Source organism: Aulostomus chinensis, chromosome 3, assembly GCF_037954235.1.
Source record: "Aulostomus chinensis isolate RoL2024-O1b breed Wild chromosome 3, RoL_Achi_v1.0, whole genome shotgun sequence".
NCBI lineage: Eukaryota > Metazoa > Chordata > Actinopteri > Syngnathiformes > Aulostomidae > Aulostomus > Aulostomus chinensis.
This window is the reverse complement of record NC_141322.1, coordinates 16,759,091-16,882,722: the sequence shown is the minus strand read 5'-3', so window position 1 is coordinate 16,882,722 and position 123,632 is coordinate 16,759,091. Positions and strand designations below refer to the sequence as shown.

The 123,632-nt window shown below is 42.2% G+C and overlaps 9 protein-coding genes across 43 annotated transcripts in view; 4 read left to right on the top strand and 5 right to left on the bottom strand.

The window, feature by feature from the left end:
* LOC147267931 (retinoic acid receptor gamma-B-like) overlaps nt 1–10,810 on the top strand; it is a 66,115-nt gene extending 55,305 nt beyond the window's left edge. For 5 of the 6 annotated variants that reach the window (XM_086199089.1, XM_086199088.1, XM_086199086.1 and 2 more), the window contains 7 exons: nt 5,170–5,318; nt 5,954–6,095; nt 6,171–6,334; nt 6,431–6,607; nt 6,713–6,917; nt 6,999–7,157; nt 7,706–10,810. In XM_086199089.1, coding sequence (XP_086055215.1) covers nt 5,170–5,318; nt 5,954–6,095; nt 6,171–6,334; nt 6,431–6,607; nt 6,713–6,917; nt 6,999–7,157; nt 7,706–8,034 — 1,325 coding nt within the window. In that variant the 3' untranslated portion in view covers nt 8,035–10,810. Of the gene's footprint in view, nt 1–1,230; nt 1,485–5,169; nt 5,319–5,953; nt 6,096–6,170; nt 6,335–6,430; nt 6,608–6,712; nt 6,918–6,998; nt 7,158–7,705 lie in introns of those variants that run through there. The other variant, XM_086199091.1, reaches the window with a different exon arrangement.
* LOC147267930 (calcium-binding and coiled-coil domain-containing protein 1-like) lies at nt 10,766–18,204 on the bottom strand. The gene is made up of 14 exons (XM_086199084.1): nt 18,140–18,204; nt 17,432–17,580; nt 17,245–17,347; nt 15,304–15,503; nt 14,997–15,209; nt 14,755–14,903; nt 14,614–14,683; nt 14,245–14,499; nt 14,041–14,166; nt 13,683–13,778; nt 13,126–13,195; nt 12,911–13,047; nt 11,895–11,959; nt 10,766–11,599 (listed from the first exon to the last, which is right to left on the bottom strand). Exons 2-14 carry the CDS (start codon nt 17,561–17,563, stop codon nt 11,572–11,574), a joined length of 1,644 nt encoding a protein of 547 aa, XP_086055210.1. The 5' UTR covers nt 17,564–17,580; nt 18,140–18,204; the 3' UTR covers nt 10,766–11,571.
* A 1,585-nt stretch (nt 18,205–19,789) lies between these two features.
* Nucleotides 19,790–22,261, bottom strand: LOC147267929 (single-strand selective monofunctional uracil DNA glycosylase-like). Its single transcript, XM_086200717.1, has 2 exons — nt 21,634–22,261; nt 19,790–20,911 (listed from the first exon to the last, which is right to left on the bottom strand). Exons 1-2 carry the CDS (start codon nt 21,931–21,933, stop codon nt 20,384–20,386), a joined length of 828 nt encoding a protein of 275 aa, XP_086056843.1. The 5' UTR covers nt 21,934–22,261; the 3' UTR covers nt 19,790–20,383.
* Nucleotides 22,262–30,170: 7,909 nt separating this feature from the next.
* Nucleotides 30,171–51,470, bottom strand: znf740a (zinc finger protein 740a). 22 transcript variants are annotated; one of them, XM_086199060.1, is made up of 21 exons: nt 51,015–51,466; nt 48,593–48,761; nt 48,239–48,421; nt 47,868–48,014; nt 47,114–47,234; nt 46,770–46,853; nt 45,100–45,183; nt 43,330–43,413; nt 42,768–42,851; nt 42,257–42,340; nt 41,812–41,895; nt 40,672–40,755; nt 38,980–39,063; nt 38,534–38,617; nt 37,514–37,597; nt 37,026–37,109; nt 35,661–35,744; nt 35,152–35,235; nt 33,799–33,882; nt 33,278–33,396; nt 30,171–33,148 (listed from the first exon to the last, which is right to left on the bottom strand). In XM_086199060.1, the coding sequence occupies exons 2-21, from the start codon at nt 48,635–48,637 to the stop codon at nt 32,975–32,977; spliced, it is 1,965 nt and encodes a 654-aa protein (XP_086055186.1). In that variant the 5' UTR covers nt 48,638–48,761; nt 51,015–51,466; the 3' UTR covers nt 30,171–32,974. The 22 variants fall into 22 exon arrangements, with proteins under 22 accessions (XP_086055186.1, XP_086055187.1, XP_086055188.1 ...); XM_086199061.1 differs by lacking the exon at nt 51,015–51,466 and adding an exon at nt 50,700–50,975; XM_086199062.1 differs by lacking the exon at nt 48,593–48,761 and having other exon boundaries at nt 51,015–51,470.
* A 1,507-nt stretch (nt 51,471–52,977) lies between these two features.
* On the top strand, nt 52,978–70,686 carry LOC147267927 (LIM domain and actin-binding protein 1-like). Of its 2 annotated transcripts, XM_086199057.1 has the most exons (10): nt 52,978–53,187; nt 56,885–57,026; nt 58,141–58,186; nt 61,397–61,828; nt 64,692–64,746; nt 64,833–64,924; nt 65,543–65,621; nt 68,039–68,070; nt 68,170–68,303; nt 68,438–70,685. In XM_086199057.1, exons 2-10 carry the CDS (start codon nt 56,905–56,907, stop codon nt 69,498–69,500), a joined length of 2,055 nt encoding a protein of 684 aa, XP_086055183.1. In that variant the 5' UTR covers nt 52,978–53,187; nt 56,885–56,904; the 3' UTR covers nt 69,501–70,685. The 2 variants fall into 2 exon arrangements, with proteins under 2 accessions (XP_086055183.1, XP_086055184.1); XM_086199058.1 differs by lacking the exons at nt 52,978–53,187; nt 56,885–57,026; nt 58,141–58,186 and adding an exon at nt 58,439–58,549 and having other exon boundaries at nt 68,438–70,686.
* Nucleotides 70,687–71,882: 1,196 nt separating this feature from the next.
* On the bottom strand, nt 71,883–86,828 carry LOC147267926 (SPRY domain-containing protein 3-like). Of its 5 annotated transcripts, none has more exons than XM_086199053.1 (11): nt 86,055–86,307; nt 83,918–84,065; nt 83,706–83,781; nt 80,865–80,989; nt 79,946–80,078; nt 79,663–79,851; nt 77,320–77,469; nt 75,240–75,297; nt 75,012–75,131; nt 74,805–74,926; nt 71,883–74,717 (listed from the first exon to the last, which is right to left on the bottom strand). In XM_086199053.1, the coding sequence occupies exons 2-11, from the start codon at nt 84,043–84,045 to the stop codon at nt 74,583–74,585; spliced, it is 1,236 nt and encodes a 411-aa protein (XP_086055179.1). In that variant the 5' UTR covers nt 84,046–84,065; nt 86,055–86,307; the 3' UTR covers nt 71,883–74,582. The 5 variants fall into 5 exon arrangements, with proteins under 5 accessions (XP_086055179.1, XP_086055180.1, XP_086055177.1 ...); XM_086199054.1 differs by lacking the exon at nt 86,055–86,307 and adding an exon at nt 85,167–85,663; XM_086199051.1 differs by lacking the exon at nt 86,055–86,307 and adding an exon at nt 86,732–86,828 and having other exon boundaries at nt 71,884–74,717.
* On the top strand, nt 86,638–92,531 carry LOC147267925 (insulin-like growth factor-binding protein 6). Its single transcript, XM_086199056.1, has 7 exons — nt 86,638–86,642; nt 86,738–86,863; nt 87,550–87,693; nt 89,122–89,420; nt 91,200–91,228; nt 91,308–91,427; nt 91,511–92,531. Exons 3-7 carry the CDS (start codon nt 87,575–87,577, stop codon nt 91,622–91,624), a joined length of 681 nt encoding a protein of 226 aa, XP_086055182.1. The 5' UTR covers nt 86,638–86,642; nt 86,738–86,863; nt 87,550–87,574; the 3' UTR covers nt 91,625–92,531.
* A 547-nt stretch (nt 92,532–93,078) lies between these two features.
* Nucleotides 93,079–99,749, top strand: LOC147267924 (phosphatidylinositol 5-phosphate 4-kinase type-2 gamma-like). Of its 3 annotated transcripts, none has more exons than XR_015112295.1 (10): nt 93,079–93,330; nt 93,471–93,568; nt 94,513–94,609; nt 94,955–95,092; nt 96,025–96,171; nt 96,472–96,510; nt 97,642–97,755; nt 97,900–98,148; nt 98,866–98,969; nt 99,063–99,749. XR_015112295.1 is itself a non-coding variant. In XM_086200715.1 (10 exons), exons 1-10 carry the CDS (start codon nt 93,178–93,180, stop codon nt 99,141–99,143), a joined length of 1,224 nt encoding a protein of 407 aa, XP_086056841.1. In that variant the 5' UTR covers nt 93,080–93,177; the 3' UTR covers nt 99,144–99,749. The 3 variants fall into 3 exon arrangements, 2 of the variants coding, with proteins under 2 accessions (XP_086056841.1, XP_086056842.1); XM_086200715.1 differs by having other exon boundaries at nt 93,080–93,330; nt 97,900–98,152; XM_086200716.1 differs by having other exon boundaries at nt 93,216–93,334; nt 97,900–98,152.
* A 3,761-nt stretch (nt 99,750–103,510) lies between these two features.
* Nucleotides 103,511–122,840, bottom strand: LOC147267923 (arf-GAP with GTPase, ANK repeat and PH domain-containing protein 1-like). 2 transcript variants are annotated; one of them, XM_086199048.1, is made up of 20 exons: nt 121,625–122,839; nt 119,913–121,125; nt 115,179–115,237; nt 114,953–115,040; nt 114,652–114,737; nt 114,380–114,521; nt 112,894–113,028; nt 112,660–112,781; nt 111,397–111,558; nt 110,169–110,252; nt 109,810–109,914; nt 109,550–109,709; nt 108,514–108,642; nt 108,280–108,417; nt 107,980–108,039; nt 107,557–107,708; nt 106,711–106,801; nt 106,319–106,541; nt 105,453–105,756; nt 103,511–104,237 (listed from the first exon to the last, which is right to left on the bottom strand). In XM_086199048.1, exons 2-20 carry the CDS (start codon nt 121,039–121,041, stop codon nt 103,953–103,955), a joined length of 3,654 nt encoding a protein of 1,217 aa, XP_086055174.1. In that variant the 5' UTR covers nt 121,042–121,125; nt 121,625–122,839; the 3' UTR covers nt 103,511–103,952. The 2 variants fall into 2 exon arrangements, with proteins under 2 accessions (XP_086055174.1, XP_086055175.1); XM_086199049.1 differs by having other exon boundaries at nt 119,913–122,840.
* Between the last annotated feature and the right edge of the window lie 792 nt (nt 122,841–123,632).

The window sequence follows — 123,632 nt, the reverse complement described above, 5'->3', positions numbered from 1 at the left end:
GGGGGGGGGGCTGGTATTGAACTTAGAACAGCTGATGAAAGGGATTGTCACTCAGATCTCTCCCATCTCCTCCCTGCTGTTGTGGTAATTACTCACCCAGCATATCTGAGCTCTCCCCCACTGTTTATCTGCTGTTGAATTGCAGCATCGTGTTCTAACTCTAAGAACAACACCAGTATTTTGTCATGAAAACAAACCACAACACTGACTCTGAGTTTACTAGTCGCATTTTACTTTTTGTTGAAGTTATCTAAAAGTGTTGGAGCACATTTTCTCTGCTTGTTTCTCTGAGAGATGTTGAACTCACACTGCAAACTGTCAAGTCCGGCGGAGCCGCGGCCCCATGAGGCAGCCCACACACTCGCATTCACATGTGCACGCACATTCCTCAGTGTGCTGCTGAACATTTTATGAGGCCAGAATTAATGTAAAACTGAATTTGCCATCCAGATGCATGCCTGGAGGACTGAATGTGGAAAATGTATGAATCAGATTTGTACTTTTATCATGTGGAATTATTATATTATTATTATATTATTGTTCTAAGTGATTAAGGGAAAATTGATCAAATCTTTGAAAAGAGTCACAGTTTAGTAATGAGCCTGTCATGATACAGCAGTTCTCAGCAAAATCTTTCAGTCCTTCCCAGTGTGAGGCTCCCAGGACCCCCCAGGCCAAAGTCTAGTTCAGTGAGATGTGCGATGTTGGCAGGTTGAGCCAAGCTGCAGGCTCTGCAGGCCATATGTCACCCTGCGTCGTCCACACAGCCACTCAGAGACGAATAAACAAGACTAGGTCAAAACCTATGGCAGGATCGTGTAGGTCCCAAGTGTGAAAATGTGGCCAATTTGTCACAAGACATCGAGAGTGTCTTTAATGTGATTCCTGGATATGAAACACACTCCTGCAATTTTTTTGTAGTGGTTATATTTGCCGCCATTAACTGAGCCAATAGCACCCAAAATTAGTTTTGTTATTTATTTATCACTGGGCTGGTTGATCAAATCCCACGTTGCTACTGGGACAAACACTCAAGTGACACCAGCAACCAGGAAACTGGACGCCCAAATTTGCCCACCTTTCCAGCGCCGTGCTTTGACACACATGGACTGAAAACCAACTGTTAAGGCACTTTTAACTGTAACGCAACTCACCAGAGGTGAAAAAGACAGACAAACCCACCTTCTGGCAATGAGAATAGAGTCAATCGATATACGGAGGATTTGCCTGCAATTTCAAACCTGCATAAAGTCACCTTCTCAAAATAACTGCTCGTCCTTTTTTTGATTAAAAAAAATGCTTTTGCTTCAATGAACTCCTTATGATGTTTGTCTCTGTTTTTTTTGGGGGTTTTTCCAAAAGAAATTACTCAGGCGATTATTTTAAGAAGGCGACGATATACGTGCCAGTTTCGCAGCGTTGATACCAAAAGGGCAGCAATGCAACTGTTCTGTCATGAAGCCGGCTCACGCTCATGCGTCTGGGTGAGTGATCGCAGACCCGTTCCCTTACTTTGTCATTCAGTTTGATTTTAATTCAGATTTCACAGTTCTCACATCAACAAGAAATATTTTTTCTCAGCATCCCTCTACCGTAGTTTTCTTGTAATCCAGTTCACAAACAAAATCCCCAACTACCTCTGAATACATTTGGGGGGAAAAAAAACATCAAAATTGTGTTTTCCTGAATTTTCATCTCAGGGACACGCTGGTGGTGGGTGCAGGTTTCTAGTCCTGTCGATACGGCGACTGAGTCCATCACCCCTGCCTAAGTGTATTTTGCTCAAATGAATCCAAAGTTTTGATCAGGTTCTGCGCTAAATCAACGAGAATATACTTTCATTTTTTTCATCAAGGTCAGTGAAATGTGAAAGGAATGAAATAGCCTCATTTAACAACGCTTTAGAAAGTGAGACAAGGGATCTGCTCCGAAGTTAAATGAGTTCTATCTCGGCCCGTATTCTCCTCCAGCAAGTTTCATGAAGATCACCAAGATCCAGCTGACAGACAAATAAATAACAAACATCACTAAAAACATAACCTTGTGTGTGTGTGTGTGTGTGTGTGTGTGTGTGTGTGTGTGTGTGTGTGTGTGTGTGTCACAATAATACTGAGAAAAGACTGAACAAATACAGCAAGTTCAGAGAAACCGTAGCTGTGTCCCGATGTCAAATCCTAATTCTGAAGTTTTTGTTTGGAGCTGGGAACATTCTATCAAACGTTGTGAAGTACCACGTCAGAAAAAGTTCATGGAAATGGCAAACCGAGAAAAAAAGACCCCTCTAACACTGAGTACATGGAAAAGGAGGGTTGATGGAGAGACACAACAGATATTGTTGTGTGGTGACTTAGATGTCAGATAAATGGATGCGTATCGTAAGTAAGTGATGTTTGAATTCGAGTCGTGTCCTTTCTTCTGTGTCCAACAGACGTGTGCTGAGTGATGTTGTGATTCGCTGCGGGGTGACTTGTAGGTTACAAGGTACTTTTTTTTTTTTCTCGAGCCAAGATTCTGCGGCTGAGCTCAGTTCAGGGTGATGACAGCTGCTGACAGTTTCTGGCTCCTCCCCTTCTGTCTCCACGCCAGGTAGCATCACCCCCCCCCCTTCTCTCCCTCTCTTCGTCATGTTCCTGATGAGAGTCACATCCCTCCTCACCTGCTCTCACCACACACAGACAGTGTCAGTCACTACCTGTCTGCTGGCGCCAGATGAACGTCTCCATTTCAATAGGAGCTGTTTTTCCACTTGTTTTCTCAGGGCCACTCCAACATTGTCAGTGTTACTATATAAACACAAAAGATCAGGTTACAGCGCCACTCATTCAACCCCGCCCTCACCTGAGCTGGAACGCCCCATTACAGAACACGTGACTTTCTCCATCTCACCTACGAGTTCCTTCCTCGCTTTAAAACTTCTCGATCAATCGAGAAGTCCCAACTTCTCAAAGCCAATTTTTTTTGAGGTTTTGTAAGGATTTTGTTTTGTTTTGTTTTTGCAAAAGATATTCAATATACAGTCACATCAAAACCAACAAAACCTCACAAGGGAGAAACTGGACGTCAGCAGCATTCTTGAAACTTTAAGTCACACAGCAGATAAAGAAACAAACTCCCCACTGATCTTTGTCATGAGAACTACTGATTCTGACTGCTGTTGGCTCTGTCGATGCTGGGAGAAAAACACAAGGAAGTTTTGTTTGGGGGGAAAAAAAAATCTGTTAAATCTTGTGTCAATCAATTGTTTCAACTCTAATGATCAGGGTTGTTGAAGTCACACTTTCACACGAGAACATAGTTGTTTCTCTTGAATGTCGGTATTTTGTAGCACCAACTGGGGAGAACGGAAGGAAATAAGTAGCAGAAAAGGATTTTCTGTTTTAAGACTTGAACACTGGCTACAGTTTTTTTTTTTTTTTTTTTTTTTGCGGCCATTATTTGAATGTGGGAAAGAGCTTAACGTCAGTGCAACGTATTCAAGTTTTGAATTACTGTGTTCCATGACAGCCAAAAAATATTTGTGCGCTTTGTAAAAGTTAAAACTGACATTTGTTTATGCCCACACTGGGACTTTAAAGCAGCAAGACAAATGTACTCTCATGTCATCAAAAATTTAATGTCCAGTTGTCCTCGTTTTGTTCTTCCATTTGCTCTCTTCGCTGTGTGTCCCCAGTGAGTCGCATCACGGTGGAACACATACATGATGGTTTTTGGGTTTTTTGTTTTAAATTTCCTGAACACTTCTTCAGCAGTAAACGAGACCAAAGTGGATCAGATCAGCAGCTGTAAGTGTTTGTCAGCAGCACGACAGGATGAAAGTTAAAGTCACATTTGGAGACGTGAGTGAAGCTGCAGCCTGCCTGCTGTGACCAGTTAGTAATGGCCCTCTTCAGCCAAGGTCAAAGTTAAATAGTCAGGATTTGATTTAACCTCTCGTCCACTGGGAAGTTTCTGTCCTCACGTTCACCTCCCTCTTTCCTTTCCCTTCTCTTTTCATTTGTCCCTCTCTTGTTTTTATTAGATTATTCCTTTGTGCCCTCGCCTCTCTGTTTTTGAAACCTTACCACTCTTGGTAATGACAAGCTACAGGTTCACGTTGGGGTTGCTTCAGTGGGGTGGGGGTGGGGGGGACACATTTGGTTCAGTCCTGTGCTCTCTGTTGAAGGTGACAGGCGGGGCAGTGACTTTGGGTTTTTGACCCTGAATTCTTTATTTTTACTAGGAGGGGATCCAAGGATGGAGCTGTTGATGTGAATAGCTGCCCAAGGTGACTGGATCCCAATAAAGAGGCCGTCAGCCTGGCCGGGGGCCTCCTCCCCATCCCAGACACAACCTTTATAGGGCCGCTTGTAAGCCTGGGCAACTATTAAACTCTGTCCAGCCTGCGCTGAGGAATTTAGGGCCAGGAAACAAGGGGGTGGGGGTGGGAATGGGCAGAGGAAGGTGAAGTTGGGGTGACTGAAGGTGAAAGTTGAAAGGCATGTTCAAAGGAATCTGCTCGTCTTTTAGTCATCGCCTTTAAATATGTAGAGATTTTCCTTCAGATTGGTTTGAATATGAGGAAGCCCAGTTTTCATCAGCTGTTGGATATTGTTTGTTTGGAGTGTTGTCATGAGCAGCAGTTGAATGCGGCCAACAAATGGCCTAATACCATTTTCTTAAACACGGCAGTGAGAAGGACCAGAGGGAGACAGCCGAGTCTCATAAACATCCCGCCTTTGTTTGTTCACATGGGGCTGGACGTATATAGGCAGGTCTGATTGGACAGCCTTTCAAATAAAAATGTGAGACTGCATGCGCGCGCACGCACGCACACACACACACACACACACACACACACACACACACAAAATTCAGACGTCTGTCAAAAAGTCAACACAAGTATGCTGCTCCCCCGCTCGCTAGTAAATGGAGAAGCCAATCAAATCTCAGCTGCCAATCACCATTTTATCAGTTGGGCCATCTGGCCATCAGCTAATTGTGTGTCTTTTAAGTCCCTGTCAATCAGCAGTACCCCCCTTTTTCTCTTAAAACTCTCTGCCTTTGAGCTTGCCTTCTGGCTCCCCAGGGTGGCCTACATGGGGTTGTTTGCTGACCACTCCACTCCAGCTCCATCATAGACTTTACGTAAACAAGATGCTCTGAAGTAATAAGAGAACTTTCTCTCCTCAGCGGTGGAGACCCAGAGCACCAGTTCAGAGGAGATGGTGCCCAGCTCTCCCTCTCCTCCTCCTCCTCCTCGTGTCTACAAGCCTTGCTTCGTGTGCCAGGACAAGTCTTCTGGGTATCACTACGGTGTGAGCTCCTGCGAGGGCTGCAAGGTACAAGAAGCCAGAGCGTCACAGAGTTTACTGAGGGAAGCAGAGTCTGATGGCCAACATTGTTGAGATGCCCTCTAGTGTTGTCTTACCAACACTGCGCATTATGACTGTAATGTAGCAGAGCTGGAAACAAGGTTTGAATTAGTAAGTGGTGCCAAATGTAGAGCTTAAAAAGAGCACTTGGAGAATCTGTCACAAGGTCATATACAGGAAATGATATTTACATTGACAACAGAAGCAGAAGCTCCCTGCATGAGAGAAGAGAGCACAACTCAGCCAATAAATATTTTAGGACGGTCCTGATATCAGTATGACGGAGTACCAAAATAAGAGAGCCAATAAATCAGCCAGTGTTCCTCATGGATGTTTTAGAGGGAAAGAATATACCCGTAAGAAAACTTTTTTGTTTTGTAATGATGCTCCAAAAGTATGGTTCAAATACTTGTGACAAAGACGTGTGTAGGAGGCAGAACATTTTACTGCTCAACCATGAATGACTTCCATTGTCCAGAATGACATCAGTGGCTTCACTAAGAGAAGTGTTCGCTTCAGCTAATGTCAGACCTCTGTTGGGTTTTTTTTCTTCTTCTTGTCAATAAATAGTGACCAGGATATTATGTTTAAATGTGTTTCAGGGTTTTTTCCGACGCAGCATCCAAAAGAACATGGTGTATACCTGCCACCGGGACAAGAACTGCCAAATCAATAAAGTGACCCGCAATCGGTGTCAGTACTGTCGGCTGCAGAAGTGCTTCGAGGTTGGCATGTCCAAAGAAGGTAAGAGGCTATCAACATTTACAAATCATTACATTTGTTTTTCAGGCGCCAAGGTCACGTTTCTGTGTGTGTTAGCGGTGCGTAACGATAGGAACAAAAAGAAGAAGGACGTGAAGGAGGAGGTGGTGCTGCCAGAGAACTATGAGCTGAGCGGAGAACTGGAGGAACTGGTTAACAAAGTCAGCAAAGCTCACCAGGAGACGTTTCCATCGCTGTGCCAACTAGGAAAATACACCACAGTAAGAGTCTCTTCATCAGGGCCGCTCCAACGCTCTCTAGAATGAGCCGCCATGAGTACCATGACAAACACACGTGTCCCTCTTTCTCCCTCCTAGAATTCAAGTGCTGACCACCGAGTACAGCTGGACTTGGGCCTGTGGGATAAGTTCAGTGAGCTCTCCACTAAGTGCATTATAAAGATTGTGGAGTTTGCCAAGCGACTACCGGGCTTCACTACGCTCACCATCGCCGATCAGATCACCCTCCTCAAATCTGCGTGTCTGGACATCCTGGTACCGACCGCCTGCTCCTGTTGTCCTAACACCTCCTCGTGTGTCATGCTGCTCCGATAAGAAAAACACCTGAAATTCACCCTTTTGATCCCCTCCCCTGTGTAGATGCTGAGGATATGCACTCGTTACACTCCAGAGCAGGACACCATGACCTTCTCAGATGGCCTGACTCTCAACAGAACCCAGATGCACAACGCTGGCTTCGGCCCTCTCACGGACCTGGTGTTCGCCTTCGCTGGGCAGCTGCTGCCTTTAGAGATGGACGACACAGAAACGGGTCTCCTCAGTGCCATCTGCCTCATCTGCGGAGGTAAAACTTTCCCTGATCAAACTCAGAGACAGTAGAAATGTCTGATGTTCTCCTCTTACCGATTCCCTCTTCTTCCCTCAGATCGCATGGACTTGGAAGAGCCTGAGAAGGTGGACAAGCTGCAGGAGCCGCTGCTAGAGGCGCTGAAGATTTACACACGCCGCCGCCGCCCAAACAAGCCTCACATGTTTCCTCGCATGCTGATGAAAGTCACCGACCTCAGAGGGATCAGCACCAAAGGTTAGATCATCATTACAGACTGAAGCCCAGATGAAACCACGTTTGGAGGGAGTCTAACTGCTTTATGTATCGTATTTAGAGGTTGTCGTCAGGCGAGATGATGGGATGGAAAGATTTTTAGGGTGAGGGAAACATTTTTGGGAAAGAAACAGGATGACACAGTACTTTTTCTTGCTAGCCCGCTAATCAACGTATCTTAGCTCGTAGACGTCTATACATGCCTCTGAAAAACTGATCGATGGTTGAATGCCATGAAAGAATATAATTGGCTGGAACATTTCTATGTGGGAACACATCATATTTTGTTTTATGGAGGAGAAACATAAAAAGAATTTCCTTTTTTGACGTCATTCTCTTGGCATTTATTGTTTATGGTGACACAAGGATCTGAATTTAAAGGGTTAAAACAGCAGTTTTCATTTCAGCTCATCTTTAGAAAACAAAAGCCTCAAAACAAATGTTGTCATCTGCAGACCAGAATTTGTCAAATACAGAAGGTTTGAAATAAAAATGCGTTTAATTCTCTGTATGCATGCACATACTTGTAGGTGCAGAAAGAGCCATCACACTGAAGACAGAGATCCCGGGCCCCATGCCCCCGCTGATCAGGGAGATGCTAGAAAACCCTGACGCCTTTGAGGACAGCAGCGACTCGGGGGAGAGCGCCTCAGCTGCTCCTCCTGCCATTCAGGCTATCAAGCAAGAGGAGAAGACCACGTACGAGTCGGCTGTGGAGGAAGAGGAGGAGGAGGAGGAGGACGACGACTACTGGGACGAGGAGAAGGAGCGAGTGATGGACAGTGACGGGGAGCTATGGGGGGAGGCAGCAGCGGCGGCGGGCGTACAAAAAAAAGGTGTGACTGATAAAACACAGTGAGAGAGAGAGAGAGAGAAGATGCTGCTGCTGCTGCTTCCTCCTCCGGGATCAGTGAACCCTCTCACAGCAATATCACCCCCCCCCCCCCCCCCCCCCAGGATGGAATCAGGCTCTTATACAATGGTGTTATTGCAAAGAAAAAATGTGTTCAGCTCTGCAGAGAATAAAGCAAAAGCACTAAGCGTCAGTGGGTTGGAATGAAAAATCACTGTGCCAAAATGTGACCGTCTCAAAGATATTTCAGTGTTTCGTCCACGCTGAGAGGAGTCGGTGGACAGAAGGAAGCGCACTCCTCCACGTTATAAGGGCTATGCTTTGTAGAAAATTGATGGTAAAAACACATCGAAGCATCTGAACTTTATTTGGCGTTTGCCACAAATGACTTCTCAGAATTCCTTTTATTACACTTCAAAAATATGCTGATTATTTTTTTCTTTTTATTGTACTTTATTTTCTAAAGCATGTATACATTTGTACTGTCCTTATGCCTGTTTGTCGGATGACGTGTTGCTTTTTGTGTAGTTTTCACTCAGTCCTTCTCACATTTGACTGGATATCATATGGTGTCATTTTATTGTACGTGTTTTTGCTTTATCGGACAAAGTGCGGAGCAATATCAACGAGAGAGAGCAAGCTGACTCGGAACAGGTCACGAGTCGGACTCGAAACTCCCAACGTGACAAGCACATTAATCTGTGAATCTAATGCTAATCTTCCAAAACATCTCTAATGGGTGAAAGAGAATAAACGAAGAGAGATCAACCAAATAAGATTATAACAAAAGACCCCAAATGCAGCAAAACCTTTGACAAAAAAAAAACAATAGAAATACATGAAATACCTGGACCACAGAATCTGCAGGGTAGATTAAATGATGCTCCACCCAAAAAAGTGTATTTTACCTTTCAAGTACTGGCAGATAGATTTATTTAGCACTTCTTTGTGACTAAAGACTGCGGGAGGAGCCAGCCACATACATGTAGCTTGAAGCTAATTGTGACGATAGCCAACAACAGCAAAACCACAACAAAACTGCCCCAAAAACTTTTCCTTTACTGATGTTCGTATTCCATGTCTTCCTAATCCAGTCGTGGTTTATAAATAGACGCATTCTGTAAATAGAGATTTTTTTTTGGTGGAAGTTTTTGTGTTGTTAGCAAATAGCTTCATGCTAATTATACTTGGCTGGCTATTTTCCATTCCGAAGTCATGAAGAAATGATGCAGGAGGGAAAAACACGTCTTTGTAAGCTCTAGACTATTAAATGTGCGAGTACTTAAAAGGCAAACAAAACACTGAGGTTGAAGTATTGCTTTAAATATCATCACTTAATCTCAGGTTGATTCAATCAGGGCCTCATCTCACCCGTCAATACAGTATTTTCAAAGATAAAAATCTTAATTAAGCTGTTGGTGTGAATGCTTCCTCGTGGCAACATAGAAAATTCACCTGGTACAGCAACCAGATGCAGCCCTCAAAAGCTATCTACATCACAAAAAACCTCAGGTGTGTGTGTGCATGTGTGTGTGTGTGTGTGAATGAGAGAGAGAGAGAGAGGGAGGGAGAGAGCGGAGCATTTACCAATAAACAGGGTGTAATGTTACTGTAATTACTGCGACCATCTACAGGCAGCATTCATGCGGATGCCCCCACCCCCACCCCCCCAATAAAAGTATTTTTACAAATGCACATAAAGAGTCAACACACATCTAAGAATCACAGACCCAGTGGCCAAATGTCACATGATCTGTTTGAACTGACAGCAATAATAAATGCCATCCTGGTAGTCTGCTGCTCTGTGTGTCCGAGCACAAGGTCTCAGCCTCTGTTTGCGTGTTTTTATTGCCACTTGTTCTAGAAACAGTCGTGATTTGTGTAAGGGAAGAGATTCTTCATCAGCACTGCTCTTCACGGTGTTGGTGGATACCAGGGATCAAACTAGAGCTCATGTATGATAAATCTAGTACTGCATGTTTAGCATCATCGCGGATGGAGGACGAAGCAGAGTGAGAGTGGACCAGACCAAATGTATATTAAACCATCAATGTCGGTGCCGTATTGATGTTTCGAAGACAGTTTTTCATTTGATGGAAACGTCAGAGCCATAAAAATGAAAAAAGACGGAAAAAAAAACTGAGGTAAAAGACGAGCCAAAGTTCACTCAGTCAATACTTTGCACTGTCAGCCAAATTCTTGTAATTAAATATTTCCAATTTACATAACCTTGATATATCAGAAAACTCTTTTGTCTTTTCCTTTTGTTGTTCAATTTGAGCTGGTGCAATAAAGAAGCCATGGAGGAGGCCCCTGAGGCCTCAGCTCTGTACATAGACATACGAGCGACAACAAAAACCAAACATTTCAGATAAAATCATCCAGGCCGATGGATTTGAAATATTTGTGTTGTGTGATGGAGAATATTTAACAACCTGGAATGAATTTTTGAAGCTGGAACCATTTTATTTCTGTTAAACTTCTGTTGTTTTCTTTCATTAATGTTGTGTCTTGTTTTTGTTTTGTTTTTTTTAATATAAACCTCTTTATCATGCATGCAAATGTCTTCATATTCTTCAGGCTCCTCATGATTTGTTTGATTTCAGTTGAAACTAAAAACAACAAAAAAATCCCTCTGATACAAACGTGCACAGAAACACAACAACTGAGCTGTTGTTCTTATTACATTTTTATTCAAAGTTAATACTATTTTGCTTATTTGTTGCGTGATGGTTTGCTTGTTACTTGATGTCCTTGTATTTTGATAAAGACGCTTTTTGTTCTCAGACCCATCAGTGTCCTCTTTTGTGTTTCATGACAGTAATCACAAAGGTCAGGAATATTTCAAATACTTTTATCAGTCAAAGGCAAAATAGTACAGGGATGAATTGATATAAAATGAAATGTGGGTGTGTCGTACAGCAAAGTAACACTTTGAATACACAGTATTTCTGCTCTGTAAGAGAATGTAAACATGAGCCTCCTTCATCTCCAGGACTGCCGTTAGCACGTAGTCATCATCATATTTGAACAAGCTCACCACAACACACACAACTGTCATAAATCAGAAACACACTTTCATGTTTTCTAGCTTTTTAATCTCTCAAACAAGCTGCAACTGAACATTTCACACTAGTCTGTAGCGCACGCTCACACACACGCGCACACGCACTCGACAGTTTCGTGATTCACACTCACATGCAGATGTTGATTCGCAACCAACTGCAGATCTAACGTCATTAACTCAAATTAATCACTTTTTGGCTTGAAAAAAATCATAAATATCAAGCTCCTAAACAGCCGCACCACCAGGAAACGAACACAGTCCTTGTGTGTGCTGTGTGAATATAAACTGATTACAAAAAAAATATTTATGGTATTTAAGACCCCTCAGTTGTGCCATGTTGTCTTTCAAAACTCTATATTATTTTATAAATATCATTAATAAACCAAAAGAAAAACAACAGCTATAGAGCAACCAGCAGACTGACAGATCTTCACGTCTCCAAATCTAAAGGTGAGCTGCTGTTGTCCTGCTCCGTGTCACCACATGGGGGAGTCAGCCGAGTCTCTGCGGAGGAAACAAAGAATTAACTGATGTTATCAAAAAAAACAAACAAACACGGTTTCCACAAGATTAATCAAACTCCCTATTTCCTAGTTAAGATATTCTATTATTGCTGTTATTTTGTCTGTTATGTCCTGCTGTTTGTTCTCTCTGGTGCTGCGACCATGAGCAGGAATGACAGCTGCCAGCGTGCCAGTGAGCAGGGTGTGAATGAAGTCACCACAATGCATTCTAGGAAATGAACTCAGATCTGGGACAAGGGTGTGTGTTGTGAGAGCCATGGAAGTCCAGGAGTCACCTCAGGACAGGGTGGACCAGTTCTGGAAGGATCTGCTGACCGCAGCACTGCTGCTTCTTCTCCTCCTGATTTAACAGACACACGCAGAAATGAACGCCACTGCACTTTTGTCTGCTGTTGAATAATCACATGACAATATAAATATTTATACCATTTGTACCGCATCTTTGACACATCATTACTGCGTTAGTTATTCTGAACTTTTTTATCTTGTATGGCTGAAACTAAAACATAATTCTGGGCCAAAAAACAAACACAGATTTTGTTGTTAAAATGCCTTTTGTCCGTTATTTTCTTATTTGGCTGACGTCAAATGGACGTCCGGCACGATGCCTGATCAAATCAACAAACATATTAAAAGTGAGGGATCCTTCATGAATGATCCTTAAAGATCATTACCTCATAGTAATAGTATCAATATTGATTTAGAATTAAAGATTTCTTCTTCTTTTTTTAAATCTTTTTAATATGGCCTCCTGCAGGCCAAATCCAACCTTATGGTGGGTCGTGTTTTAAAGTGATACTTCAGCCCAATTGCTGGTGGAGTATTGAGCATCTAAAAAAATAAAGAAGACTGGGATCATGGAAGAGAGTTTTTCTATTGTTTATGTTCGGTCTCCATTCGCTTCAAGCAACAAGTATGAGGTTTTCCTTGTCTGACTTCTGGGTTTGCGGATTCAAGAAGTCATGGAGGAAAAATATGATGATATAGTGGTGAATTATCGCTTTTATGCATTTAATAATAAAGTTTTATTGTCTTACTGCTGCGTGAATATTAAATCTTGGTGAAAGAAGACAGTTGAAAGGGTTTGTAGCACTAAACTACAGTTCATAAGATGGTGATTAATGTGACAGATGCAGTGTTGTAGCTCAGGATACAGGAGCCTGTCATTGTTGGACTGTTGACACAGACACTCGGACGACCTGAGTTGAAGAACCAGTCAAATATTGACCCACTCACTGGATGCAGCTGCCGTTAATCCTGGTTTGGTTTACCTGTGTATGGGTTAGCATACCTGCGTGTCAGTGTCTGACGTGTCCTCTTTGTTCTGGACTTGTGTGTCATCGGGCACGTCGGCTCTGTCGGGTCGATCCAGGTGAGTGAGGACAGATGAAGAGCCTGGCTCGTCATCCCCATCAGAGGTGCCAGGAGCTGTTAGAATCAGCTGAAACTCATTATCCTGCTCTTAGGGGACAGAAAGTATCAGAGCTGCATATTTTCATTACTCACAGACGGATGTGAGAACGTCTCCGTTGATCCCCAACCTCTGTTCTAGCTGACGGACGTACTTCACCATGTCCTGAGGAACACAGATATCAAGAAGATAGACAGGAGGTAGAGAGGTTGTTTTATATTTCACATCATTCAGACAGAAATGGTTTGATCCCGCGGCTCCGTCTCCATACAGCTCTGATACGTGCTGAGGTCATAGGCTCGTCACAGACGCTGGCTTGCTGGCTGAAAAACTAATGTCTGAAACTCTTAGGAACGTCACACTGCTGCTGCGCAATGATCCATTTCACTGTCAGACTTCGATCCATCTGGTCCGCACATTCAAGTTAGCAGAGTGCAAACACACTCAGTTTGCATCCTAACAAATGTCGCCACAGGCAAAATCACCCATGAGTGAGCTCCATGAGCCCTGTGAGAACTTATTTATGGCTTTGATATGAAAATATGATGCACTAAAGCTTTCAAATGTCCTTTTGGTTTTGATTCTACATTCGAGTTTGTTTGTTTTTTTCTCTTGTTTGAGGAGCTGCATAACCACAGGGAGGGACGCTCGCCTGTTTCTCCAGCTGCTGCTCCTCCTTCTCTCTCTGAACCTTCTTCAGCGTGGCCTTCAGCTCCTGCAGCTCTCTCTTGGTCTCACCCAGCAGCACCTACAGGGGGCGCCAACATCACACTCTTTAACATCTCTTCTAGCTCGGTCCCCTTGCTGCCAGACGATCACGTGACATTACAAGGAAATGTTTACTCACTGATCATACTTTCCTATTTGTGTGAGCGCTAAAAGAGCGTAGCTGAACTCTGGCACAGATCTCCGGTTTCCACAATGTTATTTGTGAGATGCAGCTGAGCGTCCCAGCAGCTGTTATATATTTAGAGTCATTTCTATGTTCAATAATATCCTGATTTACTCACTCGATTACAGTCTTTCTCTCTCTGAAGCTCTAATTCCAGTTTCTCCCTCTCCAGCCTCTCTTCCCTCAGCCACTCCTCCTCCCTCTGCACCTCACAGCTCAACTCCTGCAGCTTCTTTTTGTCGTTCTGCATCAAAACAAACTGAAGTTTAAAAGTCACTGTGACGTATCGAACACCAAGCATCACTTTTGGGCTCATCCTCACTTCTGATGCGTGTTTGTAGGTCTCTCTCTCCAGGGCCCAGTGGGCGCGCTCCTCCCTGAGGGTGAGGTTCTCCTCGGACAGCTGCAGGGTGAGCTGGGCAACTTGCAGGCGGGCTTGGTGCAGCTCGGTGTGGGTGAGGCTCTGACGTGCGCCCAGCTCCCTCAGCTCCCTACGCAGGCTCTCAGCTACATTCTCACTTGCTTCCAGATGGTCCTGGAGCCCTCGAACCTCCGCCAGCGCGGCCTCGTTCTCCGCCTACAGAGAGAGAGAGAGACAGACAGACAGAGAGAGAGACAGAGAGAGAGAGAACGTGTACACCAAGAAGAAGAGGAAGAAGAAGAAGAAAAGGAAGAAGAAGAAACCATGCACCTGCAGACTCTTTCTCTTTTCCTTGTCATGCTTCATTTGACTGGACATGTTCTTCAGTCGCTCCTTCAGCCTGTGAGATGGTAAACAACCCATGAGGAATGAACACCATTGTTTAAGCTGACTGGATGTGTCAAGGCTCACCTCTCCACTTCCATGTTTTCTTCTCTCTCCCTGTCAGTCAGGAGCTTGAGGTTGTCCTCCAGCTCTTTGATACGCTGTTGATTCTCCACTCTCTCATCCAAAAGTTTGCTAAGTTCAGAGTTGAGATTTTCCTGACTGTAGGTCACATCCTTGTAAAGTTGAGGGAAAAAACAAAACAAATCATGAAATAAAGTGTTTGTGATACCAGAAAAAAATACCAGACGTGCAGTGACATGAGCTACCTTGTGTTTTCCTTCGATCCTCTTCAGCATCTCACTCTTGTGTCTCAGGGTTCCTCTCAGCTCTAAAATCTCTTCCTTCGTGGCTTCTCTTTCGCTCTCCCACTCCATCTTTGCTTTCTTGTTTCTCTCTTTCTCACTCTCCACTTCTTTTTTTGCCTCACCCAGAACCCGCTCTAGATCCTCTCGCTGGTTTAAACACTCCTCCAGACGACTCTGATCACAAACACAGAGAATATTGTAGATTTGGGCAGTGAATAATTTGAGGATTATTATCTTTTATTATTATAATTATTATTGTTCCTCTGACCTGCAGCAGCTGAGCTCTGGGAATCACCAGCAACAGCTCCTCTTCTCCATCTTCCTCTTGATCCTCCTTCATAGTCTCCAGCTCGTCCAGCGGCTTGGGAGCACGAAAAGTGAAGGGGCGACTCCGAGCACAAACCTCACCTATCTTGTCGATGTACACAAACTGGTATTCCACAGAACTGGGACGGGGCAGGAAGAACGCTGGAACAATAGACGTCCCCTGTTAGAAATGTGTTGTTTAAGCGTAAAACACTGCTGCCAACATGAAAACAGGTTAAACAAAGCATATATACATACAAAACATCTATATGTAGGTCCAAGCCATCAACATGTACATACCACCAGTCATCAGATACCCTGCTGGGATCATAAGCAGGCCAAAGGAGGAGATAGAAGCCACAGCCGTCAAGACCAGAAAGCTCCTCACCTTTCACAGAGGATTTCACCCAGAGTCCAGCACCCTGAGGCTGTACTCTAAGCGGAAGAGGGAGGATGAAGACTAGTGAGCATCAGAGCCACTGTCCAGGATTACACATTGAGAAGCCAAGAGTACATCAAGAAGATGGCCCCTCAGGACGAGCTGCTCAGTGAATGCCTCAGACAACTGAAACCCGATGAGAGTGAGGAGGGAGAGAAGCAGACGTGGACGGACAAGCCCCTGTACGGCAGGTACAACCGCCAGATTGAGGAAGTGGTGGATATCAAGAGGACCTACCAATGACTGGATCATGCTGGACTGAAGGACAGCACAGAGGCACTCATCGTGGCAGCACAAGAGCCATAAAAGCCAAGGTCCACCAGACCAGATCAGACCTGAGGTGCAGGCCGGGTAAGGATGCTCCTGAGACAGTCCAACACATAGTAGCGGGGTATAAGATGCTAGCCACAAAAGCGTACATGGAGAGGCACAACCAAGTGGCAGGATAGTGTACAGAAACATCAGTACCCAGTATGGACCAGAAGTACCCGAGTCCCAATGGGACATACCACCAAAAGTGGTCCAGAACAATATGGCTTAGGTGCTGTGGGACTTCAACTTCCAGACTGACAAACAACTACTGGTGAACCAACTGGACAAAGTAGTGATGGACAAACAGCAGGAGGGCAGTGGTGACAGATGTGGTGATACCAGCTGACGCCAACATCTGGAGGAACACGAGAAGGTTGAGAAGTACCAGGGTTTAAAATAAGGGCTAGAACAGATGTGGAAGGTCAAGGCTGACGTGGTCCCGGTGTTAGTAGGAGCACTCGGGTGGTGACCCCCAAACTAGGAGAGTGGCTCCAGCAGATTCCAGGAACAACACCTGAGACATCAGTCCAGAAGAGCGCAGTCCTAGGAACAGCTGAGATACTACGCAGAACCCTCAAGTGTGTGTGTGTGTGTGTTATTCTTAAGCACAATCTATATATAGATTTGAATCAATATTCAACCTGATTTGATGTTCAGTGTTGACCGACGTTGAGTCGAACACGACTATACTGTATATTAATTGTTTATATCGTATATGTGGTTTATGTGTGTTGTCGTCAAATGTCCTCATGTCAACCCTGAATATCAGACGTGTGATTTTCCTTCAGTCTCTTATTAGACAAATGGTCCAATTTAAAACTAAGTACCTTCTCTGCTGCAACTCTAGTTCCAGAAATACATAAATGCGCTGAGCCAACTTGGCCAAGAGGGTCAAGACAGTCCTGTTGGACCTGCACCAGCTGAGGGGGATTCTGAGAGTGCTAGTTGGGGGGGTTCCAGATGCTTCTTCCTCTCTTCCTCAGCTCTGGTGTTGACAGATTTAGCCACCAGTCTGACATCACTGAAAGTCTTGCTCAACAGACCGAGAAGGAGGATTTGATTTATGGAGTTTATGGATGTTTAGAGAACTGAACGGATTTGGGGTTTTCTTTTATCTTTTTTGCTTCCATTCGTTTTTACATTCGTTCTTACAATGAAAGAGAGCGCAGCAGTTGACAGGTGTTCGCTCGGTGTAGCCTTCAGGAACCATCGCCCATGTGTACGTGTAGTACTCCTTCACTGAAGTCCAGCCCACCTGACGACAAACGCACAACCAATAAGAAACAAAAAACGACGCATATTATGATGATTTTTCAGTTTTTCTGTTGCTGTTCTCCACCTTAAAAATCCCTATCCAGTCACTGGTGCTCCACTGATGCTCCGAGGTCAGACTGTAGTGGCACTCCACCCTGGTCTGGGGGAAGTAGAGTTGCCCCACATTTCGAAACACCACTGTGGGCTGTTTATCCATGTCGATATCACGCTGAGCTGTTGAGGAAGAAAACATACATGAAGGGCGCTCCAGTTTCAGTGTGGAGGACAACAGCTGAGGAAAAGTGATAGCAGAGAGGAATGCAGCACGCTCCCTACAGCCTATGGCTCCGCGATAGCTTTACAAACAACAAGCTCATACATGGAGGTTTGCACCAGGAAATCTGCTGCCAAAGAGAGCTGAGGAGAAGATTAGCTGCTTCTCTTTGTTCAACAATGAAAACGATCATCAATGGTGCCATGACACTGATAAAGGAATTAGTTACTGCCGCGGTTCTAACCAACGATTCATCTTTGTTTTTGAGAATGAACCAGATGGTTAATTCTCAAAAAGAACAAACCGGACCTCACAACTTTATGATTAAAGTTAACTAATAGACCAATTAAAAAAAAACAACTCCTGATTTTATGTTAAATTTGTAATCAATGTATGCAGAAACCCTCTTTTTGTTCCTGAAATAAGAGAGAAACACTGCTTCCTGTAGTATCGGAGGAAGTGTTATTCTTCGGTCACCAAGAAATCAAAGTAGGAGAAGATTTAAGAAATGTGTCCTACCTGTTTCTGCTGAGGAACCAATACGATGTTTGCTCAGAGCTGTGCATCCATCTGGAGACACGACCCAGAAATCCTGTCAGGTGCAGGTTTCACAACATCTTCTGGAGCATGTGGACCCCCAGTGTATGATGCTGGGGGGGTTGGAGGGCTCATGGGAGATGCAGTTCCTGAGATACAAACTGTTACAGGTCACGAGATCTCCTGCTGGCTAAATTCATTTCTCAGAAAAACTTTTCCCCGCCCCACTTCAGGGAATCACTGGCCTACAATCACGACACTCCATCACCGTACGAGACTCAGTGAGGTTCATTTATTCATTTCTGATTGTGCAGCCGTGGTAAGAGTTGAAAATAGCAGTTAATCCTTCTTACTTCACATTTAATGGAATTTTGTCTCATAAAATGTGAACTGGCAACTGATCTGACTGACGTGGGGCCCCCTCTACATCAGACTGCCTCCACCTGCAGCTACAACAGCAGGACACCAACGCTTCAGGAATAGGCAAGGCAAGGCAAGGCAATTTTATTTGTAGAGCCCGTTTTCACAAACAGTTTGTCTCAAAGGGCTTCACATGGCATCATAACAACATCCTCTGCCCTTAGACCCTCACATCGACTGAGGAAAAACTCCATAGAAAACCCTTTTAACAGGGAAAAATCTGAGAAACCTCAGGGTGAGCAACAGAGGAGGGATCCCTCACCCAGGACAGACAGACGTGCAGTAGATGTTGTTACAGACAAGAAAACAGTTTACAATACAAAATGTGGGAAACACGGAAATGTTAATAACAGCTGAAGAAGGAAGCTTCTGGAAGGGGAGGCAGGGAGAGCAAGCCAGCTTGATGGGGGACTGGATGGCAGACTGGTTCATGGAAGGGGAGCGCAGGCTGGTGTAACAGTAGGGAATAAGAGGGGGGGGGGGGGCGATGCAGGCGGCGGTTGGGGCTCTGGTAATAATCAGATAATATATATTATATCATACCAGACCAGTCAGAAGCACCAACTTGTCCTGCAGGACTTCTCTTGTCATGGAGCATATTTTCACTACTGTATCAGTACATCCACTCTTCCAACGGTGATCATGATAATTTCACGTCTCAGGAGCCTACAAACCCTTCAGGCTTGATAATTTACTCTTTGTGATTTTTGAGTTGTGATAAAACTGCAGCACCACTAAGTGTTCAGATGTGGGATCCAAGAGGAAAATGTTCTAAAATATGTTCTGAAGGACTATCAAGGTCTCACTGTGAGTTACACTGATTGTTTTAGCTCCAACAGGCAGATCAGGCTTTTATAAACGAGTGAATTCACTGGGAATCTTCAGATAATCGGCAGCTACTGTGTGCACTGACATGACTTATTTACTATTTATTCATATTTATGTAAGTTAACACAATTTTAGAGTTTAGTTATTACTTGTTTTGACATTTCACATGTTGATTTAAGTTTGACATTTTACTTTTTGTTTTAAATTGTTGTATTTCATGTATAAACAAAAGGATATCAGCATTCAATATGTCAGCCGTCGGCCACTGAGAAAGGATTTTGAAGCTAATTATATGTCATCCTGGTAAAGAGCAGGTTTTTTTCACCAACATGAAATAAGAAAGTTAGTTGTCTGTGGCACCAAAATGTATTCAAACATTCCGTATTTTATTAAAAGACAAGAAATACACAGTAAAATCATGATAAAAAGAAATGGTCAGAGAAAACAAATAAATCACCCTGCAAAACATGAACACTAATGAAAAGTACATAAAAAATACATTTTATATATATATATATATATATATATATATATATATATATATATAATATACATTCCACGCCATGATGGAAGATTTCTGAACTGTTAAAAGCATCAGAACATCTGTTTGTTGAACGGTTCTATAATGTAATGACATGTTACATTTAAACGTTGTATCTTCTTATCAAATTCATCTTAGCAAGTCCAACTGATGAGTAAACAGAGTAAAAATGCAAAACAAAAACACAAAAAATATAAAGATGCACAAACACCCTGAGCTTAGAATTCCCATAGAAAGATGATGCAAGCGCATCCAAAGCCCATTCTAGACCTTTTTAAATAAACTGTCCATCACACTAGTGTCATACATGTGGATCTGTGATGAAAACACCTTTACAGCAGGACTGATGTCAGAGGGTGTGTTTGTGTGTGTGTGTGTGTGTGTGTGTGTATGTGTGTGTGTGTGTATTAGAACTCACACACGTGCGAGTGTCAAGCTCACATTGTGTTCTTCAGCAGAGGAAGCACTCCCAGTTCTGCCAGTTTGGCTTCAGCTACTGTCTCCCAGCCCTTATTGGCCTGTGGGTTTCTGGGGGACGGATGCATGATCCCTTCCACTTTCACGCCTGCGTCAGTCAGAGCACGCCGCGCCCGCTGCTCCGCCACTCTCCCAACACCGATCACCATGGAAACACCCAGGGCCTTCACTGCCTCACACAGCGCAACATCACACATGTGTAGAAGTTTCTCACGCTCAGCTGCAGGCAGCTCAGGTGGGGTTAAATTCTTCCCACTGGCGCTCATGAAAATAAGGGGACAAAGGTTGTGTACAAAGCAGTGACGGAAAAACAGTGCAGGGTCACCACACAACTTTCTAAAGAAGCCCCAGAAACGAGCGCCGCTCACTTCACTCTGAGTGCAGGCCAGACCCGTGATCCTTCGCTTGGGGTGCTCATCTTCAGGATGACCCACTTCCCCCGAGATCCGCAGCCAGTCAACGACTGACCTCACCTCACCAAAAGGAACCTGAGAGGAGAGGAGAGGTGACCACTGCAGCTTTTCTTACACACAAAAGAGCAGCAATCAGATACTGCACAAAAAACTTGCTGCTTAAAAAAATGTATATTTTGAAGTGGTAATTATCATAGTATCATCTCTTATGGTAATATCTTTTTGTGTTGTTCAATACATGTGTGGTGAAGGGAATTTACAGGAATGTGCACAAGGCCTTCAAAAAAAACAATCCAATGACTTTTTCAGGCTGTTAAGGAAAATTATTGCCAGTTTATACAAATGAAATTTACATTTTACAAAATTTGATAACAAACCACTTGTTTGTTACGGCATAAACATGTATTGTGGTAAATCAAAATGGAACTAATTGAGATTTGACTGAGTATATCTCAATTTTTGAAATATGCCCTGACTTTTGTTATTTTTCAAAAACTTTATCCAGGCCTTGAAATGTTCAAATTCCAGAACTTTTCCAAATTTTCAATGAATCCAGAAATCCATCCATGGATGCTCAAGGACACTTCTATATGATCGGGGGGGGGGGGGGGGGGGGGGGGGGGGGGATTTGGAAAGAACCAGCGACTCTCCGGTTGCCAGACGGCCACTGAGCCATACTGACCCATTCATCATTATAACTTCCGCACTACAGAAGTGCCTGCTTTAAAGCGTACCGCCACAACAGCAATAAACGTGAGGTATCATAAAGAAAGGGGGGAGTCTGAGTCCGTGCTCACCCCGGTCTGGGCCATGCCGAACGGTCCGGGATTCATGCCCAGAAACAGCACCCTTTGTCCGGCCTTACAGTACTTCTCCACGTAGCAGCGGTGCGGGTCCCAGGCGTACTCCAGCGGGTTGTAGACGTACCGGACAGGCTCGCTGAATGTCAGCTGGCGGAGGTGGGCATTAAGCTCCAGTTCAACCTGCAGAAACCTGGAGGAGGGGTCCATGTTAGCCTCCGGTGCCGGATTTAATCGGTGCTCCCGGGATTCATTCGCCTCCCGACCCCCGAACGTACGCGTACCGTCTCCAAACATGGTTCTATTAAACGGCTTCTACTCAATGCTAACGCTAACATTACCCTCAGCGTTACGTTTCGCTACAAGCGTCACATCAAATTCCGATTTTTTAATCTTTATTTGTGGTTTAGTTCTGAACAATATATTGGTTTCAATGTATTGTTTTCTTCCGTGACTGTTTACTTCTTCTTCTTCTTCTATTTGGTTTTTTTCGGCGGTTGGCAACCCACCAGATGGAGCATTACCGCCCTCTTCTGTCCCATCGCGGAACACCATCTTTCCCTACTTCTAAACCCTACACCTAAATCCTACCTCTAAATACTAAACATAATCCCTAAACCTAAATCCTATCATACAATCCTGTATCCCTCAAATACTCTAAAAGAACCCTAACACTCTCCCTATCCTCCATCCTTAGAACTCCCTCCAGACTGATCTCACCCTCCCCATGTTCCTCCACCTGTCCCTCATCACCCTCCTCTCCACCTCATACCTGCCACACCTCAGAAGTACGTGCTCTACTGACTCTTCCTCACCACAGCCCTCACACAGCCCTGTGTCATGCTTCCCTAACACCTTCAAAGTCCCGTTCAGCCCACAGTGTCCCAGCCTCAGCCTCAGCTTCACTACTTCCTCCCTCCTCTGCCCACCTCCACCCCTACACCCTCTAGCCCGCACACTCCTCTGAACCCTATACAAGTGCCTACCCTTCTTCTCTTTGTCCCAACTTCCCTGCCACATGTCCATCACCCTCTCCCTCACTATCACCTTCACCTCAGCCCTACTCACCCTCACATTCATCTCCACCGTCCACTTCACCAACGCCCCCTTTGCCAACTCATCTGCCTTCTCGTTCCCCTCCACCCCCACATGTGCTGGTACCCATAAAAACCTAACCTGACCCCCCCCCCCCCCCCCCCCCCCCGCTGAACTATCCTCGTGACTGCCTGAAGAACCTGGAACAAAATATCCTGACGACAACCCGTGTGACATGACCTGATGCTAGTTAGGACTGCTGCTGAATCTGAGCAGACCACCACCCTCCCCACTTGTGTACACTCCACCCACCTCAGTGCCACCAGCACCGCTACCATCTCCACTGTGAAAACCCCCAGCCCATCTGTCGTGCGCCTACTAAGCCCTATCCCTCTCCCCGGAACTGCCACCCCAAATCCTGTCTCCCTGAACTCCGCCCTTGATCCATCCGTATACACCTTCTCCCATCCACCACACACCCTTCTCATACACCTGTTGTGAGCCCTAACCAAGTCCTCCCCCTCCCCCTTCCTCCTCAACTCCAACAAACACCAGTCCACCTCTGGCCACTCCATCCTCCACGGTGCCATCTCTGGGTACACCACTGTTTGACTCACCCTAATGTGCCCTACTCCTAGCTCCCTAGCCAGTACATTCCCTATCCTCCCAAAGTGCTCCCTGTGTCTCCCCCCCTCCCGTACTCCCAACACTCATCTAACACACTCTTGGTCGGATGCACCCTTGAGTGACCCTGCAGGTTAGCCCAATACCTCACCATTAACTGCTTCCTTCTTAGCTCCAGGGGCATCTCACCCATCTCCACCTGCAGTGCTGCCACCGGTGTCGTCCCTAGCGCCCCACAACACACCCTCAGTGCCTTATTGTATACCACATCCAGAACCCGCAAGTGACACTTAGCAGCCGACCCATACACTATACACCCATAATCTAGTGCCGCCCTCACCATCGAAGTACAAATCGTCTTCAGTGCCGCACAGCTAGCCCCCCAGTCCCTACCTGACAAACACCTCATCACATTTATCACCTTCCTACACCTGCCCTCAAACCTCCTAATGTGCTCCACCCAAGCCAACTTACTATCAAAAACTACTCCCAAATACTTAAAGGACCCCACTCTCTCTAGCTCCCTACCATACATCCTAAGCTTTTCATCACCCACATCCCTCTTCCTAGTAAAGAACACTGTCTGCATCTTATCTACTGAAAACCTGCTCCCCCACTCATAGCCCCACTCAACCACCACATCTATAGCCTCCTGTACTTTATCCACTACATGTGCTAAGTCCCTACCCCTCTTCCATAGCGCCCCATCATCAGCAAACAGTGCTCTCCCTACATTCCCCCCTACCCGTGAAAACACATCATTAATCATAACACTATGCAACAGTGGACTAATTACACTGCCCTGTGGTGTGCCATCGCTCACGGTGTATTCACCTGACACCTCAGACCCTATCCTAACCCGTGTCACCCTCTCGGACAGGAAATCTTTCACCCAGTTAAACACCCTACCTCCTACCCCCAGCATGTGCAGTTTAATTGACACCCCCTCCCTCCTCATCATATCATATGCCTTCTCAATATCAAAAAACACCACCATAACTGACTCCTTATTTACCTGTGCCTTCCTAACCTCATTCTCTAATATCACCACTGCATCCATAGTGCTCCTACCCTTCCTAAAGCCACTCTGATACCCAGCTAACCCCCCTCCCCTCTCCAACACATACGTTAACCTATCACACACTAACCGCTCCATAACCTTACCCAGGTTGGAGGTAAGGGCTATGGGCCTGTACCCTGAAGGTTGAGTGAGATCCTTCCCTGGCTTCCTAACCGGAATCACCACTGCCTCTTTCCACACCCTTGGTATCCTACCCTCCTCCCAGACCCTATTGTACAGCCCCAGAAGTGCCTCCAGTGCTCCTTCACCCAAGTGCTTCAGCATAACATACCCCACCTGATCCGCCCCTGGAGCCGTGTGCTTAGCCCTACCTATAGTCCTCACCAACTCTGCCATCGTGAACCTATCATCCATAATCCCACCCGTATCCTCCCTCCTGTCCAACACCCCCAAATGCTTGCCCAAAGTCGCCCCCCTGCCCCTCCTCTCCTCTTCTGTCAAGTTATCCTCACTATGTATCCTCGCAAATGCCCCCGCCATCATCTCCACCTTTTCCCTATCTGTCACTGCTATCCCCCCCCCCCTGCTGTCATCACTGGGGAGTCCCACTCCCTCCTATCCCCTCCCATTTTCCTAATCATTCCCCACACCTCTCCCACTGGGGTTGTCCTCCCTATGCTACTACTAAACTGTCTCCAACTATCCCTCTTAGCCTGCCTAACCACCCTCCTCACCACTGCTTGTGCCCTCTTATAACTCACTAGACTATTTATGTTATGACTCCTCTTCAACTGCCTAAATGCCCTATTCCTTGCCCTCACTGCCTGACTACACTCCTCTGTCCACCACGGAACCATCTTCCTGCCTCCCCTCCCTCTACTCCTCGGTATACTTTCAGTTGCGCCTACAATTATTGCTGATGTCAGCCTATCATTTACCTCATCTACACTCCCCTCCATATCTAACTCAGCCACCTTCTCCTCCACCACTTCCTGAAACACCCCCCAATCAGCTTTTCCGAACACCCACCTCTCCACCCCCTCACCTGACACTACTTGCACCTTCTCACCCACTGCACACACCACGGGATAATGATCACTCCCTACAGTTGACCCATTCAGCACCTCCCATCTGCTTACCCCTGCCAAGCCGCTTGACACCAGTGTTAGATCTAAAGCTGAGTCCTTCCCTGTCCTGACATCTATCCTTGTCCCCCTACCATCATTCACACATACTAGTGCCCTAACCTCCATTAATTCCTCTACCGTCCTCCCATTACCATCTGTATGCCCTCCCCCCCACACTACACTATGAGCATTAAAATCTGCACACCACACAACCCTCTGCCACCCCTCCCTCTGGACACTAACTAATTTTTCTACCTCTAACCTGACGACTGTTTACTTCTTCTTGTTTGAGAAGAACACTGAAAACCAACGATCGCATGCTTTACCGCCACCTACTGCTGGAGTGGTGGCCTGCTCTAATTTACCCCACATATTCTATCCATCCATTTTCTGTACCGCTTAGCCGTGAAGGCTTGTGTGAGAGGCGGGGTCCACCCTGGACGGGTCACCAGTCCGTCACAGGGCCATCTGGAGCAATTAGGGGTTCAGTATCTTGCTCAAGGACACTTCGACATGGTCACTGGGGGAAGTGAGGATCGAACCAGCGACCCTTTGATTGCTAGACGGTCACTCTACCTCTGAGCCGTGCTGCCCCAACCCCAGATATTAGATTACATTAAATTAAATTTAAATATGAACAAAAATGTGAAATTGTTGCAATGATGAGCTCAGCACAGTCAAAATTCTATTTTCTAATTTATTTTCTATCCTGTTATTTCAGTAGCAAACCTGATCTCAAATTGGATTTTTTTTTTTTTTACTTGAAATTCAAAAGGCATTTAGAGCGCGACACTTTATGACTTCAATTCTGTAGCAAGAACGTCAAAGCTTTCTTTTCAGCCTCAGAGGAAGGAAGGGGAGGATCTTCACTCCATCATCCACGTCTACTTGATGTGGCGCTTAACTGCTGGCGCCCCCTGCAGCGTGACTGCTGTCATTACAGCACAGGGCTACCGTTATCAAGTCTGGCGTTTATTAGAAAAGATAAGGCAAAAACATTTTCGGTGACTCTGCTCATACCTTCTACTTCATATTAAACTTTTTTATTCTTCTTTTATCTGTACCCTCCGTTTCTCAGGAGAAGTTACCATTAGGGGATGTATTTATTTGACAGATGTTGTCACAGGATGAAATGTCTCTTTTTTCCTACCAGCTTGCCCTGGCATGTGATAATTCATCTCCATATCGCCATCATTTGTCACACTGATGACTGGCCGGGACCAACGAGACGCACGGCTCTGGACTGCATTTTGCTGCTTCTTCTATTTCACACCAATATTGCAGTAGAGGTTGTCGTTTTATAACATCTGTGCGATGTGACACCAGAGAACAGAGCTGGACCAGATAAAACACACTGAGGTCATATACAGTACATGTACTACATACTGAGGTCATATACAGTACATGTACTAGACACTGAGGTCATATACAGTACATGTACTACATACTGAGGTCATATACAGTACATGTACTACATACTGAGGTAATATACAGTACATGTACTACATACTGAGGTAATATACAGCACATGTACGAGATACTGAGGTAATATACAGTACATGTACTACATGCTGAGGTAATATACAGTACATGTACTAGCTACTGAGGTAATATACATTACATGTACTACATGCTGAAGTAATATACAGTACATGTACTACATGCTGAGGTAATATACAGTACATGTACTAGATACTGAGGTAATATACAGTACATGTACTACATGCTGAGGTAATATACAGTTCATGTACTACATGCTGAGGTAATATACACTACATGTACTACATGTTGAGGTAATATACAGTACATGTACTAGATACTGAGGTAATATACAGTACATGTACTACATGCTGAGGTAATATACAGTTCATGTACTACATGCTGAGGTAATATACACTACATGTACTACATGCTGAGGTAATATACAGTACCTGTACTAGATGCTGAGGTAATATACAGTACATGTACTACATGCTGAGGTAATATACAGTTCATGTACTACATGCTGAGGTAATATACACTACATGTACTACATGCTGAGGTAATATACAGTACCTGTACTACATGCTGAGGTAATATACAGTACATGTACTAGATACTGAGGTAATATGCTGTATATGTAGTACATACTGAGGTAATAGGCCGTAGATGTACTTGATAGTGAATTGAAGTACAGAAGTAGTACTGCATACTTAGACAATGTACAGTAGGTGTACTTGATACTGAGGTAAGTTATAGTAGATGCACTTGAAAGTGAGTTAATGCACAGTAGATGTACTAGGTACTGAGGTAACATACAGTTCACATACTAGGTAATGAGGTAATATACAGTAGACATACTAGGTACTGAGGTAACATACAGTTCACATACTAGGTAATGAGCTAATATGGAGTAGACATACTAGGTACTGAGGTAACATACTGTTCACATACTAGGTAATGAGGTAATATACAGTAGACATACTATGTACTGAGCTAATATGGAGTAGACATACTAGGTACTGAGGTAATATACAGTAGATGTACCAGGTACTGAGCTAATATGGAGTAGATGTACTAGGTACTGGCTGCATGGTGGTACAGTGGTCTGCAGTGGCCTCACAGCAAGAAGGTTCCGGGTTCGAGTCCCGGCTCGGGCGCGGGATCTTTCTGTGTGAGTCTGCATGTTCTCCCTGTGCTTGCGTGGGTTCTCTCTGGTACTCTGGCTTCCTCCCACCGTCCAAAGACTAGGCTGATTGATTCTCAAAATTCTGATTGATTCTCTAAATTGACCGTAGATATGAATGTGACTGTGAATGGCTGTTCGTCTCTGTATGTTGGTCCTGTGATGGACTGGCGACCTGTCCAGGGTGAACCCCGCCCGCCTCTCACCCGTAGCTGCTGGGATAGGCTCCAGCCCCCCCGCAACCCTTACTAGTAAGGAATAAGCGGAAGATGACAATGGATGGTACTAGGTACTGAGCTGATATACAGTAGCTGTACCAGGTGCTGTGCTAATGTATAGTAATTGTACTTGGTATTGAGGTAATATACAGTAGATGTACCAGGTACGGAGCTAATGTGGAGTAGACGTACTAGTTACTGAGCTAATATACAGAAGCTGTACAGGAATGTACAGTAATTGTACTAGGTACTGAAGTAATACACAGTAGATATACTAAGCACTGAGGTAATATACAGTAGATGCACTAGTTACTGAGCTAATTTGCAGTAAATGTACTTGGTACTGAGCTAATATGCAGTAGATGTACTCAGTACTAGGATAATATACTGTGGATGGACAAGGTACAGAGCTAATACACTAATACACAGTAGATTTAGTTTATAGTGAGTCAATATAGAGTAGCTGTACTTGGTACTGAGGTAAAATGCAGTAGATGCACTAGGTATGGAAGTAATATACAGTTCACGTACCAAGCACTGAGCTAATACACAGTAGATGTACCCACTACTGAGATAATATGCAGTAGATGTCCTCGTCACTGGGGTAATATACAGTAGGTGGACTAAGTACTGAGCTAATACAGTTGTACAGTTGTACTTGATAGTGAGCCAATATGCAGTAGATGTACAAGGTACTGAAGTACTATTCAGTAGATTTACTAGTAACTGAGCTAATATGCAGTAGATGTACAAGGTACTGAAGTACTATTCAGTAGATTTACTAGTTATTGAGCTAATATGCAGTAGATATACTCTGTGCTGAGGTAATAAACAGCAGATGTACTAAATATTGAGCTAATATGCAGTAGTTGTATTTGGTACTGAAGTAATATACAGAAGATGTACTAGGTACTGAGCTGATATAAAGTAGACGTACTAGTTACTGAGCTAATATGCAGTAGATATACTCTGTACTGAGGTAATAAACAGCAGATGTACTAAATATTGAGCTAATATGCAGTAGTTGTATTTGGTACTGAGGTAATAAACAGCAGATGTACTAAATATTGAGCTAATGTGCAGTAGTTGTATTTGGTACTGAGGTAATATACAGAAGATGTACTAGGTACTGAGCTGATATAAAGTAGACTTACTAGTTACTGAGCTAATATGCAGTAGTTGTACTAGGTCCTGATGTAATACACAGTAGATGTTCTAGGTGCGAGGCAGCTCGGTGGTGCAGTGGTCAGTACTGGTGCCTCACAGCAAGAAGGTTCCAGGTTCCAGTCCCGGCTCCATCACAGGATCTTTCTGTGTGGAGTCTGCATGTTCTCCCTGTTCCTGTGTGGGTTCTCTCTGGTACTCCGGCTTCCTCCCACAGTCCAAAGACATCAAGAGAGGACGAGGCTGATTGATACTCTAAATTGACCGTAGGTGTGACTGTGAGTGTGAATGGTTGTCTGTCTCTATGTGTTGGCCCTGTGATGGACTGGTGACCTGTCCAGGGTGAACCCTGCCTCTCACCTGGAGGCTGCTGGGATAGACTCCAGCCCTTAATAGGAATAAGCGGAAGAAAAATGGATGGATGTTCTAGGTACTGTGGTAATATGCAGTAGTTTTACTAGGTACTTAGTTAAAATGCAGTAGATGAACTAGGTATGGAGGTAGTGTACAGTGCACGTACTCGGCCCTGAGCTGGTATACCGTAGATGTACTTGGTACAGAGGTAATATAAAGTAGATGTAGTAGGTAGTGAATCATGAGTCCCAGCCTGTGGACAAGTTTAAGTTCTTACGATAAAACATCTAAATGAACAAGTCAACAGTCAACCCACAACGTCCTTTACAAATTCTTTTATTTCAGCATAATAGTAAGAAGCCTCTCCTCTGATTTTCATACGGTTGAAATTAATTGGATCACAAGGGTACATATTAATTAGCCCATTTTACAATAATTATTGTAACATTTTTAGGAGGTTACTCGTATGCACTCATTTTCCTACACAAAAATAATCAATATCAAGATCCTATTTTAACTGAGGACCGTAACTCTGCATGCAAGACTAATAAAGAAAACAACTAATCTGTGATAGCTACTGTTATGCTGTTGCTTCATCTAATACCATTATCAATATAATTTACTACAAATAGCAGGGACTTTGTAGAAGAAGAAAAAAAAAAACATTTTCTTGTGGTTCTACTGAACATACTGGGCTGTAAAACTGTACTGATCCAAATTGTTCTGTCCACTTTCGTGTTTTTGAGGAGAAAATAGGCTTTGTCTAAAACCTAGTACAGTCTGAAGGAAAAAAAAACCCATCCATCTCTTTTTTTCATCTTTTTTTCCTTTCACTCCAGTGTTTACAATTTCATCAGAATAAAAAAAAAAAAAGGTCATTGAAATAATCATCAAAATGTGATGAGAAATTCTCAGACAAATAAAACATCTGATCAAAAAACAAAACAAAGCTCAATCTTTATAAACAGATAATCAGAGACTCCAGGGTTCTATTGCATTCAAACAAAGAGATTGATGGTACTAAAAAAATCATAAATGACAAAAAGGTAGAAACTACTGATGTCACTAGGTACTGAATTGCCCTTTAGCCATTTTTTGTAAGCATGTGCTCGTGCCAGCTGACTTCTAGTAGTGTTTCCAATTAATGACTTCCTCCAACAGAATCCCTGGGAGCCATGAGAGGAAGCTTCCCGTTAACACTGGTAAAATAACTCAGTAATTACTACCCACTTGTACTGAACATAAAGATATGTTCATCCTACAAAGCTAATTATTAATAACAATAATACACCCTGGGATTTCCTACTTCAACTTCAGTCTGTGGACGTTCAAATCAAAAGATCTTTTGAGGCTAATCCCCAACCATCGATGGTTTTAGTCGTTACGTCCTCGACTCCGCCATGATTTCATTTTTTGGAGTCGTCACCTGCTCGCAGTAAAGGATCAAGTTTGAGAAATGATTGAAGAGGAAGCCAGGAGGCCGTATCTCAGTCCAGAGACTTTCCCACAGTACGATCTACGTAGGTCAAAAGAAAAAGGTTCATTACAATATCGTTTAGTATCACAATGATTATTTGTGTATCCGCACTTAGTTAAGGCTAAAAACCCCAATGACATGACAGACATCCATTATACACACCAACCACGTAATAACTGGATGACAAGGCAATATAGTTAGTGTGTAGCAGAGTCAAGCAAGTGTTGATTCTGCTGTGACGGCCTCCCACGGGCCCAAGCACTGCAGCGGGGAACTATTCAACACGAGGAGTGTCTCACTCCTGGGAGGGTCCTTGGGGATCCGACGTGGTGTCACACTCCTCTCAGTAACAATGACCCAAGATTCGTGATCAAGACGAAGCCTGTTTAACAACATTCTTTAACCGTGACAGCCTTTTTTTTGTCCTTTTTTTGGGGGGGGGGGGGGGGGGAGATGATAAAAAAAAGCTGTCTTGTCTCTGTAAATACATCTGATCCACCATGATAAACAGCTGAGAAAAAGGCAAAAGAAAAATAAGAAACGCACTAAAAAGGTCACAAGATTTGTATACGCCCACCCCCCACCCCACCCCCACCCCACCCCACCCCGAATGAGAAATCTGTACAAACATATCAGGGCTATTTTAGACCTATAGACAGAGCCAGGGAGGCTTGCTAGGGCGGCTGTCCTGCGCCAGTTCCTGAGTGATCAGCATGTCACATGACATGGACGCAACACCCAAGTGACACCCCCGTAACACGAGCGCGTCAGAGCTGGTCGATGGCAAGCTGCCCCGCTGATCCTCCGCGTCTGGGGAAGTCCTGGTTTACAGTTATGTAAACAAACATGTCATAATTTTTTTTTTTTTTAAATTAACACACAAAGTTTCTCAGGATTCCTGCAGTGGCAGCAGAGAAGATTTGACCTAGATTTTCACTTTTGGCCCATTTTGTGGAGGGAAAAAAACAAAACAAAAACAAACAAAAAAAAAACACTCAAGTCGCATGGTAAAATAAGAACATTGTCAGTTATTTACAGAGTAATCATTAAAACTGTACCTCCTATGCTGCTAAAGACAAAGAACTCCTTTTGTTCATGTGATATTGAGACCAGAGATGATCGAGGTCACAGCATGAGCCTCATCACGCCAGGCACCGGCAGACGTTTCCTTGCTTTACTCGACAGGAAGTTCAGTTTGACCCAAGTGTGTCTGAGACAAAATGGGCCAAAATAAGGGAATTGAAAATTAGCTCAAATGTTTTTCTTCACCACTGCATTCCATTTTGTAGTCAAAGATGTCAAAATAACCCCCTTACCTTCCCCAGTACCACCAAATGCAGATATATTTGAACAACGATATAAAGGTTTTGTTTTTGTTTTTTTTCTGCAAAAATCAAAACAGATTAAGTACAAAACAGGACCACTGTTCATCACAGAAAAGACTTGTCTTTTAAAAAAATGTGTGGGAAAGGGAAACAATTAAAGTCGGCAAAACAAAAAAACACAAATGTCCCGCTGTCATTAGTAATCCCAGGACTGGAGCTGCTAGATCAGTCTGTGCTAGAGCGTGACGCACCTCAGCACAGAGCTGAGAGGAAACCCTGTGGCGTGTCCCGTCTCTGGCGGCGTTGTGGATGCAGGTAAGGGGGAATGTCAGACTGCCAGCCGACCGGGAGGCGGATGCATGGGACTCCAGGTTGGGGGTGCGGGTGGGGGTTCTTGGGGATATGGGCGTGGTTCGCAGCAAGGCTGGTTCTCTACTTTCGCTACGCTGCGACCCTGACACAACCGCCGATGCCGCAACAGTCGGTCTGTCCGTGAAAAGTTCTTAAGGGGGGAAAAAAACAAAACAGATTGGACATTTGGTCAAGAGCATAAGAACTGATCTCGCTGCAAACAGTCAATGTAACTAGAACACCACCAACATCAACTACGGTCACTTCGAGTCACACATACCTGCTGGCAGCGTTCACACTGGTAAGGCTTCTCCCCACTATGGACACGCTTGTGTCTCTCAAGGTGGTAACGCTGGATAAACCTCATATCACACATGTCACAAGCAAATGGCTTCTCTCCTAAAAAAGCACACAAATACAGTCAATGCATCAATTTTGGCTGTTTGTATATCACTTATTAACTGTGTGAAACAAATTTGCTACTCTTTCATAAAAGACTAGATTTCCAACACAGTTGGAAGTACCTGCCCAGGTAGCTAGCAGTAACTATTTCCAGTGGTAGTTGTCAACATCAGATACTCTAAAGGCCCCGTCATCAACTCATTATGTGTAGATCAGAGTGGAATTGCTCTTTCTCATGGCCCAGATCTACGCAACATAGCGGCCCCCAAAAACTGGGGTGTATTTCTTTTGAGGCTGGTTCAACATCCCATCAAATGACTTGACAATCCAAACTCGAGTTTGTGACCCTGCTGCGCCAGAGCCTTTCTCATGATGAGGGTACGGTAGAAGAACGCATACCCGTATGAGTGAGGCTGTGTCTCTCCAGGTGGTTACGCTGAATAAACCTCATGTCACACATGGAACAAGCATACGGCTTCACCCCTACACACACAGAGCAATATATTAGGCCCTACCCAGCACAAGTGCAAGATACAACTTTCAAGCTGGAGCTAGAACTCAGACTTACATACTGACAAATATGTAAATGTAAATTTCCCTTCCCAGAAAATAATGCTGAAATGTTCAGTCATGCAGCTGAGTCAGAGTTTTGTCACATGATATGGAGCTAAACAGGACTAGCATCAGACCAAAAACACCACGATCAGTCAAATGTACGGTGCCACTTCATCACTACGTGTTTGTCTGACTTAACCTGATGGGTACCACCCTGAACGCACCCTCTACTGCACTGACTCTACATCTATGCTACAAAGTCTGACTGGAAATTGTCTTCCCTTTAAGCATGGACCCACCGTCATTACAATTTTTTTTAAAAATATCATTTGGGGTTACAAGCAACATTTCATTACTCAAAATATTGTAAAACAAATGTGCAACATTAGATTTATTATCATCTGCGAGCTGTACATGAATAAAAACAACCATGTAAAACCAGAGTTTGGTGTTAGGAAACTTGTGTTACGTCAGTCAAAAATGTTCCTCTCACACTGATGCCATCATGCACTAGCTGGTTTGAATTTGACTTTAAGTGATTCTAAGCAAACTTTGGAAATGACGCCCCCCCCCCCCCCCCCCCCAAAAAAAGCCCTTTGAGTTAGACACGTTTGGAGGGAATAACCTGGGCAATGTTAGAGGCAATGTTACAAATGGCTGTCATAGCAGAGGACAAACTAGCCATCTTGGCTTTCATCTGCCAGAGAAAAACGCAGAAAGACTGAGAAATTACTTTCGATTGAGCAAGTTGACACCGTCTTTCATGCCAGCTGGCATCAGCATGCTATCTGGATTCTGAGGCAAATTTGGGACTATCCAGGAGGACATGGACACAGCCGCGAAGACTGACTACAGCTCAGAAAGTGCCTTCAAGTGTTAATGGTACACAGTCGGAACTGCTCAAATACAAACTCCCGTTGACTCGTCAATGGAGCACACAAGAGGTTCTGATGACTGCCAACAATTCTGTAGCGAAATCTTCAGTTTAAGCAAAATCGCTTTATTTTGTTTTACCAAATGGCTAAGAGATGTACGCAAACAAGTAAGCGAGTGTTTTCTAAATATCACACGTAGTACCTAACCTGAACTCTACCTTCTACTCCGAGTGGTTTTTGTTTGGTAATTAAACACAAGTAGCACAATGGTGAGTAAATGGTGTGAAGTATGAGAAGGGCTGGTACCAGCACAGACCCGTACCCGTATGAGTGAGGCTGTGTCTTGCCAGGTGGTAGCGCTGAACAAACCTCATGTCACATATGGTACAAGCAAAAGGTTTCACACCTAAATGCAAAGCATCAATACATTATTTTCAGGGGTTTTGTCTCACAATCCATCAATCATACTTTTAACATTGTTTTAAAAATTGATGGGTTGTTAACCACTTTTAACTTTGTGATGTTTTTTTTTGGAAATAATGCAGTAGTTGTGTTCTCGTTTCTCCTCCCAATCCAATAAAGAGTATATCAAACTGAGTCAACCAATTTTCAGATCCACAACATAACACATACCATGAGCTGATGATGTCACAGTCCAGTATTTTACAATTAAATACTCGGTTGAATTTTTTCAAACATCATGTAGGGTAAGCTTGACCAGGATAGATGTAGTAGCAACTTTTAGAATAAAATAAAGCCTCCATGATTAACCCTGCATCTAACATCATGTAGGTACAGTAGGTGGCATGGGTTAGGTGGGCGGACGCATACCCATATGAGTGAGGCTGTGTCTCGCCAGGTGGTAGCGCTGAAAAAACCTCTTGTCACACATGGTGCAAGCATAAGGTTTCACACCTAAATGCAAAGTAGCAATATTACATTACTTAATCGCAATGTCCATACAATCCTAAACTATTGGTTATTAACCACAAAACTGCCAATTCATGCAAAAACTTGTGTTTCAATTATATTTATATTTTTGTGTTGCAGGTACCAAAAGTTAAAAGGATGAGAATGACGTGCAGTTAAGCTGCCCAACTAATGAGACCGACTTAAATCTATGGTGGCGTGTCCCCTCAACACTAACATTTCTAGCGACCAAATCAATCAAGACCAAAGGTTTGGGACTAACCTGAATTTCTACTCAACCGTGTACGTTCGTGCATTTCCCTAAAGTCAACATTTTTTTCAGTGACATAAGAACAACAATTTGTTATTACTTTAAGTGATGCACTTAGTCCGGGTTTGTCTACTGACACATTCATGTGAAAAGTTTTTGAAAACAATGGATGTATTTTTCGTATGAAAGTATGTTGCAGTGATGACAGATATTTGTAGTTCGCATCACCGCAGGTTCCCTCGACCGAAAGACAATGGAAGTTTGTGATTTGATCATTGCAGAAAAGTAGCTCTGTGGCAACAAACAGCTTTTTGAGATTTACAGGTTTTGTTTCGCAGGATAATCTGTGGTCATCACAACTAACTAGACACTTCTTCTGTGTTCGACAAGACTGTTAATGTCCTTGACAACCTCGGTTGTCTTGCATAACCACTTCTTACCAACAGCCATGTTTAAGACTAATAAAATACTTGGAACTTGTGAATGAGGTATTTACTGACATTTTATCCAGCTGAACAAAATTTTAAAGCTTGTGTTAACCACAGACCTTTTTTTCCTTTCTTTTTTTTACAACATTTAACTGAAAAGGCTTTCAAAAAACTCATTGACTTCAAGATGAGGGAACCAGATGCTGAACTTCTTTCTGGGTTTTAGGACTCATGCCTTCGCCACTCTATAAGGCCAATCACAAGAGCTGGAGAGGAGAGGCCATTCTTTTCTGCAAAAGTATCTTTAAGAACGACAGATTCAAATACTCTGTTAACAGAGTTTTTGAATTTCGGAGTAAAGCCATGTGCTGGCTAGTTATGGAGCCCTTGACAGGGAAATTTCAGTCAAGGCTAATCATTACAAGCTAACTGTAATTGTTATGGTAATCTTTCGTAATTAAATAAACAGTAACTGATATTGCCATCGCTAATGGCAACAGCTAATTGGAGACTTTTATGCTACCTCTCTTAGCACAATAAAGGCTATGCAAAGATGACCTACAACATGTGAGAAGGGCTAACCCATACCCGTATGAGTGAGGCTGTGTCTCGCCAGGTGGTAACGCTGAACAAACCTCATGTCACACATGGTACAAGCAAAAGGTTTCACACCTAAACGCAGAGCATTAAGGTATTACTTTCAGACGTTTTATTTTTCTGTGTGTTCACAATCCATCAATAAGCAACATAGTTCTAACATCTATTCAAAATTGATGGGTTGTTAACCACTTTTGTCAATTTATTTGGAATTTCTTTTAAAGACATGAATGCTTGTTTCTTTTAATCTCCAAATCAAATGAGGAATACATAAATATGTATAACCAATTCTGACATCCACAACTAAACACATCACATGAGCTGATGATGCTGCGGTCCTGCAGTTCCTTGAATATAATATTGCATGTACACACATTCTTGATCAGAAACTACCTTACTTGTAACTTTTGACCTTGTATCTGGTACAGTATAAGTACAATCTGGTTTCAGTGACATGGGTTAGGTGGGCGGACGCATACCCATATGAGTGAGGCTGTGTCTTGCCAGGTGGTAGCGCTGAAAAAACCTCTTGTCACACATGGTGCAAGCATAAGGTTTCACACCTAAATGCAAAGTAGCAATATTATAATACTTTGCCTCACTTTGCAGTTGTGTTTAGTAAAAAAGAAAGGCTAAGCTATTGGTTATTAACCACACATTTTCCAATTCATGCATTAACAAAACCATGTTTCATTTCTTTGTGATGCATTTCTCGATTGTGATACGGTTTTTATGGAAAGCCTAAAGCTGAATGAATGTAAAAACACATAAGCAACAGAATTAATTTTAAAACACAAACGAAAAGTTCTGCTGGGGAGGAATGATCTTCCAAACACCATCAATGATGTTTGGAAGAGACAATCAAACCATCCATAACACTGACATTGCTGACCTAGCAAAACACAGATATTCTTGTACTTAATTGTTACTCAGCTAAGCTAGTTTTTGTCACATAAAGAAACCTCAACTAAACCAATGTTAGCATCTCACATGGCTACGTAGATTACCAATAACCCCAAATTTCTCTGCTTCTAGGTCCTGTAATGGCATTTTCAAAACAATGACATGCGTATTCTTCCTATGTGAGCAAGTGAAGGTAATCTGCTTACATTCCTTTTACATTAAACTGTTGACCATATTTGTTGAAAAGAAAAGGCTTTGACTCAAAAGTATTTCCAGCATTCTTTCACAAATATGCTGAGGAAAAGTATAGGAGAACGACCTGAAGCAAACCTGTGAATAATATCTAACCCCTGACCACCAGCACGCCCACTAACCCAGATGGCACCTGTGCCCGCTGCAAACTTAGGGAAAGCTTAGGAAAGCTCCGTTCTGTAGTTTCCAAGAAACATCAACAAAAAAGGTGATGGAGGACTCCTTACTGAAACTGGTATTTCCCTTTAACATAACAGATATATGCCTGAAGTAAACTGCCAAACTCAAATGTGTTCACTGGTGTCTAACACTGAATGTACTGGGCATGGTGTACGGACCCATACCAGTATGAGTGAGGCTGTGTCTCGCCAGGTGGTAACGCTGAAAAAACTTCATGTCACACATGGTGCAAGCATAAGGTTTCACACCTAAATGCAGAGTATCAAGAGAATTATTTTTGTGCCACTACCACAAAGAAAAAAAGAAAAATTTGTACCACTGCATACCAATCTAGGCTAAATTAATATCTGTGGTTAATAACCAATGTCATACCCTAACATTAAGTTCAAGGTCACAATTTTATAAGAAGCTTGTTTCAAAATTCTCTGAGGGGCTTTAAAATCCACCAAAACAACACATGAACTGATGATGTCATCAACAGTCTATTAAACTTATTACAGATCTCATCCATCAGAAAAGTGCATGACTACAGATATTTAACACTAAATTAAACAAAAAGATTTTGCAGCATCCTAGTCTTGTGACTGGGTTAAGATTGGCAGACGCATACCCATATGAGTGAGGCTGTGTCTCGCCAGGTGGTAGCGCTGAAAAAACCTCTTGTCACACATGGTGCAAGCGTACGGCTTCACCCCTATGCACACAAAGTACCAACTTTAGCATTAAAAAAAACTCAACTGCCAAAAATGATCGACGTTAAACTTTACTAATTGCTTAGTAAAGTTTGGTTGCACTCATCAGCGCTTTTGTTTAAAGTGGAAATTCCAACAGGCTTCATAGGACCTCTACAATTCCAATTGAAGATGACAATAAATAACATAATTGAGGCTAAACTATAATCACTAAATCTACAGCCAATGTTCGAATTGGGAAAATTGAAGGATATTGACAAAACTGCCCGAATTGAGAGCTAAAGTAACAAATCTCCAAACCTGAAAAAGTACCAAAATGACCAAACAATCAAGACAGAATTGAGGTCCTTAATGGACGCCTTCCAACTAGCTTTCAAGTGTCTGACACGGTGCCAATAGAAGTTCATGTTTGCATACAGATATTAGCAAAATATTTGACATGATAATGTGATTTTTCACCACGCTGATTGCAGAGGCTAGACAATTTTAGGCAGTTGGTAAACAACTATTCACAATATGTTCAAACTTGACATTGGTTTACATTTCATGACTTAACTTGAAAACCAACATTTTATATATATATATATATATGATAAACAGACTGAAAATCTATTTACATATACAAAGCTTGAAAACCTAATACCTGATCTTATCAAGTAATGCAAAATATATAAACTGCTCACAGAAATAAAAGATTTAGCAAATAAAAGTTGTATTCTTATACAAAACTTTCTATTTAATACGACATGATGATGAAACAACACTAACAGCACAAGGATTAGAATTCAGTTTCCTTGCTAATACTTTGAATGTGAAATGACACAATAATAGAGCTGTGTGGACTTTCAGTTCAGTCGCTGTATCACTTCCAGATCAAGCATCCATGTACCATTCCTATCAGCTACGACCCCACTAAAACTGGTGCCCTCCGGGCCACATTAATGGCAACACTTAACACGTAAAATACCACTTGGTCATTATTTTAAAGTTACCAGGTGTTTGATTTGCTTTCTTGTACAAATGTTTTGGGAGAAAGAGAAATATTACTTTTTTCTAATTCACGATGTTTACTAGTTTTTTAATGTGTCAAAACACAAATGTCCCAAACTTGGTTTTATTCACATAACTACTGACATTGCTAAATATTGGCTTGACCAGACCAGATGGAAGATACTGGCATCGCTACATCAATCTCATGTCTCGCGCGTGAGATTTGATGTATGTTGGGCTGACTGAGTGCTGCTTGATTTCAAGTAGGATTTCCTATCTCTAATATAAGATATCTGTTTGGGAACCCTGCTTGTATTATGCTTCTGTTTTGCAGTCATCGAAGAGAGAGGGAGAATAACAGTTAATGAAACTACAAACCAAGCCTGAAAGTTTTGCTTCAGATTATGTCATTTCATACACAAAGTAGAGGGGAAAGGATCTTGACAAAAGCACTTATGAAGCTTGAGATAGATGCTACATGAAACATGATTTTATCTGCATCGTGAGAGAAAACAACACAAACTCGAGTTTGAAGCAGCCACGTAAAACATGAATGCGGGGCGCATGCACGGCCAAAGGAAAAGAGATAGCTGCTCAAAGTTCAAATAGTGAGGACATACCTGTATGAGTGAGACTGTGTCTTTCCAGTTGGTAACGTTGTATAAACCTCATGTCACACATGGTACAAGCATATGGCTTCACCCCTAAACAGAATACACGAATATTAGATGTATTTCAACACACTGTTGAACTTTGGCAGTTGATGGATGCATGCTTCAATCACAAGAAGCTGTTAGAGACATTACACACAAGAGACTGCAGACATCAGGACTTTAGGTGCGTCACTAACTACAGGGGAACGATGCTTCCTAGGGACGTCAATGTTAACTGACCAACTGTTAATTTAATGTTACGAACATTGACTGGTTAATGATCAGTTAAAAATTTGCAGCATGGTAAAGGAAAAGCAGACTATGCAAATTGATTCATGGGGAAGTGAGCAACCAGCCACCTGGTTAAGTTGGAGTCGTACGCTTGACGCCATGTCAATGCCATGATGTTGCTCCAAGGAGAAAACTAGTGACAATCTCGCCTAGCAGGATAATAATGCTGCAGATTGATGAAGCTAATCAGGTGTGCTAGCAGGATGCTATCAATGCACTCCCGGGAGACACCAGTACCAGTGTAGCATGGTTCTCCCCCTGGATTAAAAGACCGAACGCAGGAATAACCTGACTACATGTTGCTCAATCTTCATGGAAACCAGAAAATGAGCAACTGGTCTGAAAAATGCAACCTGCTGGTGATTTAGAAACAGGCATTCTTCCTGCTAACAACATATTTTGGACTCGCTTTAGTCATATTCAGTCAATATGCACCCCATATTACTCAGGCAGCCCAATCAAAAGTCAGATAAAACATTGAGATATCAAACCCATTTTTGTTGATATTTTGGACCATTGATGCCTGCATTTAGGTTCTTTTTGTGTAATGTGCCTCACAGTTCTCAACAGTGCACATGCAACAGTAGCATTACAATGTTTTCACATGAAAAGGTTCACTTTTTCAGTGGACAGTTTTCCAACAAAGCCTAAAAATGTATTAAACATATGGGTTTGTTTGTTTTTTTTTATTTAGAAGGGAAGTGTACCATCAGTGGCTAATTATGGTATTGTAAAGGGAATCACATTAAAAGTCATGTGTAGATTGTTTAAAGTAAAGGTTTTATAATGAAAAGGGAACAATTAATTCAAGCATACCAGTATGAGTGAGGCTGTGTCTTGCCAAATGGTAACGCTGGAAGAACCTCATGTCACACATGGAGCAAGCGTATGGCTTCACCCCTAAATGCATACAGTACCAAACTTTAGAAAAATGTTTGAGAACTATGAACAGAAAATGTCATTTTACATACGCTAATCTGATTTATGTCATTTCAACTGTTTTGTATCTGAAGGCTAACCAACATCTACACATACAATACATAAAATGAGTGACGACGGGCCTAAAGACAACAAACAGACAATTGAATTACACCAGAAAGCAAATTTAAAAAGATGACTAGTGTTTAGTGTTACTTTCAGGTGATCACACGTCAATTTACTCTTTAAAGTACTCTCACAAGTACACCGTGCAGATCGACGGGGGCAAAATCTCTCCTATCCTTGGTGTAGCAAAGTTAGAGGAATAAAGTAAAACATGTACCCGTATGTGTGAGTGTGTGTCTCGCCAGGTGGTATCTCTGGAAAAATCTCATGTCACACATGGAGCAAGCATATGGCTTCACCCCTGCACACACAGAGCAAAATGTTTTACAAAAGCAACACAATGAACTGAACAGGACACACTCACTTAATATGTATCCAGACATCCCAAACGTAGTGACTCAAGAATTGCGTCCCGTGAAATGCATCACACTAGTTTTCTACTCAATCAATGTGACCGATGGCCCCATTTAAAACTTTGCAAAATGCCCAAAAAAAGTCCTCAGAGTCAAGTCTAAGAAATAAATCGGCAGAGGTAACCCAGAAAAGGCAGGCTAAAATAGTAGCTTAAATGTTAAAACAGAGCTTTAATGGTCATACTAGAGTAACCCCTAAAATTTTAACATTTTAAAAGCCAGACAGACTCAAGCCATTCTACAAACCCCGAGGATTTCAACTTTACTAAAACGGGTATTTGGGCTCCAATGTAGTAAATAAGGGCAAACCCATACCCGTATGAGTGAGACTGTGTCTTGCCAAGTGGTAGCGTTGGAAAAATCTCATGTCACACATGGAGCAAGCGTATGGCTTCACCCCTACACACATGAAAAGTATGTAAATATTAGCTAGAAACAGAAACAAATGAATCTCAACATAAAAACCATCAACTCATTCCTTACAATATGTCATATTTCGCTTTTACACACAATTCCAATGTCTCATTCACAATTAAAAAGAGTGCCTATGAAAAATTAGGAATAATAAAAGGAGTAATTACGCAGAACAAAGTAGAGCATTCAGCAGGGGGGAGGTGAATTTGTGTACATATATGTACAAGTATTAACATTAACAGCTTCATAGCATTCTATTTGCCATCCTACCACATGTCTGGACACATCTTTGTCAAAATCAAATATCAGAATCCCGTGGTCAATTTCACGAAGCTAAAACCTCCTTTTAAGAATATTAATAGTACGGCTACCAGTTGAAAACTGAAGGCACATCTACTTAAAAAAACAAAACAAAACAAAAAAAACCCCACTACTTCATGAGCTTGGGTAAGCAGACGCATACCAGTATGAGTGAGGCTGTGTCTTGCCAGATGGTAACGTTGGAAGAACCTCATGTCACACATGGAGCAAGCGTACGGCTTCACCCCTACATACACAAAGTATCAGATATTAGCTATGATGTTCCTTTACTTTCAAAGGATAACACCAGTTACAGTCATTTAATCACTGGCAGCGGGCAGACGGTTCACATTCTACTTGAGTCTTCATGCGAGGATGTTTTAATTTCTGATTTTCTCAAGTGTCCTCTGTTATTGGGAGCATTGTGAAATAAAAACAGCGACTACATATAAACCAAGCTTGTTTTAAACAAGACATACAAGGCAGCAGCAAGACAGCAGAGAAACGTTGGAGACAGGGATCACACCCACCAGCTGAGGCTGACACATATACCCACTTCACCACTGTGTACTGGGGCGAATGCCAGCATTTTTTTTTTAGCGCTGTGGCGAGCATGTCTATTTCTTACTGTACTAATAATAATAATGGGGAAAAAAAATATGTGATGCTGATTCAGTCATTCACAGTGTTATTTGCCTCAGAATATAAAAGCTTCCGATCCGGTGTCTGCCATAAAGTCAAAAGAGAAGCATCTGTAAAAGCAGCTCTGCAATTTCTTAAATCAAATAGCCAGACAATTACATATTAATTATGCAGCCATTAATCTGCATGTAGAGGAGGAGTGGACATCAAAGGACTATTCCCAATATACCGTGGCCAATGGGAATCAGCTACTTCCATATGTCAGCCAGGACATTAACACAAACTGCATAATATTTACTTGAACTAATTTGTCAATCCTATTTAAGTTACGAGTCAATCTCCTGAGCACAAACTACTTCCTGCAATGATATTATGTTGCGGCGAGGGTGCAGGCAGGATAGTACACAAGAGTAAGTTCAGTCAAAGGCATTTACTCAAACCTTCAGTTACTCTGAGGGGTATCATCTTATCTGCCGTGTTACTGGATTGAAAAAGGTCTCTATCAAAATCCGTACTTTGTTGACACAGTGACATTTCTCGTCTTAGAATGTATTATACTGTACGTGTATTTCTGTTTTAATGGCAGTTCAGTGTTGCTGCTGGAGTTCAGCCGACAACATCGTAACACGTCTGCGAGCCAGTAAAGATTAAGAAATGTTAACAGTAAGCTTGGGTGAGAAAACAATAGTGAAATATATACCAGTGAGACATTTCATCAATAGCTACAAGAAAAAGGTTTCACTTGCATGCATTACATTCAAGCCGTCATGAAAGCACATAAATGAGCCAATATTGCTGTTTTACATTGCATCATGGGTAAATCCTTTGGTTTTAAAAACACTTGCAATGCTGTCTACACTCACACATGCCCGAGTCACATTTACAGCTGACAGACACAACAGGAACACTGTGGGGTGAGAAAACCAGTGCAGACAGTAGGGCCGTTGTTGCCAAAAACTACAGGTCAGCTTGAACCTGGAGCAGGAACACTCACATTGTTTGCTAGAAGGAGCCACTAATGAGCAAAGTTGTTCCATTACAAGTAAATTCAACCCTTTTCTCCTGACCTCTTGTGCATTCGAAATAAACTTGAAGGCGATGCCTAACATTTATGTTTTGACACATTCTGGTCAACTTCTGAAGAACCTTGTGTTGGCACATGCATATTGGCTTGTATTTATGTTCTCCAGCCTCCCGTTCAATTTCTTTCTTTCTTTGTTAAATGCTGATCCCAGTGTGACTACCTGATCCCTTTCTTAATGTGAACTGGGTACGGTAAATGGGCGCATACCCGTATGAGTGAGTCTGTGTCTCTCCAGGTGGTAACGCTGGAAAAACCTCATGTCACACATGGAACAAGCGAACGGCTTCACTCCTACACACACAGAGCATAAAATTATTAGCTATTCACTCTCTTGAATGTTTGTTTTACAAATGTACGATTTGGAAAACAGAATAGATGCAGTTTGGTAACAAATAGCAACTGCTCACTTTAGCAATTGGGGTATCAGAAAAATGAACACATAACTATGCTTTGACTGTTGTGAAACTGGAGGCAGACGGTAATACTCAGAAAACTATTAGGTTAAAAGTTGACTTACCCACAGTACCTACTTCTTAAACAATGAAAAAAGAGAATTTTGTGTAAAAAGGTGCAATGCAAAAATGGACACAATGGAAATGTTTTGCAATAAAAAAAAAAAAACATAACTTCCATTTTATAATGAACATAGTCCTTTGATGTCCATGCAGTTATTTTCACCGGTAAAACTAATAATTACACACATAATGATGGAAGGAAAATCTTGGGACGTTTAGTGCAGCCTGTCCATTGAGGCTTTCACATACATACACTGGGCCCCAAAAATCTGAGTCCACTTTCAAGTCCACTATCAAGAATTCTTGCTGCTAACAGACCCTATCATCAAGATACAACTTAAAACTCATTTACAGCTGAATACCTTAGTGCTGATATCATTCATACATGATATAAAAAGAGCTGTGAGAACCAACTGTACTCCACAGTCTTCATCAGTTAAAAATGGGGATGCATGATAATATTCGCACGTCATTGATACTGGCAGATACTGCACTTACGGGTGTTCCCAAATGTTTTTGACATGCACTTTTCAGTATTTAAATATCACATAAACTTGTTTTTACATACAAAATGATCCAATCTGGTAATATCGGTCATCAGTTAAATCAGCTGTAAAAACATTTGTTCATCGGATATCGGCAAAAAAATCCAATATCGTGCATCCCTAGTTAAGACCTCAGTGCACGCTTGCATAGCGCGTACAAAGCCTGCGTCCACTACTAACTGGTACTACATGCATGGGAAGCATCTTTTAAGGCCTTAACAGACTTTTGATCGCTGGCACAAATGCAAATTAAAAAAAAAGAACCTTCTATTTCACTCTTCAGAACAACTTAAAAGCACAAAACCTCAATAGCATGAGGGAAATGAGGGCAGGGGCCATCAATGCTAACAAATCACAGCTGAATGCAGTTAAATTTGCAACAAGAGAGTCACCAGAGCTCATCCTTAATAAAAGTTCCGGAGATCATTTAGAGAAAAAAAGAAAAGTGATGTCATCTCTATAACATCCGGATATACTTGACGCACAGACTTCCTTGTGAAATCACAAATCCAGAAAATGCTTCAAATTGGCTTTGTGGAAATTGCAATGAATGTCGATAAGCATCAAAATACAGGAAGCATGAGTTTTTAATAGTGGACTTGGGACTACTGGACCACACTGTATTACATTGTCTTAGGTGAAATTTTCTTGATGCTGGGGGACAAATACTGACGTTCACATATTTTAGAGGCGTGGCTTTGTTGGAAATTACTGTCCACAGACAAAAGAACCCTAAGCATCTTCCATTGATTCCAGTGTCAGACTACAGAAGTAGTCAGATATATATATAATATGGGTACGGTTAAAGGACGCATACCCGTGTGAATGAGGCTGTGTCTCTCCAGGTGGTAACGCTGAATAAACCTCATGTCACATACGGCACAAGCATACGGCTTCTCCCCTAAACCGAAGAGCACCAGTTTTAGTTCAAGCCCCTACAGATACCACCAAAGCTGTGAGGCAAAAGCTATTACCAGACAAGGGTTGTTGTTGTTTTTTTAAAGAAGGCCAATGCAAAACCTTACAGTTGCTGCACACTCCTAAATTCAGTCCAGTTTAAGCTTTCACAGCTTCTTTCTACAAATGATTTACTGTAATCAAGCATTAAAAAGCTGTTTTGGCTAGACCGTGAAGTCAGGTTGCTCCGATCATGACCCATACCTGTATGAATGAGGATGTGTCTCTTCAGGTGGTAGCCGCTCCTAAATGCTCCGTAACAGTGATCACAAATAAAGTTTTTCTGCACTTTGGATGAAGGACCATTCTCATCTCCACCTGTGCCCTGAGGAAGACAGTTAAGGGTATTAGCTCAACACTGGTTCTAAAGCCCCCACTGTAGGTTAAGATGCAGACATATGTTACCTCTCAAACAATGAGTCAGTCTGCCACACCTGGCAAGACACAAATTGCTCTGATTCTAATAGAAGTAAAAAAATTCCCCTTATTATTAACATAGGTTCTGTGCCCTGGAGTTTGCAAAAATATCTTTATACTTTCTAAGATCAAATGATTTTCACAGTTAATGACCAAAACATAATATTTTGTGTTGTATAATTTGTAATTCATTGAAAAACCTCACAATCCCTCCAATGGCCTACTGCCCTCATGTTACTGCTCCCCGTCATGCACACAACTGCAGTTATTGTGCTCGGCTTCGCCCTGCTCCCCTCCCCCTCTTTCCTCTCTAGAGATTCTCCACCCCCTCCACATCTTCCCAGAGCTCCTCCCCCCACCCCCACACAAACAAAATGTGCAGACATGCGAGCCCCAAGTGAGGCACACTTCAATAAAGTTCAATGCTTTTACAAAAAAAAACAAAAAACAAGTGCAGCTCACTCTATTTTCTGCTGCAAGGGTAAAGGAACAGAAAGAGTGAGAAGAGATAATTCTCTATTTTGTGATCACAGCTACTGACCTTCCCTCCCCTTCCCTCTTGATCTCTCATTTTACAGGGCGTTACTGCTTTCCTGTTCTTTTTTTTCTGCTGCATGTCCTCGTTGGCCCTCATCTCCTTCTCATCGAGCAGGCGTGGAGCTTGGAATTCACCTTCCTTCCGGATGAGCTATAAAAAGAGAACGAAAAAAGTTTTGTTTTGTATGTTGTTGTTTTTTTAAGGAAATTATTTGTGACTTTTTTTACATTTGAAAATAAAATATGAAGTAAATAATCACACCAAAATGTCATTTGAACGGAAGTAAATACTGTTTTACATCTTCACCTTACAAATTGTTCAGAGTAATGGTAACAACATAATTTCCACATCATATTTCATGAGTGTAGCCTAACCAGGGGTGGACAGCTCATTCCAGATGGGAGGATCATATGGCTCTGGGGAGCACGGTCAGGTCCCTCTCTCTGTGGCGGTCCATGACCAAGTGGTGCCATCATTTTTTTGGGTGGAGCAGCCATGGTACTGGCCTGCATCAGGGCCATACTGGAGAGGACAGCTTCGCAGCCTAGCAGACCCGCCTGGGAAGTTTGAAAGTTCAGATTTACAGACAATAGTTAATACAGGAATTTGAAATTATTTGTATCTAAAACAACGGCAATTATCAAGCTAGTGATCAACGACAACATCCTGAGTGACACAAGACTGCAAATAAAGTGAATTGAAATCATTTTGGTGTTCTTAAAACAAACCCATTTCATATGGTCGCGGACTGAGCTGCTGGGCAGATGTGACATTGCTGTAGTAACGGTGTATGTGAGCGCGGGGACAGGGGTGGGGACAAGGTCATCCAGAGATCCGTCAGTCAGGATGGTCGGGCTGGTGGGAAGCCACACCCACCTCACTCATCTAGCATTAAAACTGAAGAAGAGGAGGATGTGGATGAAAACAGACAAACATGACATGACAAAAGCATCACTGGCTGCCTTTACTGCTACATATTTCATTAACTTCCATTAAAGTTGGTAGTTGTTTTTTTTCAGTTAAAACATCAAAATCAACTGACTTCTGGAAAAGTCTGGTATGAAAAACAAAACCCACTACATATAGTTTTACCAAACTAGCTACACAGGCAGAGAAAATGAAAATCACAATAACTATAGGGCCTCAAGGAAACATTTACATTATCACACGTGTACAAAAAATAGTTAACGCTCTAGTTTAACTGGAGATTTTCACAGTTAATGGCGGGGAAGGTCAACTTCAACCTGCATTTATAAAGAGCACTCAGGGAGAAATCTAAATAGATATGCTGTCAGAATTATTTGCGGTTGTACAAAGTCGGTTTCAAACGGTGTATTAGACTTGCTGTGATATTCCACTTTCAAGATATACTTAAGTTATCATGACTGTTCTCAAACTGGTATTTTAAAATACAACTGGCTCTGTGAAAACATCTATTTTCCTGCTTGACCCATATTTCAAAATGAGATGCCCCCCCCCCCAATCTAAATAAGGGAAAAAAATTGGTTTAAAGTTCCAATCATAACAGTGCTGAACGAAAAAAAAAACTCTTCCATTTTTCATACACTAACCCAATACTTAGGGAACACAGTAACTGTTGTTAGTGAGACAGTCGAGCAAGAAATCTTAGCATTGCAACCCCTTTGTGTCTGTGTCTTACATAGGAAGCTCTCCCGACTGCTAGCACTAATCAGTACTTATAGAAATTGGGAGTGTTTTTCAATATGTATGGACTTTTAAATTTTATTTAAGCTCACAGACAGGGCTTACATATAAACTCAACGAATGGAAGCCATGTGGATTTAGAAATATAGAACCTTTGCCATTAAACAATGTTCTTAAGCCAGGTCTACATGTACAATACCAGGCAGTCAAGGTATCTAAATTACAATATGGTGGTTCCTTTTAAATCAACACAGACATAAACATAGGCGACATTTGTACAATTTAACAACTGTTTTGTCAGACTGAAACAATAGGAAAGTGAGAATGAGAAGGGACTGGACAGAAAAATGAACATAAGTGAGATTTAATGACAGACCACATCTCGGAGTCTGGTTTGTTCTGACAAGCATGCACGAATCAGTAACGGTTGAATGCAACAAGCTACCGCTTAATAAATAAATAGTGAATTTTACTAATGTGAAATAAAATGTAAAAATAAACAGCTACCGGGCAGCGAGACTAGCACAACTTACATGAAATATCTAATTATGTGGCTATCACAGTGAGTTTGAGCTAACGTTAACAAGTATCGATGAGGCCGATAATGGAGTGAAAGAGCCTTTGCTCAATTTTGAGAGGCACTGTCGGGGAACCGTGGTAGCTTTTTAATCAAGTTATTTAAGAGAGTTTCGTTTCCTTAATTCATGTCCCTCAATGAATGATTAAGTATTACTTTGGTATACCATCACTAAATGTAACGGTAGCTAGATGGAGACAGAGATTTACTACTACGCTACAGTGCTTTAGCCATTAGCATTGGTTAGCTAAGTTAGCAAATTAACATTGCTAGGAAAACACACAGCTAACGCTAACACTGGCTAACTCAAACAACTACATTTAAACTTAGATCGTTTGTTAGATACCAGTAGAAGAAAAATAACTATTAGTAAAAGATTTTTGTGGAAAATAAATGTGTTATTTATCCTCGTTAGCAGGGCTGGCCTTCACACTCCGTCCCAACCGAAGGTTGGTTTTGCTGATGTTGAACAAGCTGGCTAACATCAGTAGCCAGCAGCTAACTGTTCGCTGGCGCCCTCACCCACTACCATGTTACAAATTAAACATTTTTAATCCACTTGGTTATTAATGTACAGCAGAAGATCGACAAACCTATCAGCCGCGGAGACTGTAAAAATGAAAGGCTCGAGCATGGTAATCCTGTAAGACACTAGCGCGAACGGTTCAAGACTTGATCGAGCGATAAAGACATTCGTGATGGCCGTCGTTGAGAGAGTGCCTCCCCCTCCCAGTCATCAAGCTAGCATTTGTTACAAGCTAACGATGGCTAACATTGACGATGAAACATTATGTAAATCCATTTTAGCGTCAGCCTCTGCGCGGATTTCTGAAACCAAACAATACACATCCGAACGTACAAATAAAATTCAGTAAGCACACAAAGAAAAGGAGAATATATTAATATACCTTGTAGCTTCCCTCGCCCGACGTTTTCGAGACGGGTCTAGTTTACAAACACAGGAAACGCCACAGGATGTAACCCACTCCCCCACACAGCAGCAAAGCCTCCTCAAGCGAAGAGAAAAGGGTCATCTTCTCCAACCGGCTCCCCGTCCTCTGAGAGCGTTGATAACGGCGCGAACAATATGTTTTAATCCAGTTTTACATGTTCGAGGAGACCTTTGGCATCACACCGAGGAGCGCTATAATGGTGGAGCTGGTCTCTCTCCGTTAGCCGACAGTGACTGAAGAGGCGCAGATGAAAAGGAAAGGAGGGATGAGCACGTTTACGGTGCCGCTGGTGGATCCATCTCTGCCCCCTCCGCCCTGCTGAGTCCAACTTTTCTGGTCTTCACGAAAAGGCTAATGAGCGTGTTACCGCTCCAGCGATATTCTAATGCTATTTTTGAGAAGAAGCTCCAGTTTAAAGCGCAATGACGTAATCCTCGGTATTTTTTTTTTTTTTTTGGTTTTTGCATCTTTTACAGAAAACGACACACTTCCAACCAATTTGCCTCAGATCGGTTTGAAAAACGGGAGGGAACAATATCCGTATGAGATTACGTCCTATAATATACTGTACATTAGTAGTGATATTGTTTTATCGTTGTTATTTACTTTTTTCTTAAAAAAATGTTTCCTTCTCTTTCTTAAGAAAAGAAAAAGAACTTATATTTTTCACATTTCGTTGGAACAATCTCATGTCTCGTTTCAATGTACAAGAACCCCCCCCCCCCCCCCCAAAATGTGCATGTGACAATAAAAGATTTGTCTTGGGCATGAAAAAACATGTAATTAGCGTTGTTCATTGTGTTAAAACTACTGTCCTGGACACTTTAAATGCATTTTTCTCCATGAAATCCAAATTTCTGGTGTGGGTTGAAAATGTTATTGTGACAATACACCTAAACAAAATGTAATTCATATGATATGCATTTATTGATTGTGTTAACAGAGGATCTACATGTTTTTTTGTAAACATGTTTACGTGGTGAGTAACTATGTAGTGAGCTTCTGAAAACATTCACTGTTTATTTTAATTCTCTCAAGTTAGCCAAGAGCGGAACAATGCAAGGCATGGTAATGTTGCAAACATTTTTCTTTCGCAGCAACATCTGAATAAGATATTTAAAAGGTTATTTGGTTGAAATACATATATTGTATACATTAATGAGTTGAAAAAATGCACAATAAAAAATGAATTAAAAAAAGATATGCGTCAAAGTGACTTACATAAATGGTTCATTATTCTATCAATTTGTAAAGATTTGTTGCTCTCAGTTCTTTTGCAGATGCTATATTTTAGGGATTTATGATATCATTGAAGTTTATCAAGAAAAGTTTTAGAAATGAACAAGAAGAGGTGGGGTTTTCATAAATTTGTCCCAGTATATGTAACATTTTTCCATTTTGAGCAGTGCTCAACCAGCTCTTAACCAGCGATTTGAGTTCAAGTGGTACACTCCTTCAGTTAAAGCAGTCTTCCACTTGTTTCAAAAATATTTTGCGAGTGACAAAGAAAATGGAACATGTGTTGTTTTAATGTCTGCATTACAAGAGAAGTAGCACTTGGAAACATTTATTATAACACAATATACTCTATGGCTTTCTCAGCGTGTCAACATGCAGAGTTCCCATTGGCTGAAATCACAGGAACTTGTTGCTAAGTGACCGTAAATATACGCCATGGAGAGACTCACGGTAGGCTAAAATGTGCATTTAATTTTAATGAGGATCAAGCAAAACCTAGTTAGCAGCTGACTAATTGAGAGAGACTTAATTAAAATGTATTTATGTAGTTTGCCTTGGATCATTGTTTAATTAATCCGGAGTTTCAAGAGCTGCTTGTTTCCTTTCATTTCTCTCTTTGCTCTTCGTGTCTTCACATACCTGTTGTTCACGGTAACTTTTTTTTTCTTCTGAGATACACGCGAACAAGGACGTCCCAGGTGGAAGTAATGTAACACCCAAGTTCATTGATGCACCAAATCACGTGACTTGGCTCCTCCACTCCCGTGACACCTTCTTCCTGGTCCCGCCCCCGTCGGTCCACCCGGGGCGGTGGCGAGGTGGCGGCGGCAGCGAGTGTCAGGTGTCTCGAGCCCTCATCCACAAAGTGACTCAACGGAAGTTCGCACAGGTAAGACAGAACTCTAAGCAAGGACACGAAAGCATACAAAACTACCGCTAGGTCTGCGTTTAGCTTCACTCAACGTACAAAAACAAGTGCTTTATTTGGTGTAGGTTCAGATTTAGGTTGATTTTTGTTTTTAATAATTAAGCACATGTGCATACTCAGTCGTACTCTCGAGCTGAACAATGCGTAACCAACCCAGCTGCTGAGTTTGAGCTAAACTGGCATTCACAAACGTCTCTCCTCCAGTTTTCCAAGCGAGCGCCTACGCTGTCATACACCTGTAATTAAAGTGCTTCAAATAGCTTCACAGCAGGCCTGCCAGACTTAAACTCGTTTTGTTTTTTCCTCATTGAACTGCAAGGCTCACTTTTCATTTGTCCCGTTTCACCTATTTTTAATCCTCGTTTGCTGCCTCTTTGGTCAGTTGAGCAATGCCTACTTCTTCCTTCTCATGAGTCATTTCTAATCTGTGTCATGGTTACTTGTTATGGAGAATTTGGTTCAAAGTGACGGTTAAAGGTCAGTATCCACCTTTAACTGATAAGGTGAGATGAGAAGATGGTGAACTCTGGTGTTTAGGTGAGCAGATGTCATTGTAATGGTCTCGCCACCAATGTAGCTCACAATCTTTTTAAATCAGTGAAAGACTCTTAGGATTCTTTCTTCCTGTTTGTATTGATCATTAGTTCAATGCCCAGGTGTGTTGATTTTTATAAAAGATGACATCACCTGTTCTCATACAGATGTTTCGCTGCTAGGATGAAAGAGTTTCATTGCTGCCGGCTTAATCTCTAATGCTGATGGCTGACGTGTGTCTGTTCAACCAATTATATATATGTGTGTGGGAGTGTGTCGAGCATTTACTTCGTGGTTTCCACAAGATCAGCGAGGGTGGTCTGCTGATATAAAGTGTTAATTTTAGCTTCATTAACAGTCATAGTAGAGCATTATTTGTTTGTTTCCTTTTAGACAGGTTTCTAAATGAGGTCATGCTAAAGAAAGTGATGATCTAAAGTATTAAGGTTGTTTTCATACAGAGGAAAAGCCTGCTGTGATCACACCCTGTTTTATTCAAATCAGGTACATCACCTGCTGTCTCATGCTGTCCTGATTTACCTGACTTAAATTGAATCTTATTCACATGGAGGTCTTATTCTCCGTGTTACATTCAAGTTCATCCTCTGAAGCTGCGTGTGGATCAATTCCAGTTCCTCCAGTGCTTTGATCAGGTTGGGGAAACCAGATCACCTTGAGAAAGCCAACACAAACGTGAGAAACACCAGACTGAAATGTCCTGGGATCGAACCCGAGACCTTGTTGCTCTGAGGCAGCAGTGTTAATCACTGATTGACCGTGTCAACCAAAATCAAATTATAACAGAAGTTATCTCAGGGCACTCATCCTGTAAAAAGCCTGGAAAAGTTATGGAATTTTTTAAAAGAGTAATTTGTAGACCTTGAAAATTTTAAAAAGTACTTCCAAGTCAGAAAATTTTTGGAAAATGTATTTACATTGATTAAATTTGAGTGTTTGTGGCTCAGTTAAGATCAACTGAGAAAAATCTCTTAGTGACGACTGACTCAAGTCTAATTCATTTTCATGTTACATCAAACCACGTCGTGTAGAATCAATTGTAGTTAAATATTCACTGTAAGATACATAAACATGGATTTCTCAGTTCATTTTCATGTTCTATGTGTTTTGACAACAAACAAACTGGCTCTTGGCCAGGAAAACTGGTTTCCCAGGGGCGGCTCTTTACTGGTTTTGAACCAATCACTGCCTATGTTCAGGATGGGGTGGGGTGGGGGTGGGATCACCACTCATCCAAGACGTCCATCCTTCCATTTTCTACCGCTTATCCTGTTAAGGGTCCCGGGGGGCCGGAGCCTAGGGATCGGGCGCAGGGTTCACCCTGGACAGGTCACCAGTCCATCACAGGGCCAACATAGAGACAGACAACCATTCACACTCACAGTCACACCTACAGTCAATTTAGAGTATCAATCAGCCTCGTCCCCTCTTGATGTCTTTGGACTGTGGGAGGAAGCTGGAGTACCAGAGAGAACCCACACAGGAACAGGAGAACATGCAGACTCACACAGAAAGATCCTGTGATGGAGCCGGGGCTTGAACCCAGAACCTTCTTGCTGTGAGGGGACAGTGCTGACCACTGCACCACCGTGCCCTCATCCAATACATTTAAGTAGAGACTGAGCAGCCTCAACGTCATTCAGCATGTTTTTTTCTGAAGGCTGCCTTTTCTTGTTGCGTTTGCTTTTTGGGGGGATTAACGTTTGTGAGGTTAAATCTTAGCTGTGGTGCACAGAGGGGACATCCTCCTCATCTTGTGGTTCTGTGTGGAAGTCACGAAAAGGTGGAATAGGCAAAAGTGATGTTGTCAATCAATGTTTCATTAAAGATTTTGGAACTTTTTGTGTTTGTGTTATAGTTTTCATCTTTCCGTTTGTCAGTGAATAAAAAAAAAGTGAGTAAAGGAAGAAACATGGCTTCCCAGGCAGTAATTCAGTCGTTATCAGTCATGCAATCAGCAAATCAAGTATCAATAGAGTAAACCGACTTGCTCGTCAGGCCTCAAGGCCTTTAACACAGCAAACAGACCAAAGCTATTCAGGCCCAAGAAACGCACGAGTACAGGAGCTCTGTAACTGAACCATTGTGTTTACACAAAATGAGAAATTGTGAATATAAAAGGATTTTAATCAAATACGTCCTTCAGTTCAAGATTTTTTTCTAAAAAAAAAAAAAAAAAGCATTCGGCTGTATCTGAGTGTTGAGAGGCAATGTTGACTCATTTTAGTGCAAAGTCCACACACTACTTGTGGCCATCTGAGTGATGATGTAATAGGGCCACCTGAGCGAAATGGCCCATGTAGCTGGAGAACCAGTCAGTGATTAAAACAGACCAGTTATAATAAAGTGTCTGGGAGCACTGAGGGAGGGATCCATACCCTGACATTAGCTGGTCTGCCACACCACAACGTGATAACGTGCTCACATTCAGAAAATAAAAGCTCACCTATTTGCTGTTTCCATCTCACGATCAAGCAGCAGAAGCTGGAGAGCAAGTTTGAACCTGTCGGGCTTGAGTTTCTAAGTGACACACTGTGTGTGTGTGTGCGTGCGTGCGTGCGTGCGTGCGTGTGTGTGTGTGTGTGTGTGTGTGTGTCTGCGTGCGTGCATGAGTGCATACAGTTCATGCGCATGCTCTCTTTGGTATGCCAGGTTGAAGGCATGTACCAGAGGTAAACTGACGGTGAAAATGTTATAAACTTGAGCATTTCTCTTTTCAGACAGCAGATCAGTTCTGCATACACAAATCTAAACTCTGGCCTGCCAACAACACTCTCAAGAGAGTGTTAATGTCAAAATGGATTTCTTTTTTCCATGTGAACGGGCTCTTAGATCCTTGTTTGATGTTACACTTTAACGATAGTTGTTTCTCTTGGATAGAGAAAACCATTTGTGCATGTCAAGTTGCTCCAGGCAGATGAAAAGTGAACTGACTGACAACAAAGTGAAGGAGACGACCATTTTACTCTTTTTCCATAATGCAAGAAAGTGAATTTAAGATTAGTGATGGTTAATAAAACTGACTGCTGCTGGGGTGAGTGTTTGTGTAAAAATCTGTTGTTGTCATAATACATTGCGCCTTTTGGGTGTGTTTGTGTGTTTCAAGCATTCAGGTAGTTCCCAGAAATGGAAAGTGCTCCGTTCAAACGTCGGTCCTGGGCGACACAGTCTTTACGTGTCACTGCCAGGGAGCTGTCGCTGGTCAGCGGCCGAGGAAAAAACAATGCCATCGCTGAACGCTTCTCCAAGTGAGTAACACCGTGTTTTCAGTCATACCTGACATCCTGGGTCATGCTATTAATGTTCTGAGTGCAACATGGAAATAGACTGACATGTTTAGATCAGTCTGAGAGTGTGACCCCCTCCTGGGATGAAGGTCACCCCTCCTTTGTGTACTTGCTTAGTTTGCAACATACCTGGATGACATTAAGATCATGATTATCTTATTTAATCCCAGAGCCAAAGACGGTTAATATTGCTATTGTACTTCAGACTACACTCAATACAAAATAATGTTCTGTCCTGAGGCTTTATTATAAACTTTGTGTTTCTGGAAAAGTGGAGAAACTTTCTGCCTTCAGACTTACTTGTCAGTGTTGGAAATACCTTTAAGTAAAATGTACACACACACACACACACATATAAAGATATATATATATATATATATATATATATATATATATATATATATATATATGTTTGGAAGACACTTAGCTGCTGAACAATATAAAGCCAAATTCTCAAAATATTTACATAAATATTTATTTCTCAGTTAATTGTAAAGGTTCCATGAACTTTGTGTACCCTCATTTTAACTGTTCAATTATCCTCTGATATATTAAAAAAAAAAAAAACTTTATTTTTTAATTATTGAATTATTTTTGTGTTTTCAAACATCTGATGTTTTGGCCATCATTTAAGGGCGTGTGCTGATTCTGCTTTTAATGAAAATGCCTTTTCTGATTTGCATGCCCCTCCCTCATCCATTGACTTTATGCATCATAGACCCATAACAACAACATTTTGGAAAGCAGGGTGCATTTGCATGATTAAATTATTTACTAGCACTCATTAGCCAGTTCAGCTGGTGCTCCGTCAGGATGGGACTCTATTCACACCCAGCCTTATTGGCCAATGTAAATGTCAATCAAAATTGGCAACAGGTACCTCAGTAGCTTCATTGCTTTACTGGAAATGTGTAAATATGCTTAAATAAATAACATTTTTATTCAATGTGACCTTAAAAAATCAACCGAACATACAAGAGGTGTAACAGAATTACATTAAAACTTAATTAAAGCGATTCAAAGTTTTAAAAAAAAAAAGGCCTTCTCAATTTATTGTTGTGCTTGACTTTTCCAGGTACCAGAGAGCTGCCGAGGAATCAAGTGCAGAGAAGAAAAAAGGAGTAAGTGTTTTGTTAAGATTTCAAGCAGTGTGGGAGAGATCTGAGCTGATAAACATCACACATCTTAGATATCTGAACTACAAGTGCAGGAGATGTGCAATTTGATATGGACAAATAGACAGACCCATGAACCGTGCCAACAACACACCGACTGGGTAATTTATCTTCCCTGGCTGACCTCTCATTGGCCACTTGTTGCAATGGGCTGACTATCAAACCCATAATCCTTCTACAGTCAGTTTAATCCCCTGGCAATGGTCCCAACTGTAGTTCAGCTGCTTTGTCTGTGTGAAAGACCGATAAACAAACCTGGACTAAGATTAAATGGGGAACTGATCAGCTGATATCATGAAGAAAACCAAGGTATCGTGTGTGTGTGTGTGTGTGTGTGTGTGTGTGTGTATGTGTGTGAAGTCTTCACGATCATGCTGGTTGTGACACTGAGGTGATGGAATTGCTGTCTTAAGGTGGAGTGGGATATCGATGCAACTGTATTTCTTGACTTAATTTTTATTCGGCAAATTTATCTCAAATGATAATTTATCCTACAAATGTGCATTTTAGTGGGGTTCATCAAAGTTAGCAATTGATTTTTAGGAACAGTGAGGTATTGCATGAGCCGACACAACAATTACGGGGATGCAGAACTGTAGTTACAATAATACATAATACAATACGTGGGTCCTGAATGAGCCGCCTAAGAGACCATCTGCTGACTGTTTCTAAGTGACACACACTCTGTGTGTGTGTGTGTGTGTGTGTGTGTGTGTGTCAGGTGTTCCCCCTGTTGCGGGGACATAAATCTAAACACTGTCATGGAAAGACCCAAAGATGTAGGTCATCACATTTTGAAGTGAGGAACTGCTGTAAGGTTAAATTGTACAATTGGCACGTAGTAGTCAGGGTAACGTCCTCTGTTGTGGTGGATGCGAGTGTGTGTGGTTGGGAGGGTGGTAACAATTTTTCAGACACATTATATTTAAAATCTGTTCTACCAAATCTTAATGAAATATAGATGACAGCTCCTTGCCCTCACTGCAAGATATGATCAGAATATTCACTGATAATGTGCACAAAGCTCATCTGGGAAATTAGGTTTGCCCATTCTCCCTCTTTTCATGTGATATTAGAAATTGAGTCTACACACAGCAGGGCTCCCACGGGTGCTGGGGGTCCCTGAAAACCCTTGCATGTTAAAGTTCAATTTGTTAAGATTTCAAAAGTGTTTGAACCTCTTTTGAAATTGTAATTTCATTACTTTCCTGACTGTCAGTCGGCATCTGGAAACTTGGATTAAACCTGAAGCCTGATTTGAAATGCAGCACTGCAGGTTTTAAATCTGTAATTAGCATCCTGTCAGAGCACATCAGTGATGTAGTACACGGTATCCAGTCACATGTGCAATTATGTACCATAAGTTGTTGAAGTCATTTTTTGAGTTGTTATCATTAATAGCACAGATAAGGTGTGGAAAAAAATCCCTCTGAAACACCTCATTAAGACTTCAAGGTCTTGGAAGAACACCAAAGGAAAATAAATCATGCTGTGATTTGGTTTACAAAACTGTTCATATTTGGAGAATTTTTGTTGTTGTTGTCCAATACTGTCAAGAAAGCTTTAAAATATACCTTGAAATACTTCTGACATGCTTGAATTTGTTTAAAAACCCAGAAACCCACTCTGAGTGGTTCTGGTTATGTGTGTGGCTGTGGTTCAGGAGGTAGAGGGGTGCGTCCCCTGATTTCTCTGTTGGCAGTTCCACTCCCAGCTCCTCCTGTCCATGTGTCAAACAACCCTAAGTGATCCTGATGGGTGGGACTGTGGCATGCATGGCAGCTGCGGTGTCATCAGTGCGTGAATGGCTGAAGGAGATGCAGTATTGTAAAGTTCTTTCAGTACTGTCAAGGTAGAAAACCCTATGTAAATGGAGCCCATTTATCTGGGGGTGCAGCTGGTCACGTTTTGTGTCTGTGGGACAGCCTTCCAGCACCAAGACAATGAGCCGGTTCACTCTGAGTCATCTATCGCCTCATTTCAACCAACCAGAGTTGGTGGTCTGGTCCAAAATATATTCAAGGCATCCATGATTGTACAATAAAGAGTTAACAGTCAGTGAATCATGCCATTTCCTGCTCTAGTTCCTTGGGTACTTTGCCTCTCTCTCCTTCCTGGTGTTAAAGGGGCTGGACTAACTTACAAGCATATTTAGTCTAGTGGCGAACATCTGGGAGAGCTCTACTCCTCACTGTCTGTCAGCTCACTCATCTCTAGAAGGGGACCAGCCAAAAGGACTCGCTCTTTCCTTGCTGTCTGTTTGTTTTTACTTCGCCTGGCCACTTCATCGCACTCAAAGGTTTATTTATTTATTTCCTTTTTGCTAACAAATGGGTAAAAACTTGTCACTGTCCAGCTCTTTCCGTTCACCCTGGTCTTGCCTCACAAAGGCAGTGATTGTGCCTCCGTTTTTTTTTTGTCCACTGTGGGGTTTTTATCTCTTTTGTTCAGTCCTTTATGTTTGACTTTTCTGTGTGTTTCTCTCTGTGTGCATGTTAATAGAATATATTCACGGATTTACCAGATGTATTAGAGGGTGTCCTCATATAATATGCTATCGCTAAATGATGTTTATTTCTGGAGGAGTTGTGCCTTAACAATACAAAAGGATCCCTACAAAAGCACACATTGTTCACAAAGATTTATTAGCCTTTTGGTTTACTCATATGAGGTTGATTTACACACGCGTCCAGATTCTCTTTCTTCAAATTGTCATTCCTCTTTCCTAACTGAGGAAGTCCCTGCGGTTCACACAGCAGCAGTGTGCCTCCTGTTGTTCTGCTTAGTCGTCATGAATGGCAGAGTGGTGAACAGAGCCCTCCTCAGTGATTTTTGGGGAAAGGTGAAGTTGTTGTGCGGAATGGAATGCAGCTGAAAAATCTGCCTGCATGCTCAGCCCTGCTATCTCCATCTAGAGCCGATCGTTGCCTTTAACAGGCTGCAGAGGAAGATCCACCTCAAGGACTGACTTTCAACAGCTGTTCAGCTTATCTGCCAGGAAAAGCCGAGAGCAGATTCTGGCATTTCCTCCACTTTGTCATACTGGTGTTTTAATAAGCGTTGTTGGTGACAGAATACAGCTGCTGCTGCTTTTGTGTGTGAATTCCTTTTCATTTCAACCTTGGAATTGAACTGTGATAATCTCTCTCCTTCCAGTCATTTGAGATCACGGCACCCTCCCTGAGGTCAAACAACCTGAATGCTCTGAAGAAGCGCTGGGAGCAGGCAGGTAGCCTCGACCAAAACAAACCTACATCTCTGACATATTCCAGCTCTCGCAACACACCTCCCATCCTGGCCAGGCCTCCCTCTATCAGTGAGCAGCCCCCTCCATTAAAGAGTCCGGACCTGCCGAGCCCTCTGGAAGGCCAACTGAGAGCCACTTGTGTCCAGCACCAGCAGCCCCCAGCAGCTCCAGTAAGCGAACAGCTGAGAGGGATGGATGGGGATGAGCTGATGCAGAGCAAAAGACCTGAAAAGTTTGAAGAACAAGTTCCAACCAGCCCCCGTGCCACCTATGAAAAACCCAGAGTGCCACTGAACAACCTGAAGATGAAATTTGAGAAGCCGGACAACACCACAGGAAAGGTGAAAATGTAGTTTATTAAATGACAATTGCATACAAAGTCAGTATAGAACAGCCCTTTCACTGTCAGCCTCGTACCATTGTACATTTCTGACATTATTAATCCACTTCATTCATTCAGAAAAGACCAAAGATTGCTGGTAAACTGCCACATAAGGCTACAAAAATCTATTATTTTGTTATTACAATGATGGAAAAAGTAAAGAGTGCCAATTAAGTCTAACTTTCCTTGCTTCACCCTGCCCTCTTTCAAAAATGAATGTGTAAAACCTCCCAGTTTTGCTTGAACCCTTTCTGAAATCATTTATAGAGTATCGAAAGTGTTGCCGTGTGATTTTCTCCTGCACTGCTCCATATTTCTGTTTGTGCAGAGGCATGAGTTGAGGTCATATTTGTTTGTGTGAATGTGTCATGAATGAGGCCCCTTCTTTATTGCCAGCTTGTCCAGCTGTGCATCTACTCACATGTTTCTCAGGCATTAACTGTACCCAGAATGTTGATGGTGGGATTTACTGTGCTGATGTTGGTCAAGTTTGTTAAACATTCTTAAATTCTTCCCGCCGTCTTAGTGAAAAGGGACTACTGTTTTTCTAACATGAGGTTCAGGGTTCATAGGGTCATGAAACAACCTGGAGAAATCATGGAATTTGAAAATGGCCATTTCCAGGACTTGAAAAGTATTTAAATAAGGAATAAAGTAAAGAAAATTCTAAAAAAAAAAATTGGAAAGGTTCTGCAAATTTGCTTCATGTATACGTGTAATTGGACTATACACGTGTAGTTAAGTTAAGATCAACTTTGGAATTAAAGATCATGCAACGTGATGTCAATTTTAGTAAACTACTCAGATAAATTTTGAAATGGATTTCTCCGTTGACTTGTATCTCTAAACAGCTGATTCATGAAAATATTCCCCTAAGTCATGGAAATGTCATTTACCAGTTATAACGTGCACAGACTCTTGGGCTGAGCTCTGTCCTGCGTAACCCAACGTTGCTTTCGTGTCCACAATTAGTTTTAATGGCAGAGGAAACCTTATCAGCACATACGGTCATTTAAACCTCATTTACAAGCCTTGTTGTTGTGCTCTGTTTGCTTGCTCTGTAATTTTCCTGCCTTACAGGTAACCATAAACTAAACAGAGCACACATACAAGGACAGGAACATGCTACTGACCATAATGAGAACTTAGCAGTCTTCTCAGATCTGCTCAGTCCCTCTGTTCAAATTTTGTGATGTAAATTTCTTCACTTCTCTAAAACCCGTTTTCTGCCCTTTGACTCCCCGTCTCTCCCACTCTCTGCTCAGAACAACAAGCACTCATCTCCTCACCTTCCATAAGTGAGGAATGTAGGAACATTCCTGACCGGGGGCTGTTTCATTCTTCAGACCACCTCAGTTCTCATTCATTTCTATCCTGCAGTTTTCAAGCGCCACCTGTCCCTGTTGTAATTGTGGAGTTCCGCACCAATTCAGGATGTTGTAGAGCCTGAGTAGTTTCACTAACATCACTATATGACTACAGGAGGAAACACACCATTGAGTGAAGAGCAGAAGTAAAAGTGTGGTGAATATTTACTTGCTAGACTTTGTAACAGTGGTCTGTGACTGATATTCAGTGCCCTGTTACTGGAGTCTTGAGTGAGCGTTTCAATTCTGTTGGTATTTCGATTTTTGTGGCTCAAGAAGACCAACAGCTTGATTTAACAGGCCCATACTCTTTCCACTCCAGTATCCAGAATAACTGCTGAGCCAAACTGGTCTGCTCATGGCATTAGTGACACATGGCCATACACACACACACACACACACACACACACACACACACACACACACCCTTATTGTTTGTGATTAATACCCAGTGGAATAGTCTTGGTTCTCTGGGCTGGTGTGTTGGTAGCTGTCCATGCCTGTTATTCTGGTTATTACCTGATAATAAAAGGACACCACCATTAGTTGCCTGTCTTTTTCGTAACTCCACCTCTGGACTACCCGTCGTTTAAGAAGGCTAATTTACTGTAGAGCACAATTGTTGCTGGAATGGACAAAGTGTCCACCTATAATGAGTCATTGTACTTGACTTGGTTTTTGCTGATATTTGGGAAATATGTTCCAGTGACAAGGTTAAAGTATTACTTCACCCAAAAAGTTTTTAATTTCCCTTTTGATGACTCACCGTTTTAAGTCGCAAAGCCGAGTTTTCCACCCTCCATGACTTATTGGTGACACAGAACATGCCAGACACATCATTCTAGCTTGAAGGTAACACAGACCAATGGCAAACAACAGCAAATATCTCAAGTGCATCATACAATCTAGTCCAAGTCTTTTTTTTCATCCAGCTGTATGCTCAACACTTTGATTTGTTATGAAGACACTCAAACCACAACATTCCAGTTCAGCAGATTCACCAACTGCATGAGCTGATCACGGTTGTGCCACACCAGAAGTGTTGTATTGAGTTTGTTCTAAGCTCGAATCAAAGTGTTTGAGGAGAAGCAATCATAAAGCTGGATAAAGAAGGCTTGAATTATACTGAACAAAATCTGTGATTCCTTCACGTCACAGGTACATCTTAACATCCTAATGCTTGGACATTTGTCCCTCTTAAACTGATTGTGCACAACCTTCAGCTGAGCTATTGTCACAAAATTCAACCAGGATTTTATGAGAGTGCAGGGTTTATGTTGTAATTGTATAGCAGGAAGGCAGTAAAGTTTGTGGAAGTGGCCTGTGAATAATGATAATGTTGCAGATAAATAAATGCAGTGACTGATTCATGTCAGTGGAAAACAGGAAGTTTATTGTACCCATTTTGTTTACTGGCCCTCTGGTCTCACACATCTCCTCCGTTCACTCCTCCAGGCTGGCAGGAGCACACTGTGCAGCTCCTCATCAGAGGATATGGACCAACATGGCGGTAAGATTTGCTGTTAAATGGAGCCATCATTTCTGTGAGTTTCTTGCAGATCACAATAAAAGATGTCTATGTTGCTGTCTTTATAGGTGTGTCTGACAGGATGCTGGAGAAGATTTCCCTGAGGGAGAAGATGGCCAAGTACCAGGCTGCTACTTCTAAACAAGGCACCACACCAGCTGTGAGTTCATACGGCAGAAACTGAATAAAAATCATATTCAACGTGCAAAACTACAAGAATATATTCTCTTTAAAATCAGATTGAAACATGAGCCGCCTGTGGGTTCACGGTGAATTTCAATGTCATATTGTAATGTTCTTTAAAAACGCTCCTCTGGACATTTTTCAGTGTCATCTTCCTAATTCCTCTAGGGAATAATAATGATTTTACCAAGAGACATGCCTTATTACCTTTTTGTTAAATGTCTTAAATGTCTCGGCTATCCACAGCTTTTGCCGATCAGTATGTAAAGTCACATGAAAGTCATGCATTGATGAAATGAATCGTTCACAAATTATATAAAAAACAAACCTTGTTGATACCTTCAAATTTTTCAAACGCTCTAAAATAACTGGATTATCACACACCATCTTTTAAGATGGATGAGGCCAAAATAAGTTTGACAACCACACGAGTTTATCATTGAGGCAACAATGTGATTTATGGTTCTTACTCAGGAGAACCGGCTACTATTATTACTGTATATCTTTTGTGTACCCCTTCCCTCATTTTAAAATCTTCCGTCTCACCTTCCTGAAGTAACAGCAAGTTTTGTTTTCTTTCTCCGTGTGTCTCCAGGGTCTGAGCCCAGAGGGGCCTTCCCCCAAAACATCTGTAGCCATAAATCAGAAACACATACCTGCTCCTGAGTGTAATGGTAAGTTGTAGTGATACTTAGTGGAGACATATGTCCCTCTCCTTGCTGACACAGTATTATTACTACATTAATAAAAAAGTCAACTGTTGTTAGCACTAGCTTCCTCTATTTTAGCTCACTTGTAAAATTATATTTTTTTTGTCTTGTTTGGAGGCCACAGTTAAAGGAACATACTGACTTTTTGGGAAATATGCATACTTATCATCCACCAGAGCCAGAGGAGAGGATAGAAACTTCTCTCCTCTGTGTGTGCAGTGGAGAACTGAGACCCACAGAGACCAGCTGAATGCTACTTAGCTTAGCACAATGAATGGAAGTAAATGAGCATGTGAGCATACCTCTGTCTTACTCCTCGGTGTATCCTGATTCAAACAGATCAGGTTCAGGATTTTGGTTTGTGTCGGCCATGATTCGTAGAAGCAGTCGCTCGTGTAGACATCAACTAGTGTTATGTTTTGTTGGCTTAGGTTTTGTGGTGCTACGTCAAATCACTACACTCAGGAAAGTAGGAAGAAAATAATTAGACTATGTCTCAGATTCTGGAATAACATTGTCCCATACATATTTTTTTCATAGTGAATGTTTAAGTATTATAATTGTACTAATGCAGACAAAGACAATTTTTAAAAAAAAAAGTTTGTGTTGTGCTAAGCTAACTAGTGGTCAGACTGTCTCTGGGTCTCAGCTTTCTGCTGCACGCACAAGGAGAGAAGCTTCCATCTTCTTACCTGGCTCTGCAGAAAATGGCAAATAAGGGTATTTCCCAAACCTTTGGCATGTCCCTTAAAGCTTTTACTTTGACTTGATTTCACCTGCAGCTGATTCCAGATGCATCATTGGGATTCGTTAGTGATACCACAAATGTCGCTCTTTTACTGTGTTATCATTGAAATACCAATTTTATGTAAAATCCTTTAATTTGCATCTTCGTTGTCGTCCTCCTCCCCCGCTTAACCGGATCCGGGTCGCGGGGGCAGCAGCCTCAGCAAGGAAGCCCGGACTGTCCTGTCCCCAGCCACTTCCACCAGCTCTTCCAGGAGAATCCTGAGGCGTTCCCAGGCCAGCCAAGAGATATAACCCCTCCAGCGTGTGCTGGGTTGGCCCTGAGGCCTCCTCCTCCTCCTCTACCTGGAAGACCTCCTGAGAGAGGCGTCCAGGTCGCATCCTCACCAGATGTCCGAACCACGTCAACTGATTCCTTTCGATGTGGAGGAGCAGTGGCTCTACTCTGAGTCCCTCCCGAATGACTGAGCTTCTCACCTTGTCTCTAAGGGAGAGCCCAGCCACTCTGCAGAAGAAACTCATTTCAGTTGCTTGTATTCGTGATCTTGTTCTTTTGGTCATTGCCCAAAGCTCATGACCATAGGTGAGGGATGGAATGTAGATTGACAGTGAAATTGAGAGCCTCGCCTTTTGGCTGAGCTCCCTCTTTACCACAACGGACTGGTTTAGCACCCGCATCACTGCGAATGCCGCCCCAAGCCACCTGTCAATGTCCCGCTCCATCCTACCCTCACTCGTGAACAAGATCCCAAGATACCTAAACTCCCCCACCTGAGGCAGGACTTATCCCCGACCTGGAGTGGGCAGGCCACCCTTTTTCAGCTGAGGACCATGGCCTCAGACTTGGAGGTGCTGATTCTCATCCCTGCTGCTACACACTCTGCAGCGAACTGCCCCAGCAAGAGCTGGAGGTCGTGGCTTGATGGTGCTAACAGGACCACATCATCCGCAAAAAGCAGAGACGACATCCTTCTGCCACCAAACTTGACCCCCTCCACCACCTGGCTGCGCCTAGAAATTCTGTCCATAAAAGTTATGAACAGAACCGGTGAAAAAGGACAGCCTTGGTGGAGTCCAACCCTCACTGGGAACAAGTTACTGCCGGCAATGTGAACCAGACTCTCACTCCTCTGGTAGAGAGACTGAATGGCCCTTTGTAAGGGGCCATCCACCCCATACTCCTGGAGTCCCCTCCACAGGGTGCCCCTGGGAACATGGTCATAAGCCCTCTCCAAATCCACAAAGCACACGTGGACCGGTGGGGCAAACTTTCAGGCCCCTTCCAAGCACCCATGAGGGTGGAGAGCTGAGCCACGGTTCCACGGCCGTGATAAAAACCACATTGCTCCTACTCAATCTGAGGCTCGACTATCGTCCTGTCCCTCCTCTCCAGTACCCAGTCCAGTACATAGACATGTCCAGGGAGGCTGAGTAGTAATTTGCGTATTATTTATCTTAAACTATGAGATAGTTTGTTGTTTTCATATTTGCACTCGGAATGACTTACGTGTGTTATGAAATGCAAAATACAACAATAACTGCTACTAACTTCTGCACCCAGACTTAGGTGCTTTCCTCAGTAGACCTCAGAGGTTGAAGGCAGAAATATGTTGACTGTGTTTTGCTTGTTTCAGGGAACAGCAGTGAGCCACCCAAAGCATCAAGGGTGAGTCCATCACCACCACAAACAGTGCACAAACATTAAGTATTAAAAAATGAAAATCATGCTGAGTTTGGATCTAAGTGGCTTTATTTGCCCGCGTAGAAGTTCTGCCCAGCTGCAAAGGAGACGTGTGTTGCTTGTCTGAAAACGGTGTACCCGCTGGAGAGACTCGGAGCTCTTCAGCATGTCTACCATAAAAACTGCTTCCGCTGTGTTCACTGCAACACAAAGCTCAGGTTTGAGATGCAATACTACATATATTTTACAAACCACCTCTCATTGGTTTACTATTAAAAAAACAAAAAAACGATTGGTGTAAATTGGCCACCAAATTATCTGACACCCAATGTTTAATTCTCTCTCTTTTTAGTCTTGGCAACTATGCCTCTCTGCATGGCAGCGTGTATTGCAAGCCTCATTTCAGCCAGCTGTTCAAAGCCAAGGGCAACTATGATGAGGGCTTTGGCCATCGGCCTCACAAGGAGCTGTGGGAACCCCGAGCTGACGGAGATGAAGGTGGGGAAATGGTGAAGCCGAAAGACGAAGTGAGACCAACAGCAGTGACGCGTCCCAAGGAGAGTGTCTCAGACATCCAGCCAACGTCCCCCCAGGTCAAAGTCACAGACCTGACGGCCTTAATGGAGACTCGTGTGCAAACTCCCTCTGGTGAGAAGCATTCGTCTACAGAGAGGCTAGCGGAAACACGCAGGCTGAGGATTGCCTGGCCTCCTCCTGCTGACGAGGGCCACTCTGGAACACCCCTAAGTCCAGTCACAGAAGGGGCTCCTTCGGGCCGGCCTTGGAGAGCCAAGTGGCCCCCAGAGGATGAGTCACCAGCTTCATCGTTCCAGAGCTCTGAGAGAGATGAACTGAAGAGCCTGAGGAGGAGCTCTTCTCTCAAGGAGCGCAGTCGTCCTTTTACAATCGCAGCCAGATCCAGCAGCACCACAGCAGGCCCAGGGCCCAGAGAGCCTCGCCGCCCTCTCAAGTCCTTGCTGGAGTGGAGAGCATCACTGGAGGAACAAAGCTCATCTGAAGAAAAACTCAGGGAAAATAAACCAGAGTCAGAGAAGGTGAAACCGCAGGAAACAGAGCAGACGACACCTCCACTTGCAAGTGAAGATGCCGCAAGTACAAATAAAACCATCCCAGAGGAGGATGTGGAGCCTCAGCAAGAGCAGGAGCAAAGAGATGAAAAAGCTCAGAGAGGAAATGCAGCAGCAGACAAGATGGCGGCGGAAGATGGTTCTCTCAGAAGCAGCTCTCCAGATGTCTCAGCATCCCCCTCTCCGCCTCTGCAGCCCAAACAGAATCGTGCCTCTCAGGATGTGGGCTTCTGGGAAGATGACAAGGAGGGAAGTGATGGCGAGGAGCTGAGTGCAGAGGATATAATCAAGAGAAACCGCTACTACGAGGAGGACTCAGACTCATAGGAACATCTCACGGTCACCCTGTCGCATCATCCACCACATAACACTTTCTCAGTTCTGATTATAAATTTAGCTTCGCTAGATTTGAGTAGATTCAAACATATTTAATAGGTTGTGTTTATGCATATAGATGCCTCTAATTCTCAAGGTTAGTTTCGGTTAGGTTTTGTGTTGTTGTTTTTTTTTACATTTTAATGTTTAATACAGCTTTTATATGACTCCTGATTATACTGGAAGGTGGGTCTCCGGTCAAATTACATTGTTGCATCTCATATTATATTGTATACATCATCCATGGCAATTTACTTATACTTCATATATTGAGAAAACCTCCCCAATATACTTTTATGTGCTGCTTAAAATGTATTTTAATTACAGGCAGCGCCAGCCTGCATCAACCAGCAATCACAAGTACATCAAAGAGCTGTAGAGCCTGTAATCGCAGAAAGTCACACTAGAACTGTCTTTCAAGGGTACTGTTGCAAAATAGAATAAATGCACTTTATAATTTCGAATTGGAGGGGGGAAAAAATCAAATTGCACCCATGTAAGTACCAGGTTACATGGGACACTGGTACTGTGACTCTAGAAGTTCAGTATTTTTCTACAATTCTGCTAACAGAGGCATTGAGGTGACTGGAAGGGATTTTTCTCAGGCGAAGTCCTGATGTATTATAAAATTAAATGAACATACAATCTTGCAGGGTTTGGAAAAATGATATTTGATTGATTTTCTTATCTTAATCACAGGTCGCCATGTGAAGTGGCCTTATCTTGTAATGGGAGCTCACTATGGTTCAGTAGGGGAAGGTGTCATTTAACGCGTGAAAGCTTCTGTAACTTGAGTTGAGATTCTCTTACCACTATTTCTATAAATTATGACAAGCTAACACACCCACGATCATTTTATTTTCACTCTTTTATACCACTGAACACCAACATTTGGGGCCTTCTCTGCGTGTTGTCAGCCTTGCAAAACCTAGTTTATAATGTATGTAAAACACAATTATTAAGTGCCACTGAATATACAGTATGTTTGCACTGCATACCTAATGATGTGTATATTGAGACGTTGCTCTCTCCAGTCTAAACTGTTATTGAGACAAATTAAATTGAGAGTTTGCACAAACGGGATCGTGTTTGTTTGTTTTTTTTCCACCCATCAGATGCAGCGGGTCCTCGATGGGAAGGAACAACACTTTGAATTATCACACACTTCAAAGTGAAGCCCCTCACCAGTCTCGTAACACAGGGTTCATCTTTAATCTGTCACTCACTACAGGACATTTTTGCCTTGCACCATTTTCTTTTTTGACTGACAACTGGACATCATGGCAGGACTAATAAAGCAGTACCAAGCCATCCATCCACTTATCCAAAATGAGGTGACAGGGGAAGCAGCTGAATGGGGGATACCGGGCATTTCCAAGCCAGTGTGGAGATGTAAGCCGTCCACCTACACCTCGGTCCACCCATGACCCTCTCCAAGCTGGACGTGCCTGGAGCAGCTCCCTAGGCCCAATATCTTAATATTTTAAAATGGTGTTAATTTACGAGGAGCTCAAACCAAACAAATAGTTCTGGATTTTTTTTTTTAAATCCCATTGGGCATAATAACCGTAATAATAGTAACTTAATTATAGAGAACTTTTTCATAATGATACAAAGTGCTTTACAAGATTAAAGAGCAAAAAGCTAGAAACAAAAGATATAAAAGGTCTAAAACAAAACAGAGCAGAGGTTATTTAAAAGGCAGTGGATGATTCAGAACTCACATCAGATACAACAATGTTTATAAAATTATGTTTTGAGCTGGGATTGAAAGGCAAATCCAGAACTTGCCGGTCTGATCTCCTGAGGGAGCCTGTTCCAGAGAGTGGGAGCCATCACTGAATGAGCCCAGTCACCCTCGCTGGGAGCAGCCTTGGCTGAGGCACTTGGGTCGTACCTGGCATGTTCGGTACAAGGAGGTCAGAAATAGAACTCGGAGCAAATCCAGAGAGCCTTAAAAGTTACTGATAAAATCTTGAAATGAATTCAATGCAGGGATGCTAAAATCAGGGTGATGTGGTCTCTTCTTTTTATTTTTTTGCTGAGGAGTCTGAAAAATCCAGAGATTTATACCACAGGTATTTGCTGTAAATTCTTTAGTGGATTTACACACAGCACATCCCACCCATCCATCTGCTTATCCGTTAAGGGTCGGGGGCGGAGCCTATCCCAGCTGACACTGAGAGAGATCTCGCTCAAGGACACTTGGACATGGTCACCAGGGGAAGTGAGGATCAAACCAGCGACCCTTTGGTTGCTGGACGGCCACTCTACCTCTGAGCCATGCCGCCTCAACAGCACATCCATTATACCACAACTGATGGGAACAGAAAAAAAAAGAGCCGCATTATTAGTGAAATAAAATATCACTTTTCCTTTTTTTATTATTTTCGGTCATGTTTACGTAATTGTTTGAAATAAAATTGGAGAATTACGGAAAAGTAGACAATTAATTTAAACATGCATGAACTTCCTCAAAACCGAGACATAAAAATACTTTTTTCAACTTGTTTCATGATGGTCAACACAAAACACAAAAAAGTAGGCCTGAATATGAAAAGCGTGCAACAGAGGAGCATACATAATATTAATATGACTGTGTAATCATAAAACTGCACCATAATGATAATAAAAAAACACAAAGACAAGAGTTCTGCCCTCGGTAGAGCTGAAGCATCAACAGCATAGACATGAACACACCCTGATACAGTACAGGCTGATGTGAAGTGAGGTGGTTAGCAGCAGCTCGGCATCGTAGTTCGAGTCATTGTTGGCCTCAGTTATTCCATCTTCAGAGGAAAAATCCAGCAGGATCTTGAGTCTTCAGGACATCACGGATCCAGAGAGTCTCCAGACGCAAACGTCAACACCGACCCTGAACCAGCAGTGTCTCCCGAAAAGTCTCACACAGGCACTTTGGTCATTAGGTCAAACATTAATTTGTATATCTGAAGTTCTACCGTGATTTACTTCAGGCACCAAGCTCACCTGAAATCTGTCTATAGCAGATCCTGTTTAAGAAAATAAAATACAGTATTGAAGTTTTTCTTTACGTCACTTGTCACCATCGCTAAACAGCCGATTGTCATATTTATGAAAAAGTCACAGTGTGTAACATGAAGCAGCCCGCATAGAAACATGCTGCGATTGTGAATAAGGCGTACAAAATTTAGAAAATGAAAAGCAACTTTACAATTAAAACAGTTGCGCATCACCTTTACATAGAAATTAAAGTTCCTTAAATTCAAGCCCTCACAATGCTCTATCACAATGCTCTAGTAATCTCATCACCAGATTAATCTCTTAGCGCCGCATATTATTTAGAGGTGGATTTTTGTTTTTGGGGGAGGGTTGGGAAAATAGGAAGCTGTCACATCTGCACCAGCTGAAGATGTGAGTTTCCTCTGTCTGACATGTTTTACAGTATTTTGCATACTCATACACAACTGCAACTTCCACCTATGTTGTTGTGATTACTATCGCTTCGGTGGGGGGGGGGGGTGTAAAGTGTTTAAACGGTTCCATTTTAAAAGTCAAAGAAAAAAACAAAAATAAAAAATAAAATGCATGACACACAAAGGACAGTTTCTTCAAAATGCAGCAAAATTACAAAAAAAATAGATCAATTCTGATATTCCTGAGAGCAGCAATTCTTAGTTATGGCTTCATTTTCAACATTCATTTCAATAATTCATATTAAAATGCTGAGCTATGTCTAGTCATCACTTATCCTGAAGGGGTTTAACACTCAGGGGAGTTGCTCCTCACAGCTTTCCCTTACTGAGACACATTTTTTTGTCCCTTTCCCTTCAAAATAACCCAGAAAAGACAATAAATACAGCAACGTCCTATTTGTCTTTTTCCTATAAAACTCTTGTGTTTTGGCATCGCATTCACTATTAAGCTTCAAACATGGAAATTAGCTGTGTTCTTGGTTTGCTGTGAGTGTGAAAGGTTAACTGTGACAGCCATGCAGGTGTGTGTGGCTACATCAGATATTTCTATACTTGTGAGGAAAAACAAGAAACTGTCATATTGAAAATAACAAAGATGGACTAATATGATCGTCTGTGCAGGCCAAGTAAGTTCTGGGTTCTTCTCAATCAAGGTTTTGATTTTAACAACATGTATTCATCCAAATAAGAAGAATTATCCATCCATCGTCTTCCGCTTATTCCTTTCTATTAAGGGTTGCGGGGGGCTGGAGCCTATCCCAGCAGCCTTCAGGTGAGAGGCAGGGTTCACCCTGGACAGGTCACCAGTCCATCACAGGGCCAACACATAGAGACAGACAACCATTCACACTCACAGTCACACCTACAGTCAATTTAGAGTATCAATCAGCCTCGTCCCCTCTTGATGTCTTTGGACTGTGGGAGGAAGCTGGAGTACCAGAGAGAACCCACGCATCCATCCAGAATAATCCATCACTACCAACAACGATATTAAGATGATTTCTGATTCTGCTTTTGAACCTGCTTATTGCTACACAGCATTTGAAAGTCAGAAATGATTATTTGAATGATCCCATCATTCTTTACACACACACAAGCATGGAATGATTCCCATGTTATAACACACACTCTCACCACTGAGTGTCAGTAATACCCCATCAGTTTGGTCAGAAGTCTGCTACTGAGCACAGTTATTGCTGATTATGGTCTTCTCATCAGGAGTAACTGAGTCTGCATTTCTACATTCAATGTTCTGGTGACTTACACTCTACACGTGTGATTGAGGAGTTAAAAATAGTGTTTCACCCATTAAAGCCTCTGACTGGTTGAAGGACATCTTATAAATACACTTCATTATAAAGCACTTTTTGAGGCAGGCATCATATTTACAATTTTTTTTTTTTTTTTTAATAAAAATGCCTCTGCTGGCACGTTCAATCGTTCTTCCAGCTTGAGGGAGCCATGATTGCAGCCGACACTCCTGTGACTCTTCAAGTATCACGTTGGTTGATGTGGAGGTATTATTTAATCTGGCGGGAGCTCAATCATCCGTCCTTGTTCTGGTTTTTGAGTCGGTTGGTCAGCCACTGAGGGGGTGCAGGTCAACTCGGACCTTCTCCCCGGTGCTCATCATGCCAATGGTTGGGTAGAAGCCCCCTACTGGTAAGACCACTTCCCTCCGGCCAACTACCTTTCCATTTCGGGTGAAGAAAACCTGCTCAACCACAAGAGGGCAGCAAAGAGATTAGTTTGAAGGTTTAAGAGGTCTCTTTTTCCACTACTGTAATTTTCAGCATCTCACCATGACTTTTGTTCCCTCCAAATCTTCTCCAGCTTCCTCCTCATCTTCATTGTTGGCATACAAGTCGTTCTGAACTTCACTGGGCTTCACAGTCCCTTCGATGTCCCATTCGTCTACATCATCTAAACAAACACCAACAGACAAATTAGATTTTAGAATTAGAAATTAGAAATTAGACAAATTCTACTGTTTCACCACAACATTCACCTGCACCATCCAGGCTGTAGTCACGAGGGAACATGATCCCACAGCCCATAACGTCTCCTTCAAAACAGCGTGGCCCAAAGGCGTCCCCAACCCCGCTGCCCTGGAACAACTTCCCATCATCTGCAAAAACACACAGCGTTTCGAGTGTGTATGTCACAACGGAGAGTGTATGTTGACACGAAACTATCAGAACATGTGATAACTATTACTGATTGCACCGACACTCACCTGCGTGATACGCTATGGACCCTCGGCTCCAACCTGGGTGTCTGTTTTTCGGATAATCCTGAGAGACAAAAGTGTAAACAGATTAGGATTTACAAACCCATCAGTTACATGAACCTGATTCATTTTATCAGGGCAACTTGTGTATGCATAAAGAAAAATCTTCCATTCAATATATTTTTTCTCTCTTAGCAAAGTGGTGAATTTTTTTGCCTAAAAGATTATTATTGTTTGATACCATGAGTTGGGAAGGATTCTGGTCTGATGGGCAATCTCACGCAGAGGAGAAGGAGCATGAAGTTTATTATGAGAAAACAAAACCACGACACTTAAACTGGGGAACTACTGGAGTGTAATGGGTCAAATTTTTTTTTGGTGATAATTTTACAATTAGAGTTGAGTATAAGGGTACAGGGATGTAGACTGACCACAGGGGGAGCAGTCAAACTTGTGCTTTCATATTTCATTACCAAAGAAGAGGTGAAAAAACATCAGCAAAAACACGACAGAAAACTAGAGATACTGGAATCTGTACTGTTATTATCACCTGGGTCAGAACATTTAGAAATTTCAAAAAATATTAAAAAAGAAATTGATAAATAAGTATAACAGAGGTTCAAGGAGACTTTAAGCAGGAACAAGAAACCTGCATACTCACTGCACCAAAACCCTGTCTGGATCCATCTTACCGACTCCTGTAATCCCATTCCCCTTTTAATTAATCCACTGATGACAGGCAATAATAATCTTGGCTGACACAATGTGGGCTGGTATCAAGTCAAGATCATTTCAACTAACCAGAGCCTGAAGTGTCCAAGAAGGAGGGAGTGTGAGGAGCTACTAACACAGATCCCTAACATGAAGGCATGATGACCCAGCAACAAGGAGACACTGGAGGACACGCAGGGGAAGATAAGAGGGAGAATTAAAGAGATAAGGTGTCAGCCATGACTGGGGTAAAGATTCTCCCCGAAGGGTAAAACACAGGGTTCACTGTAAACACTTCGTGCAACAGTTGAGCAACTAGAAACTGTTCATCATGCCACTGTGAAACAGGGAGACACCTCTGTTTTGATTTCTGTTGCGAGGGCTAAGACGGATGCATCTTGCAGGAGATGACGTTGGCTGGAACAAAACCTCAGGAATGACCATCTGAAGGATTTATAATGCTCCACACAAACCGCAGACACACGGAGAAAAACAATTCCTGGAAAACAATCAGCAAAATGACAGAGCTCTATTCTGCCTGACGTCTGACCTGAGGGTGCGACATGCCCACACACACTAACTGCAGAGTAGCAGATTACAGCTGAGAGCAACACAGATCCACCACCTCCCACACACTCGGCACCATCACCAAACCCAAAGACTGCATCCTCAGCAAAGCTTTATTGTGCTTGAGGTATATCCAAGAGCATGTGTACGATGCCCGTTGTGATGTCACGACACGTCAAGTCTGAAGGCAACTCTGATGTGTGAACATTCCGCACGTACTCAGACCATAACACAGACGTTCAGCTGCTGTCATCAAGCTGACTTTACCTATGGAACACTTCAGTTTTCAAATCTGTTTGTTTTCTCGCAGGTGACCTTTGACCTCTGAAACTCAGTGGATATTTTGTAGCAAGTTGTTCCAAGAGCTGTGTTTATGAGTGGGTGGACAGTGACCTTGACCTTTGACCACCAAAATCTGCTCAGTTCATCCTGGAGTCCAGAAGAGAAATTTGATCCACATTTGAAGAAATTCCCTTAGACACTCCTGAGATATCACGTTAACAGGAATGGGACAGACAGCACCGAGGTCATGGAGACTGACTAGGCTTAGACATGACTAGTATTCACATTCCTCCCTGCTGTATTTCTTTAACCATTAAACACAACAACCCTCTCAACAGAAACCCAGACATGTGCATTACCAGCTTTTTCCTCTTTTCGCTAATCCATCATTCAGACTGGAAAGTGGGAGAGCAAACGGTGCACGTGAGAGAGAGGGATAACAAGGTGTGTGTGTGTGCAGACAAGTACCCACAGCGCTAGTGACATGTGATCATTATGGTGTTGACTAAAACCAGGAGCCTCCTACCCTGCGTGCCAGCCCCAGGGCGATGTAACACTTCTCTCCAGCGTCTGTGATCTCCAGCTCATAGTAGTGGAAGCGGGTGTTGAGAGGTCGCTGAGCCTGAGCCAAACCCACATCCACGATGCTCTTCCCTTTCCCCACATACTCCAGCAGCTGAGGAAGGAAAACACACACACACACACACACACACACACACACAGAGTCATGACTGTAGCTGTAGACACCACCTGGAGTACAAGCCCCAAATATCGGCTAGTATTCATCGACAGAAGGACTGATATCAACACTCATTCAAGCTGAATCACATGCAGGTCCGTCCCCTGAGAGCTGATGATTCAGATCATCTGTCAGAGACCTCAGAGTTACAAGTGGATCATGTTGAGAGACTCCCTGACAGATCTACCCCAGTTTCATGCACATTGTCACGTTGAACATCCTCTAATCAAATGAGGTCTTTTTAAACGCAGCTCGAGAACTGCAGCTTGCATCTACTGCTTTCAATAAGTCTTCCTGTTGTGCTCTGCAGTGAACTTGCCCTAAAACCTGAATGTCTCAGGTGAATGTTTGAGGTGAAATATACTGTATATATGAAAAAAGAGACAATAAAAGCTTTACCTTATTAAAATGGAAAGTCAAACTATCGTATTGAACGGCAAAATCGGAGTTTGCAATCATTTTATTTGGACACAGTGAAACAAGAAATGGCTGTCAAAGATGGTGGACCTCCCATCTTTGGATATGAGACAATGTGACCATGTGAACGTGAAGAGATTTAAACGCGGAATACTGCTGGTATGGTGTGACAAGCCCGTTAAATCCGAGTAGTTTCCCTTCAGCAAGAACAGCAGAACTCATCCATCAGCACCGACACACTGGTCCATTATCAGAGGAGGACTTTTCTTCAATACCTCCTCCTCTGACAGTACGTGGTGGTGTAACGAGCAGCTGTCACAGGTTAACAGCCACTCCAGTGTTATATTGTTGGCTGGGCTCATTTGGATAAAAGCTGATAGTAAACTACTAATAAATAAACAGCCGGCTGTTGCATTTTACGTCATGTTCTGTGTATGTGAGCAGCACCAGCTTGTGTGTGACCTCCTAAAGACGAGTCTTTGACACACCTTGATGTTGTGTGTCCAATAAATGATTGCATCACATGCAGTCCTAACAGTTTGCAACACTCAACGGGAGAAAACATTAAGTTGGTGCAAATTTAAAAATTAATACAAATGAGGTAATTACATCCAGACACTCAACCACTGGCACCAAAAAATCATCATTTCAAATGTGAAATTAAAACTTCAGAATCAAATTCAAGAGTGTGTAATGAGTCTCCTCAGCACAGAGAAAAGCATCACTTTTCTCTTTATATAATACGAGGACGTGCAGGGTGACTGGCTGGGAGCTCAGACTGTGGTTTGTGGGTAATTCACACCAGGAAAGCCAAACCTGCAGACATTCCGAGTGATTAAATGTGTCGATGACACGCAGGTTATTTGCTGCTTCCCACAGGCTATTCAGCTGCAGACCCCGCCCATCTTCTTTCAACTCAGGTTTTGTTGGCATCGCCGTCTGAGTCAGACACACACTCTGTAGCCTTGTCCTCCCTTATTAAGTACTCTTTATTTCCTGATCGTTCCATCTGATTTCAAAACTCATAAATTCACAACCTCTGATCTTAACTATTAAGACTTTTTTGTTTGACTTTGGCAAAGCCTCGTTTATTAAACTAAAGCGTCACGAGAGGATTGCAAAGTTGCAATTGACCAAATTCACTTAGATTTATGCCGTCATCCCCAGTATGACAGAACCATTAATGGAGGTATGTACACCTCCAGAACAGCAGGCGGCGGTACGCTACCTTAGAGCTGGTTGACAGTACACTGACATGATCAGTTTCTCCAGATAGTCTACTTTCCTGCTGCGTGTAAAATGTCTTCAAATTTCCTTCATCAGTGAAGGAACTAAGTTATTTTCATCAATCAAGATGAAACCTCTTTGACTGTGCGCTCACAGCACAGCAGGACCTCCAGAACAAGAGAACGCCAGGCCGATTTGGGCAAACTGAAGTGAGAGTAAATCAATCTGCAAACACATTGTTGATGTATGTTGTCTTCAAAAAGATCAATTTAGGATAAATTCAGCTGCCTAGATCAAAATTACACATTTAAATATGGGGATTAATATTATACTTGAGAACAGATTTCTGACTTCAGAAATTCCTGTTCCATCAGCTCTCATGAAAAATGAAGCAGCAGTCACTCATTGAACAGCAGTTTTTGACAAGTCCGCGTTTGCTTTATTTTTCAGCCTGAGAGGTTCCGGTCTCTCTGCTGCAGGACTCACCGAGCCGGTCACTTTGATGTCATGGAGGCGGGCCCAGTCGTCTTCATGGCTATCCACTATCATCTGCCCTTCGTCCTCCTCCATCCCCCATTCAGCATGCAGGTCCAGCAGGACTTCTTCTCCAAGTGAGTGCATTCCCACAGCAGGGTAGAGAGCTTCAGGAGATGCTGGGATGTCCACACTGCCGACCTGGGGGCACATATTCACGTACAGCACCCTTCAATAAAGACCCTTGAACTATGAAGTCAACAAAACACATCGAGTGAAGTGGGAATGGACTTACTTCTTTACCATTCTTGGTAAAAAATACGGTTAACTGACCATCCTCAGCGTCGAGGGATATTCCACAGCCCATTCTGTCCCCCCGGCAGCATTTTGGACCAAACTGCTGTCCTACAGTGTTACCGTTATACAGTCTACAGAAATACAGGGAGAGCAATTCAATGCCGAACCTGAAGTCGTCACGTGATATCATCATTACCACATTTTAAACCAACAAACAAACAGTAAAAGGGACAAGAAAAATATTTCTAGTAAAAGAAAACAGTTGTTCTGGTGTTCGAAGAGAGCAAATCATATTGTATGTTTAAAGTGATCGCTGCATTTATGGGTTTATCTAAATGAGATTTTATCCATTTACAATACTCTGAATAATTAGGAGCACCAACTGAACACTGCTCCGTGTTTGTTAAATATTACTTGTCTTTTTGCTTGTGTGCCGCTCTTTCCCACCATTGTGTGACTTTCTAAGGGGAAGTTTTACGGTGGTGTATTGAATATACCGGAATTCACGGTACATTCCGAGGAAACACTCAGTAGAGAGCTGATTTGTACAATGAGAGCTGGTGTTGGAGCCGATGCTGCACAGTCACCACAGTGTGACTGCAGCTTCTCCGAGGGGCTCACGAGATATACACTTCATGTGCAATGTACATTTATCAAGTTCCCCTTTAAATGAGCTCTATTGTACTCTGGTCCTGACCGACAAAACTCAGCACATTAAATATGCCACTTTTCTCAGGCAAGCCTTTTTCAAAGGCACGTCGCACTCTTAGTTCCTCATTCTTTAACATGACAACATCAGTTGATGTTCTGTGCGTTTGTGGGAAACCTTTGAGGGATTTATAACATTACTGCTGCCTTTAAATGTCACATGACCCTCAAGAGCGTCCTCCCTCTTCACATCCATCATCATCACATACTTGCCATCGTCCGCATGGAAAGCCACAGAATGTGGGAGCCAGCCCGGCTGGTGGTCCAGCTTGTAGAACTGAGGCACCAAGCCAACAGCAATCATCCCCCTGACTCCTGTATCCATGATTGTCACCTGAAACATGACAAGTAGCTTAACCACAGCAGAACACCTTCCTGAAGGAGCTCTTCTTACATTCTATTGCCTCTAACAAGGGTTTCTTCTTCACCCAACTGTAGACCAACATGCTGTTTTATCTAAACATCTGGACACTTTCAGGTTGATTCAGTGTTTTGGATGAAATAAAGAATATGCGAAATGTTGTGTGTTTTGTTATAAAATAAAATTTGCATGAGTTTGGGATTCTAATGTCTTGAGAAACGCGGTCCTCCCAGATAAGACCGGGGCTGACGGGGTCCAGAGGGTGCTGATGGGCTAAGCTGGGAGCCAGGAACTGCTGCAGGGACTAACGGTGATGTCAATATTTGTTTGCTGATGGGGAACAGTTGGGGGTAACAAAAAATATCCATGAGCACATGACTGCCAGGCAAATGAGATCACAACGATGGCGTGCACGGGAATTCAGGAGAGAAATGAGACCCTCCCTCCACCTGAAAGTGCATTAATAACTTTATAAGGAAAGCGTGGATAGGCTTCTTCAAATTTCAATGAGAAAACTCAGACTTGCTTGGAGCTAAAGGCAAGCGTGGCATGTTTCTTTGGAAAGAGGACTACATTCATTCACTGGAAAGTGAGGAAACCGTCCAGTCCGACGTCCAGAACTAGTTTAGGAACATCTCGACCTGGTTTCAACGGAACAAACTGCCAAAACCAAACAAAATTTGGACAATGGACCCGAAGGCCTCTCGACCTAAATGGAGGCATTCCTGAAGACACCACATCTCTTTTAAACAAACAGATTTTCCTCTCTACAACATCGTATACCAGCGAGTAATGACCGATTCTTGCTCTGTATTATGATAGTGTGTAGCAAATGTTTCCTTGGACATCACATGGAAGAATAGATTTTTAAATACCGTATATCTAATGTCAGCTGATCATGATATGAGTTTCTGTTTGTTTATGTGTGAATAGCAAGGGAAAGATTTTTACATGACCTAATATTTTGTTTGTTTGTTTTTTGGATTTTGAACTTCACGAGTGATAAATAGAAAGGCCATCATAAAAGTATCTAAGGAAGGTTTTGGGCCACCAGGGGCCATCAGAACAGCCTCACTGGTCCTTGGCACTCAAAAAAGCACCTAAGCATTCCTGTATTTCTTCGTCACCTGCCTGTTTCTCTTCATAAACCACAACATATTGAATAAAAGTGAAGAGAAAACCTTCTTGATCACACCTGAATACACACTACAGTCCAAGAACTGCTAGCCAATCCAGGTCAAAGAGAAGAGGGAGTTCTTCTTTCCTTTGAATACATTCCCTTTTCAACCATCTTCATTATAAGACGTGCGGTTGACCCCTAAATGTAACATCAGCATCCACTATGACTGACTATCCCATATCCCCACTGACGCAGATCACTTCCTCCCTCCTCCTCCTCCACTGTGCCTCCCCCAGGGTGAGTCACAAGGATGAAACACAAGTAAATATAAAGGTTGAGAGGTTTGGTTTCTGTATCGCCACACGTCAAACTGGGACAGGATGTGTGTGTGTTAGGCAAGTTTGAACATGGTTTATTCTAAGAATCAGTCTCAGCAGCATAATGTAGGAGAGTGAAATAAACAAATGAGCCCATTATTCATCATGAACTGAAACATATTTGACTCTGAGAAACAAATCTGTTGGCTGACAAAAGGAAGCTGCTGTATTGGACCCAGTCTATAAAGATAGCAAGCAACACACACACACACACACACACACACACACACACACACACACACACACACACACACACACACACACACACACACACACACACACACACACACACGTTATGTTGTATCTGCTCATGTAGCAGCTGCTTCTTCATCTTTAGTGCAACATTAACCATCTCAGTCGAGGCTAATCCTGAAGGGTTGGGTACATTTCAACCCCATTTAACAGCAGTTACTCAGAATTCTACAACACTGCTGGCTAATAGTGTTGTTGAAGCGATGGCTCATTATTCAGATATTGATGACTTCACACACAGATTGTACTTTGCTGGTTAAGCCTTAATAAACATGAATCTTACAGATGTTCCTGCTTCTCTCTGGGAATTCACCAACAAAAGCCTATAATCCCAGTGACTCACTGGTCCTCGGGGAGAACATTTGTTTGGATTATAGCAAACAATGTATATTTCTTCTTCCAATATCCGTTCCAGTGAGTTTGGATCATGTTGTGCAAGCACAGAGTATGAGATCAGAGCCCTTACACCTCCGACTATGCTTCTCTCTGGTTTCCCCTCTGATTAACAAGTATAATATACAGTTTGTCTTTTCTGCTTCACTGTCTGGAACGGATCAGCATGCAGAGATTAAAAAGTTGCTATTTTTAGCGGTGGGACTAGGCTTAACTGCTGACACAGCTTCAGTCTTTGGTGTGAACAAATGTGGCCATACAGAAATATTACTGTAACTTGAAGGATCTGCATTAGTTTTACCGATTACAGGAAAGCTAGTCTCAGTCAGCACACGATGTAAAATGAGCTGCCCAATATTCAACTAACCTGTTTTCTCAATGATATTTGCTCCTCAAATAAATGCTGCTCCCGTGAGGCATCATTATTTCTTTTTTTCATGACGCAAGATGATGAAAGAAAGAACACAAAAAGACACGATAACCTGCCAAGTCGCCTCTCATCATCTTTCTACATCTATATTTTTTCCCCCACTCCTGTTATTCTTACCTCAAAATAGCGATTTCTTCTAGACAACGGCCTCGCCGCCACAAAACAGCCAACTTCGTCTGAGTTCCCATGATACCTTAAAAAAGATCCAAAAGGACTTCTCATATAAACTGTGTAGATTATAATCCAAACAAAAGCAAGTGAGCTGATGATTCTACAAATTGAAGACCTACATAAAATCAAGCGCCAGTTCAAATTATTCTCACACTTACCTGAGTACGTCTCCATCGCGCAGCATCCACTTCAGACGCTCCCGATACCGTACTGCTCGCACTTCACGAATTTCTCGTATTCTCCTTCTCCAGTTCAAAAAACGATAATGAAGGTTTATGTCGTCCATGTCTAAAAATCATCACAATTCTAGAACATAAAGAAACAAGTTATGTTGTTTATTAGCAACTCTGGAGAACCGTGAGAAACATTATCGCTTTCATACTTGGAGGTAAAATTTAAAAAGACATATACATATAGATAGAGAGATAGAGAGATAGAAAGATAGATAGATAGATAGATAGATAGATAGATAGATAGATAGATAGATAGAAAGATAGATAGATAGATGATAGATAGATAGATAGATAGATAGATAGAAAGATAGATAGATAGATGATAGATAGACAGAAAGATAGATAGATGATAGATGGACAGATAGAAAGATAGATAGATAGATGATAAGATAGATAGATAGATAGATAGATAGATAGAAAGATAGATAGATAGATGATAGATAGATGATAGATAGGTAGATAGATGATAGATAGATGGATAGATAGATAGACAGAAAGATAGATAGATGATAGATGGATAGATAGATAGATAGATAGATAAATAGATAGATAAATAGATAGATAGATAGATAGATAGATAGATAGATAGATAGATAGATAGATAGATAGATAGATAGAGATATAGATATAGATACACATACACGGTACTGGCTGAAGATTTTGACTAAACTTCACAACACAATCATTTTAGAAACATTCCAATCCAAAAAGAAAAGTCAAATTATTTTGTCTCTACTTCACAAGCTTCCAGGGGTAAAGTACGTGTCTGTAACTATTTGTGTAAAATGTCTGCTACATTATTCTGGATTTGTACAACAGTTCTGACTCAGCTGCAGGGATTCTGGCAGTATTACTTTCATATCATAAAATGGGTTTGAGATGTCAGGTACCAGAACATATTCTGTTAGGCTTTGGTGACAGGACAATAGGTATTGGGAGAATACAACTGTTATAGTTGTCAGTAAGTGGTAAAAATCAGTTTCCTTTTCCTAGTCTTTATCAAGAATAGGTCAATAAAAAGATCATTAACTACCTCAATTGACTAAATTATCTTGTCATAATCAGTATTTCTGTTGGAGACAACAAGCAAGGAAATACTGATCACGGCAGTATTGGTAACATCAGTGGTTTCAGTTGAGAGCAGAAGGAGAATAAAACATCAGTGAAAGTTCACCTTTGCAACGAGAGTAACACTGTTGCCTGGCAACAGGAAGGACCTGGGTGTGATCCTCAGGCCAAACCCTTCCTGTGAGGAATTGGTGTGTTTTTCCATTTCGACTTTGTCCCACGCACTAGACAACGTGAGTGTTAACAAAAATATTTGTGGTGATAGACAGGCGCTTCTTCGACTGTACGCTGGTGTTAGCAGTGGCGTGACGAGTCAGCGCTGGGCCCCGGGATGAGTGACGCCTGTCACCTTTAATTGAACCAGGAGTGAATATGAGAAGTGGAAACAGGCATCTTTGATAAATTAAATAATTACAAGGAACACGGGCCAACATACACAAATTAAGGGGCCCGGTGAGAGAGGAGGGGACCTTGAAAGCCTAAATAGTTTCCCCTCAAGTGCTGTTTTGACAACTGACTCATCGATCACTGCACCAGTCTTGTGAGTGTTCCATTCAGTGATGAACAGTTGCAAAGTGCTTCATATTTTAAGAGAAAATTTACTCGGAGTATTGGTTTCTTTGGGAACTTTCATGCGTGTGACTCTTTTTCAAAGACAATTAATGTACTTTTGACTGTACTACATTTCTATGAAGATTATCCTTACTGGATACTTTTAAACACAAAGCTTTGAAATCAGCTTTAGTTTTGTTTTGTCATTTATGGTTTTGCTATTGGCCATGAGCTTTGTTCCTCAGGAAAAAAGCCCTGATTCCACTCAGTGGCATCTCTATACTGATGTTTTATAGCCTTTTCTATTGGCTTTGTGTGGCACTGAGCGAGGAAGATGTTCATTCAGAGGGCTGCAAGGTCTGTTCATGCTGTGTGAAAATAATACAGAAGTGCTATTTGATATTTTTGGTATTTAAAAGAAGACGTACATCTGAATACTTACCAATTTCTTAGGTACTTATTGTATTGCAGTAGTATTTGACCATGAGTATCTACACCTATCCAGATCTTGAGGTTGTGTACTTTGTCCACCACTGGTTCTCCTGGCGCTCTACTTGCTCATACATCTGTCATACTTGTTTCTATCAGGTTATGTAATCGGACACACCTGGCTGCCCTTATAAACCTGTTTCATACCTCAGCAACATTAAAGTATCGTATCATGTAGATTTACTGACTGGGATAGAATAGACTTGAGTCCGACTCGAGTAGGTGAAATTAAAAAAAAAAATATATATATATATATATATATATATATATATATATATATATATATATATATTACAGTTGTGTCTAAAAGAAAAAGGGAATAAAATGGATAGAAACATGAACGCTATAGGGAAACTGTGAAAATCGAATAACCAGTCCAAGCAGACGAACAAACTTGTACCAGAATGTAAACAAACCCCTGAGCTATCACTTTAGTTTACCTATTTACGAGCGGACTGCAAACGCAGCATCAGATTTCCCAAACTACGGGCAGACTTCGGTTGGCCGAGCGGCTGCCTTGCTGATACTACATTATCGCGCCGTGAGAGTGAAAAATAGCCGTAAACATGACTTTACCTCAGCTAATCCTTTAACTGTTCACATCCAATTTATCTTATATTGTTTCCTTACGGTTAGACAAGCTGGGACTCGAGCTTCTTCGCTTTCTTCCAATTTTGAGGAGGTGAAGACTGTCAGTTTACGTCCAACCTGCGCTGTCGGAAGTCCCGCCCCTTTAACCAATCACATCTCAGGATACGTACAGTGAGTCTTTAACCTGTGCACTGCCGCCCGTTTGTCTCTCCGTGTGTGTGTGTGTGTGTCATGTTTTCATCTCGGTTAAACATTACACATACAGAGCAGCAGTCTCCTAGAATCTCTTGCATCATAAACTAAAACGGAATTGAACTCTCCTGCAGGTCTTCATAAGTGCCCTGATTTAATTGACACTGCTGTCTCGCGTATTTGTATATTTATTTCATTCTGGTTTGTTGTCATTTGTTTAATGTCTCGGCCAATGCTTGTCCTCATAGAAAATGAGGACCTCAGTCAATTGGTTTCCTGGAATGAGTGCAGAAATAGAAATGTGAAGTTACTCAACATCATGATGTTGAGTTTCATTCTGATTTGCAGTTCATTGGCCACTGAGAAATGAGTCTCATGTCGCAATATTTTAAAACATTACAGTATCAGTGTGGAATTACTGAGTACCTCAATCAATAATTCTTCCAGTAGTAATAGTACTGCTCTTTCATTTTAAATGTAGAGTTGGCAAAATTATGTATTATTCTTGATTAATTAATCATAGAAAAAAAAAACCCTGCAAAAATACCCCCAAAAAACAAAACAGCAACATTTACCTGTTCCATCAGTGCATGAAAATTACAGTGTCATTTTATTGTTGTGATATTTCGATGCCTGATGTTGTATATTTTCTGTTTTTCTTGCAGTGCAGTACCTGTTTCAGGCTGGATCATGGGTTGTTTGATGTCCCTGAGAAGCTCCCTCTGTAGTCTGTCTACCATCTGTCTGTCATCCAGACTGTCATCTCAGACCCCCGACTGTAAACTGGGCACTGCATCAGCAACGAACATGTATGCCAAGTTTGACATCAATCAAACATGAGCTAATCCGGTCTCAGACAGAGATTTCCAGCATTTATAATAAGATTTAACCAGAAAAAATTTAATACTTTAATATTTTTGGTCACATTTCAAGAAACCATGTGTCACCAATGCAAAAGTACTTTGTATTCAGTTCAGTCAAATACAGATGTGAGAGCGATGGATGCCTCAGTGTAAACACAATTAAATCTTCTGAAAAGTTTCTAGTTTTATCATTTACATTTTACGTTTTCAGTTCAAGTTGTCTCACTACATCTTAGCTAGTGTCTAAGTGAAATATCTCAGTAGTATTTCTTCTTGAGTAGGATTTTCTTACTGTTTCAGTGGCCAGATGTTAGTGTCCCTGATATTAGAGATTAATAGTCCACTTCCTCCCTCGGAGCGGATGCTAATGATACATTCACTCAGAAGACATGTTTTCAGACCTTGACTCCTAATCTGTTTGTGACTCACACGTACTGGAATTTGCAGGGTGGGACGTTTTTGTTGGTGGCTATTAATGTCTTAGTCATCCAACATTATAAGTGGCACTCCTTTAATGTGGACCATTTCCTTCAGATATTTTCCCCTACAGTTGCAGACTCTCTTAACCACAATGTTATTGAAAGAAAAGTCACGACAATAACAAATGCTGGGAAGAAAGGAGGGAAGTAACTGAATATCATACTTCCGTGATTTTATAGTATTTTGTTTCTCCTGCGCTTGTGTTATCTGATTAGAGTAACTTTGATTTCACTTTTGCATTTCAAGTACAGCTGCCTTGTTTTTCGCTCTCTGCTGAACTGTTTTCGTTGCATTTCTAATCCCTCAGATGAACTGCATGAACTGTAGTTTGCAGTTAAAGTAAATAAAATAGAATAAAAGAATAAAAACTAGGTGAGGCTCCACCCCTGCTTACTACATCTTGTAGTTGATCATTCTGGAAAGAATTATAGATATTCTTTATATAGACAAATGGGAAACTGAGAGTCTTTTTTGTGACGAAGGGCAATAATTCTACAAACCTAAATGGTGAAAGTCTAGAAATAAATTTGCCTTAAGGCAGAACAATGGATTAGCACGCAGCAGTGTCTTGTGATTTATGTTGCTGTAGAAAACATTATTCTTCTCCAGGATGTCTGGCAACAAATGGTTTTGGCGTGAGTGTGTGTCATTGACGAGAGAAACGGGGTGTGATCAACTGAAATGAGAGGGATCATCTCCATCATGTACCCTCCCATAGTTTTCCCCTGGGGGGTTTTGGCTCTTTAAAAGCTGCTGCCAGTGGAGTTTGTCAGCCTCATTATTGAGTGAATTACTACCCATGACAGACTGCAGTTGGTGGACTTTAACTGAGATTGTGTCGAGGAAGAATCAGGATTCCCATCTGATGACAGCTGAGATGCTTCTATGTTTCAGTATGCTGGTCCTGCTCCTCCTGCAGCCGGTTCTGTCAAGCCCAATGCCGCTAACCACACCGTCCAGAGGATGCCCCTCCTGTAAAGGAACGCCCTCACAAAATGAAACATCTGGAGAGTTAAATGTCACCACTCTGGCTGTCGGAGAGCCATGTGGGGTCTACACTCTGAGCTGTGCCAGTGGTCTACGTTGTGCACCTCCAGAAGATGACCCGAGGCCCCTCCGGACCCTGCTGGAAGGTAGGGGGGTCTGCAGCAACAGCAGCAGCATCACCAGCACGGAAAACACCCAAACCGTAGGTGAGTTCTGGACGAGGAAGTGGACGACTGAATGGATTTACAACACGGTGAAAGATTTTCAACATTAGTCACCGTCTCCTGATTTATGTTTGACACTTTTACAACCTCGCATTTAATCAACAAATGAGCGTTTAATCAATCTTGTGCTGAGGAGATTATGAGTTGGTGCTTGTCAAGAGAGAAAAAAACAGAGAATCACAACAGTTTTCGTTTAATTTGTGCTGGGCAAACTGCAGGTTTTAGTCGAGGTAGTGGAGTATCACAGTGAGACAAATGTTTGCATGGCTGCATTCTTGTCTTTGTCAGAATTGATTTCAAGGTCCATCGTAGTGCGTTTAGTGTTGAGACATAAGAAAGAATCGTGTTGGCCTTTAGCTGCAGGTCAAATTTAAAGCCTTAAAAGCCTAAAGTAACTCAAAGCTGTTGTGAACCTTTTGGAGCGATTGCATGATTTCAGTCTGATTATAAAAGCAACACTCAAGTCGTTCTTCCAGCTGTCAGAAGTGCCACTCGAATTGTGCTGTAGAAGTTTGAGCAAACAGAAATACTAGGATGAAGGTCTTTTTATTATTTTTCGAAGGCAGCTGCCTGTTCAAGAATACTCGATAAAACATGCCACCAAGTTTCATCTGCACTTCTTGTCCATATTTCATCAGATATAATACACTACAAATAACAGTTTTATGCCTTTATGATGTGTGTCTCTCAGAGTGACCTTGAACTTTGACCCCCCAATTTTTTTTTTTTAGGTCATCCTTGATTCCCTGTAGATATTTGTGGCAAATTTAGAGGAATTCCCTCAAGCCATTCCTGAGATATTGTGTTGACAAAAACCGGTCAAATGGATGGACAGGCATCCTGATAACATCTCACCTCAGGCCTGCAGCTTCAGAGGCATGAAAATAAGTAGTTCACACTTTAGTCCAAAAATGTGTCAGGTGTTTACAGCAGGGTCATAAAATACCGTGAGATATTTATGGACATTCCTCACACACACCAAGGATAAAAAGGCTACAAGTTTATTTTTAATGCGTCCATCCATCCACTGCTTATCTGTTCAGGGTTGTGGGGGGTGGGGTGGGGGGGTGGAGCCTATCCCAGCTGGCATTGTGTGAGAGGCGGGGTTCACCCTGGACAGGTCTCGAGTCCAGCAATTTCTTGCTCAAAATCTTGCTCAAGGACACTTGGACATGGTCATCAGAGGAAGTGAGGATCGAACCAGCGACCCTTTGACATTGCTAGACGGCCGCTCTACCTCTGAGCCATGCTGCCGCTTTTGAATGTGATGAAACTCATACATTTTATCTCTGCCATAAATTTTGCTTTTTATTGTTACTTTGTCATGATTTACTGGGTTCCGCGTGCTTCACGTTCGTCACCGCTGCTGCTAATTACTGCGCTAATTCATCGGTCTGTTGGCATGTGTGGATATAATGCTAACATAACATATTTGGACTAAATGTTTGATCTGGACTGACCTTTGACAACATGATAAGATCATTTTGATGGAGTTTGATGACCACTGGATTAATTATTCAGCCCAGTTGGTGTGTAACGTAATTAGCATAACTGGGATTTGTTTGTTTGATTGGTGATTATGTGATAAATGTGCTTATTCTACCTGATGTAGTGGTTGGATTGTGACATAGCTTTGCGTACAAGAATCAGTGCATTGAAATGATGTGCGAATAATGTTTAATTTAGGTAAAATTATGATCTAAGAAGCTGTTAATGCATTTCTTGATCCACACTGAATGTTTTGCCTTCATCTGACTCTAGCTGCTGCACCCACTGAGGATCCTGATGAGGTAGGAAATCATCTTTATGATGATTTAGAGGGACAAATAGTATTATATTTAACTCCAAACTGATCTCTTCGTCCGACAGGCTCCATGTCGAAAGCTTCTAACAACACTTATCAGCGGCCTTGATGCTCATTTATTTAAATCTCATCATGACATCTACATGCCCAACTGTGACCAGCGTGGTTTCTTCAGGAAGAAACAGGTCAGTTTCCACCGATAGACGCTCCAAATATTTGAATTTCAACACTGAGACTTCGTCACGTGTTTGTTTGCTTGTTTGTGCAGTGTTGGTCGTCTCGAGGTAAACAGCGTGGCAAGTGCTGGTGTGTGGATGAGAGAGGCACGCCGGTGACTCCTCAGCCTCAGCCCAGCGGCAACCTGAGCTGTAAAAGCGTCTGAGGCTTAAGCGTCACGGCCGACATGAGATGAAGATGAAGGAGCGCCGGTGAGTCTGAGGGACTCACACCTTCCATCCTCCAGCAGCGGGAAGCAGCTGCACCAATGAGAAGCTGCTTCAGTATTCAGGTGTAACTTTGTCTCTTAGCGCCCCCTATTGAACATATTAACACTGCTATTTAAGGGCAACATGTTATATCTATGTCTCTTAATGAATTAAATCTGCCATCATTTGCACTTTGGGCTCCATATTTTAAGTTACTTTATTACCAAGTTATTATTATAATTATTGTTATTAATGGATACTGTGCACATGTGGACATTGTGTGCATTCAACATATGATATTTATATATTTTCAGTATTTCTGAACCACTGTAGTCGCTGTACATATATCTAAATGTCAACCTATTTATGTATCTTTAAGTGTGATTATTTATATTAATTATGACAATTATTTGAAATAAGAAACAAAACAGAGTTTGTCTAGAAGAGGTAACACTTTTAAGAACATACATTTCTTAAGTGGAATTAAAATGGGGCATTTTTTTTTTGTGTTTCTCTTTCCTTTTGCACGTGTACATGTTGAACAATAAGAGGAGCTGATTGGCGCTATGACAAAATATACACAAGCTAATGAGAAACAGGGGGATATTGTGGGGTTTGTTTTTTTTGTTTTTTTTTGCTGCACTAAGAAATTATTTTTGCTACCTTTTTTCAGAATAAAAATATATTTTCCAAGGAAATAATCTCATCTGTTCTTTTACTCCATATCACATACAAAGAATTTCTGTGTATAAGAAGATGAGAAAAAAATAATTAAATTAAAAAAAAATTGGAGCATGATGTCACACATATTTGTTGTAAGAGGATTAGAGCAGTGTGACAAATTTTAGTGGGAAAAATAAATTTTTAAAAAATTGGGTGAATATCTGCCCTTTTCACAGGATTCTCAGAATAAAGTTGTTTTTTTGTGGGTCCAATGGATGCACGCTCTGGATGCATGATACACGCCCATTTCTTGTGATTATAGAATCAACACCAACTGCATAAGATTCATTTGAGTACGTTTATATTCACTCCATCCATTTTTAAGTGAGCTTTGAAGGAGGTGAAATGTAATCGTTAAAAAAAAAAACACTTTCAAGTACAATCCATCCACGAACTTGCTCGAGGATGGATGTTGTCAACTTGTTAGTTTTTGTTTCTCAAATTTATTGTTTATTGCAGGACTTCAAGAATGAACTGATAGATATATTATAAATAAACACATAAAGAAAAATCATTAGCACAAACCAAGAAATACTACCGCAAATGATTAGGCTGTAAACCCATTATTGGAGCAGTGCTCGCTGCCCTGCACCTGCATCACTTCATGCTTTGGAATTGACGCAAACGTCTCAGGAGGAGGAGGAGGAGGAGGAGGAGGAGGTGGTGCTGTTTCATAGCGCCATCAGGCTGCTGCCCAAACTCCACCAGCACAACTTCAGACCACTTTATCCCGGCCGGGTGGAAGGAGTGACCGGTTTAAATCCTGTTCGGTGTTTAACCTGTAAAGATGTCCTCCTCTCCGAGCGCCTCCTCCAACCCTCTGAACTCTCTAGCGCCCAAACGAAAAACCAAGAAGAAACACTTCGTGCAGCAGAAAGTGGAGGTTTTCCGTGCCAGTGACCCGGTGTTGAGCGTCCTGATGTGGGGAATCAGTCACTCGGTGGGTATGTGAGCTGCTGCCTGCCTGTCTTTAGTTTGGGTTGATAAAATGGTTATAGGTGTTTATAAACGAGCCCACTTGTGTGTGTGTGTGTGTGTGTGTGTGTGTGTGTGTGTGTGTGTATGTGTGTGTGCGAGCAGATTAACGAGCTGAACCAGGTGCCCGTACCTGTCATGCTGCTTCCGGATGACTTCAGAGCCAGCACCAAGATCAAAGTCAACAACCACCTCTTCAACAAGTTCAGTCCCTTTGTCTTCTCCTGTTTCCTCTCATTTAGGCACAAATATGAGAGATTTTCTGCCTGCGTCTCTGAAACCCCCCCCCCCCCCTTGATCAGATCTAGACTTCACCATTCCCTACTAACAATAACACAACAGCAGCCATTGATCACTTAGCTTAATACAGCGAACCACAGTACACAGTAATACAGTACACAATAATATTGTATTCGGAAGTTACATCACATTTTCCACGTGAAACAAACAGAAATGTCAGTTGAAAATATTCCTTGGAGGAGAGGTTTTGTTTTTATACAGAATATTTTACAGAGTCATAATTTCTCAATCACAGTTGTCTGAGGGGTTCTACACCACCAAGTCTAGAAACCTAAGGAACTTTCAATAATCCTTTAATCCATTCAGGAATCCTGGGTGTGTAAAGACTTACAAACAGCAAAAGGCAAGACCAATAAAATAGGTTTTCTCAAGTGATGAAATGTCTGAAGTGATGTAACAGTCAAATGTTACTGTTTTAATATCGATATGCCACGATTAAACAAGCGTGCCGTTTTATCCTCAAGTAGCGTCAATTTACGCTAGATCCTACTTCAGGACGCCGTTTACGCTTGTTAGCTTCCTGATCACGTGATTTGAATGAAGTGATGTTTATTTGTGAGAGGGAGATAGGAGAGAGGTCTCATTTATTTGTTGGTTAAGCAGCGGTGGATGAAAATCAACCTGTAACTGTTATTGTCAGGGTTCACACAGTCATGGAAAACCTGAAAAAAAGTTTTGGAACTGAAAAATAAAAGACGATTTGGGCAAATGGCTAAAGAAATAAAGCAAGAAAATGAGAGAATTTACGTCTTGAAAATGTCCCTCAAAGTCACAGAACTGTACTAATTACAAAATGTATATGAACCTTGTATTGTTATTCTGTTAGTAACGCATCTTTGTTCCTCAGAGAGAACCTTCCAGGACAGTTTAAGTTCAAAGAGTACTGCCCACAAGTGTTCAGGAACCTGCGAGAGCGCTTTGGCATTGAGGATCAAGATTACCAGGTATAATCAACAGGGAGTCAGAGGATAAAGACGTGAATTCTGGAGTGAAAGGCAGGTTCTGAGTTTCAAACATGCCGTCTGAATTTGCATGTCTTTGTGTGCCATTTGCATGTGACACAGACTCATCCTTCACTCCATGAGGCACTCTGTATAGTGCTAATAAAATACGCTTCACAGCAGGCAAAATGTCGAAAATACACAAACATCTTTCATTCATTTTTTTCTGTTTGTGGGGGAGATTTGCATTTCTCCCAGGTTCAGTGTGTCAGTGGTGGTTTGCATCTTAAATGAAGACGCAAATATTGGGCACCTGATGACATGTGTGTTACTGGTCCTCATTAACAGGTGTCTCTGGCCCGCAGTCCACCATTCAGAGACGAGGACGGGCTCCTGCTGACATCATACGACCGCACTTTGGTAGTAAAAGAGATCTCCAGCGAGGAGGTGGAGGAGATGCACAGTGTTCTCTCTGAGTATCACCAGGTAGGAACTCAGGAGCACGATGAGGGGATTTCTTTAAATGTGGCGCACTCATCCACTGGGACTCATGGATGAACTGAAAAGATCTGGAAGCACATTAGCTGATGCGTATAATGATAATGCAGCATTTGTACAGCATGTTAGCATAGCATGCTAGCCTGCTGATGTTAGCGTTTTGATCCAAGGGTTTAATAACTTGTGTGTCTCTTTTGACTAAACCAGCCATTTCTGGCTTCTGGTATTGTTGAGGCTGTTGGTTTGAGCCCCAAATCACTGGTAGAACTGAAATCAAATGAATCATTCCAGTGTTGTCCGTAGCGCTTTTGCGATGTAAGAGTTCTAATAATTTTGAATGCTTGATTAGAAATTTGACTAATCATACCTGATCAAACACACTAATATGAGATGCAGTGTTCAGTGTGGGCCTGTGGTGCTGCAGCTTGATGCATCCACAACTTCTGGCAGTTTGACACGGGATAGTCGCACACAAACACAAAACTGTCACTTCTATTTAATCATAAATATCTTATAGTCATTTTGAGCAGCATTAAAAATGTGAAAACTAATAATTAATTTATGTTAATGATATAACTTCTGGAATTGTTGGCAAAATGTATTTTTGTAAGGTGTTTTGAACAAAAGCAGCTGCAAAATGGTGCAATCTAATGCAATATTGTGTAAAAGCCTCTCTCTCTCTCTCTCTCTCTCTCTCTCTCTCTCTCTCTCTCTCTCTCACCCCCTTGTGCAGTACCTGTATGGCCCACTAGGAGGCTGTGGTCTACATTCTTGGAACCTTTGAAATAAAATGAGTTTATTCTTCCAGTTTCTTGAGATTAGTGTCAGGCCTCAGGTGGAGCGCCCAGCAGCTCTTCCATTCAGGCCTCATGCTTCATGCTCTTGCTGCTGATCTTTCATTGTTCCTACTTGTCTTCCAGCATATTGTCACCTGTCATGGCAGCACTCTGCTCCCTCAGTTCTTGGCGATGTATCGAGTCACCGTGGAGAGTGAGGACACCTACCTGTTAGTAATGAGGAACATGTTCAGCCACAGACTGCATATCCACAGGAAGTATGACCTCAAGGTAAATTCTGCAGCTGGACCAGGACCCAGAAGGTCTCATGAGTAATAGCGAGTCATGTTTCAGAGTCACGTCTTCTCACTTCCTTTGTTGAAAATCACACAATGAAAAGGATCACAAAAATGCTGGTGATGCAGCCAGCAGCAGCGGCGGTGGTGGCAGCAGCAACTGTCAGGAGTCTGTGATTGAAAAAAATGAGTCAGGAAGTCAAGCGAAGTGTTCAATGAACTGATGCGTGAATATGGTTTTTACTCTTTTCTGACTCAAATCAGTGAAGCACTGGGTTTCCTGTCTCTCTCCCAGGGTTCCCTGGTGTCTCGTGAAGCAAGTTTTAAAGAAAAGGTGAGATCTGATCAAGAGTCTGTCATGAGATAAAAACAGCTTGTCGTGTTCTCCAGGAAAAGTTATTTGAAAATACGAAACTGAAAAGATAGGAACAGGCAGGATCATCTGGAATGAAAAAGTAAAGTAGTAAAAGCAGATTTTAAAGATGTGAAATCTCAAAACAGTATAAAAGGGGAATCAAATAAATGTTGAATTAGTTTGGAGCTCCGTCTTTAAATGATCAGCAGAGGATGTTCAATCTGCAGTGGGAGTTACATATCTTCAAAAAGCTGCCCCACCAAACTTTTTGCATTTTATTTGTGACACATTTTACAAGCCAGCGTTAAATTACCTCAGCTAATGGTTCGGAACATCCCACAACAACTAGTCTGAAGGATGCGAGCGCGCCGGACTTTTTCTGAGCTTTAAAACAAGGAGCGTTATTTTGAAATCAAATAATTTCCCTTTCCTTAGTTGGGGTTGAAATTATCTGCCGAGTTTTGAAGGATATATGTGGAATTATCCAAAGAATAAACAGGTATCAAATTTATTCGAATGATCTAAGCATGTTGAAAAAAAAAAGATTCAAATCTGATTCCTTGCGTCTTCAGAAGAAAAACGGGGTTTTAGCCGTGAAATGTACGCGTTACATCTGATCTCAGCACTGAAGCACTAACGAGGACAACCTAATGAGTGTAGCAGGCTTCATTTGGTCGCAGCTTAACCCCAGTCTGACTGAAGTTCAAACTACTGAGGGTACAATATTTGACATGACAAATCCTACATAAAATCCTAGCTGTGTGTTGTTGTTTTTTTTATTGTTTATTCTGTTCAGAGGTTCTGTTTTTTTTTGTGGAGTCACATAGAAATAGACTGTTCAGATAAGATCAAAACCCCTGTGTTTGAGCTGGAGTGACTGACCCAGATATACTTACTATCTGGTTGATGTGAAGGAGTTTAAATAACTAGAAAACTCAAAACTATCTCCAACTGTGTTGATTTTAAAAGAGAATAACTGGGGCAGTGTTATGTGGGTTTTACATCGCAGCAAACGGGATCATTAAATTATTCCAAAGAATACTGTGGGTTTTGTTTACTTTTCTCGTTTTTAAGGCCAACTGTAAATGAGTTCCCGCTGGCTGTTTCTAGGTGAAGGAACTGCCCACGTACAAGGACGTAGACTTCAGGAACAACATGCAGAAAGTTTATGTGTGTGATGAGGAGAAGGAGAGGATCCTGGATAAGCTGAACAGAGATCTGGAGGTAAGAACGCGCTTGAGGACATGCATGCAGGTGTGTGTGTGTGTGTGTGTGTGTGTGTGTGTGTGTGTGTGTGTGTGTGTGTGTGTGTGTGTGTGTGTGTGTGTGTGTTGTTTTGCTTTGTTATGATTTGTGTGTCCTCTGCAGTTCCTGGTGCGTATGCGGATCATGGACTACAGTCTTCTGCTGGGGATCCATGACATAGAGCGGGCTGAGAGGGAGGAGGAGGATGAGGAGGAGACTGAGTCATCCTATGAGGAAGAAGATGAAAGCTGCCAGTTTCCAGCTCATGACTCCATGTCACCCAAGGGTATCGCTGGCTACATGAACGCCTTCAAACCCATGGGGCCCGGAGAGTTTGACCCCTATGTGGACGTCTACGCTATTCAGAGCGCTGTAGGTGAGTTCTGATTGGCTGATGCGCATTCAATGTTCTGTTTGTGATGTGAAAGCAGGTGCAGGAAGAGCGAGAGACAGGAAATACACCATCGGATATAATTCGATTATCGAGTAAACAGATTACAAACAAACAGGCAACAAACAAACCAGTAGATTGGCAGAAACTCAAAGGCAGGTTGAGCAAGGGCTCTGAGTGAAAGGAACACCAGAACTCACGAGACCATACATCATGCTGTAAAACATGAGGCCGGGCAAGAAGTTGATGGGATGAAAAGAAATAGAAACAAAATGATAATAGCTGATCTCACACAGGTGAAAAAAATAAATGAGCAGATGGTAAAAGGAGAAAAAACATATGTTAAAGACAATAAAACAGGAAACAACCGATTAAACAATTTAAACCTCCAGCGGTCCAAATGTGGCTGCAACATTGAGAACTGCATGATGTTTCCATGCAAACACAACAACACAAACGCTAAACAACGGCAGTGAAGTTGGATCTGTAAAAGTAAAAATGGCAGCACAATACGGATGATGTGAAAAATCTTGCATTTGTTATAGCGGACGGTACGACACTGTGCCATACCATCTGAAACGATACAATATGACACGGCCGTGTCAGGTGAATTTGAGTGTGTTACTTGACCTCTGGGCTGTAACACTTCAGATCACACTTGCAAATCAGAGTGAAAAATCAGGACTTTTCCCATGCAGGTGCACCTCTGAGGGAGGTGTATTTCATGGGCCTGATTGACGTGCTGACGCAGTACGACACAAAGAAGAAAGCTGCGCACGCCGCCAAGGCTGTCAAACACGGGGTGAGACATGAATGTCCTCTAAAAGGACTCGACATCTTAGATGTACTTTTGCGTTCAGCTTCATTTGCTCAACTCTGTGCGTTTGTGTTGCAGGCAGGAGCTGAAATATCAACCATTCATCCCGAGCAGTATGCTAAACGTTTCCGAGAATTCATCGCTAAGATCTTTGCTTAGTTCAGGGATCCATCATCACTTCATACAAGAGGAAACTCACAATGCAACGCTGAATTCATGTCAAGTCAAGATTCACTTTAAATTTAATGTCAATTTTTTTGTGTGTGCGTGCTATCACAGGCTGCAATGTTTATTTTTAATCACATAAAACTCCTGGCACTTTATATGAAGGGTTTCTGGTTTTATTTAAACCTGAATGAACTGATATTTTGGCTGAATGGGGCAGTAGAAACAGGATGTGTCCGCAACAATCATATATACAGTAACTGTTAGCAAACGGTAACTGTTAGCAAACACTCGCTGGCTCACAGCATTGTCGTTCATGTGAAGTTATTTCCGTTCCAGCGAACTCTCCATTGATGCATCCCTACTGACGACACCCGACATCGTTGCTTGTTATGAAAATATAAAGTTATAGTTACTTTAGACATGACTCAACTCAGTGATTCCAGGATTTTTGGTAAATCGTGTAAATCATGCTGTTACTACCTTAATGCTGTAGCTCAGTTTTTGGTCACGCCATTTAAAATGAATATTTGATTATATCTGAAAATGTACCATGTAATTATGAAATAAATGACAAATAAATTAAAAATGTTAAATAGTCTTGAATGTTGTGTGAAATCTTTTGAATCCATGCCTTTCAAAATCATTTTTCTACAGACGTTAAATGGTCTTTGTTTCAAAATGCGATATAAAACAAAACTACAAAGCTTCACCTGCACTCGTGCAGCAGCTCTGAACGGTGACGCTTCACTCTGCATCCACTGTTTATCCTGTTATATTGGATGCAGCGCACATCTGTGTTAGATGAACCACACACGAGCTTGCATCATCTAAGGCGCGCCGGCACACACACACTGGGTGAGACGATCAAAGCAATTTTATGTCCAACCCCGTATAACATCACATTTACAACATTTTACCTTTAAATGATTAAAGCTGTAAGAACACGGTGTGCTCGCCCGAGCGGAGCGTCAAAGACGTGGCTGCTGGTTGTAAGTCTAACAATATATGGATGTAAGAGGGCGCGGAGCTGAGGGATTCATGACGTGGCCGTACACAAAACACAAGGCTCCTTTAAATCCTTCTATGTACTCTTATTTAGCCGTCTCCCTTGTCCCAGTCCTCCTGGCACACATTCCTTGAATTCCTGATAAGAATGTCCTGCATATTTCACTTTAGGTTTAGCTGAGTGGCAGTGGAGGGACAGATAGATTAGAGGCACCAGCTTGTGAGAGGCATCCAACCACTATCAGGAAACAAATGGTCATAAGCCTCGCTTGGTCGGTTTGATGACAAGTAAATTCTCATTGAACATGCGTGTACAAAGCCGAGGGGAGATCTTGATGAGCTTTGTGAGGAAAACTATTCTCTGTGATTCTCATTCTTTCAAAAGATTCTATTAGTTTGTCTGTCTTCTTGTTTTGAGAATCAAACATCGAACATCAAACTTGATATAAAAATATCCGATTGGAAAACTATTCTCAGACCTGAGCATAAAATTTGAAAACAACAACAAAAGTGCTACCGATGCCTTTGCTGAATCGTTCTAAAAATGGTGGCATTACTGCATTACTGTAGTAAGTACCAAGTAAACATAATGATGTGTTGAACAAGATTCGGAGCAATTTTTTGTTTTTGTACCCTTTCTGTTGCACAAGAGTGTGTGTTGATGATTATGAAATGACTTGTTGCCCAATTTGCAATGTTTATACATTTGGCATCAGGCTGAACTTTTAACAATCTATTTTATCACATGTATTCTGTAATGTCTTGTGTGTCCATGTGATAGCATTGTAGAGTCCAAGTCATGTTACCCCAAGTATCTATAATATCTATTTATATCCAAAAGATGACATTGGAAAACTCGACAACACCCACAATGACTCAGCTTCACAATGCTGATGAACGTGTTGCTGCTGCTAGTTGTTCTATTTTGTCTGTGAATTTTTTTTTTTTTTTACTTAAGTTATTCCAGAAGTGTAGCATTAAAATATGGGCCCTGTACAAAACGTTCTCTGAGAGCCCCTGCTGAACCCTCATTGCAGGATTTTCTAGACCCCCCCCCCCACACACACACACACACACATATACACACACACACACACAGAAATTTGTCACATAACATTTACTTAAGCCTTCATATTGTAGCATATAACAAAACTAGGGAGCCAGGAAGTGGTTGAATGCTAATGTTAGCTGTTGGCTAAAAGTAACTAAAGGAATATGTTGTCTCACCTTCCGTTACGACCCAGTGTCACTCTGGAGTTTTACTGTTATTAATTAATGTGGAGGTCAAACAGGAAACAATTATATTATTTTTGGTTGCCTGTAACACATTAGTACGACATTATCCAGCATTCTCGTCTCTCGCACTGAGCGCGACGCCAGAGAAACATGGCCGCTGTGTGAATGTGGTCTTTCTTTCTTTTTCCAAAGATGACAAGTTGGAGCTTTGTAAGCATGCTAGCTTCCTTGAAAAATGTCTCATTAGTGTTGTGTTTCTCTAAAGCTTCAATACATTTGGAATATCAAACATGAAGCTATTGAACCAGAAGGGATTAAATATTTAGATCTCCACGCTTGGCTATCAAACTGTCATTCGGTGTTAACTCTTTTTTGAGGATTTCATCCTTCACTCCAGTTTACGTTATCGGAACAAAAATCAATTTGAGGCTGTCAGTCTGTAGACGGCGCCCTCTGGTGAAATCAAGTTTACAGAGGAATTAGTCATTTGTGTAAAGATTTATTAACATGGGGGGAGTTTTGGGTTCATTTGAGGCTGTAACAGGCCAGAGTGAGATGGTCCAGGGTCCGGCTCTGGCCCTGGGGTTTAATTTTGCCCGTGCATTATATAACCCATAATATTTATAGAGCATTTAAGTTCCCACACTGTGGAATCTCAACTATCTCAGACATTCCCCTCTTGGTAAAAACAATCAAGCTGCTGTAGAATCACATTGGTTGTGTTTCTTGTGATGTGCTCTCAGTAGGATCACATTATTCAAACAACTGTAGATCTTTACAGCACAGACTTGATTTTGTAAAATTATAAAACCGAGTGCGGGACTCTGACCTAGAAAGAAGTGGGTCAAAGCCAATGGGGGGCTTTAACAGGGAACAGTTTGATCCAGAAAATCTCACTTTCGTAAGCGAGGGTAAAATGATGGCCACTGGCTGCTGGTGGACCGTCCAGAAAACTCATCTACACGCCAGCGTGGCTGATGCCACGCCACTGTGTGACGCTGTCTGCTGGAATCCCTCACTCTCCCAGTAGATTCAGTCTTATCAGGTCAAGATCAGGAGGCACACACACACACACACACACACACACACACACACACACACACACACACACACACACACACACACAGATACACACAGAAAAAAACACACACATACACACACAACTGTAAACAGTAGACCAGCTTGGGCAGTAGCCTTTGTGTATTGATAATGAATGCTGTATGAATCATTGCATGAGTAAAAAAATACAAATGGAAAGAGATGCTTACATCACAGACGTGTACACTCAGCAAGAATTGTTAGATCAACACAAAAATCACATACAGTACAGCAGGATTTATGTATCTTTTTTTTCTTTTTTTCTTTTTTAAATATCCATTTGGGCAACATTCCTCTATTTCATGATGATTATCAGCCACTTACAAACATTCATCCAGAGGCCCAGTTTTATAGATCAGAACCTTTGAAAACAGTTTTTATCTCTTAAAACATACTTTTAATTTCTGTTAGTCACAGCAGGAATAATATTAGTTAAAACAGAAAATGCCCTCCCGACAGTCCACCAAAACATGGAGGGAGCCACAGCTGTATCATCTGGATAACACGTGTTTAAAAAGACAAAACCATCTGTTTTTGTATACATTCAAAGTCAAGGCATTTCCTCTCACTCATATGCATTAACCCCGCCTTGACCACGACCCGCTGCCAGAGTCATTAATGCACACATCATGTACAGTCTTAATGTCACACACAGTGATACAAACAGAACATAGAAATCTCAGTCTTGGCTGTCAAAGAGTTAATTATCAAACCAAAACAAGAAGCTGTAAATCTCTGAACAGCTAAACTTTTTAAGTTTTTATACACAGAAACAACTGTACAAATCATACAATAACAATCTTGAAAATGGCGCACTTTTATAGTATTTTAATCAATTCATCTCTATACAGTGTGTTGTTTTGTTTTTTCAAACAGCCGTCCGTGTTCAGCCACTGTAACATTATTGATGCACGATGCGGCTGAACGCCCTGCTGTTATATACACTCTTTAAATTTTGTAATATTTGTTGTCAATAAAGTTAAAAACTGATTTCCCCCCCCCCCCACCCCCCAGCATTTTAAGCATCCACCTATTAAATAGTTAACTTATTGCAGTTCTTACTTCTGGGCTCTAGATGCTTAGATTTCCGTTCTCAACTGAGAATAAATACTGACTGCATGGTGGAACATGATCCAGCTGGTATACAGTGCAATACGTCCCTATCAAATCTGAATAAAGAGGCTTTTTTTTTTTTAATTTTCTTTTACTTCCTACATCCAAAGTGTAGTCAGAAAAATGCCTCCTAAATCATTCTAGTAGACTGAATGTGCCTGTGTGATTACCAGTGTTTTCATAACACACATACATACATACATACACACACACACACACACACACACACACACACACACACACACCTCATTAAACCACATCTGGCTTTACGAGTCACACATCTGGCAACATATTCATTCCTCCTGCAGGACACTAGAAAACAACACACACTTTTTTACCATCTTTCCTTTATGACACCGCTCTTCTGGAGGTGCTGTAACTCAAGCTGGTGCCGCCACTCTTGTGGGAGATTTTGAGTGTGGTGGCAACTGTCAGGCTTGGCGCCATGGCAACAGGGAAGCTGGAAGTTGTCGCCGCTGCTGCAAAACCAACTGTCGTGGCAATGGAGGGGGCTGGTTCATTCGGGCATCCGTATTGGAGCAGGATGTCAGCGCACTCTTGGCTGCCAGCGATGCGAGCGAGAGCCAGTGCAGTTTGGCCCTGAGCGTCCCGATACCGAACATCACAGCCATACTGACGTCCGTGAGAAGATGGAGAAATGACAATGTTTATATATCATCATGGAATTACCCCAAATTTATAGTGGCTCAATTGTGAAACCTAAGAAATCTGATGCGAATGGACAAAATGCAAGCATGTAGGGAAAAGATCTTCATAGATTTGATTTAAGCAACATTTATAAAATACTCTGAACATTCATAAGCATGAACAATGTGGCCTGTAAACACACAACATACTTCAGAAACACGACAAGAACAAAACACAAAGGCTGAAAACACCCACATTGCATTGCAGGTACAGGCTGAAAATACACCCCAAATTTCGCAAACATGCTGGGAACACAGCACATTTCAGCAAGGTGCTGAAAACACACACCACGCATTAAAGAAACGCACAGAAAACACATGAATATCACGTTTCATTAATGTGCTGAAAACACACACTTTACAGAGAAGCACTGGAAACTATCGCATGACGCATTGCAAAAACACACCGAGAACCCACACAACACACTTTGCAGCAATGCTGCAAATTCCATAACATAATAATGTCTTGCTATTCTTGTTTTTGGTTTTTTACTTATTATGTCCTGGCATTAGTTTGTGACCCAAACTCATTTCATGAGCCTACCGTAGTCAGCTCCCCTTAGAAAATGTTAGAAAATGAACTGAACCTAAGTTTGTTTGTGGTTCATTTTGAAAATGTGACAGAAAAAGAAAAAAGAAAAAGCATCTTCATATGTGCACATCCCCTTTAAATGCCCCTAGACACAACTTCCATAATCCATTATTGTGAGCGAGTGTGTTTCGTCACTGCTGCTGTGTGTTAGCTGAGTTCTCAGGGCCGCTGTACATCTCCCACATTCACAGGCAGTATTTTAACACGTGGCATAAAAGTCCTGTTGGGACTAACACCTGACAGGTCTGTTTGAAATGCTCCCACCAAGGTGTGACTGAGCTTTTACATCACCGTGGACGTCTGCTGAGTCATCTGCTTCAACAGTCTTTGTGAATTACTTAACTTTCTAGAAGGGTAATATTTATTATGCGGTCCTGTTTGCATAACTCAAGATGATGGTGAGACGTCACCCAATATTTTACCCCCAGGCACCTGCTGTCCCCTCACTGAGATATTCCTTCTTTTTTTCTGTGATATGAATCAGCTCCAGCAGTTTTATTGATTCTTATATTCTAACGTGCAAATAAACAGTGAAGGAGGAAAACTCACCCAAACAAGAAGCTGTGTCATCACTACATCAGCCTGCTGACAGGCAGCGTGCAGGGCAGAGGCGGGCAGCCGCAGTGCTAACAGTGACCTGGAGGAGAGCGCCAGGCTGAGAGGGGCATTGATGTCCTCCTTAGAGCAGTGGGCCAACAGGAGCAGCAGCTTGGGGAGGTTGTGTTCCATCACTGCCAAAAGAAGACGTCCGGAGAGGGTGATATCTGGGCCCTCGCTGGGTGTGGGAGGAGGCAGCGGAGCCACAAAGAGTTTCTGCTCATACTTGGCCCTGATCCATAATTCACGCTCCTCTCTGGAAGCAAAAAAACAACAACAGATAGATGATGAGAGAGAAGCTGAATGTGCGCACAGGCAGACAGTTGAGATAGTTACATTTAGGGTCAGGGGCAAGGGAATGCGTTATGTCAATGAAAGTCCTCACAAAGATATAAATAAAAGGATGTGTTTTCTCAGTATGTAGCACAAACAAGAACACACACACACACACACACACACACACACACACACACACACACACACACACACAGTCTGCAAATCCCCTTCCTGTCCCACCTGCATGCAGACTAAAAGAAGACCTAATGGAGAAGGTAGTGGTCCAATTGAACTGTAAATAATTACACACACATATTTAAACAAGTACAATATAAAAAAGAGGCAAAACTGAAAATCCTGGTTCATTCTGCTGACCACTGGTGTATTTGGGCTCCCAAATCATCAAAAAAGTGTTGCATTCATTCCTGAAAGTATATGTGAGCCTTCCAAGTGGATCTAATTTGACAATTTTTAATGTTATTGAATGATCTAAATATACATTCTGTCACTATGTGCTTCATCTGAAGTTTCTGTGTCTTTACCGGGAAGCATCAGGCATTGGTTTACGGTGGCCAAGGGTGCGCGCCTCCCATATACTGTTAACCATGTGGTTGCCTATGGCACTGAGAACCAGCGTGAGCTCTCGTGGCAGATCATCGAGGTCCAGGGATCGAACGCGTGACAGGTGGGTCCCCAAGTTTCTGTGGATCCCAGAACACTCGATGCATATGAGGGCACCCAGGTTCAGACTGGCCCAGGTTGGATCTGGGTGAGGAAGAACAACAAATCAGGCTTCATTTGAAAATAAGTCACGTGCATGTAGTTGACACTTGAAATGAAGGATCAGATGATGGCACATTCTCAAGGTTGCAATGAGAGGAACGAAGTTGTTTTCAGGTACAAAGCGGGAATACTATGAAAGTGAGTCACTGACTTGGAGCGTCGCAGTCAACACAGAAGTTGTTGCCCTTAGCGTTCCGAATCGCCTGCAGAACCACGGCTTCACTCTGGCTGTTCTTGCGGGCCTGTTGAAGTATGGAACGTGCGATCAAAATGACAGAAACTACTCTGTGATATTAACTATGATTCAACTGCTCTTTATTGCAGGAAAAAAATGGGAAAAATCTGTGAAAAATGGCTCTAATCACCATGATGTACTAAACATTTAAAGCTGTAAACAGAGGGGGTGTGGCCCCCTCGTAAAGATCATTCAATAACACTAAAAAAGATATGCATCATGGGATAAAGGTCATCTTTACGAACAATTATTCTCGTGGGATTTATAATTTCTTTTCCAAGAAACCATCCATTTGAATCCACTCAAGAATAGAAAGCACATTTAGTGGGCTGTTAGTGTTACTTCCTTGGCAGCATTAACAGCGTCCAGGCGGAGACGATATCGTTCTTTACTCTTGAGTCGCTATGAAAACACACATCCCTTTAAAACTGATTTACGTTTCAGGAGATGCTGAAATGGCCCCTCTTCTCTTATTGTTCTTAATGAACTACCATGAAATAATTAGACCATACAGTTTGGCTACAGCTGCTGCAACCAGAAGTAAAGTAAATGCATCTCCATTATTACTAAATGCTGATTCGTTTTGCCTTTAAAAATCATTACACACATAGAAACAGAGATCTTTTCCAACACCTGAACTGAAGAATCCCAGGTCATTTCTGCATACCTTGACAGCAGCGGCTGTTTGGGAGTGCAAAATTGATCAGGAAGGTGCAAATTCTCAGTGCACACGTGCACTATTTGTCTTTCGGTGCACCCTACCTTGTTTTTGCTGCTCTCACACAGCTGCAGGCTGGCCAGGATCTGGCTCTCGATGGCTTGGACCCAGGAGTCCCTCTCCTCCACACTCTGGGCTTCAAAGTGCCAAGTCTGACCAGAGCTCGACACGACCAGGAAGTCAAAATTATCCTCATCTGACACACAGAAATGAACAGACAGAAAATATTCTAATCTGCAGAAACAATGCAAATGTTTAACATTATGAACTAAAAGGACAGTTTTAGTAAGCACACATCAGAGTTGCTGAACAAAAACAGAAACTACCCTGCTCAGTTTAGCCTTACAACAAAAATCTAGTGTCCTTTGTTCTGTGACAGCAAAGCAGCTGCAGAGAGAAAACAAGCAACTAGGCTGACACGTACAGACGACCAGTCAGACTTTCAGAAATGCAGCATCAGTATTTACCTGTCTTGCTCACGTTTCTTAAGCTACCAAAGCTTTTCAGTTTCCACATTTTGCGTTTGGCTGCAAGAGAACATGAAAATAACATTGAAAAACCAGGAAGAAGAGAGCAAGTATTAAATATCAGAGGTACTACATAAGTTGTAAAATGTATTCAAGTTTATCTTATTGAGCCTTTCTAGTAATTAACAGCAAAAAGGATCAGAAAATGATTGTTTATTTTTTAACTTTTATTGTCATTTCAATACACAAGTTATTTTGTGTGCTGACGAGTGAATACAGAACTATATTTGGAGCAGTTACCCTCAGCTTGGCCAATGGTTGCATCTCCTTTCTGGTTCATGCTCTTCTTCCTGCGATGCTTCTTCCTGTCTGCCACTGGGGAGGCGGAGCCGACATCTTTGGTGGAGGAAGAGCTAGACACGCCCTCAACTGCAGAGTCTAGTGATGAGATCACGAAGAATTCCAACAAATAATTTTCACAAAGAACAACTAGTGTTATGTCGGATATTGTGCACGTTAGCTTATTTTTCTCACCAACACTTTGGGCGTGGTTAGAAAGTGTTGAAGGACATCGCTGCACACCACGATTACTCCTCAGGAACAGAGCGCCACCAAGTCCTTCCATTTCCTCCACTTGCAGGAGACTACTGGCACTTACAGGAACTGATGGCAAGCAGGTACTTAATATACTCAGTAATAGAGACCAAACATCAAATGTTAAACTGAGCAATTGAGATAGAAAATTAAAAACCAAAACAAAACATCAGTCTGAACACCAAAAAAACCCACACTATTACTTTTTACCTTTATCTTTCAAATGTTCTCATGAAACTTTTAAAAATTGCCTTAGATGCTCTTTTGAATTTCCTTTCATTCTGTTCTTTTTCTGGTACAAAGGCTTGCGTCCCTTTTCAAATTCATTTCAATCATCTATTTATTCCACTTCAAGGTCACATGGTTCTCCCATTTGCCTAATTTAAATGTTTTTGAAATGCAACAGTTAATAAAATCCACAAAGAAAAAGCAGAAATTCAAAATTTGAAAGAGATGCATCTTGATGAGCTGAGGACAAGTTTATGATTCCATTGATAGAAACGAATCATCAGACCCTATTTATCAAAACTACGAAAACTGAGAACAGACACACGTGATGGCATCCTTAGATCACAATGTCAGGTTATCTCTAAATACCCTGAGTTTGTTTTCCTGAGATAATGAGATTTCAAGGTTTTTGAATTTCTGTCTCATCACGATGGGCGGCGCTAAGCCCAGGATGCAGCAATGGTGCCCTTCCAACATGTTGTTAGTATCGTATTTGTAGTTAATCTTTAAAACTCATGACTGAAACATTCTTTTGAATTTCAATCTTTGACAAAAACTGCTATTTCGAAGGTTGCTATCTGCTTGTTGTTGTTGTTACACAACACATAGCGGCATGGAGAGAGCAGAATGGGCGGAGAATGACAGCTGAAAAAATGGCCCAGTAGCAATTAGTCCTACACATTTGATTGTTCTTAAGGAACATTTTGTTGTTCCTAATCTCTCGTGTTCAACATGTGTATTCCCTGACCTAGGCTGACACCCTCAGGTCCTTGCAGATCTTTGACCCGTCCATTGAGCCCGACTGGAGGGCCACAGGTAGGAACAGCACGAGGCGGCCTCTTTCCCGGCACCTTCACCGTCACTCGCAGCAGGTCCATTTCTTTCCCAGGAGCATTCAGCATGTAGTCCTGCGGATCGAAACATCAGCCGTTACCATCAACCAGCAGCTGTCACTGGTGCTCTCTGCAGTTTAAAGCATCAAAGTGCTCTGTCAACACACTGACTCACATTGACGCTGGAGTGGTAGGACAGTATGCCATCGTTGGAAAGCGTGACATACTTCTTCTTCCACTCTTTGTTAAGCGAATTCCCGCTGCGCTTCAGCAAGATGCCCTGATGGAGGTGACAGAAAAGAGGAGTGAAAATGTATTGCTGACACATTCCTGCTGCATGATGAGCTCTGGCTGCCAAAACCACCCACCATCTATTCATCAAACCAATATGGAGGATCACAATTCTTCATCACTCCACACGATGACACCGCCTTCACACATTTAATTTCAAGGGACTGCTGGTGGGATGTCCTCACAGAGGGTCATTAGATAACTCAAATATGCTGCTACATCAAGTGAAAATCAATGTCTTACCTGTTTAATGGGAATGAAGCGTCCGCTGCCCACATCTCCTTTGTAGTCTGCACTTCGTCTGTTTGAGTCACTGCCTCTCCGGCCCTGAACGACGTACGAGGAGAGCAGTAATGGGGATGAGTCACTACAGGTTATCTACAAGTCTGACTTCACCGATTTATCATTCATCAAAATAAGAGTTTTTACAGTAGCTTTCTTATATTAATGCAGCACCAATCTGTATTTTTATTTTGAGGAATCAAATGACCATGAGCCATGTGAAAGGGTTGTCACTGGCTCGAAAGATCCAGTAGATTGATACAAGCAGACTCTGACAGGACAGGAGAAGTTAAAATCAGAGTGGATATCCCACTTAAACTCACCATATGGCTGAAAACCTATCAGAGTGGCTCCATGTCTGCTGGATGGTTAAACCTATTAGTTTTTATGACATGAGGTTGTGCTTGGTTAGAGTTTTGCTGCAGATGATACTCAAAGTACAGCACTTTATAGCATGAGTGGTCGAAATGACCTCGGCTTTTGACCACCAAAATCTTTTCAGCTCATCTCTGAGTACAAGTGGACGTTTGTGCCGAAGTCCCTCAAGGAGTTCCTGAGATAGTCTGTTGACAGAAAATTGGGACCGTCCAACAATGGCTGACACCAGCTCGGAGGTATCACAGCAAGGTGTCGGGTCACCATGAGCCACCAGTACACCTTCATGCATCTCAGCATAGATTCCACGAATCTCTGGATCTGGACCATTCTTCCCAAAAAATATTCCATCATTTGATGAACACTGTCCAACACTTGTGTCCTCCACAGGTGTTCATTTGAGTCCAAGGCCATGACATGTGATTCATCTCATTTTCATGCTCATCATACTGGTCCAGATCAAACCTTCTGTCAGCCTCTCCAGTTTTGATACTTTTTTCTGACATGTGGCACCAGTTTCTTTCATTACGATAAAATACAAATTCTAACAAATCGATGTCACTTGCTACAACACAACATACAGAGATGTGACCGACTACAACAGTGGTAGGTCGAAGGATGGGATCATTCATCGTTTGATCTTGTACAGTGTCACCTGTCCATTGGTCTCGCTCAAAGTCTGGCAAGGCTATGAAATTTCTTTCTGTCAGGTAAATTTCACACTGTGTCTACAGCCCTGCAATGTTCTTCCTAGTGAAAGTAAAAGGTTCCATGACAACAGCCCCCCTCCCTCCATTATTTGAGCAGTATTCACCGCAAATCTGGAGGTGCGTCTTCGGGTGGCACTGCGGACTGATCCAGGAGTGGCGCTCTCCTGTTTCTCTCCTCTTGCTGCCCTGCCAATCTCCTTATGACTTATCACGGGGGTGGAGGGAAGTGATGAGGAGTAGTCACTGCTCTGACCACCGTTACTGGCCTGAAGAGGAGTGGGGAGGGGTTGGCAGTGGGGTTTGAAGAGGGAAATAACTGAGGTTGTTACAACAGCAAGCAACTGAAATTAAAATTAATCTTTTCCAAGAATGTAACTGGTGTTTGTTGTAATTACCAAATGTGTTTACTGGTAGGTGATAAGATCCCCTACTTATCTCTTGGGGGCTTTCTTTTTTGTTTCAGACTCTCTGTACTATAATTTCATTGTTTAAATATCTGTGAATATCACTGCAGCTCCAACAATGACACAGGCAGTTAACCAGCTGGGGGGCGACATTGTTGGCTGCTCCTTTTTGCTGTTAGTCCCTTTGTATGCAGGACAAATGCTGCACTTGTGTGCGAGAGCTGCAGATGTCTCAGCAGGTGTTGAAATAACAGGAACCAGCAGCAGTGTCTGGTGGGATTCAGTGAGTAGAAACTTGTTTTTAGTTCACTAGCCTCAGTTTTCTGAGGAAAATATAAACTTATTGGTGCTGTAAGTTCTCTCAAATGATGGGAATAAAGCTATAAGATAACAAGCGCCTGGATTAATGGTGCCAAAAACACCTATAAAAGTTAATAGCCTAAATCTAATTTTTGGCATATCTCGATTCTATACCGATTGGTTGTAGGCAGATTTTTGCAAATCTGATCCGAACCAGATTTCAAAGTGGTTTGAATTCTGGTTCAAATCACATTTCTACAGATGTGTCTCAGTCTAGACACTAAAATAGGATCTCGAGGTGTCTTTTGAATTATTCTCCCAACCCGTTTTGCCATGGAGAGAAGCCACCTTGAGTTTGTGTCTTGTAAATAGTTTGACGATGTCTTGAGGCAACAAATCTGATCTCGTCACTTGCAATTAACAATGTGAACAGAAAAGCATCCAATTTGAGTGCAATCTGATTTGCTCACACTCTCTGAACAAGGCATCAGGCTGCATTTTTACAACGGAAGCCAATGCACAAAAACGTTATCTTATATTCATAGTTCTCATTTCTTTATGCAAAAACGAGCAGAGACTTCATATTTAAGCTCAACTTGAGCTAAAAATATGAGAGTTGATGATATTTCACAGTGTAGAACTGATGGTCTGTAACAGTTTTACCTGTCCTGGAAAGACGCCGGACACTGGGGTTGATCCTCCGGAGTGACTGGGAGAGTTGGGAAGTGATTTACAGGAAGCGAGTAAAGCAGCTTGCTTCTTGGCTGCCATGATCTTCTGAGCAGCTGTGGAACCAAAATGAAATGTTAGTTTAAGAATAGACATAAACTTCATGAAATTATGAGTTCTGTTGCTGCAGTTTTTTTTCTCCTCTGGCTCTGACAGGAGCGCACGTACCGTCAGTGAAGACTCTGTTCACGTTGAGGCCGTATGTCGCACACGTTTCATAGTATGTGCAACGCCGCACGTCTGAGCAGAGCTGTCGGGCCCTGGCATCATCGATGACTCTGGGATTGTTGCTGCTGATCTTATCTAGGAAAAACAAACACATTCAGGCTTGGGTTATTTTTACTAAATGTGATTCCTCAAAGATATGTTCTGTGTGCTCAAAGATCTTATTTTTCTTCCATGTTGCAAACAAATGCGTTTCTATCACTGAGAGCCAGCATTATTTTCTTCTTTGTTAAGATGATCTAACTCTCGCACAGGTGCAGAATCAAAAATCTGATTAACAGTCACTGTACAGGTGTTCCTCGTGACAACAGCCAATCACAGGTCACAGTTCCTCCAGATACATCACATCACAAAGCCACAGATGTCACATTTCGACACGTGCAAGCTGCCATGTTGGTTCCAGTAGTCTGACACCAGAGCCAATCAACCACACAGCCACAGGGGATGGGTCACAATACCAGTTCAATTTCAGGACAATCACCGGCTGAATCTGTGTGACCCGCTTAGACCAGGCACACGGCTGCTGGTGGTTAAACAACTGAAGACGCCGCACAAACAGTTTGTAGAAGCCCCACAGAGACCTGACTGCTGTCCTGTGTATGAACAGACTCCATATTTGATTGGATGGTGCTCGTTGGAGGCTGTTCTTCTCATCGCTGTATTGTGCAGATGGTAGACAATGTGTCTGGTGTTGGCAAGCTCTTGGTTGATTGTGAATGCCCGTGGATAGTTGTGGCGGAGATACGAAGGAGTGATGTATGATGTCATAAACGTCCAAGACAGCTGCAGCTTTTCACGGGAACGTAGATGCAGCTGGATACGAGGATGAGGTTCATCAACGCCGTAACAATGCTCGGCCTCATGTCTCTAGGTTGTGCACACAGTTTCTGTAAGCATCTGTTCTCCAGCGGCTCCCTGTCGACAGGTACATTCCGTAATGTCGGGTATGTCGACGTGTTCCCGTCCCCGGGAATAACTGTGAACGCTGCACCACTCCTGTGTGTGTGGGGGGGGGGGGGGGGGTTGAGCCACTAACAATATTCTTATTCATCCTATGTGAAGGAAATGCTCTGATCTGCCAAATGTAAATGTAGAATTGTAGAATTGTAAATGCTTGTTTGACATATTGTTTTGTGACAGCGTCTGCATTTTGAATGTTCTCAATTTCCTGTGCCTGCATTTTTTGATTAAAACCTAAGTAGATAAGATGTTTATGAATCTTGAGTGTTTGAGGATTTTTTTTTTTCGTAAAAATTTGATTAGATTTCATTGCTCCCCTAGGAGGATCAGCAGCACTCAAATTCAAATGAGTCCCACTTTTACCACCTGCAACACTGAAATGAAGTACACATTTATGCACAAATAAATATCAAACAAAAGAACTCGCAAGTGTGAGTTTGAATCCAAACACGGGTATCTTATGTCTCACCCTGTGTGCCCACAACAACGAAAGGGATCTCGGTGACAGGCCGGTGGACAGCAAGCTGGTGGTAGATTTTGTAAACTTCCTGGAAACTGGCCTCATTTTCCAAACTGAAGACCAAGATAACCGCATCCACCCAACACGCAAACTGAACAGAAGGTAGGGGAAAAAAGCACGGCTCTCAAAATACACAAGGGAGGGCTAATAGTAACGACTAATTTACACAATGTTTAATTAGTTGTCCGCATTATTGAAGTTGAGGTCAGTTCCCAACCCACCTGAGCGCCTGGGAGTTCTGTCTCCTCTCTGATGATCAACAGGTGGCTCTGGCCGTCAACCAGGACATCCTTAATGTACTGGCGTCCTGGAAAATACAGCCAGTCTTACGTGTTATAGCGTGACAAGGACACGTGATGACTGTATATTTAGATCCAACTAAGTCACACCAATGAGGCAGCGTGTACAAAATGTCAGCTGGACACCTGAATGGACTTTAGCTGGCAGCTAATATTCTTATTCTTGGCAATTATGTATGAGGAGGAAAAAATGTCCGCTGTGACATGGACACATTAAACCAACCCTCAGCATTCTCCAGCGGCAGGTAACTTCCTGTCAAGTGTCTGTGGACCAGAGCAGACTTCCCACTGCACAGTCCTCCCAAAACACCCTGACGAACACACACACACACACACACACACACACACACACACACACACACACACACACACACACACACACACAGAAAGTGTCAACTCAGCGCTCAATTTTTTTACACGGTTCGTAGAAGCGGTATCTTTCTGCTTACCAGGTGAAGCTCTTGTACAGTTTGACTGATGGTCCATTCTCGACTGTTGGTGCAAGCAGCTGAATCAGACAGAAAAGTTAGGAATGAATAAGAAAACAAAACCAAAAAAGTGGGCTCTTACCGTAATGATTTGATGTCGCGGTAAACTGTTTGCAAGGGGAAAAACTACAGCTATAAATGAGGCAAATGTTGAAAAGTGTTTTTGTGGCGATAACAGTCGAGCTTCATGCCCCGGTTTGTTCCTCTGCCATCAAGAGGGGCGGAGCCACGGGTGTCGTGACGACACAAAAACTCACTGACGGTCATTCTGAAAGTCACTTCGACCCCGTGACCCTAGACTTAAAACTCAGACACATTTCTTGCATTTTTTGTAAGATATGTAATGTCACTATATAATTAAAGTAATAACCATCAGATTTTTATGACAAGTAAGTACGTTGATTTTTAGAATAAAAAAACAACAACAGAAACAATGACTGACTGTGACAATCTTGGTCCAAGTAGTACAAACTGAGCAAGGAACTGCATCTTTGTTTGGCTGAGGAAGAGGAGAGAAACCTCCTGGGCTTTTCAAAGATGATGATATTTTGTCCAGAGAAAATAAGGAGCTTAGTACTGCGATGTGTAATCACAAAACATTACAAAGTGAAGTCTCAGCCACCTCTGAAATGGATCCAGAAAGATAACAATATCCTCCATCCCCTCCCATCTAACTGCGAGAATAAAAGAGAAAACAATTTTCTAATATGTCAGACTGTTTTCTCAAGTGTGTCACTCTTGTAGGCTCCGGCTCACTGAAAATGAGAGTAGCAGCTTATAAAACTCCCAAACTGCCTCTTATTTACATGATTGACCGTACAAACCTGCAAAATAGTCCCAAACCAGTCTCATTCACCGCTATTTCATTCTTGATCTGGTGATCTTCATCTCGGTTACAGCGAAAATTGTTGGACTCATGAGGCTTTTTTTTTTTTCTTGCGAGAGAAGTAAGAAAAAAAGAAGAAAAAAAAAAAGCCTCATGACTTCAAGTAAGTCTTCATTGAATGTGGGAACAAATGAATTGCTTTTTATAACTAAGCAATCAATAGCGAGACTTAAGTCAATTTTATGAGCAACTTTTTTTTAATGTCAGATAAAAAGGAAATGGCTTTTAAAGAACAGATGAAAGACAAGCGCTGTTAAATGACTCGTCTGCTGACAGAACGCGATCGTTAAGTTGATGTAAATTTGTGAAATTAAAAAAAAAACATCTTTTTTTATTTAAATCAAGAGCAAGAAAAGGTTGTATATTTAAAAAAAAACAGCTCAAAGAAGTCAATATCATAATTACACTTTATGGAAGGTTTAAAACCTTAAATTTTACATTGTTAGCTTCAGGTTTTGTTTTTATTCACAAGGCTGTTCCCCCGCCACAAAATCAATCCAAGTGTCATGGTGACCAAGGGTTGTATTATCCATAATGTATCCACAGTAGTTTTCTGAGCAATGTTTTATCAGATTTAATGCTGATGAGACTCAGATTCATAGCGGTGGTCCAGACATCAAGGTTAGTTACATTTGTTCCTGTATTTATGAGTCAGTGTGTGGGTGTTACAGCACTGCAGCAACTGAAAGAATTTATTCATTTGACTTCATCATATCTCACTCTTTAATTTTAAAATCTTTGATAATATATCTAGCCAACCTTTTAAGGAAAAAAATACACTGACCCTGACAGATAAAACGTTTCTCTAGAAAAAAAGATGAAAGGTCCTTCAAGTGGGATGAAATAACCTATGCAAGTTTCAAGGATGTGTCAGTATTTTTGAAAGGGGGAATAATGAATAAAGTTCTACACCGGATGATATTCAAACACTGATGAGCCTTAATATCATCGCCAGCCACTCTGGAGTCGACGGGTCCAGTTACGGCGGGCGGAGCCCCCGTGTCAGACGCTGCTCTGGGGATTCTAACTTTAAACCCCGACGACTCTCTCCCATCCCCATCTTTGGGCAATCCCCACACCCACACTCCCCCTGCATCAACATCGTCACACCACAGACCAAATAGCATCTCTCATGGCTTGCTGTTGCCATGGCAACTCCATTTTCCAGAAGCCTCCAGCCCAGGTCTCTATACAATAAATGGTCTCATGGATACAGCGACGTGTGTGAGAGGCAGAGAGAGAGAGAGAGAGAGAGAGAGAGAGAGAGAGAGAGAGAGAGAGAGAGAGAGAGAGAGAGAGAGAGAGAATGCCCACCTGTGCGCATATGAGGCTGAAAATAGTGCGCAGATGGCTCTCTTACATCAGCGTTACCAGAATTGAATTAATGTTTATCTTTCATTAGAATACTGATGATATGCTGAAATTACAGGTTCAGTGTGGACGACGCCCCCCGCAAACACTAAATATATTGTAGACGAATGAATAGGCTCCATTTGAAGGCTGATTAACTCGACGCACAGAGCAGGAAGTAGCAGGTTCGCCGTCTCCTCGCTCCTCTGATGAACACAGCTCTGTGTATCCCCAATCTTAATTATACATGTCCCACTTACTCCTGACGAATTATTCAGGGCTTACTCTGATCCCACACTCTCTGTCATGGATGATTTTCTTTAGAATATTTTAGTAAAGACCAAAGATTGAATGTGTGTTTCCTTTATTTCCAACTGAAGACTTTCAATATTGATGTGTTTTCTTAGTTTTTGACAAGACTGAACTACATTCCTGTTGGTTTGATTGACAGGCTTTGGGGGATTCCTCCAAAACATCCCCAGAACTAGAGACACATCATCACACACTGCACTATTCACCCACAGTGACGCTTTTAAATGGTGTTCAGCGACTCACACACCAGCAGTTTACTGTAAATCTCAAATCTTCAACATGAATGAAAGTTGTGTCTGTCACCATTCGGCCAGTCACGTTTGCGGCTCCTGCAGTGCTTTTTTTTCTTTCTTTTATATTTCTTTATGGCTCACTAATATTCCATTACCTTAATTAACATATGCAGTTTTTCTTTTCAGGGATGATTATTTATACTCACAGTTTTATAGCTCATCTATTAATCATTATAGGGCTGCAATTATTTATGAATGTCTATCACATTTCCCCCAAAACCCAGTTGAAGTCTTCATTTTGTACTTTTTTGTCAAAACATCAATTCAATAGTCAAAACTACTATCAACATGACAAAAAGAGCAGCAGATGCGAGAAGCTGCGACCATGTTCTTTTAGAATGAACGTTTAATTGAAATGAGTTAATTTCAATTTTCTGTTTGTCAGCCTATTCATTTTTGATTAGTCATTTCAGCTCTAAAGAGTTACGGTTTACCCATTCGTGCTATTGCAAAACATGATTTCCACGAGGACGAATAACTGCATAAAGGCTTCCAATGTGCACTTCATTAGGAAAACCATCCACAAATCTGCAGCTACAAATGATGAAATATCTGCGTATGAAATCTCTCCATTTAATAGCTGTAGATGAGACTGGACCAACAAGTGTAGTTATTTTATCATGTAGCTCTCACAAGAAGTACACCAGCTTCTCAGGACAGTAATGAAACCAAAGAGGAAAGAAAGGTTAGGAGATGAAAGGCTGGAGTTTGAATGTTTCTTGGCCCTAATAAGAGTTCTAAACCCTAGCAATAAGTTAGCATTTTTAAATATGTGGTTCCCTTCAGTCAAAGTCACTGGGTTTCCTGTTAAATGCCCGAAAAGTGTGTGGTTGTCACAAGCTGAGACTATTTTAACATTTTGTTCTACAGCATTAATTATTTGTTCAAAAAAATTGATGTATCTTGTAATCTAGCGGTGGCTAGCAACAAGACGACAGACATCATCGTGTGGAAAAGAGAACAGCAAGAGGCTGAGGTAACGATGAAAATTTGTCTGTGACGTTTGCTCAGTGTCATGTTGGCTTTCTACTTCGAACGATTGCGTTTATGTTTCAAAATCAACCAACATTTTGTTCAATTGTGAAGATTTCATTGCTGAACAAAACATAAAAGTAACTTGTTAGCTGCAAAGGTAATTTGTTTTTAGCAATAAACCAAACTCCAGGGTTGAAATCCCATTAGCTTTTGATAACTTTTGCGTTGACCAATCAAAATACATGATTCTGGAACATTCTACTGACACATTACCCCGGACCACAACCACTTACCAGCTCCACCAAGTGCTGTTTATTTCTTGGTCTGTTAGCAGGACTAAGTAAAACTAGATGGACCATTAAAATTTAAGGCAGATCCCTGTAACATATTTTTGCAGCGCAGCTTTAAAATCAAATAGGCATTAAAGTACTCCCAATTTATTTACAGATAATATTATTTAGTAATGTTCGCACATAACTGTCACATTCCGTTATCAAGAAATTCACTTTTGCAACTGTGTGTTGACCGAAAAATACATGGAATATTCAGGGATGAGTTTTAGTGACTTAAATTAATCCAACCAGAGCATAAACAGGGGAGTATATTTGGTTTGAGGGCCACACGACTACAGAGGAGTCTTGATAATAGGCAATAGACAGATTCTGCCGTGTCATCTAATGATCATGGAGAAGCAGTTTTGTGTGAATGATTCAGCTCGTTCAGGTTTGCTTCTCTGGAAGGAGGAGTCCCACTCTATGAAACTGATGTAGTGGACCAATTATTACAGTAAAGTGTGTGTTTTAAGTCCTGAAAGTGTGTGATAATTCTCTGCCACATGGTAATGTTCTCGCTGTGTGTGCTGCAGATGCATGAACTCACCTTCCTCCTCACTGGAGCCCCTCTCCACAGCTGGATAAAGGGGTGATGCAGTGTTAGCCGTGGGAGGCACAGATGTACTTTTGGTGAAAATCCCACTAATGAACTTGAGCATCTTGCTGTCACGGGCAGGAGCTCTCTGGATCGTTCCTCCTTGGCACTCCTTCCCCTTCTTCGGGTCCTCCGAAGGGGAATGTAGGTCGCTGTTGTCCAGGGTACGACTTGTACCTTTTCTCTGAGGCCTTGTCATATCAGTGGAAGGAGGTGCAGGCAAGGAAACTGACACTGTCTTAAATCTCTCCCCCTGCGGGCTGTCCCTGGCCATTATGCCTGAATAACCTCCACTGACGGGAGCTCCAGGACGAATGAGCGTGCCCCTGCCATCGCTGTCGGCCCAGGAGGCTCTGTAAGGCCCCAGAGTTGTAGCTGCCATTAAGGGGGACTGGTCCCCAAAACGATTATCCCTCCGGTCCAAAGTCTTAGCAGAGTGGTACAAGCTTGTGTTGGCCTCTCTAAGGTCCCTCCAGCATGCAGAGTTTGCCCCTGCATGTGACCTCATTAGTACTTCGGGGCGCTGGCTGACCTGTGGTGAGACGGAAAAGGGGAGGCTGCAACGTGAGCGACTGCTTAACTCTGCTCCATTTTCACCCTTCAGGAAGAGCATGGGGGGCTCTCGGTAGAGCTCCGTCTTAGGGCGCAAGGCCTCTGAGCGAGGTCCCTCTCTGCGCACAGTTGCCTCAAAGCTTGTTCCCCCATACACTTTCACCATTTGCTTTGCAGGCGGATGTATAAAAGAAGTGTCTTTGCTTTTGCCATCGATGTCTCTCTGGTGTGCAGGAGCTTCCCTCTGCTCAGTCGTCCCTTGATTCTCATTCTGGCTGCCATACTTGACCTGTTCCACTTCTTCCACTTGTGTATTTTCTTTATCCGCCACCTGTGCACACACACTTCCCTCCTCCTTCTTAGCAGCATCTCTCACCTCCTCCTTCCTCTCAGGGCTCCCTTCCCCCTCTGGAAGAGGCTCTCTCTCCACCTGGTCCTCTGCTACATCCTCTGGCACAGCCTCAACCTTCACCAGAGTCAGGGAGATGAGGTAGGTGGTGCGTTTCTGTGGGTTGCCTGCTTTGCTCATTGGGACAGCAGAACTCAGCACAGTGGCACCTGCTCTGTGACCTAGCCAGACATGAAAACTTCAGTCATGGCAACCTGGACGAGACTGAAGGAGAAGAGCAGGAAGATCAAGATCAGACAGACCTCTGATCAAACCTTACGTCAGACTTGTCTGTCTCACGTGTGGACTTGACAAGAATCTGTCTTTCTTTTGATAGAAACATGAAGATTAAGTTAAGAAAAGAGGTTGCACATCTTAAGAATATTTAAATGTCTGAGGCAGTGGTGAAACAAGTCTAGACTGTTTTTTATGCCTCCATTAGTCCTCCTCAATGCACACGGTTACTACTGGTCTCTACTACGTATCCATTCACAAGCCTTTCCTCTCTGGCTTCGCTTCCCTTCTTAAACTGTTCAAATGTGACAAGGAGGTGCACAGATCGCTTTGAGAGGTGATAAATCTCTTCAGTGCTGATGCCTAAGCCTGGAATTATGCAACAGTCGATACATTTGGTTCATCCATTCCTTGACTAGGACTGAAATGAACACTGGCTGAATGATGCCACCTTACTACAGCATGTTTTTGGCTTTTGCTCACATCGTACCTTGGTTTTTTTCCTGAAGATCATCCATTGCACAGTTCCTTGTACATCTGATCAGTGTACAAATGAAGAATTTCTCTTGCGATCAGATTATATCAAATGGAACATCACACAAGGCAGACAAAAAAAAAGAAGAGGAGCAGATCGGTAGAAGAGAAAAAAACGGTGAAAAGGGAACAGGCTGGAAAAAACATCAAAATGGAAATCATTCACTTGTCACGAAGCGTCTGGCAGCTGGAGCCTCCATTTGACAATGTCATGCATAAAATTATGTAGTCACAGTGTGAGGGGCAGTGAGAGAGGCGGAAAAACATCTGTAAATGTCTCCAGTAAATCGAGAAAAAGAGATGAAATATCCTGATTACAATGCTTCCTTGTGCCTGTATCCCTCCTCTGGAGAACAGCTCCTCTCGGTCACTGCATCCTCTCCTCCGAGTGCCTCATCCAATTAGCAAGTCAATAAAATGTGTCTGTGAGGCAGAGGAAGCCCACCAGCGCACCACAGCCCCTCCTCCTTTTTTTTCCTTGCCTCCTTTGCCTTGCAGCCCTCCCCCCCCCCACCACCACCACCACCTCTTTAGCCCGCTGTTAGCCCGCCATACAACCAGCTCCACTCTGGATCCTGCTCTGGCAGCCAGGCAGGGGATGAGAGGCTTGCGGTGAGGTGGCGGTGGTCCTTGCCCACGTTCATCAGATTTATCTGTGCCGACACTACAAAAGAGACAGGAGGGAGGAGGAAAAAATTCCAGCTCTGCTCCTGTCGCTGCATCTGCTCTGTCTCCAGCTCTCTCTCTCTCTCTCTCTCTCTCGCTCTCTCTCTCCAAAGCAATTTATGGGCAGCTCCTGCTCCCACAGTCTTCCCCCTCCGAGTGTGTGAGGATGCACATGAAGGAAAAACTGACGATGGATGATTGTAATAAGAAATTAAAGAGAAAAAAACATATTTAAAAAAAAAAGTCTTATCAGTCTAATTAGAAGTGAGAGGAAATGAATGATGCAGAATAGTAGAAGAGAGAAAAGAAGGGTGGGGAACATTTGAAAAAAAAAAGCACCGTCTTGGAAATAAAACCTGCACACAACAGTTTATAACGCAACATATCTCCCTCTTCTCTCCTCCGCTTGCCTCGTCAAGACTCCAACTACAGCACTACACACAAATATGAGTTGTCATTAATATCTACTTTGGAATATTCATATTTTGTGCAAGTTAATGTTTCACATAACACACAATTAAAGTCCAGGCCCAATGTTATCATGGTTCAATCCAAGATTTTATTTGTGTATTAATTTATTCTAGATTTATTCTTTAATGAGGTAAATCAACTTTTTGTGGACAAAGATTAGATTTTTATTTTCATCAGTTGATTTGATTTTATTGTGCAGGTACATGATTACAACACGCTGAATACATCTTTCGCACCATGGATTTGTGCTCGGTTTACATTTCTCATTTATTTAGAATTTATATCAAAGGACAGAACTGCTGGGCAGACGATTCCGGTAAATAAGCCATCAACTGTCTTTCTGTGAGTTACATGAAGAGGTTCCACTCACGTCTGGTAACTGGAGCGAGCAGCTTAGTTAAGCGTCAACACTGGGAAAAAATACAGACCAGAGAATTGAAGAAGCTCTCACTGACGTCTCAGCAGAGCAAATTAGTGTTATTTCTCAAAATGTCAAATTGTTCCTTTAATTTATTAGCAGCCTTGAGGATGGGGAAGGTCTCTTGTGCAGGAATGTCTGCCATAGACTGGCCAATTTAAATCATTTGCTGTCCAATTTCATGTTCGAATGTACGGATGGGACAATTTTAGCCTAAAAAAAAAAAAAGAAGAAGGATTAATTAGATTCCAATTTTTTAATTGTGACTTTAGTGGTGAGCTCAAATAATTTAAAAGGGGAAAATCTGATTTTTTTCCTAACATTTTTAAAAATGGGAGGACCAATACAAAATAGTTAGCATGAAGGTTGTATGAAGAGTCTCCTCCAGAGCCACAGCAAAGCTTTCAAG

What these genes read in the sequence shown, in the direction of transcription:
- LOC147267925 (XM_086199056.1), top strand. Translation starts at nt 87,575, where the DNA reads ATGGGTTGTTTGATGTCCCTGAGAAGCTCCCTCTGTAGTCTGTCTACC. An exon ending in ACTGCATCAGCAACGAACAT is followed by an intron (nt 87,694 to 89,121) that starts GTATGCCAAGTT and finishes TCTATGTTTCAG; the next exon opens with TATGCTGGTCCTGCTCCTCC. An exon ending in GGAAAACACCCAAACCGTAG is followed by an intron (nt 89,421 to 91,199) that starts GTGAGTTCTGGA and finishes ATCTGACTCTAG; the next exon opens with CTGCTGCACCCACTGAGGAT.
- LOC147267929 (XM_086200717.1), bottom strand. Translation starts at nt 21,933, where the DNA reads ATGTTTGGAGACGGTACGCGTACGTTCGGGGGTCGGGAGGCGAATGAA. An exon ending in TCGGCATGGCCCAGACCGGG is followed by an intron (nt 20,912 to 21,633) that starts GTGAGCACGGAC and finishes CTCTCCTCTCAG; the next exon opens with GTTCCTTTTGGTGAGGTGAG.
- LOC147267930 (XM_086199084.1), bottom strand. Translation starts at nt 17,563, where the DNA reads ATGGATAAACAGCCCACAGTGGTGTTTCGAAATGTGGGGCAACTCTAC. An exon ending in ACTGGATAGGGATTTTTAAG is followed by an intron (nt 17,348 to 17,431) that starts GTGGAGAACAGC and finishes GTTTGTCGTCAG; the next exon opens with GTGGGCTGGACTTCAGTGAA. An exon ending in CTGGTCCACCCTGTCCTGAG is followed by an intron (nt 11,600 to 11,894) that starts GTGACTCCTGGA and finishes TTTCCTCCGCAG; the next exon opens with AGACTCGGCTGACTCCCCCA.
- LOC147267926 (XM_086199051.1), bottom strand. Translation starts at nt 84,045, where the DNA reads ATGGACGACATAAACCTTCATTATCGTTTTTTGAACTGGAGAAGGAGA. An exon ending in TTACCAAGAATGGTAAAGAA is followed by an intron (nt 79,852 to 79,945) that starts GTAAGTCCATTC and finishes ATGTGCCCCCAG; the next exon opens with GTCGGCAGTGTGGACATCCC. An exon ending in CTACAGCCTGGATGGTGCAG is followed by an intron (nt 74,927 to 75,011) that starts GTGAATGTTGTG and finishes GTGTTTGTTTAG; the next exon opens with ATGATGTAGACGAATGGGAC.
- LOC147267923 (XM_086199049.1), bottom strand. Translation starts at nt 121,041, where the DNA reads ATGAGCAAAGCAGGCAACCCACAGAAACGCACCACCTACCTCATCTCC. An exon ending in CGTTGTTGTGGGCACACAGG is followed by an intron (nt 113,029 to 114,379) that starts GTGAGACATAAG and finishes TGTTTTTCCTAG; the next exon opens with ATAAGATCAGCAGCAACAAT. An exon ending in CCAATGCCTGATGCTTCCCG is followed by an intron (nt 105,757 to 106,318) that starts GTAAAGACACAG and finishes TTTTGCTTCCAG; the next exon opens with AGAGGAGCGTGAATTATGGA.
- LOC147267924 (XM_086200715.1), top strand. Translation starts at nt 93,178, where the DNA reads ATGTCCTCCTCTCCGAGCGCCTCCTCCAACCCTCTGAACTCTCTAGCG. An exon ending in AACAACCACCTCTTCAACAA is followed by an intron (nt 93,569 to 94,512) that starts GTTCAGTCCCTT and finishes TTTGTTCCTCAG; the next exon opens with AGAGAACCTTCCAGGACAGT. An exon ending in AGCTGAACAGAGATCTGGAG is followed by an intron (nt 97,756 to 97,899) that starts GTAAGAACGCGC and finishes TGTCCTCTGCAG; the next exon opens with TTCCTGGTGCGTATGCGGAT.
- znf740a (XM_086199060.1), bottom strand. Translation starts at nt 48,637, where the DNA reads ATGTCACATCTGCCCAGCAGCTCAGTCCGCGACCATATGAAATGG. An exon ending in ACACAGCCTCACTCATACTG is followed by an intron (nt 40,756 to 41,811) that starts GTATGCTTGAAT and finishes TATTCTGTTTAG; the next exon opens with GGGTGAAGCCATATGCTTGT. An exon ending in ACACAGCCTCACTCATACGG is followed by an intron (nt 33,397 to 33,798) that starts GTATGCGTTCTT and finishes GTGCTTTTTTAG; the next exon opens with GAGAGAAGCCATTTGCTTGT.
- LOC147267927 (XM_086199057.1), top strand. Translation starts at nt 56,905, where the DNA reads ATGGAAAGTGCTCCGTTCAAACGTCGGTCCTGGGCGACACAGTCTTTA. An exon ending in ATCGCTGAACGCTTCTCCAA is followed by an intron (nt 57,027 to 58,140) that starts GTGAGTAACACC and finishes TGACTTTTCCAG; the next exon opens with GTACCAGAGAGCTGCCGAGG. An exon ending in AGCCACCCAAAGCATCAAGG is followed by an intron (nt 68,071 to 68,169) that starts GTGAGTCCATCA and finishes TTGCCCGCGTAG; the next exon opens with AAGTTCTGCCCAGCTGCAAA.